The sequence below is a fragment of the Antechinus flavipes genome, chromosome 2, assembly GCF_016432865.1.
Source record: "Antechinus flavipes isolate AdamAnt ecotype Samford, QLD, Australia chromosome 2, AdamAnt_v2, whole genome shotgun sequence".
Lineage (NCBI taxonomy): Eukaryota > Metazoa > Chordata > Mammalia > Dasyuromorphia > Dasyuridae > Antechinus > Antechinus flavipes.
Window position 1 is genome coordinate 485,532,950 of NC_067399.1, and position 133,660 is coordinate 485,666,609.

Here is a 133,660-nt window from a genome sequence, read left to right on the forward strand (position 1 = left end):
TGTCCCCCCTAGTGGACAGTCCAGGAATAGTCTCCTAAAACTTTACACATATACTCAAGCCAACAGGCCAAAATCTGAGTTAGAAACTTAGGGCTCCTGTTTGTAGTGGCTAGAAACTGGAAAATGAATGGATGCCCATCCATTGGAGAATGGGTGGGTAAATTGTGGCATATGAATGTTATGGAATATTATTGCTCTGTAAGGAATGACCAGCAAGATGAATACAGAGAGGCTTGGAGAGACCTACATGGACTGATGCTAAGTGAGATGAGAGAACCAGGAAATCATTATACACTTCGACAACGATATTGTATGAGGATGTATTCTGATGGAAGTGGATTTCTATGACAAAGAGACCTAACTGAGTTTCCATGGATAAATGACGGACAAAAGCAGCTACACCCAAAGAAAGAACACTGGGAAACGAATGTGAACTATTTGCATTTTTGATTTTCTTCCCTAGTTATTTTTACCTTCTGAATCCAATTCTCCCTGTGCAACAGGTATTGTATCTAGGATATACTGCAACATATTTAACATATATAGGACTGCTTGCCATCTTGGGGGAGGGGGGTGGAGGAAGGGAGAGGAAAAAAACAAAATATAAGCGAGTGCAAGGGATAATGTTGTAAAAAATTACCCTGGCATGGATTCTGTCAATACAAAGTTATTATTAACTTAAATAAAATTTAAATAAAAAAAAATCTCAAAAAGAAAAAAAGAAAAGAAAAAGAAACTTAGGGCTCAGAACAGGAGAGCAATAAATAAACCACTCCCTGGATCATACCAATTTGGAAGCACTAAAATCTTTATGCTCCTCAGACTGAGATGTGAAAGAAACATAAGGACATAAAAGAAAAGCAATTCTGGTGAGACATTTCCCTTGGAAGTGAGCAGAGACTAGCTGTAATGTAAAATACAAAGTCAAGAAGAAAAATGAGTAAATAAAAAAGAATATCACAAAAAAGAACTACTACAATGACAGAAAAGCTCAAGACACAAACACAGAAAACCTTGATGAGACTTCCAGATTAAATGAGTTCTCAGGGGGTTGTTTCTCAAAGGATCTCAAGCTCATCCGAAGCTGGATCATTCACCATTCACTATTCACCATCATAGGTCTCTGCCCCAACTGATTTTTGAGGGGCCTGAATCTGCCCCAGTTTTGGGTGCTTGTGTGCTCTTTCTCTTCTTGCCCATATGGACAGTATATGACTAAACATTATTTCCAATTGTCATGACTTCTTAAACCTCTCCAAAACAAAACTTATGCACAAAAGATAAAACAACTTCAATTGCTTTCATAGGTTTATGACACCCAGAATCCAAAAGAAAGTTTTTAAACATCCCAAAATGTCTCTTTGACTAAGATTTGGGTGACCCATGTCACTTACCCAAGAACCTCCTTTTGATATAACCTACATCTCATTGTCTTAACCAATCAGAGTTGATTGTAGGAACATCTACTCTTCAAAGGGTATATAAATGTGAGCCCTCCACCATGAGGGATCTTTGGGTCTAAGAGAGATGGCCAAATGACCATCCTTTTATTAATAAATATGCTGGCCTTATTAATAAGATGATTAAATTACCAAGAAAAACAAAAAACAGAAATCTGGGAACTGATATTCTTTGATTCTGTCCTCAGCCTTCTTCCCCTACAATGCACACTCTTTTCAAGGCTGCACTGGCACACCTAGGAACATGACAGACTTACATCAAAATTTATTCCTTACTCCAGTTCCTTCTTGATCTTTACAATACCAAGGAAACCCCAGCTCCAAGTCAAGGAAGTTTGTTTGGCCGTAGACAGTCAATTTGCCCATAGTTCCTCAAGAATAGAAGCCTGCCACAGAGTATAACCCAGAAGCCCCAACTCTTCAAACCTCTGAGCTGCAAGACCTGAGGAGAGCAGGTTCAGAGCTCCTGATTGGGGGAAGGGATGGGGCAGAGAACTGAGGAGGAGAGGGAGGGAGACAGATCATAGGGACAGGATGCTGTCACATCACTAAGCCAGAGAGAAAGAGCACAGCACACTGCTGGGGCTGGGGCTGACCAAAAATCAGCGGGAGTAGAGATTCACACTGGTGAATAGTGAATTGTCCAGCCTGCCATGAACCTGAGATCTTTGAGGTACAGCCCCTAAGGAAACCACACACAAAGGAAGAGGAGGAGTCAAAATGCAAAAGGAAAAGGAATAGAAGGCTGGGGATAGGAGATGAAAGTATCAAGATTTCAAAAAATAGAAATCTCAAAGACCTTAAATACAAACAGATAAATCAGCAGGAAAAATGGTGACAACAGAAGGAAATATGATCTCCAGATCTAGTAAATGGTTTTAGTGAATAATACTGCAAAATAAAGGAACGTGATCCAATATTTAATGAAACAGTAACCTGCAGAATTTGAGAACATGAAATCACAATACAACATTCTTGAGAGAATATTGGAGAAAATGGGAATTATAAAAGCAGAATTTCTAACACGTGCAATAATTATCATAGTTCTAAGAGTGAAGCACAATTAGAAAAGGGGAATTTAGGGAATCTAGAAAGAGCCTAAAGGGCTCATCTTAGAATGGATACCTTGAAAACTTTGATGATATAAAAGAATAAAGAGAAAAGTGTTAAGGACCAGAAAAGAGAGAGTGGACAATTAGAGGAATTATGAATCAGATAATGAGGGTTTAGAGTAAGCAAAGACAAAATATGGATAATGAAGAGAGTAAAAGAAATTCTTTTTAGGAAAGGATGCCAAAATGAAATTTAAACTAATGAATTAAACAAGTTGAAGGGAAAGAAAGGAAGGGGGAATCTACTTGACTGAGAGGAAAAAAGAGAGGAAAGGAATATATACCAGATAATAATAGGAGAGAGGAACTATAAACAAGACCCTAAAGGGAAAGAGGTAACAAACCAGAAGAAAGAATCAGGAATGAAGGGGAAGAAAGCCTGTGGGAAAAGGGCTACTTTAGTAAAAAGAATAAAGTAACTAAAGGAACATAATGCAATATTTACAACGGAAGAGGGGGAGAAAGTCATAACTTGGAAAACAAAACAATTTTAGAGACAGATGGAAAAAAATATAAACCTTTTCATAACATTAAAAGTAAATAGGTAGCCACTGTGCAGCTAGGTGGCACAGTGACTAAAGCACTAGCCCTAAACAGGACATCCTGAGTTCAAATCTGGTCTTTGATACTTAACACTTCCTAGCTGTGTGACCCTGGGCAAGTCACTTAACCTCAATTGCCTCAGCAAAAAAAAAAAAAAAGAAAAAAGTAATTGGGTTAAACAATCCAATAAAACAAAAAAGATTGCAATCTATTGCTTTTAAGAAACACATTTTAAAAGCAAAGACATGCACAAAATAAAACTGAGAGAATGGAAATAAATTTACTATACATCAAATAAATCCAAAAATCAGGAATTACCATCATAGTATCAAACAAAACACAAGCATTCAAAAAATAAAAAGGCATAAACAAAAAATCATAATATATTGAAAGGAACCATAACCAACAAAACTAACAGTAATAAATGTATATGATCTAAACATCTCTATATCTAAATTCATAAAAGAAACATTATCTGAGCTTCAACAGAACATAGTAACACAAGTTGACAGTAGACTTAAATAGAATCAGTTTGCAGATAAGTCTAACATAAAAATGAACAAAAATAAAAATATGAAATTAAGACTTTTTCTGTAGAAATTAGTTAAAAGATTTATAGCTCCTAAAATGGACAGCAATACTATATATATGCATGTATGTATACTTATACATATATACAACTGTATGTTTATATATATACATATATATATATCTTTGCATCACAAAGAAATTTTTAATATATTTTATTTTTCCTCTAATTAAATGTTAAATTTTTTTTTGACTTTTTAAAAAGTTTTGAGTTCCAAATTCTATTCTTCTCCTTGCACTTTCCTGAGATGGCAAGCAACCCCATATAGTTTATACATGTGCAATTATGAAAAATATTTCCATATTGATTTTTTTTTTTACTAGAAGACTTGAATTTTTAAAAAAGAAAGTAAAAATAGCCTACTTCAGTCTGTATTCAGACAGTATTGGTTCTTTTTCTGGGGGTGGATAGCATGCTCCATCATAAGTTCTTCAGAGTGGTCGTGGATTATTGTTTAGCTAACAAAAGCTAAGTCATTCACAATTCTTCATTATACAATCTTGCTTTTATTGTGTACAATGTTCTCCTGATTCTGCTCACTTTACTTTGCATCAGTTCATGTAAGTCTTTTCAGATTTTTCTGACATCATCTTGCTTGTCATTTCTTATAGCACAATAATAGTCCATAGCAATCATGTGCCACTTCTTGTTTAGCCATTTCCCAATTGATGGGTTTCTCTTTGATTTCCAATTCCAAGAGCCACTACAAATAGTTTTGTACGTATTGGTCCTTTTCTATTTTTTTTTAAATGTCTTTAGAATATAGAATGATGAGAGAAAGGAATTAAAGGAATAAAGATAGATAAAGAGATAAAAACTATCCATTTGCTGATGAATTGATTGTTTGTTTAGAAAACCTCAGGAAACAATCAGCAAAGATACTAATTGAGACAAGTAATATCTTTTTAAAATCTGTGTTTTCTTTCACAACTTGACTGTAATGGAAATATGTTTTGCATGAATGCAGATGTATAAGCTTCATCAATTTGCTTGCCTTCTCAATGAGGAGAGAATAGAGAGTGGGAGAGAATTTAGAACCCAAAATTTTTTTTAATGAAGGCTAAAAATACAATATGATCTGTTTAATCTTCTAATTTTTTTTAATCAGGTGACAAAATAAATCCTCAAAAATCAACAGCAATTCTTTTTATATGTAATATTTTTTTCTTCAAAATGACTTTTATTCAGATCTATGGTTTTAACATTCATCTCCACAAACCTGTACATACATCTCCAAAAAGCTAAAATATGACTGATTTTCTTTATGTAAATGGGTATTGACAGTTATTAAATATTATAAAAATAAATGCATTTCACTAAAATTTACTCGTAATCTGACAGTTTCACAAAACATTGATAAAATGAACAAAGTGTTTGAAAGAATCAACCAAACACAGCAATTATGTAAGGCAGGAAAAAAAAATGCTCCATAGGAGTGTTAACTCAGGATGTGTGCTGGCATTCTGGATAGAAGCAAAAGCATTTTTTACACAAGCTACAAAAATATATCCAAATTAGTTGTCTATGTTCTATCCTCTCACTTTACAGAGAATTAAGTATTGTTCTAGTATACCACTGCCCCAAGATACATAGTTTTACTTTTTTTTTCCAAAAAAGAAATAACAATTTACCAAATTATATATTGTTCTTTAGCCTTCATACCAAGGGATGGGAATGGAATGGTGTGATATAATAATCATTTTCTAATAACATGTGAAGACAAATTTTAACATGCATTTAAAAATTTTGATTTCTGAATTTTTTCTCTCCCTTCCTTACTTTTTCCCCCTCTCAAGATAGTAAGCAATTTGATATGTTATATATGTGCAGTCATATAAAACATTTTCATTAATCATGTTGTAGGAGGAGATCAAAAGAAAAAAAAAGCCCCAGAAAAAATAAAGGAAAAAGTATATGCTTTAATCTGCATTCGTATTCTATCAATTCTTTCTCTAGATGTGAACAGCATGAGTCCTCATGAGTCCTTTGGAATTGTCTTGGATCATTATATTGCTAGTGCTGCTAAGAATAGCTAAGTCATTCATAGTTGATCCTTATACAGTGTTGCTGTTACCATGTACATTGTTCTCCTGGTTCTGCTCACTTCACTTTGCATCAATTCATAAATTTTTCTAGTTTTTTTTAGAAATTCATCTATTTCTCACTTCTTATACCACAATAGTATTCTATTACATCCTATACATATAGAATATCTTCAGCCATCACCAATTGATGGGCATCCCTTAAATTTCCAATTTTTTACCCCCATAAGAAGAGCTACTATAAATATTTTTGTACAGCTATGTCCTTTTTCTTTTAAAAAAATCTCTCTAAAAATGATATTTCTGGATCAAAGGGTATGCATAATTTGGTTGCCTTTTGAGCATAGAATCAACAGCATTTCTATGTGATAATGAAACACAAAAAGTAAGAATAAAGAGAAATCTCATTCCATATAATAAAAATGCATAAAATATCTGAGAATCAATCTCCTAACATACACAAAAGATTTGTGTAGATATTATTACAAGGCATTCCTTAAAGAAAAAAGAACCTAAATATTTGAAGGAATATCCAGTGCTCATGGCTAGTCTATGCCAAATTAATAAAAATGACAATCCTACCAAAATTATTTCACACTTTTGATACCATACAAATAAGATTATCTTGTGGATACTTCACAGAGTTCAATAAAATAATAAAATTCATTTGGAAAAACAAAATATCTAAAAAATGAAAGAGAAAGATAATCAGTAAAGATACGAGTAAATTGAAAGTGAGCAAATAAGGATAAAAGGAGAATAGTAATTCCAAATCTCAAACTATATTATAAAGCAGCAGTTATTAAAACCATCTGATACTGGTTAAAGACTAAAGCAATAGATCAATGGAACAAATTAGACAAGGGACATTCAAAAACAATAGAAATGGATAACTGAAGAGAACTGGAAAATACTTTGATAAAGTAGAAAACACAAAGTAGAACATCCCTGTTTGATTTTTTAAAAAACTGCTAAGAAAACTGGAAAACAATCTGACAGACTTAGACCAACATTTACACCAAACTCCACAACATATTCTAATGGAGACATGATCTTAGTATTAAAGAGTTGATTATTTTAAAAAATTAGAAGATAAACAGATATTATAATTTTAACATCCATTTAAAAATTTTTTGAGTTCTAAATTTTCTCCCACCTTCTCTCCTTTTCCCCCTCATTGAAAAGGCAAGAAATTTGAATAAGGTTATACATGTGCAATCATGCAAAACATATTTCCATTGTAGTTAAGTAGTGAAAGAAAACACAGATTAAAAAATCCCAAGAAAAATAAAGTTTTAAAAAAATGAGTATTCTTCAATCTGCATTCAGATTCCAAATGGCATCCAAATTCTTAAAGGAATTTACATGAGGAAATGAAAATTATAATAGTGAGGGGACCTCAATTTATCACTTTCAGACCTGCATAAATCTAATGAGAAACAAAAAAGTAGATGATAACATTTTAGAAAAGTTAAAATATGATAGAATTCTGGACAATATTGAATGGGAATATAAAGTATTATAACTGTTACTGTATGACACCTTCAAAAAAAAATGATCATGTATTAGGACCTAAAAACCTCACAAAGAAATAGATACCCCGAGGTACAAACTTATGTCTATCAAATTAACTACTATGACCAGAAAACATAATGATAAATGTTGAAAGAAATGTGAGAAAATTGGGACATTAATGCATTCTTGGCAGACTTGTGAATTGATCTAGCCTTTCTGGAGAGAATTTGGAATATGCCCAAATAGCTATGGCTATCAAACTGTGCAGACCCTTTGATCAGCAGTTACTATATCCCAGAGGTCATAAATGAGGGAAAAGGACTCACACGTGCAAAAATGTTTGTGGCAACCTTCTTTGTAGTAGCAAGAAACTGGAAACTGAGTGGATGCCCATCAATTGGAGAATGGCTGAACAAATTGTGGTATATGAATGTTATGGAATATTATTGTTCTGTAAGAAATGACCAGCAGGATGATTTCAGAAAGGCCTGGAGAGACTTACATGAACTGATGCTGAGTGAAATGAGCAAGACCAAGAAATCATTATATACTTCAACAACAATACTATACGATGATCAATTCTGATGGACGTGGTTCTCTTTAACAATAAGATGAACTAAATCAGTTCTATTTGTTCAGTAATGAATAGAACCAGGTACACCTAGCAAAAGAACTCTGGGAAATCAGTGTGAACCACTGCATAGCATCTCCAATCCTTCTGTTTTTGTCTGCTTGCATTTTTGATCTCCTTTTCAGGTTAATTTTACATTATTTCAAAGTCTGATTCTTTTTGTGCAGCAAAATAACTGCATGGATATGTATACATATATTTTATTTAACATATTTAACATATATTGGTCTACCTGCCATCTGGGGGAGAGCGGGAAAGAGGGGAAAAGTTGGAACAGGTTTTGCAAGGATCAATGCTGAAAAATTACCCATGCATATATCTTGTAAATAAAAAGCTATAATTAAAAATAAAAAATGATGAGCAGGCTGATTTCAGAAAAGCCTAGAAAGACTTATATGAACTGATGCTTAGTGAAGTGAACAGAACCAGGAGAACATTGTACACAGCGACATAAAGATTAGGTGATATTCAACTATGATAGACTTAGCTCTTAGCAATAGAGTGATCCAAGATTAATTCCAATAGACTTGGGATGGAAAATGCCATATACATCCAGAGAAAGAGTTATGGAATAAATGTGGATCGAAGAATACTATTTTCACCTTTTTGTGTGTGTGGTTTTTCCCTTTTGTTCTGATTTTTCTTTCACAATATGACTAATGATCAAATTAACAAAAAACAAAACAAAACACAATATGATTATGTGAAAATATGTTTTAAATGATTACACATGTATAACTTATATTAGATTGGTTGCTATCTTGGGGAGGAAGGGAGGAAAAGAAGGGAAAAATAAACAAATTTGGAACTCAAAATGTTAAAAAAAAAAAAAAAGAATGTTGAAAATTATCTTTACATTTAATTGGAAAAATAATATACAGTTAAGTGAAAGAAAATAGCACAAAGAAATGGAAATCTGCAGAAATAATAAATGTATATTTTTCTGTCCATGATGCAATAAAGAATTAAATTCAATAAAGGGCCACATCTCACTACCAAGTGAGTTCTTGCCTTGTATAAGTTCACCATAAAATAGTCTTTTAGACAAGCATAGGTTTGGCATTCAGACGGTGTCCAACCCATCCGAGTTGCCCTCTCTGCAATGGAAATTGAATGCTTGGCAGTTTAATAAAGGAGGGAATTTGGAATGCAGCACTGAGGTTCAGAGCAGTCCTTCAGATTTTTTATAATTGTTTTTCCTGCTCTTTTTTTAAAGTTGTCTGAAAGATGCAAAGAATCTTTATAGGCTGTGGAGACTCACCAGAATGCTGAACCAGATAGCTTTTGTCAATTTGCTGAAAGATAGCATATGAAATTATTTAAAAGGGATACAATTTAGAAATGAAGGAAGCTAAAGAGAAGTCTTTAAATATAAAACAGATCAAGGCTTAGGACAAAAACCAGTTTCTTCTGTGCTGAAGATAAATTAAGAGTTCCTATAAAATTTCCTTGCTTCTATGTATTCATCATGTTTGTTTCTTATATCACATGATATTCCATTATATTTACATACAAAATTTGGTTAAGCCATATCCTAATTCATGGGTATTAATTTTGTTTCCAGTTCTTTTTGTGGCAATAACACAAAAAAATTACCATAAATATTTTGGCAAATAGGTAAGCTCTTATTTTTATCGATGATCTTTTTTGGAATGTATGCTTAGCTCACTGCTAGGTTCAATACAAAGTTTAAGAATATAAATGTTAAAAATGAAAAAAAAACAAAATTTATATAACTTTTACATAAAAAGAGGTGAATTCTGATAGATATATTTTGCTTGCTTTTAATGCATACTTTAATGTTGTTTCTCTTTTTGATCTAACTAGAAATATGTAGAAAAGGCTGTCATCTGCCAACTCCCAAATCACTCTTCCTCCATTCTTAAACAGTTCTATAGCTGGCTTCCTTAACATCCCATCCTTGTCCTCATGGAGCAGATTTCAATGTACACTTTAAGCAGTCTTACCTCCCAACTCATAAATCTCTTCAATTCCTGTGATCTATATTTTCACTTCAATTAAGCCATAAATAGGCATGGTCATGTCCAGAGACCTCACTGTTCCCTTCCTCTTCCCAATCTGGTGATCTAGAACTTTGAAATTCCTGAAATTAGAAAGACCTAATTTCTATTCCTGCAATAGCTACTAGCAGTGTGACCACAGGCAACTACTTAAGCTTCTCAGTATCTTCATCTATAAAATAAGGATGCTAAGAAGTAGAATCATAGGTTTAGAGCTGGAAGTGGCCTTAGAAGCCATCTAGTCCAAATGCTTTATTTTACAGATAAAAAAACAGGTAAGAAAAAAGAAGAGAAGCATTTACCCAGGGTCACACATACCTGTACTATCTCCTTCCTAAGTTGTTATGAGGTTTAAATAAGATAATGTATATAAAGGGCTTCACCAACTCTTCAGAAGTGCTTTATTTTTAAATTATTATTTTATTCTAAAATTATTAAATCATATTCAATTATTAATTAATAGAATAAAACTTCAATAGAATATAAGGTCCTTTAAGTCAGCACCTGGTTTTGTTTGTTTATATCACTAGATCTGGTACAAATTAAGTGCCTAATGAATGCTTGCTGAATGAATGTGGATTCAGTCAATCCATAGATTTACTTCATATCTAAGAGAGAGAAAGCTCAATGGACAGAGTGCTGGAACTAGAACCAAGAAGGGCTAAGTTTGAGTCTGGTCTCAGATACTAATTATCTGTAATGATTAAGCATGCCATTTAAATTCTACTTGCCTCAAATTTCTCATCTGAGAAATGGGGGTAATAATAGCACTTACTTCACAGGATTGTTGTGAAGATAAAATGTTAATATTTATAACACAAGCTACATAAAGGCAAGTTATACAAGGAGATACATCATTAAATTGCCTTCAAAATCAACCTTGTTGAGGACTTCCAGAGGTGGAGCCAAGATGGTGGAGAGGATACATGTTTCTCTCTGATCTTCTCCTACAATCCTCAGACTAATTACCAAATCCAGTCTCTGAATTAGCTCTGGACCAGCAGATCCCACAAATATTGGGAGTGCAACAAATTGCCAGCAGAAGATAATTTCCAGGATAATCAGATCTATTTCAATCAGAAACTGAAAGGAGGCAGCCAGCACAAGCTGCTGAAATGCCAGTGCAGACAGCACAGAGCCTCAGGGCTGTGTGGACTCCACAAGGCTAAGAATTTACAGGAATCTACCACAGTGCTGGCCACTCTGCCTGGCTAAAAGCCAGTAGATCAGCAGAGACATTAGAAAACATCCAACACAAACACAAAAGGTAAATGGTGAACCCCAAATGCCAGAATCTCACAGGACCTAGCCATGCCCACCCAGCACCAGGAGTGAGTCAGCACTGACGCAAAACAGCTTGCCACGCATATAAAGGAAGCTTGGAAAACCTCCGCTGCCCTAACATTAAACCTTAACTTAAAAAAAAAAAAAAAGAGTAAAAAAGTAAAGTGGACTCTGACGATAGACTGCTTCTATGGTGAAAGAAAAGAACAGATTTCAAACCCTAAGGAGACTAAAGGCAGATTGTCTTCAGATGAAAGCCCAAAAGATAATATAATTTGGTCCCCATCATACAAGGCTCTCCTAGAAGAAATTAAAAAGGATCTTAAAAGAGAACAGAAAAATGGGGTGAGGAAATGAAAACTTTGCAAGAAGATTTGGAAAAGGTATATAACTCACTAAAAGATAGATTTGATAAAATGGGGAAAAGAAAACAACTCCCAGAAAAACAGAATTTGTGAAATGGAAAAAAAATTCCATAGAACAAAACAACTCATTAAAAAATTCAACTGGACAAATACAAAAAAAAGTTAAAAAGTAAATGAAGAAAATAATTCACTAAAATTCAGAACTGAACAAATGGAAATGAATGACTCGATGAGACAACAAGAATCAGTCAAGCAAAATGTAAAAATGAAAAAATGTAAAAAATGTAAAATAGCTAATTGGGAAAATAACCAACCTGGAAAATAGATCTAAGGAGAGACAATCTAAGGATTATTGGACTCTCTGAGATCCATGATTGAAAAAAAGAGCCTAGACACTATTTTTCAGGAAATCACCAAAGATGATATCATAGAATTAGAAGGTAAAATGACTATTGAAAGAATTCACTAAACACCTCCTGAAAGAGACCCCAAAATTAAAACTCCAAGGAATATCATGGCTAAATTTCAGATCTATCAGACCAAGATAAAAATATTACAAGCAGCCAGAAAGAAACAATTCAAATACCAAGGAACCACAATGAGGATTACTCAGGACCTAGTAGCTTCCACTTCAAAGGATCAAAGGCCTGGAATCTGATATTCTAAAAGGCAGAAGGAACTTGGAATGTAGCCAAAGTTAAATTACCCTACTAAACTGAGCATTTTCTTTTATGGAGAAGATGGATATTCAATAAAATTGGTGAATTCCATTTATTTTTTATGAAAAGACCAGAGCTAAACAAAAAAATGTGACCTCCAAATATAGAACTCAAGAGAAGCATAAAAAAGTAAAAAGAAAAAAAAAAACTCTTGAAAACTATTTCTGTATATACATATACATAGATATACATAGAGATATACAGGATATACATAGAGAATATATGTACAATTTGATTTTACTGTTATAAAAAAGAAATGAGAGGTGGCAAGAGGATGTAACACAAAAAAATTGGGAAAGTGGAAATAAAATGAGGAAAATTATATTTCAGGAAGAGGCAAAGAAAACCTATTATAATTGAGGGAAAGAAGGAAGGGTGTTGAATAATTTGTGAATCTTACTCTCATTAGATTGGTTCAAAAAAAAGAATATTAGATATATTTGGTTTTACCAAGAAACTAATCTCACCTTATAGAAAAATGGGAGGGAAAAGGCAAAAAGAGAAGGGATAGGCTAAATAGAAAGGAAAATAGAAATAGTAGAGAAAAAATATAAGAAAAGGGGAGAGTCCCTAAAGGGGGAAGACTGTTTGAGGCAAGTAATGCTTATAAGTAAAATAGTGGGGAAGAGGGAAAGAGGAAAAGGGAAGAGAAAAGTATAATTTGGAGTTAATAAGATAGCAGGAAATACAGCATTAGTAGTTTTAACTATAAATGTGAATGGGGTGAACTTTCCCATAAAATGTAAGCAAATAGCAGGCTGGATTAAAAGCCAGAACTCTACAATATGTTGTTTACAAGAAACACATTTAAAGCAGAGTGATACATACAGATTTAAGGTAAAAGACTGGAGCAGAATCTATTATGATTCAGGTGAAGTAAAAAAAGCAAGGGTAGCCATCCTGATCTCAGTTCAAGCAAAAGCAAAAATTGATCTAATTAAAAGAGATAAGAAAAGAAACTATAGCTTGCTAAAGGGTACCATAGATAATGATGCAATATCAATATTAAACATATCTGCACCAAATAGTATAGCATCTAAATTCCTAAGGGAGAAGTTAAGAGAGTTGCAAGAAGAAATTGATAGCAAAACTATAATAGTGGGAGATCTCAACCTTGCTCTATCAGAACTAGATAAATCAATTCACAAAATAAATGAGAAAGAAGTTAAAGAGGTAAATAGAATGCTAGTAAAGATAGATACGATACCTCTTTGAAAAAAATTGAATGGAGACAGAAAGGAGTACACTTTCTTCTCGGCAGTTCATGGAACCTATACAAAAATTGACCATATATTAGGACATAAAGACCTCAAAATCAAATGCAGAAAGGCAGAATTAGTAAATGTATTTTTTTTCAGATCATGATACAATAAAAACTACATTCAATAAAAGGCCAGGAGAAAATAGACCAAAAAGTAATTGGAATCTAAATAATCTCATCATAAAGAATGAATGGGTGAAACAGCAAATCATAGACACAATCAACAATTTCATCAAAGAGAATGACAATAATGAGACAACATACCAAAATTTGTGGGATGTAGCCAAAATGGAAATAAGGGGAAATTTTATATCTCTAGAGGCTTACTTGCATAAAATAGAGAAAGAGAAGATCAATGAATTGGGCTTGCAATTTAAAAATTTAGAAAAAACAACCCCCCCCCCCAATCAAATACCAAACTTGAAATTCTAAAACTAAAAGGAGAGATCAATAAAATTGAAAGCAAAAAAACTATTGAATTAATAAATAAAACTAAGAGTTGGTTTTATGAAAAAACCAACAAAATAAATAAACCTTTAGTTATTTTGATTAGAAAAAGGAAAGTGGAAAATCAAATTGTTAGTCTCAGAAATGAAAAAAGAGAATTATCTACTAATGAAGAGGAAATTAGAGCAATTATTAGGAACTACTTTGCCCAACTTTATGGCAATAAATTTGACAACTTAAATGAAATGGAGAAATATCTACAAAAATATAGATTGCCAAATTAACAGAGGAGGACATAAATTACTTAAATAGTCCCATTTTAGAAAAAGAACTAGAACAAACTATTAATCAATATCCTAAAAAAAATCTCCAGGACTACATGGATTTACATGTGAATTCTATCAAACATTTAAAGAACAATTAACTCTAATACTATATAAACTTTTTGAAAAAAATAGGAAATGAAGGACTCCTACCAAATTCCTTTTATGACACAGACATGGTACTGATACCTAAACTAGGTGGACTAAAACAGAGAAAGAAAATTATAAAACAATCTCCTGAATAAATATTGATGCAAAAATCTTAAATAAAATATTAGAAAAGAGATTACAGAAAATCATCTTCAGGATAATACACACCAAGATCAAGTAGGATTTATACCAGGACTAGTTCAATATTAGGAAAACTATTAGCATAATTGACTATAGTAATGACTAAATTAACAAAAACCATATGATTATCTCAATAATTGCAGAAAAAGCATTTGATAAAATCCAACACCCATTCCTAATAAACTAATTCCAAATAAACACTAGAGAGTAGAGGAATAAATGGGCTTTCCTTAAAACATCAGTAGCATCTATTTAAAACCATCAGCAAGCATCATATGTAATGGGGATACATTGGAACCATTTCCAATATGATCAGGGGTGAAACAAGGTTGCCCACTGTTATCATTACTATTCAATATTGTATTAGAAATGCTAGCTTTGGAAATGAGAAGAAAAAGAGATGAAAGGAATTAGAGTAGATAATAAGGAAACCAAATTATCATTCGTTGCAGATAATATGATGGTATACTTAGAGAACCCTAGAGAATCAACTAAAAAACTATTAGAAATAATCCACAATTTTAGCAAAGTTGCAGGATACAAAATAAATCCACATAAATCATCAGCATTTTTATATATCACTAACAAAATCCAACAGCAAGAGATGTAAAGAGAAATTCCATTTCAAATAACTGTTGATAGTATAAATTATTTGAGAATCTAGCTGCCAAGGGAAAGTGAGGAACTATATGAGCACAACAACAAAACACTTTCCACACAAATAAAATCAGATCTAAGCAATTGGAAAAATAATGGAATATTTATTGCTCTATAAGAAACAGTGAGGAGGGTAATTTCAGAAAAGCCTAGAAAGACTTATTTTAACTGATGCTGAGTGAAGTGGCAAAGCCAGGAGAACAGCATTGTATACAGCAATAGCAAAACTCTGATAAGACTTAGATGTTTTCAGAAATTCATTGATCTAAGATAATTCCAATAGACTTGGGATGGAAAATCCCATCCACATCCAAAGAGAGAACTATGGAAACTGATTGTGGATTGAAGCATAGTATTTTAAATTTTGGAGGTTTTTTTGTTTTCTCTTTCTCTTGATTTTTTCCCTTTTGGTTTGATTTTTCTTACACAACATGAAAAATATGGAAATACACTTAAAAGTATTGTACATGTATAATCTATATTAGTTTGCTTGATATCTTGGAGAGAGAGGAGATGAAAGAGGGAGAAAATTTAGAATACAAAATCTTATTAAAATGAATTTTGAAAATTATCTTTATATGTATTTGGAAAAAGAAAATACTATTGAGGAAAAAAAGCAAAGTGAAACAAAAAATCAACTTCATTAAACTACATCTTCCTACTTCTGAACACACTAAAATGATCATTTTTAATGGTTTTTTTTAAATTAAAGCTTGTTATTTTCAAAACATATACATGTATGCAAGAATGTTTGTGGCAGCCCTCTTTGTGGCGGCCAGAAATTGGAAACTGAGTGGATGCTCATCAATTGGAGAATGGCTGAATAAATTGTGATATATGAATATTATGGAATATTATTGTTTTGTAAGAAATGACCAACAGGATGATTTCAGAGAGGCCTAGAGAGACTTACATGAACTGATGCTGAGTGAAATGAGCAGGACCAGGAGATCATTATATACTTCAACAACAATATTATATGATGATCAATTCTGATAGAAGTGGCCATCTTCAGCAATGAGATGAACCAAATCAGTTCCAATAGAACAGTAATGAATGGAACCAGCTACACCCAAGAAAAAACTGTGGGGATATGACTATGAACCACTGCAGAGAATTCCCAATCCCTCTATTTTTGTCCACCTGCATTTTTGATTTCCTTCACAGGTTAATTGTACACTATTTCAAAGTCCTATTCTTTTAGTACAGCAAAATAACTGTTTGGACATGTATACTTATATTGTATTTAATTTCTACTTTAACATATTTAACATGTATTGGTCAACCTGACATCTGGGGGAGAGGATAAAGAGAAGGAAGGGGAAAATTGGAACAAAAGGTTTGGCAATTGTCAATGCTGTAAAATTACCTATGCATATATCTTGTAAATAAAAAGCTATAATAAAAAAGATATACATACGTGGATAATTTTTCAACATTGACCCTTACAAAACCTTGTGTTCCAAATTTTTTCCCCTCTTCTTTCTACTCCCTTCCCAGATGGCAAATAATCCAATATATGTTAAACAAGTGCAATTCTTTTATGCATAGTTCTACAATTATCATGCTGCACAAGAAAAATGAGATAAAAAAGGAAAAAATGAAAAAGAAAACAAAATGCAAGCAAATAACAGCAAAAAGAGTGAAAATGTTATGTTGTGATCCACACTCAGTCCCTATAGTCCTCTCTCTGAATGTAGATAGATTTCTTCATCACAAGATTATTGGAACTGATCTGAATTATCTCATTATTAGAAAGAGCCATGTCTATCAGAATTGATCATCATATAATCTTGTCATTGCCATGTATGAAGATCTCCTGGTTCTGCTCACTTCACTTAGTTCATCTAAATCTCTTCAGACTTCTCTAAAATCATCCCACTGACTGTTTTTTACAGAACAATAATATCCCATAACACCCATAACATTCATATACCATAATTTATTCAGCCATTCTCCAATCGATGGGCATTCACTCAGTTTCCAGTTTTTTGCCACTACAAAATGGGCTGCCACAAACATTTTTACACATGTGGGTCCCTTTCCCAAAGGTTTTTTTTTTTTTTTTTAAGAGATTTATGTCATGTTGGCTCAGTATTTGCTTAGTGTTTGTTATAAATGCTACATTCATAGTGACAATGATTTTTAAATGATTATTGACTTTCATTTAGTGCAGGGAACATGTATGATTTGTCTATCACTCATGGTCTCTGTCAAAGTTCATTGTAATCAATCAATGGGCACTTATTCACCTACTATGTATCAGAAGGCCTCTTTAGCTAGACTGCATAGTGTGAGTTTGGAAAGATTGGGAACAGTTTGGGAAGGACTTAGAAAAATTAAAGAGTAATTTATATTTTATCCTAGAGGAGCAATAACAGTACAGATTTTTTATGTTCTGTACCCTCGGTGCCTGGGAAAATGCCATCTAGAAAAACGGGAAACTAAAAACAAACAACCAGGCCGAAAGCAGAGTTTAGGAAGGTGCTAATTTCCAGCAGCTGGGCAAAAAGTAGATTTCACCAGATGGTGAGATTTGACAGAATGCAATTCCGCACCGGTGCAGCGGGAGGAGCCAGACCAGAGCAGGAGCAGGTCCTTCTGCTGGAGACACTCGCTCACTTCGGGGTGAGGGGGAGGAGCCCAATCCTAAAATGGCACAGCAGCGAGCGTTCTCCCTAGCCAATGGGAAATCAGGTTAGTTTGGGGGTACGGTCCTGGGGCCCAATGAGAGAGTTGGGTGTAGGCGAGGGGCAGCCGGGCTCGGAGGAGGGGGTGAGGGACGGTTGGGACCGAGGCTGTCTTGGTAGGGTTGCGGGGCGCCGCGGGGCTGAGGCCGGGGTCGGGATGCGGACGGTGCAGCGGCAGTGACTGGAGCTGCCGCCAGACATGAACTCGCTGGAGCAAGCGGAAGGTAGGGACGCCGGCACGCTCGTGTGTGCCCACCTCCGCCCAGTCGGAAGCTGCTCTCCTTCGCGAACCGAGGAAATCGGAGTGGGGGGAGGTGGGAAGCTGAGACCCCACCCCCAAGGTGTCCAGGAAGCTCAGGTCCGAGGAGCCGCAACCGGGGTTGGGTGAGGCAGGACTCACGACCTGCGAGGAAGCCTCCCAGTGCTCCCAGGAGCCCCTAGGACAGCCCCGGCCCAGCCCCTCGGTTCCGGAGAAGGGGTTAGGACTGACTGGCTGTCAGGCTGTCTTGATTGGTGTCTTGGGTTGTCTGTATATTAATTTCCTCAAGTTGAGAGCAATAAACAACTCTTAGTTTTGCTTCGCAATGGTTTCGGATACTAATTGTGGTAAGAAAGAACTTCAGTCTCTTCTTTTTGAATTTAGTCACCAACCTTAAGTAAATTCAGATCTTAGACTCTTGTTTTAGATTGTATTCTCTTTACAGCGTCTTTTTAAGTGTAAAAGAACAACTGTCTTAGGTAGTTGTACGTAATTTCAGGTGTGTGTGTGTAGATGCAAAGATAGATCTCTATATTTTTTTGAGGCGGTGGGAGGATAAGTGATTTGCCTGGGGTTACACAGTAGTCCCCTATTCCAGGGTCACAGCTCTATCCACAGCACCACTTACTGTCCTAGCTTTTATATTTTATTAATAGAAGAATATATAGGGATGGGGGAGGAGTCTATAGGGAAAGCTTTGTGTGGAAATTCCATCCCCAGATGCAGATCTACAACTCTGATTAATTTATAGTCTGGAAAGTTGTCTGGGTCATTGAGAGATTAACTTGCTTAACACCACTAGAATGTGTCTGAGGCAGGACTTGACTCCAGATCTTAATTGGTTCCAAAGCCAGTCCTCCATCCATACCCTCTTGAGTTGAAGGAATAGCTCTTTGTAAATAATTCAAGGTCTAAATTCACTTTATAGGAGGGCTTTGAGTCTGTCATTTTAAAAAATCGTATAGCTATTAATGCTATGAAGTTTAATTTGAAAACCCCCTTCCAACTTGCTTAAGATTATGTGACTTTCCTTGAAGGGGAAATGTCTTTCAAATCAATTATAAACAACTGTTGAGTCTGTTTATATGTTTGTAAAACCAAATTGTGTCATAAAGGTAAAGTTAAAACCCCATATGTTATTCGATAAAATGTTTAATTTTGAAACATGTTTAGTTTCCAGTACTCCATGAGTTAAAAAGAAATGAAAGTTTAGTAGTTTTTTTTCTTTTCAGTCTGTAATAGAGAGAACTCAACTCTATATAACAATATTAGTATATATATAACATATATACAGCTTTTCAGTAAGTCAGATGCCTCAGTTTTCTCATCATGTTAAATGAAAATAAGAAATACTTCTAATTAATGCTTAGCTTTAAGATAATGAACAACATGTAACTTGACTGAATGTAAACATCTTGTAATAATTATACTTTAACTTAATAGATAAAACCAATATCAATAATACCAATAATATTCTTAAATGTTTTTGCCTTAGATCTCAAGGCTTTTGAGAGAAGACTTACTGAATATATTTCTTGTTTACAACCTGCTACAGGACGTTGGAGAAGTAAGTTAATTGATTGTTTTCTAAGAGAAGAGGATTAATTTACTTTGTTACAAATTTTATGTAGAAAATACATATTTTGCAAGATACTATTTTGACTTTTCTGTTAAAATCAGCTATTCAGGTTGTTGGCATCTTTGTTTACATTTATATGTTTTACGTTTTACATTTATAATGTTTTAAAATTGATTTAAAATAATTGTAATAAAAATGTCCCAAACTTATGGTATTTTAGGCTACACACAGTTTCCTAAATTATTAGTAATAATAAAAGTTTTAATTAGAAGAAACATTGTAGAGACCATGAAGTGGAAAGTAAATGATCTTTAAAATACATAGTACTATAATTATGACAGTTTAGTTTGTTTTTGAGGCAGTTGAGGTTAAGTGACTTGCCCAGAGTCATATAATTAGTAAGTGTTAAGTGTCTGAGGCCGAATTTGAACTTGGATTCTCCAGGCTCCAAGGCCAGTGCTTTATCCACTATGTCATCTAGCTGCCCATTATTGCATTTTAAAAGATAAAATACAAATTTTCTGTCATTTTCATTAGGATGTGCTGTAATCTAGGCATGGTACAAAATTTAGTTCAAAATACACAGTTTTCTGTAGAAACATAAAGTTTTTTTTTTTTTTAAATGTGATAACAGACAAATGACAACATTAAGTCTATTCTATACATGTTTTGAATAATTAATAGCCACAGTTTCTTAGATTGTTAATGCTTTCTAATCCTTCAACATCCTTATTAACTTCATTTCTCATAGTAATTAAGCATTTTTCTCCTCTCCCTAATGTGAACTAACTTCTTCCTTCATGAAGAATCATTCAACATGAGCTTTTTTAGCTCTCTTCTATTTTTCACAGATTGTAGTATCATCACCCCCAAGCTTTATTATAGTCACAAGAGAAGAGGTTATCACTACTGTTCAAAAGGCCTTTGAACCTATACCATCCCATTTCTTTGAGACTTTGCTCCAACAATTAACACTTTTCATGCATCTTCATTCTCTACTTTGATACTAGCCTATAGATAGTTTAAATCATTATAATCTTTAAAAAAAATGTCCAGTTATAATATTATCCCTCTCTAATTTATTGCTAAAGTTTTAAAAAAATTTTCTGCATATACCTCCATGACTTCATTATTTAATTTATTCTCATTCCCTTTAATCAGTCAATAAGTATTTATTAAACACTATTATCTGCAAGGCATTGAGGTTACATGTATAAAGAGTGAAATAGTCCCAACTCTTAATGAACTTATGTTCTAATATAATATTACCTTTTAACCCCTTGCAATCAACCTTCTTTCCCAGATGTGGTACTGAAACAGTTCTCTCAAAGGTTACCAGTAATGAAATTTAACTAACATATCCAGTGACCCTCCCATTCTCATGATCTTTTAACCTCGGGAGTTTCTGACATCAAACATCTCCACCCCATTGGATACTTTCTGGTTACTTTCAAGACACTTGTCTCTCTTGTTTCTCCTACCTTTTTAATCTCTCCTCCAGTCTCTTCTTTTCTCCTTCTTCCCCTCTCCCCCCCAAGCTGGTCATTAACATAAAAGACCAACAATTTTCAGTGGCTTCATTCTACTTTGCCTGGCATTCAAGAATTTCTACGATCTTATGCCATTTTGTCTTAATATCTATGAGGTACTAAACAGAACAAAATTCTGTCCTGAACATGCCCTATATTCTATCCCATCTATAACTTTATTTATGCTATTTCCTGTTTCTAGAATGTCTTCCCTGCTTTTCATCACCTGTTGAATTACCACCTTTTAAAACCTGAACCCAAAGCCAACTATAGTACTTTACTTTGAGATGGTTCTTGTTTATCAAAAACTGTTAATAATTTTCCTTATAGCCTTACCCAACTACTAGATTGTAAGCTCCAAGAGGGCATGAATTCCATGAGGATTCTTAACTAAACTTGCATCCTTAATATCTGTCACAGGAGATGCTTAATGTTTTGAACATAGTAGGGACATAATGAATATTTGTTAAATGAATTAATGAATAGCTCCTGCATTACACCTCAGAAGTCAGTAACATCCAGATACCAAATAATATACCTATAATTGCATATGAACACATGATTTTCCCCACACTATTAAATATATCTGTGGAATTAGAGCATTTTTAATGGATTTATAGTTCTGTCATTTCTCAGTCTTTCTCCTTTTTAAAATGTTTGCTTTCAAATCAGTTTTGTTGAATATTTGGAGAACTTGATCATAACTACTTTTTTAAATTAATAGCTTTTTATTTTTCAAAATACATGCAAAGATAGTTTTCAACATTCATCTTTACAAAACCTTGTGTTCCAAATTTTTTCTTTCTGCTGCCCTCCCCTAGACAGCAAGCAATAAACATGAGCAATTCTTCTTAACATATTTCTATATTCTTCATTTTGTGCAAGAAACATCAGATCTAAAAAGGAAACAAAAACACAAGGAAAAAAAAAAAACAAGCAAACAAATAGTAGAAAAAAAAAAAAAAGAAAAGGTGAAAATATTATGCTTTAATCCACATTTATTCAGTCTCCTTAGTTCTCTCTGGATGCTAAAGAGATGGCTCTTCCCATCACAAGTCTATAATTGCCCTGAATCACCCCTTTTGAGAAGAGCCAAATACATCACACTTAATCAACATATAATTTTGTTGCTATGTACAATATTTTCTTGGTTCTATTCACTTAGCACTGGTTCATGTATCTGACTACTCCTTTAAAAAAAAAAAAAAAACTGCTAGGGGCAGTTAGGTGATACAGTGAATAGAGCACCAGCCCTCAAGTCAGGAGGAATTGAGTTCAAATTTATTCTCAGACACTTAACATTTCCTAACTGTGTGACCTTGGGCAAGTCACTTAACCCCAAATGCCTCAACAAAAACAAAAAAAAAAAACAAAAAAAACAAACTGGGTGACCAAGATTTTAGTGTATATTTTATGAGACATTGTTAGAATAGCTCTATATATGTACTGACTAATACTATATTGTAAAAAAAAAAAAAAGAAAGAAAGAAAGAAAAGAAAATGGGAGGAAAAGGAAAGATTATTTTATTTTTGAATATTTTGGTTAATTGGTTAATAAGTTTAACCTGAAAATTCATTTTGTTTTAACTATTAAAAAAAAATCTTTTAAAATTTAATTCAGTATGTTTTCTTAAGTATAGCAAAATAAACATAATTTTTAATTTTTGAAAATTCAAAATTATACATTGTTTACAATTAGTTATAAATATCACTTATATTAAAGTGTTACTGAAATGAGATATGTATAAAAACATGTTGAAAAGTTAGAAAGAACTATATAATGTATATTATAGATTTAGAAAAATTTTTTATATCCTCTGGAATTGATTTCAAATGATCACATCTCTAAAATAGATAAGTTAATTTTAAATTTGTCCCCCAAATGTAATATAGCACCAAAAAACTATATAATTATGAGTTTTGTCTCATATTCTGATAATATAAGCTTGAGTTCATTTTTTTTAAAGTCTGAATGTGCCTTTTAAAATAGAATAGTTATATATTCTCTCTTTAATATGTGTTTTCCTTAATTTAAAAAAAATGTGAAATTTTTATTATGGTAGAATTGTTATTTTCATTTTTTAGGATTTCCAGAATAGGCATACGTAACTCTGAGAATCTTGCTTTCACAGAAGTATTTTTTTTTCCTACCTATAATTTATGTTCTATATATCCACTAAGTTACTTGAAGAAAATGCTGATCTTTAGTTGACTTTTTTTTTTTTTTTTAACCAATTCATCTGTATTAAGAAGGAAAAATCTTTTAAAAGTAGTTCTTGAGGAACTCTCAGGTTGGATAGTTTTGTTTTATTTCTGGATTCAATATATGTTTTCATATCATAGTTACATGATTTTTTTTTTTCTTATTTTTAAGCTTTTCTTAAGTCCAGTAAACCCAAGCCAGAATGGTACCTCACTTGAATATTAGAAGTTCACAGTGGGAGATTGAGTTTTTCAAGGCTTTATGATATCACAAGTTAGAATTTAGGTTACTTTTTCCTGTATGCTCTTTCCTAATGTACTCAGTACTATTTACTACCACTCTCATTTTAATAGGCATTGCTTTAACTGGTATTTCATAAGTGTATTTGTTTACTAATTTAGTTTTTGTCTTTCATCAGTGATTCTTATAGTGGTGTCTGTCTGTACAGCTACTGGTGCCTGGAATTGGTTGATAGATCCAGAGACACAAAAGGTAGAATTAATTTGGATTTTTTAAAGAAAAATTCATAACACTAATGAAAATTACTCTTTTTATTCATTTACCAAAAGCAAACTATTTGGTAGCAATTTTTACAAAGACAAGCAAATTATGGTATTTTTATCTATGCTTTTGCATGGTATAAAACTTTTTGCTCAGAACTTAGAACCTGCAAGTTATTTATTGTTCATTATAGCAGCTTCCTCTTGAATTTTTATTTTCACAATTTAAAAAATCTCTTTTTTCCCTCTCAAAAAGGCCCATCTATGGAAGTTGTATCTAACCTTTTTTTAATAGCTTTTAATTTACAAGATAAATGCATGGATAATTTTTCAGCATTGACAGTTGCAAAACCTTTTGTTCCAACTTTTCCCTTTCTTCCCCCCACTCCCTCGCCCAGGTGGCAAGTTGACCAATACATGTTAAATATGTTAAAATCTAAGTCAAATACAATATATGTTGTATCTAACTTTTTAAGCAATATAAAAGGAAAATTTAGTGATAGTCATAATTTTTCATAATTGAAATCCTAGAACTTTATATAATCTAAGAATTTACTTAATATGTAGCGTTACTGATTATGCCATTTGGGATAGAGACATTAAAAAAAAGAGAAGCTGCTAGACAATTAGAACTGGGTCTTTATATTAACAGAAACCCTTGGTATGTCTAGCAATAATATCACTTTCTACCATTCTTTAATATGAACCATCTTCTCCAGTAAGGCTAATCCCTCAAAATCTCATTAACATATTAGATACACAGTGGGAAGAGTGCTGGGTATGGAATCAAAGAATCTGGGTTCAGAAATCCCAGCTCTGTTATTTGAAGCCTGTATAACCTGGTCAAGGTACTTAATATTTTAGGGACTCAGTTCTTCATCTCTGAAATGAGAAAATTGGATTAAAATCCCTTCAAGTTTAAAATTTATGATTCTGTGCCTTTACATTGAAATGGCTTTTCTAATCAACTAAACACAATCTGTTTTTTGGTTCCCACACAGAATCTACCTCTTTACTGAATCCAGTTCATATTATTGGTTTCCCTCTTCTCTGAATTACTACATCACAGTTATGTGACATGATTTAGCACTTACTTATCTATAGTATTATATTGCTTGCCCAATTTGTTTCTTGTTAGTTTAATCTTACTATATAAATTTTAAGCTGTTGTAAGGTAGGCTCCATATTTTGCCCTTTTATTTAACACTAGATAAATATGAGTGTTTTTTAAATACTAATTAAGTGGGTTTAGTGATTACACTGATTTTGGTGTCATAGTGAATGATAGGGATAAGATGGTGACACATTTTGAATGCTTCACTAAATCTTTAGACAACATAGCAATAAGGGAAACTAGGATTATTTTAACAAACTTTGTTAGCTTAGAAGATAAAACGATTAAAAGGAATATATAGGTAAGAGTATAGTTTAAACAATAACAAAATAATTTTGAAAATAATTAAAGCTTTTTTGATATAGGTATCCTTCTTTACATCTTTATGGAATCATCCATTTTTCACAATCAGCTGTATCACTCTAATAGGATTATTCTTTGCTGGAATACACAAGAGAGTGGTAGCACCATCAATGTATCCTTTAAACGTGGCTGAGTTTTATTCTGGAATCATTATTAAAATACTTCTGCCTGACATTGTTTTTTAATTTTCTCTAAATAATGCTATTTTCCTTTGACTACATATATGCAGTATAGCAGCCCGATGTCGAACTGTGTTAGCAGAATATAATATGTCTTGTGATGATGTAAGTACTTTTTTTACTTGAATGTCATATATGAAATAATTTTTTTTCATGCAAAACATATTTCCATATTAGCCATTTTGGGGGGAGAGGGAGAAGCCAGAAAAACAAAGTTTAAAAAAAAAATGCTTCAGTTTTAAGAAGTTAACTTAAGAGTTTATTAGTTCTCTCTCTCGGGGTACATAATGTGTTTCATCATGAGTCCTTTGGATTTGACATATAAACAAAATTATCATCTCAAATTCAGGTTCAAAGGAATTTTTAAATGTAATTGATAGCAACTTCATCTTGGGATTCATGTTTGGGATGGTATAATCGTAATTCAGCAGCTGTTTATTTTATAGCTTAGCATTAATTTTATTTCTATGTAATGGGAAAGGGAAAAAAAGGCAAATTCTAGGAGTACAAGTATGTTTATTTTGTTTGTTTTAAAATATTGCCTCTGTGATAATTTATTGTGAACTGAATCACTCTGCAAAATGCCTATATATCTTCAGATATTCGAAACTCCTATTTCTGGTGTGGTAGAAATTTAGGTTAAATGTATAGCTTGTGTTCTGAAAAATTTCTTATATATATATAAAATATTACTCACTATTTACAACAATTATTTATTTCATTTAATGGATCATTGCTTTTCAGTTAGTCATCAAAAAGAAAAGCCATTCTTAAAAAAAAAAAACAAACCCTTGTGATTGAAAGGAAAATTTATTTCTAGGTCATGAATAACTAAAGATATTAGAATTTTTTTTAACATGTATAAAATTACTTTCTTCTTTTTTTCCCCAGACAGGAAAGCTTATTTTGAAACCTAGGCCTCATGTTCAATGACGATCTCTATACATTATCATGGGACCTGAAACAGCCTTTCTTCAAATAAGTGATGCAGTGAAAAGCCATACAGGATTCCTTTTACAGTTATTTATATGAAAGTCTTAGCAACAACTGACAAGAAGTGTGCAATATTAATCCAGACCGTCTTGATGATTTCTCATGTTATCAGTGCTTTTGGTACCTTTTGATTACCTATATTTCAGTATTAGTGTCACTTTAGTACTTCATTTTCTGCAAGAGTAATTGCAGATGAAGTATGTGTCTTGGTTACTAAGTTAAAGCTTAGAGACAGAACCTCATTCAGTTTTTATAATGTATTTTTGCAAACTACTGTAAATAGCAAATCAATGCCAATGTTAAGCAAAGAGAAAACATGTTGTATGGACCTTTGTTCTCCTGCACCAGTATTTAAGGAACACCTACTTGCCATTCCCACAGCTTTTTTATTAATAGTTACTACATATGGCTGTATCATTTGTTCTCCCAAATTATTCTTTAAATGGTATTGTAGGAAAGTAGATTAAAAAGCCCATCAAATTGAACTTAGGTTGAAGAAAAACTCATCTCCATTATGTTGTAAGAAATTACAGATATTTTGAGATACATTTTTTTTGTTAAAACTGTATACAGAATTTCAGCCACTATTGTGGTTTTACTTACAGGTTCAACATTTTCATTTATTGTTCAGTATACTTTATAAATATGTTTTTAAAGTACTCGTAAGAACACTTCACAGGTTTCTGAATATGAAAATTCAGTTACAAATTATGTAGTGTTTGGGAAATCAGTAGTTGTATTGTTTTAGATAATTGGATTTTATGCTGTGGTAGTCATAACATTACACTAGTATTGCAGATGTGTAATTTATGATCATATTTCCCCATCTGAAAAGGTAATATGTTAACAGTGCCACAAAATAGTCTACAATTCTCACTACTTAGAGAGTAAGTGTTAATGACATACCATGTATGCAGAATAGCCACATGTACTATAATAGCCCATAAAATTAAACTACTGGGATTGTTATAAATATTTTAACATTCTGGAGGTGCCTTTTTATTTGTAATTATGAGAAGGTTTTGAAAAGATTTAAATTCTTTCATAAGCATCCTTTTAATTTCAATTAACAAAATACCTGAAATTACAGCAACAATTTAATTTTTTAAAAAATGCTTTAATAAGGCTGCCATTCAGTTTGAAATTAATCTCCCAGCTTTCATGTGTATAAAATGTTATTCTTTGATTGAACTACAGCAATAAAACCCTCAGCTCCTAAGAAGTCTGAGAGGATGTTGTCTATTCTCATGTTTCTATATTGTTTTATTTTCTGTAAATATTGTAGGTAAATATGTGCATAAAAATTAAAATACTTTATATATATGTAAATGAATATTCTGTTGGGTTTTCCTTGTATTACAGATCTATGAATAGACTTTGAAATATGAAAACAATTTGTCAGAGCATTTATTAGTTACATATTTTACTTGAACTCTGTGGCTAATAAACCAAGTTATTCTCATTTTTAATCTTAAATTTGCTCTTAATAAGGAAAATTGGAATTTATTATTCTCCCTTTTTTGTATAGATTATTTTAAAAATGTATAGGGTTAGATGGGAACATTTAGATTATTTAATTTAAAACCATCAATTTACATATGAGGGAACTGAGTCCCAAATACTTTTAAGTAATGAACCCAAATTCACATAGTTGGGATTCTAATTATAATCTCAGGACCCCTATTCATTACTCTTTGACCTATACCCACTCAAAGAACCAGCATTTAATAAGTGCTTACTGTGCTGTGCTAAATTCTCAGAATAAAAAAACAAAAATAAAATAATCTCTGTCCTTAAGGAGCTTACATTCTAATGAGAGAGGAAATGTGTATGTGTGCTTTCAGCCCACATCTTCCTGGTTCCAAGGGAGAAGGGACTTCAGTGATGCCACAACCAGGGCAAAGGGACAAATACAGGAGATGAAGTATATGGAATGGGAAGTTGCTTAGAGTGGCTGAATGGATAAGTATGTGGAGAAGAATAAAGTATACAAAAATTGAAAAGGGAGGAAGGGCCTAGCTTGTGAGAGATTTAAGTGCCAGTTAAGTTTGACACTAGAGGTAATTGGAAGTCAATGGAATTTGTTGAGTAGAGGGTGACATCAAACCTGTGGTTTGGAAAATCATTTTGGTAGATGTGTAGAATGGATTGAAATGGTTACAGTAGGAACCAAATAAAAGTCTTTAACATTAATCCAGGTGATGAGAGCCTCAACTTTTGGGGGTGGGAAAGTCAGAGATTTGGCAGTTTATTGGATACATGGGGGAAAAGGGTAGAATTGACATAAAGGTTGCTAAGCTCGGTTTCTGGAAGAATGTTGATATCCCTCAAATTAGTTGGAAGATTCAGAGGAAGGATATTTTGAGGGAAAGATAACTAGTTCAATTTTGGGTATGTTGAATTAAGATGTCTAGGTTGAAATTTTCAATAGGCAGTTGATAATGTGGGACTGGAATTTAGAAGTGAGATGGATATTTACATCTGAGAATCTGCGTAGAGAGTATGACTGAATGAATCAGAGCTGATAAAGTTACCAAATTAGATAAAAGGTCAGAGCCAGGGAATGCACTCATTAATAGGCATGACATGTCTGATTGAACAAAGGCTGAGAAAAAGGAGCCAGACAGGAAAAGAACAAGAAGAAATTAATATTAGGAAAACTCATGAGAAGACCAGTCAGTGTCACATGCTACTGAGGGCATCAAGGAGAGCATTTAGGAGTTTACTGAAAACCATGTTGTCAAATGCCTCCAATGAAGACAAACATGGCATCAAAGTCAGCTACCACACTGATGTAAATTCTTCAACTTGAAAAGACTACAAGCTGACACTAAAGTGAGGGAGTATCGATGCATGATATTTTGTTGCAGATGATAATATGCTCAATGCAGCTTCTGAAGCTGAGATGCAACAAAATATTGATTAATTCTCTGCAGCTTGTGCTAATGGTGCCCTAATAATATCAATAAAATATAGGTATTCTATCAACCAGCACCACACCAGATGTGGAATTATCAGTTTCAGCAAATGATGAAGTTTTGAATACTGTGGATTTCTATCAACCAGCACCACACCAGATGTGGAATTATCAGTTTCAGCAAATGATGAAGTTTTGAATACTGTGGATAAGTTCACTTAACTTGGCAGTATGCTTTCCAGCAATGTCCACATTGATAATGATTTTGACACCTGCTTTACCAGAGCTAGTTCAGTGTTTGGGAGGCTCTGAAAGAAAGTGTGGGAGAGGAGAGGGATTAGACTGATACCAAATTGAAGGTCTACAAAGCCATGTGCAGAGTTCATTGTGTGCATGTGAAACCTGGACAGTATACCAGCACCAATGCCGGAAACTGAATCGCTTCTATTTGAATTATCATAAAAAGATTCTGAAGATCACCTGGCAGGATAAAATAACAAACACTGAGGACCTTTCTTGAACTAAATTGCCAAGCATTCCAACTCTACTGCAGAGAGCCCAACTCTATTGGGCTGGCCATATTGAATGCTAAATGTTTGCTTGCCAAAAAGACTTTTTTATGGAGAACTCGTGGGGCAAATACAAGGCAGAAAAAAGCCATACATGGACATTCTTCAGGTCTCTCTTAAAAAGTTTAGAATTGATTGCATGACTTGAGAGATATTGGCACAGGTCTGTCCAGTATGGTGAGCCCTCATCAGAGAAAGCACTGTGCTCTACGAGCAAAGCAGATGAAAAGAAATGCAATATACACAAAGTTGGAGAATCCACCTCAAATATTCATATGGACTACTTGTGTCTGAGTTATTTATTCACAGTGAATGGAAGGACAAGAATTTGAATCCAGGTCTTTTGAATTTTCTACTACTTCTTGAGAATACAAGAAAAACAAGATTATATAAGAATGTATAATCATGCAAAACTAATTTCCTCAATTATTTTTTAAAAAAAGACAAAAAAGAAAATATACTTCAATCTGTATTCTGAGACAATCAACTCTTGTTCTTGAATGAGATAGCATGAGTCCTTTAGAACTGTAGTTGGTGATTGTATTGATCATAGCTACTAAGTCTTACGTTGATTATTGTCATAAAATTGTTACAAAATTAATTGTTCATTTCATTTTGCATTACCTTATAAAAGTCTTCTCAATCTTTTCTAAAACCATCCTAATTTCTTTTTAGGACAAAATTATGCCATTGTTATTTGTATGCCATAACTTGTTCAGCCATTCCCCAATTAATAAATTTCCCCTCAGTTCCCAATTCTTTGCTACCACAAAAAGAACTATCCCCTCTTTTCATTTGTTACCCTTTTCCCTTCAGGATTTTGTTTATTACTTTTTCACTCCTGTTTTAATCTGATTCCCTTTCTTTTTTTCTTTTCAGTCAAATAGATCTTCCCTTCAGCCAGTTCTGATCATTAGTTTTATTTCATTTTTTAGACCCTTTCCAAAAAGGATTTTTCTCACTCTCTTCATTAGCCATCTTCTCTTTTTATTTACTTTAGACCCTTATTCTCTAATTCATGATATCTCAAATCATCTGATCTGTTTAATCTGTATTCTTCATACAATAAATGTTTCCAAGCTGTCTTTAGACTCGGATTTTAAGGAACTTTCTGCTACTGCCTTGAGGGGTTACCTCTTAATCCCCCTTTTTCATTATGCTACATTCTGGAACTATGCCATTATTGATGACATCAGGGAGGATATTGTCCCATGGTGGACATGTAACTCCCTTTCCCCTACACTGATCTATCGACATTTTTATCATCTACTGACTTCTTATTGACCTTTCCTTCCCCCACCCCCATTTGCCTAGAATTCATGTGTGCATGTTCTCCCACTTGTCCAGGTATTAATTGGCTCCAGGGTTTCCAGCTCCCTCCATCCCAGTGATGAGGTTTGTATCCCCTGAATTCCCAGTGGGGATGAGGTTAGTGGCAATAAGAGAGTTGTTAAAATCCCCTTTTGGTTGGCTGCAGGTTCAAATTGAAAAAAATCACTAATCTCGAATTATTAATTGGCAAAAATGAAAGTTTATTGTTGGATAGAAATCAGTTTGCTAAAAGACCGACTTCTATAGTGGCAAAGTCCTATTACGGAAATGGAGTCTGGTACTAGGAAGAGAATGTCTTCTCAGTGAGCAGAGTCCTCACAACCTGCTTGCTTTTCTGCAAGGAGTGAGCCCAGAAACTGCCCTTTAAAAGGAGTCTTGAGGCTTCAAGACTCAAGTTCCAGGCTTAAATGCTTATCAGTGTCCAGCCCAGATCTCCTGTTGGAATTAACAATACTTCAAAGGGGTCCTTTTTAACCAGGATTTCTAATTGAATCAAAGGCTCTGGCATCCTGGAAAGATAACTTATCTGGGGGGATATGCCTTCCCCAAGTGGGGATGAGACTCAAAAAGGGATCACAGATCAAAAGGATCTTTTCAGACTGATAATCTTAAAGGGATCACAGCTTCAGTAAAAACAACAGTTTCCTTCCCACTTCACCAGGACAAGGAGACTTTTCTGGTACCAAATTCTTCATCATCCACTGTGAAGTCCTCATCTCCTTTTCCCTCCCACAACCAAAATAAGGCAACCTTCCTTTCTCTTCTATTTTTCATCCTTTCTCCCTCATTCTCACTCATTTACCTGTAGGTGTTACTCTTTCTGGGTCTAGCCTTCTTCTCCTATTATTAGTTTTTGTTTTGACCTAATTCCATCACTTATTATTCTTTTCTTTCTATTCCGTTCCCCTTTCCTTTGTGTACCTTCCAATATTGTCATGTAGTCCTACAAAAGAAATTTTTAGGCACAGAGTTGTCAGGATCTGTTTATAATTCTTCCTGTCTGCCTCTTTACTGTTACCTCTACCAGACTAACAGCTTCATCCCTGTCTCCTTTTATATGTTTAGAAAGGAGGTTTTTTCCTGTTTAATAGGATTTTATTTTTTCCAATTTCATGTAAAAATAGTTTTCACCATTCACTTTTCTAAGATTCTGAGTTCCACATTTTTTTTTTCCTTTCCCTCTTTCCTTCCTCCTTCCCCCAGACAGAAAGCAATGTGATATAGGCTTTATGTGGACAAAAATTTTAAACATTTCCATATTAATCACATTGTAAAAGAAAAATCAGAACAAAAGGGGAAAAACATCAGAAAGAAAAATAAAAAAAAATGCAAGTATCATGCTTCCATCCACATTCAGTTTCTATAATCTTTCTTTGGATATAGATAACATTTTCCATCCCAAGTCTATTGGAGTTATCTTGGATTTATCTTGCATTACTAAGAGCTGTCTGCTATAGTTGATCATCACACAATCTTGCTGTTACTGTTCTCCTGATTCTGCTCATTTCACTCAGCATCAATTCATGTAATTCTTAGAAATTTCTTACTGGCTTTCTGTTGCCATTGTTGCTGTTATTCATGCCTGCTGCATTTATTTAATTCAGACATCCTGTCTTTCTATTGTTTAAAGTATCTGAGAAGCAAACAATCTCTTCAGTTTTGGCTTTCTTTTTCTTTTTTCCTTTTTTAAAAATTATAGCTTTTTATTGACAAAACATATGTATGGGTAATTTTTCAACATTGACCCTTGCAAACACTTATATTCCCAACTTTTCCTTCCTTCCCTCTACCCCCTTCCCTAGATGGCAGGCAATCTCATACATGTTAACGTGTTAAAGAATATCTTAAATACAATATATGTGTACATATTTATACAGTTCTCTTGTTGCATAAGAAAAATTGGATTTATAATGGTAAAAATAACTGGGAAGAAAAACAAAAATGCAAGCAAACAACAACAGAAAGAGTATAAATGCTATGTTGTGGTTCACACTCATTTCCCAATGTTCTTTCCCTGGGTGTAGCTGGTTCTGGTTATCACTGCTCAATTGAAATTGAATTGGATCCTCTGATTGCTGAAGATAGTCACTTCCATCGGATTGATCCTCATACTGTACTGTTATTGAAGTGTATAATGATCTCCTGGTTCTGCTCATTTCACTTAGTTTCAGTTCATGTAAGTCTCTCCAAGCCTCTCTGTATTCATCCTGTTGGTCATTTCTTACAGAAAAATAATATTCATATACTATAATTTACTCAGCCATTCTCCAATTGATGGGCATCCATTCAATTTCCAGTTTCTAGCCACTACGAAAAAGGCTGCCATAAGTATTTTTGCACATACAAGTCCCTTTCCTTTCTTTAAGATCTCTTTGGGATATAAGTCTAGTAGTAACACTGCTGGATCAAAGGGTATGTACAGTTTGATAACTTTTTGAGCATAGTTCCAAATTGCTCTCCAGGATGGTTAGATCTGTTCACAACTACACCAACAATGCATCAGTGTCCAGTTTTCCCATATCCCCTCCAACATTTGTCATTATCTTTTCCTGTCATCTTATTTGGCTTTCTTTTAAAAAATATTTCAGAATCTATTATTGAATATTCACCTTTTTTGTACTATATGGTTAAGGTCAGCTTCGAAGGATAGGTTGACTAGGCTGCAATATTCTTATGTTATATGAATGTGTTATCCTTGAGACTTGAAAGTTTTGCTCTTAATGGCTTGAAGACCTTATTCTTTCTGGACTGAATTGTTAACTTTAACCACTTTATGCCTTGGAGTTTTCACCCTTGATTTTATTTGTTTATTTTCCTTTTCCTGGAGATGATCTATAAATTCTTTTTATTGGAATTTTATTTTTTATATTCAGAAATTTCAAACATTTCTTTTCTATTATTTTCTTCATTATTAAGCTTTATGATGCTGATGTGTTCTTTTGGAAGAGCTATAATCCTTAGCTTGTCTCTGAATATCCTGTCTTTGAGATTTCTACCCTCCTCCTCCCTTCCCCCCTCCCCACCCTCTTTCCCCCATCTCACAAAAGTGAACATTATTTTTAAAGTTCTTGGTTTTTGCTTCTCTTCTTCCAATTTCTTTTTCATTTCTTTGTAATTGTATTACAAATCTATTGTTCTCACTTCTGTTTCTTTAGTGAAATTTGCCATTATGGAGTTTAGTTTTTCTATTCTACTCTCATAATTCTCATTTCTTTTTTAAATTACTCTGAAACTATGTTGGAGATCTGTGTTCTCAAACTCCACATAGTTTTCTCTTATCAAGTTTTGGATCATGTTCTTTCATTTTGTAGTATGCATTTACAGATGCATGAATTAATTTACTAGATCCCTGGGGGTATATTTCCTTCTCTTTTTCCTGTTATCATCAGTTTACATTGAAGATCTTTGGGATTTCTTCTTCCTAGAACTTTTGGTACTTTCAGTTTTCCCCTTAGCCTAATTATTTTCCTTATTACTCACTTATTAACCCTCTCCCCACTGTGGTTTTCTTGGGGGCTATATGTCAAATTGTCTCAGCCTCCATTTACACTAGGCAATTCGTAGTTCACGATTCTAATTCTTTGTACCATCTGACTTTTGAGACGTTAGAACTAGCCCCAGCTGTATGCTATGCTTAATGACATACTTCTCATTATATACTATATCCTATCCTCGTGATTTGTCCCACTCTCTGTCTTACTTCTCTAGCATGAAACTTGAATTCTCCAGTACTAGTGAAGAAAGGACCTCGAAACTCTCTAAACCTCCTTGAAAGACAGATTCTCCTTGAATCCTGAGAGGTGGGCACCATCCCCATTGATAACACTCACTACTTAAGCTTCCTATTGAATTAAAGAAAGACTCATTCAATTCTATTCAAATTCAGCTCAAGCTGGACCCAGCTCTATCAAGAGCAACCCCCAGCTTGTAGCCAAGGCTTATAAAAGAGCCAATCTAAAAACCTCTCTTTGCAGAGGTCCTAACATGCCATGCCATGCCATGCTATGCCAAGGAAACCTCTGCCCACTGGAATAATATTCTGTTCCATTGCTACCCTCTCTTTATTCTCACATATTTCCCTAAAGAGACTTTATGCCTCTCTGTCAGGATTTCTCTAAATTTTACTTCTCTACTAGGACTCCTCCACTGCTTTCTGGACTTTGCCTCTAAGGAATTCAGCCTTTCTATTCATGCATAGTTAAGGCTGACTTGCCAATGCCTATAATAAATCTCTTTTTATCAGTCTAGCTTTTTCAGATTTGTAAATTCCTTTACAAAGAATCTCTGCGCTGCCAGAAGGGGAGGTTCCCCAAAACTCCCTACCCATGCACTGAATCCCAAGGGGTTTAGCCAAACCTCTCCATTTGGTTCCCTGAACCCCAAACCTGCCACTAGAACTCATCATTTAACACCCTGACCACCAAGAACCCTGATCTCATTTTGGTGCCCTAAATCTAGACCTCATCATTTAGTTCCCTGAAGGGAATCCCAAATCCTAAACCTCATCACTAGTAGTTCAGAATTTTGCAATTACTTCTGGGATGCAGTATCAAAAAGGCTTTTGCTCCTGAAGGGAGTTTGCAGCTAAAATCTCAAGGGCAATGGAAAGAGAAAAGGGGGGAAAAGGTGCAGGAGTGGGTTGTGATTTAAGCCTGTGCCATATCCTTGGGTCTGCTAGTAGGCTTGATACCAATGAGGAAACAGGGAAGTGAATTCAGGGTCAGTGAGCCTGATCTGGGTTCTGGGTGTTTATCTTTTGTGTACAACTTTTGTTCTTTTTTATTTTAAAATTTTCATTTCCAGTTCACAATTCTTTTCTTCCCACTCCTCCCTTTCTCCTCTCCAAGAAGGCAATATATATATATTATATTACCCATGATATATATGAAATCATGCAGAACATATTTTATTTTTTGGAGAGATTTGGAAGGTTTTAAGGAACAGAAAAAATGTCTATTATCTTGTTGTTCATGTGATCCCCAAACCCTAGATAATTGGATTTGGTAACTAAAAGATCACTGGTAACTTTGGAGACAGTAGTTTTGGTGTAATGATAAGGTTGGAAGGAAGGAAATTAAGCAACTGAGTTGTTAGGGAAATTGAAGGACAGTTGTCAATTAACACATATGTTGAAGTCCCCTAGTATGAAAGCAGGAACTAGGGAAAAATAAAAATTATTATCCATGTACTGAATTCATTGAGGAAGGAAGAGGAGTAACCTGGAGTACTGCAGACAATAATTGGATAACCGAATAGAAGGAACCTCAAAAGAAGAGAAGTTACTGAATGACAGAGGTAGGAATAGGAGAGAAAAAGATTTAAGTTAAGGAAAGTTTATTAATTATGAAACAGACATTTATTTCATAGGGCACAGTAGAAGGATTGGATAGTGTTTGGTTAAAACTTTTTGGGGGGAGGGCTGAGGGAGATGGAAAAAAGAATTGTATGTTAGAGGGTGGGGAATGGGGCTTAGATGATGACTTTCAGGAATTTAAAAACTGGGATATGAAAGGTATTACAAGGTGTGAGAATGTTCATCATTGAGTGAAAGACAACATTCCTCTTTCCAAAGAAGGCAGAAGATTGGACTTGAGGCAAATACAATATGAGTAGAAAGCACATGATGGCAGGGAGGTCCTCCTTTACTACTTTTTTTCCTTTAGAAGAATGGAGATTAAGCAGAAAAAGACTCATCTAGAGATGGAAGTTGAACTTGCATAGCTGAAGAAAGAAGTCCCATGGTTCACCTATTTTGCTATTCATCTTTCTTCAAGGGACAGATGCAGGAGATGAAAGGTATGAAGCTAAAGGGAAGGCTGTTCCTGGTTGTATTTAAGATTCTTCATATTCTAATTGTGATAGTTTTATTTCCTCATAGCTTAGGGTCATTCCTTCAACTTTGGGGGGTAGTGGTCGTGCTGGTATTATTCTAGGAGTATGTTGACTGTTATATTGGATATTCTTCCTTGATTTTACTGGAAAGATTTTTTAATACTTGGATTCATTATATAAGGTTGCTCTCTACTTTAGATAGTTATTATTTATAATTTTAAGAAAAACTCCACTGATTCCTATGCTTTCTAAGTCTTAAAAAACAACAACAGTATTTGATGGTATATTTTGGTAAAAAACCCAAAAAAACCTTTTCTGCTCCTATTGAAATAATCACATTTTTGTTGTTTTTATTATTAACATGGTCAATTTTGTTGTAGTTTTCTTAATTTTGAACCAGCACTGTATTCCTGGTAAATCCAGTCCATTCATAGTATATGATATTTGTAATATGAATATAATACCCTTCCTAGCATTTTATTTAATTTTTTATTCATTATTTATTAGACAAATTGGTCTATAATATTCTTTTTCTTTTAACTATCCTTAGTTTGAATATCAAAACATATTTTCCTCACTGAATTTGGTAGAACTTTCTTTTTTACCTATCATTTTGTTTGAATTCAGATGAACTGTTCTTTAACTATTTGGTAGAATTTGCTTATAAATCCATCTGGTCCTAGGAATTTTTTGGGGGGGAGGGGAAGAGTCTATTTATGATTCATTCAATTTCTCTTTCTAAGATAGAGTTATTTAAACATTCTATTTCCTTTTCTGTTGATCTGGGCAATTTATATTTTTGTAAATATTCTTCCATTTCACTTACATTATCAGGCTTATTGGCATATAATAGTCCATTAAATAACTCTTTTTTTTTTTAAATTATAGCTTTTTATTTACAAGATATATGCATGGGTAATTTTTCAGCATTGACAATTGCAAAACCTTTTGTTCCAACTTTTTGCCTCCTTCCCTCCACCCTTTCCCCCAGATGGCACATTGACCAATACATGTTAAATATGTTAAAGTATATATTAAATACAATATATGTATACATGTCCATACAGTTATTTTGCTATACAAAAAGAATTGGACTTTGAAATAGTGTACAATTAACCAGTGAAGGAAATCAAAAATTCAGGCAGACAAAAATAGAGGGATGGGAATCTAGTGATTCATACTCATTTCCCAGAGTTCTTTTGCTGGGTTAGCTGGTTCAATTCATTACTGCTCTATTGGAACTGATTTGGTTCATCTCACTGTTGAAGAGGGCCACATCCATCAGAATTGATCATCATATAGTATTGTTGTTGAAGTATGTAATGATTTCCTGCATCAGTTCATGTAAGTCTCTCCAGGCCTCTCTGAAATCATCCTGCTGGTCATTTCTTACAGAACAATAATATTCCATAACATTCATACACCACAATTTATTCAGCCATTCTCCAATTGATGGGCATCCACTCAGTTTCCAGTTTCTGGCTACTACAAAGAGGGCTGCCACAAACATTCATGCACATACAGGTCCCTTTCCCTTCTTTATGATCTCTTTGGGATATAAGCCCAATAGTAACACTGCTGGATCAAAGGGTATGCACAGTTTGATAACTTTTTGAGCATAGTTCCAAATCGCTCTCCAGAATGGCTGGATGTATTCACAATTACACAACAATGTATCAATGTCCCAATTTCAAGAAATAACTCTTAATATCTTACCTGTTAGATCTATGGAAAAGGGAAGAATTTGTGACAAGAGACTGAACATTATGGGAAGCAAAATGAATAATTTTGATTACATTAAATAAAAAAGGGTTTGTACAAACAAAAGTAAAGCAGCTAACATTAGAAGGAAATCAAAAAACCGGAGGGGAGAAGGAAGGAATTTTTACAGAAAATTTCTCTGATAAAAATCTCATTTCTCAAATTAAGCATATGGCCAATTTATAAATGGCCAAAGGATATGAATAATTAATTTTCAGAGAAGAAATAAAAGCTGTATGATTTGTAATCATGGGGAAAAAATTCCTCTATATCCCTACTGATTAGAGACATGCAAATTAAAACAATTCTAAGGTACCACTTCTTACCAATTAGATTGACTAATATGACAAAAACAGGAAATTAAAATGTTGGAGATGTGGAAAAATTGGGACAATAACATCTTGTTGGTAGATTTTAGAACTATGCCCAAAGGCTTATAAAACTGCATATCCTTTGATTCAGTAATACCATTACTAAGTCTGGATCTCAGTGAGATTTAAAAAAATTTTTTTTAAACCAATATGTACAAAAATATTTATAACACCGTTTTTGGTTTTTTTTTTTTTTGGTGGGTAAAGAATTGGAAATGAAGAGGATGTCCATCAACTGAGGAGTCGCTGAACAAGTTGATGTATATGATTGTGATAAGAAATGACAATCAGAATGTTTTCAGAAAATTCTGGAAAATACAATATAAATTGATGCAAAGTGAACAAAAACATCAACAGTAAGATGATAAACTTTGAATTACTTATTTTTAGCAATTCAGTGATCCAAGACAATTCTGAAGGACTTGTGATGAAAATGCTATCCACCTCCAGAGAAAGAACTGATAGAGTTTGAATGCAGATTGAAGCATGCTTTTTCTTTTACATTTATTTTCCTTGTTTTGTTTTTAAATTTTGTTTTTGGTCTGAATTTTCTTTTGCAACATGGTTAATATGGAAATATTTTGAATGACCACATGGGCGTAATCTATCTCAAGTTGCTTGTCTTCTCAAGTTGGGAAGAGAAAAAGGAAGGAAAGAATTTGGATTCAACATTTAAAAAGAAAGAATGTTAAAATTGTTTTTACATGTAATTGGAAATAATAACATATAAAAAAATTTAAAAAAGAAATAATTCCTAATTATTTTTATTTCTTCTGCATTTGTTGGGAATTCACCTTTTTCATTTTTGATCCTGATTATTGGGCTTTCTTCTTCAAAAATTAAATTAGCTGCTTGTTTATCTTATTTTTGTGTGTATTTGTGAATAATATTTTTTAAAAATGAGCTCAGCTTCTAACCTAATATTTCCCCCTGCCACTTTAAGTAAGGACAACATATTTTAACAACAATATAATGTATATAGTATTATGATTTTTGCAAAGCACTTTGTAAATATTATCACATTGGATCCTATTTATTAAAAAAAAAAAACAGTTCCAAGTTTTATTTAATAGTTTCATGAACTATTTTAGTTGTTCATAATACAACTGGGTCCAAAGTCTTTTGGAGTGTGAGGTGATGATCTCATCTTCCTGAAACTACTTCCTGCTGAGAATTAGATCATCCTACAGGGTCCCATTTGAAGATGCTTGAGCTGATTGAAGATCCATTGGATTGAGTCAGACCCCTGAAGTTGGTGAATACAGCTGTCCAGTGCGGATCATTTGAAGGTGAATTACTCAAAGTCTAGAGGAAAATCAACTTAAGAGAACTAGAGAAAGAGAGAACAAGTACAAAAAGCAGAACCCTCATTCTTAGGAGGTGTGCTTATATTTTCCCTGAAGATTATGCAAATAGCTAGTTAAGCATCATCTCTTTTAATAGGGATTACATTATAACTCAAAAGCAATTTTGAGAAAAGGGGGAATCCAATCAGATAACAGTTATTGACAAAATCCTTCATTAACACATAACACATATAACACCTGTATATTGAGAGATTAATCCAAGCTTCTAAAAGAGGCATATGTGTAAAGCCTCTCTGCCAGTATTTTTTATTAAAGATTTTTATTTTTAAAAACATATGCGTAAGTAATTTTCAACATTCACCCTTGTAAAACCTTGGGTTCCAAGTTTTTTTTTCCCTTCTTTTCCTCCTACTCACTCCCTTAGATGGCAAGTATTCCAATATGTTAAACATGTACGATTCTTCTATGCATATTTCCACAAATATCATGCTGCACAAGAAAGATCAGATCAAAAAGAAAAAAAAGAGAGAAAAAACAATGCAAGCAAACAACAACAAAAAGAGTGAAAATACTATGTTGTGATCTACACACAGTCCCCACAGTCCTCTCTCTGGGTATAGATGGCTCTTTCCATCAAAAGATCATTGGAACTGGCCTCAATGACCCCTCTATTGAAGAGAGCCATGTCCATCAGAATTGATAATTGTATAATCTTGTTGTTGCCATGCACAATGATCTCTTGGTTCTGCTCATTTCACTCAGCATCAGTTCATGTAAGTCTCTCCAAGCCTCTCTGTATTCATCCGGCTGGTCATTTCTTACTGAACAATAATATTCCATAAGACTCATATACTATAACTTATTCAGCCATTCTCCAATTGATGGACATCCACTCAGTTTCCAGTTTCTTGTCACTACAAAAAGGGCTGCCACAAACATTTTTGCACATGGGGGTCCCTTTCCTCCTTTATGATCTCTTTAGGATATAAGCCCAGTAGAAACTGAGCTGGATTGAAGGTTATGCACAGTTTGACAGCCCTTTGGGCATAGTTCCAAATTGCTCTCCAGAATGGTTGAATTAGTTCACAATTCTACCAACAATGCATCAGTGTCCCAGTTTTCCCACATCCCTTCCAACATTTCTCGTTATTTTTTCTTGTCATCTTAGCCAATCTGACAGGTGTGTAGTGCATTTCTCTGTTCAATAGTGATTTACAGCACCTTTTCATATGACTAGAAATGGTTTTAATTTCTTTAATTTAATTTTTTAATTTAAATGAAAACTGTTCGTATCCTTTGACAACTTATCAGTTGGAAAATAGCTAGAATTCTTATGAATTTGAGTCAATCCTCTATATTTCAGAAATAAAGCCTAAGAAAAAGAGTAGTTGATCAGTGGAGTAGGTTAGGTTCACAGGATAAAATAGTCAATAACTATAGCACTCTGAAGTTTGACAAACCCAAAGACCCCAACTTTTGTGATAAAAACTATTTCATAAAAACTGCTGGGAAAATTGGAAACTAGTATGGCAGAAACTAGGTATTGATCCACACCTAAAAACTATATACTAAGATAAGGTCAAAATGGGTTTATGATTTAAACATAAAGAGTGATATTATAAGCAAATTAGAAGAACATAGGATAATTTGCCTCTCAGATCTGTGAAGAAGGAAGGAATTTGTGACCAAAGAAGAACTGGAGATCGTTACTAAACACAAATAGATAATTTTGATTATATTAAGTTAAAAAGTTTTTTTTTTTTACCAACAAAATTAATGCAGATAAGATCAGAAGGGAAGCAATAAATTGGGGAAACATTTTTACATTTAAAAGTTCTGATAGAGGCCTCATTTCTAATTCAACCATTCTGGAGAGCAATTTGGAATTATGCCCAAAGGGCTGTCAAACTGTGCATACCCTTTGACCCAGCAGTGTTACTACTGGACTTGTATCCCAAAGAGATCATAAAAAAGGGAAAGGGACCCACATGTGCAAAAAAGTTTGTGGCAGCCCTTTTTATAGTGGCAAGTAACTGGAAACTGAGTGGATGCCCATTGATTAGAGAATGGCTGAATAAATTATGGTATATGAATGCTACAGAATATTATTGTTCTATATGAAACAATCAGCGGAATGATTTTAGAGAGGCCAGAAGAGACCTACATGAACTGATGCTAAGTGAAATTGATGAGGGGAGCCCCAAAACTCTTTCTCTTTCTCTCTCTTTGGGGATGAGGCATGAGGTAAAGCACTTGAAAAGCTCCTTGAAGAAGAGATTCTCTTTGAACCCTGCCTCTTTGAAAGACCTGCTCCAGGGAATCAAGATAAAGTGGACTAGTTGAATCCAGGACCACTCCCTATTTAGCTCAAATTTAAGTAATCTCATTTAGCTAGAGATCTAGGTTTCTATTGACCCCTATTGAGCTGAAAATTGACTCAAAACCACTTCCAGTAAGTGGTCTCATCTAGGCTTGGGGGCAGTGACAGCATTGAGGGAATCTCATTCTGTTGAAACTTCTGTCTTAGATTTCCTTATAAAAATGGCAATTTAAAATTCATTTCTTTGCAGAAGACCTAATATGCCATACCAAGCAACCTCTCTTTCCTTGGCATAAGCTGCAACCCTCTGCCTGCTGAAATGATATTCTCTTTCAGCGTTACTCCATCTTTATCTTTATCTCTCTATTTCCCTAACAAGACTTTATTCACTTTCTCTGTTACAGGATTTCTTTGCTAGAAACTCTCTCTGCCAAGACTCTTCACTAGAAATTTTATATCCCTCTGTTGGGACCTTGCCACCAAGGAATTCAGTTTTTCTATTCATGCAAAAAGATAATAACAAGATTATACAATGATCAATTCTGACAGACGTGGCTCTCTTCAACAATAAGATGATTGATGCCAGTTCCAATGATCTCCTGATGAAGATAGACATCTACACGCAGAAAGAGGGCTATGGGGACTGAGTGTAGATCACAACATAACATTGTCACTCTTATTGTTGTTGTTTAGTTGCATTTTTTCTTTCTCCTTTTTTTCCCCTTGATCTGATTTTTCTTGTGCAGCAAGATAATTGTATGTGTGTGTGTGTATATATATATATATATATATATATTATATTCAATTTATATTTTAACATGTTTAATATATATTGGATTACTTGCCATTTAGGGGAAGAGGTAGATGGAGGAGGAGAAAATTTGGAACACAAGGTTTTGCAAGGGTCAGTGTTGAAAAATTATCCATACATATGTTTTAAAAATAAAGTTTTAATAAAAAATAAAAGAAATGAAGTCTTTATCAGAATCTTTGAATGTAATTTTTTCTTCCAGTTTATTGCTTCACTTTTAATTTTATCTGCATTGGTTTTGTTTGTAAAAAAAACTTTTAACTTAATATAATCAAAATTATCTATTTTATATTACATAATGTACTTTAGTTCTTTGGCCACAAATTCCTTCCTTCTCCACAGATCTGAGAGGTAAATATCCTTATAGATAGAAAAGCAGCTTTTCAATAAATTATTTAAAAGAAAACAGTATACACACTATACAAGATTTTATAAACAAATCCATCCCCATATTAATAACAAATTTAAACAAAAGTGACTTTCCTATTGATATAACAAAATGTTTCATAAACTATATCCCTCTAAGAAAATGTGAATACACTAAAATCCTCTTCTTTAAACCAAATAATAGATTCCTTATTTCACATAAACATATACCTCTAGCAACAGATAGACAACTAAGTCAAGTTACTCATTTATCTAATTATAAGATATAATGACTACTCATGATGTGGTTTGAGTGATCTCAATTCCTGGTGGTCTATGAGAGTTGTTAAGAATCCCCTTTAAATCAGCTGCAGGTTTTAGGAGTGAAAGAATTCACTTGTTCCCAAATTATTAGTTGCAAAATGAAAGTTTATTGTTCACAATAGAAATCAGTTTACCAAGAGACTGACTTCTATAGTGGCAGATCTATGGGAAAATGGAGTTTTGCACTAAGAATGCAGTTCTCAGTGGACAGAAGGTCCTGGCAGCTAAGTGAGCTACTTAGGTCTATCTGCAAAGGCTTTGGCTGAGTAAAGCTATTATATTGGGTGTCTTGGTTGGGGATGGGACAGCTCAGGTTCTGGGCTTAAATTCTTTTCAACCTGGATCTTCTATTGGAATTAACAACACTTCAAAAGGGGTGCTTTTCGACCAGGATTTCTAATTGAATCAAAAATTCTGGCATCCTGGAAAGATAATTTGTCTTGGGAGGATATGCCCAGAAAGAATCTGAAAGGGATCACAGATCAAAAAGAAATATAGTTTCTTAGAGAGACCACAACTTCACTCAGACTGAAAACAGCAAGATATTACATATAAACTGTGCTTATGGTTTCTACTAAACACTTGCTCTGGTTAGAGAAATTTCCTATAAGAGGAAAAACATGGACCTAATTATAATAGTCAACAATTCCACATTATAGCCAACTCAGGAATCCATTTGAGTAACTTATTTCTCTCAAATGTTAGATTACTAACTTAATTCAATCATTCTCTAATTCAAAACTCAAAATAGTACAATCCTAAGAGATTTCATCTTGGTAGCAAGTTTCACTAATCAGAGTAAATCCTAAACTGTCTATCTCATGTGCCTGTAGAGCACAGTCAAACTAGATGCAAAACTATCAGGCTGAAATCCTGCTCTAGGTACTTCAAGAAATCTATAGATCCCATTTGCTATCATATTCATTAAGCAATGAAACCATGATTTGCTGAATGGGTTTTGAAATAACCATTTTCAGAGAATTTGCAGTTAACAAAAAAATCTAACAAACTTCTCTTAAAAGATCCTTGCATTGCTAATTACTACAACCTTTGATAGAGCATCACAAATGACTTTGCTTTAAAACAACCAGACTTGAAAAATAAAAACAAATATTCAATCATTAACGCCATATAAACATAAGCTATTCCTTTAAACAATAGAAGCAATGAATGTTAAAGGAATTTAATTTAAGTAGGGGGGGGTCCAAAAAAGAATGGGAGGTAAGTGCCAGTGAGTGGCTGTTTTTCTCACTTCTAAGAAGCAGCCACCCCAATGGGGGAAGGGTAGACTAAGTCTTCACCTTCCTAAACCAACAGATTAAGCAAATAACCAGTATATAGTTTTTAACACTAAATTTCAGATTAACTACCAAAAATCCCAATCAAAAACCTCCAGAAACCTAAAGGTGAAGGGACTGTAATTCTATACCAGGACCAAACTTTTTCCAGACCTGGCAAGTTCAGAAACCAGGGGAATGGACCCCAGAACAGGGGCTGAGTCTCCTTCCCCTGCCAGTCCAACCCTACCTTAGAGTCCCTGAGGCAGGAAGGGAGAAGGTACCCAAAGAGATCATTTCAGCTTCATGACCCCAATCTTTAGGGACTTGGTCCAGTCTGAAATTCAAATTATGTCAAATTCCTGAGACCCTAGATCTTGAACAATTTCCCCTTGCCATGCCCTGCCAGGAATCCCAGTCATGTCCCTGAGGTTACATTTCCCTATAAAATCTACTTATGGGCCATCCCATGGCTATTGCCTTCCTTTGGGTCAATCTGCCAAGACACTCTGCCTTGTGGTGTCTTTTCCCTCCTTTTTCTCCCACACCACATAATATCTCCTCCAGTCTATTATGCTTCTGATGAGGTGCAAATGATGAGGCTAGTGGTAATGAAGAGATGTAAGAATTGGGGTGGGGAATCCTCTCTGGTCCGCCAGGTCCAAAGAGAAAGAATTTGCAAACCCAAAAAGTCTGTATGGCAAAAGGGAACTTTATGGTTTGCTAAAAAGTCAGCCTCCTTAGGAAGACAGACTTCTTAGTGGCAAAAGGTCCTGTCAGGGAAATAACAAGGATTAACACTGAGAAGAGAATTATCTTCACAGTGGGCAAGAGTCCTGGCAGGCAGCTTTGCTAAGAAGACAGCTTCCTTGGCAATCATAATCCTGTTTAGGACATCTGCAAATATTCGTGGTTCAGAGTTGTTTTTTATTAGCAGTGGAGGCTTGGGCTTCTGTTCAAAATTGATTTCTAATTGAAAAGAGATCACTTATCTTGGAGCCATTCAATAGGAATAGTAGGCCAAGATCTCCAACTGAATAAAATCACTTAACTTGGAAGGGTGTTATCTGGGAAGGGCATGCTTTTTCCAGGGGAGAGCTTCAGACCCCCCAGTCACCCCTCTTCCACAGATTAAAGGGGACACAGCTTCAGGGCTCACCCCCATCACTTCCCAACCCCACTTCTCCTTATAGCTAGCTAATACTTTTGGGGTGCTAAGTCTCTTTCACGATTTAGCCTTCCAGCTAAGTACATGCAACAACCCCATGGGGTATTTCCTTTCTCCTAGCAAATGGCAAGTTCTACTAAGGAACTCGCCCTTTCCATCATTAACTATTAAAATCCCTTTATATGCTCTCCCATTCTATTTCATATTTACCATTCCTGGTGTTTACTGTATCCCTCCATTTTGTCTATAACCTCTTTCCTAAATAAATCTACTTTTTGCCAAAGAGAATGGTCACTGTGAAATCTTCATTGATATAATAGAACTGTGTCCTCCTGACTCTTTGGAGGGTGGCCTAGATTAAAAAAAAACCTTGAATCTCAACTCCTACCTGAAAACTCTCACCTCCAATTGATCTGAGAATCATTTTGGTTTAGGAAACAATCACCACCCTTATTGATTTGAAAATTAGCCCCTCAATTCACTTCCTAGCCCCAAGCCATAGAAGGATAAATAAAATCAAGAGTCTATATCTCAACCTTTATTAATTTCCTAAACAGGAACTAGCTTACTGAGAGACTTCTCAGTGAAAATAACGCCATTTTTGCCAAAAGCTCGCTTGGAGATTGGGAAAAACCGACACCATCCTGGGGATCCACATTACTGTTAGAGTTTCTTACCTCTTTAACATTTTTGTTGGGTACAGGGATCCTTAAAATTTTGGCCAAGGTAAGTCTCCTCTTGCCACTCTTGTCTATTCTATAGTTGGGACACCCAAAAACCCAGGAAGGTTTGGGGCTGTCGGGAATTTCACACTCAGCATATTTCCTTGACTGGGGTCGCTTGGACACGGAATTGCTGTATCTTTTAGCAGAAGTACCCAGGGGACACAAAATGGGTTTTCCATTCTAGATCTTAAAGATGCCTTCTTTTGTATACCCTTGCATAAAAACTCACAATTTCTTTTTGCTTTTGAATAGGCAAAGTCATGGGAATATCCTTACCAATTAAAATGGCCAAAGGGCATCAGTGGCTTACTGGTGGGAGGCTTACCAGATATCAGACTCCCCTGACCTGATTCTCCAGGTGTGTCACACTCTCAATCCTGCCACCCTGTTAGTGTGCTGTAATGACATAATCATACTGAGGTATTTAAGGGCCAAGAGGACTGGAAATAGAGACATTCCATATTTGACCATCCTTCTGGTGGCTCTCCTGCCTACTTCACTCCTCCACTAAGACCAAGGCTGGTCCCAAGATCTTCCAGAAAGCTAGCCAGGACATTACATCAAACCCTTAAGACCTACCCTCTGTAGAGGTTTCCAGCAGTCTTACCTTGCCCTATCCTTTTGGAAATCCCAGTCATGTCCTTGAGATTAAATTTTCCCTATAAAAAGCTACTTATGGGAGTAAGTATTATGGCTGCATGGTGCCTTTCTCCTTACTCTTTTGCCATGCCATGTGGTGTCTCCCCCAGCTCCACTTACCAAGCCCATTTCTCTTCCTTCAGCTAACTTTTTTAGGGTGCTTAGTCCCTTCCAGGACTTAGCCTGCCAGCTAAGGATAGGCCCCAAACTCATGGGGTGCTCCCTTTCAACTGGGTAAATGTGAGTTCCACTGAGGAACTTGTCTTTCATATGCTCTTCCACTGTTTTTCATATTTCCCATTCCTGATGACTACTGTATCCCTTTCTGTAATCTCTTTTCAAAATAAATCTACCTTTTGCCAAAGAGAATGGCATTGTGAATTCTCTACATGATTGAACCCCAGCTTGTGGTACCACATCAATTGGAGTAGCAAATGATGTAGACATGGCAGGTTCTAGATGGTAGATTTCTAGTTGTTTACAAGGTTGTTTGTTGGGTCTTTTTTCCCTCTTATATGTGTATTTCTAAATGCTCTGCTGCTTTAGGGTTTTTTTTTTTTTTTTTTGCATGCATGCATGCATCATGGGCATGCTTTCAACATTGACCCTTGCAAATCATTTTAAAAAGATGTTTTTGTTTTTAGGTTATATATGTACATTCATTTTTTTACATAAAAATCATGTTGAGCGAGAAAAATCAGACCATAAGGGAAAAATCATGAGAAAAAATACAGAAGAAAAAATAGTGAAAATAGTGTGCTTTGATCTGCATTCAGTCTTCATAGTTCTTTCTCTCTGGATGTGGATGGCATTTTCCATCTAGTTTATTGGAATTGCCTTAGATCACTAAATTACTGGCAAGTGCCAAGCCTATCATACTTGATCATCACACAATCTTGTTGCTGTGTACAATGTCTTCTTAGTTCTACTTACTTCACTGAGCATCAATTCATGTAAATTTTCCAGATTTTTCATTCAGTCATTCCCCAACTGATGGGCATCTACTCATTTTCCAGTTTTTTGCCATCACAAATAAAGTTGCTACACATATTTTTGCACATGGGTCCTTTTCTCTTTTTTATAATCTCTTTGGGAAACAGATCTAACAGTGGCACTGCTGGATCAAAGGGTATCCATAATTTGATAACCCTTTGGGCATAATTCCAAATTGCTCTCCAAAATTGTTGGATCAGTTCAAAACTCTACCAACAATGCATTAGTGTTCCAGTTTTCCCACATCCCCTCCAACATCTTTTCCTGTCAGCTTAGTCAATCTGAGACGTTTGAAGTGGTACTTCAGAGATGTTTTAATTTGCATTTCTCTTATCAATAATGATTTAGAACATTTTTCTATATGACTACAGATGCTTCCATTTTTTTATCTGAAAATTGTTTATATCCTTTAGCCATTTATCAAGTAGGAAATGACTTTTATTCTTATAAATTCGACTCAGTTCTCTAAACATTTTAGAGATGAGGCATTTATCAGAAACACTGACTATAAAAAATGTTTCCTTGGTTTCTGCTTCCCTTCTAATCTTGGCTGCATTGGTTTTGTTTGTGCAAAAGCTTTTTAATTTACTGTAATCAAAATTATCCATTTTGCATTTCATGCAAAATTCATGATGCAAAGTTGTTCTCTAGTTTTTCTTTGGTCTTAAATCCTTCCTTTCTCCAAATATCTGATAGGTAAAATTATCTCTTACTTTCCTAATTTGTTTATGTCACCCTTTACAGCTAATTCACATATATAATTTGACCTTATTTTGGTATGGAGTGTGAGATGTTGATTAATGCTGAGTTTCTGGCATACTATTTTCCATTGTTCCCAGCAATTTTTGTCAAATAATAAGTTCTCATTCTAGAAGTTAGAGTCTTTGGGTTTATCAAACAGTAGATTATTATAGTTCTTGATTATTGTGTCTTACGTACCTAATCTATTCCACTAATTCACTATTCTATTTCCTAGCCAGTACCAGATAGTTTTGATGACTGTTGCTTTATAATTGAGTTTTAGGTCCAGTATGGCTAAGCCACCATCATTAAAATTTTTTTTCATTAATTCCTTTGATATTATTGATTTTTTCTTCTTCCAGATGAATATTTTCATTTTTCCTAGCTTTATAAAATAATTTTTTGGCAGTTTGATTGGTTTCGCACTGAATAAGTAGACCAATAAGTAGAATTGTCATTTTCATATTAGCTCAGCTTATCTATGAGCAATTCCTATTTTTTTCACTTATTTAGATCTTTGTTTCAAATGATTTCTAATTGTGTTCATGTAGTTGCCAGATTTGTCTTGACAAACACACACCTATATGCTTTTTAAAATATTCAATCAACTTTGCTTTCTTGCTATGAATCCAACCCTATCATGCTGAATAACTTACTTAATATATCATCTCTGATAATATTTTGCATCAATGTTCATTGGTGATATTGGTCTTTATTTTCTGATTTTTGATCTATATGTTCCTGGTTTAAATATCAAATCTGCCTCATAGGCAGTTTGTAATTGTTTTTCTGTCCACATTTTGTTAAACAACCTATACCATATCTATATTATTTTTTCTGTTCCTGGGTTTTTTCTTTTTGGAATTCTTTTATAGCTTTTAAAATTTCTTTCTCTGAAATTCCTCTTTCATAGGGTCATAGATTTAGAACTGAAGTATTGAAGCCAGTCCACTCATTTTGCAAATGAGGAACAAAACCTGAATATTTTTGTCATTGTTCATCCAACTTATCCATTTTATTGGCAAATAACTGAACAAAACTGCTTTTAATTGTTCCTTTATCTTTTTATTTGTAGTGAATTCTCCCTTTTTACCTTTGATATAGACAATTTGATTAAAAAGAAATCAGACTAATGATTTGTCTATTTCATTTTATTCTGACCACCTCTTTTTATTTGCCAATACTGTGGACATTTTTCCTAATTTCTTTCAATTTCAGAATTTCTATTTTGTTTGGGTGAAATTTTGTATTTTCTAATTTTATTCATAATTTTTTCTCCCCTATATTCGGCCCAAACCACTTTGGATAGGTCGAGGGAATATAATAAAGATAACAAATCTGCCTAAACTAACCTATTTATTTAGTGCTATACCAATCAGACTCCCAAAAAACTATTTTAATGACCTAGAAAAAAATAACAAAATTCATCTGGAAGACTTTCAAGGGAACAAATGAAAAAAAAAAAATCAAATGAACGTGGTCTAGCTTTACCAGATCTAAAACTATTATAAAGCAGTGGTCACCAAAACCATTTGGTATTGGCTAAGAAATAGACTAGTTGATCAGTGAAATAAGTTAGGTTCACAGGACAAAATAGTCAATAACTTTAATAATTTAGTGTTTGACAAAACCAAAGACCCCAGCTTTTGGGATAAGAAGTCACTGTTTGATAAAAACTGCTGGGAAAATTGGAATTAGTATGGCAGAAACTAGGTATTGACCACACTTAACACTGTATACCAAGATAAGGTCAAAATGGGTTCATGATCTAGGCATAAAGAATGAGATTATAAATGAATTAGAAGAACATAGGTTAGTTTACCTCTCAGACCTGTGGAGGAGGAAGGAATTTGTGACCAAAGAAAAATTAGATATAATTATTGATCACAAAATAGAAAATTTTGATTATCAAACTAAAAAGCTTTTATACAAACAAAACTAATGCAGACAAGATTAGAAGGGAAACAATAAACTAGGAAAAAATTTTTACAGTCAAAGGTTCTGATAAAGACCTCATTTCCAAAATATATAGAGAATTGACTCTAATTTATAAGAAATCAAGCCATTTTCCAGTTGATAGTCAAAGGATATGAAGACAATTTTCAGATGAAGAAATGGAAACTACTTCTAGCCATATGAAACAATGCTCCAAATCATTATTAATCAGAGAAACACAAATTAAGACAACTCTGAGATACCACTACATATCTGTCAGATTGGCTAAGGTGATAGGAAAAGATAATGCTGAATGTTGGAGATGTAGGAAAACTGGGACACTGATGCATTGTTGGTGGAATTTTGAATGAATCCAATCATTCTGGAGAGCAATTTGGAACTATGCTCAAAAAGTTATCCAACTGTGCATACCCTTTGACCCAGCAATGTTACTACTGGGCTTATATCCCAAAGAGATCTTAAAGAAGGGAAAGGGACCTGTATGTGCAAAAATGTTTGTGGCAGCCCTTTTTGTAGTGGCTAGAAATTAGAAATTGAATGGATGCCCATCAATTGGAGAATGGCTGAATAGCTGTAGTATATGAATGCTACGGAATATTATTGTTCTGTAAGAAATGACCAGTAGGATAATTTCAGAAAGGCCTGGAGAGACTTACATGAACTGATGCTGAGTGAAATGAGCAGAATCAGGAGATCATTATATATTTCAATAACAATACTATATGATGATCAATTCTGATGGACAGGGCTCTCTTCAACAATGAGATGAACCAAATCAGTTCCATTTGTTCAATAATGAAGAGAACCAGCTACACCCAGCGAAAGAACTATAGGAAATGAATATGAACCACAACATAGCATTTCCACTTCCTCTGTTTTTGCCTGCTTGCATTTTTGATTTCCTTCTCAGATTATTTTACCTTATGTCTAAGTCCGATTTTTCTTGTGCAGCAAAATAACTGTATGAATATGTATACAGATATTGTATCTAACATATATTTTAACATATTTAACATGTATGGGTTTCCCTGCCATCTAGGGAGAGGGTGGGGGGAAGAAAGGGAAAAATTGAAAAGGAGGGTTTTGCAAGGGTTAATGCTGAAAAATTACCCATGCATATATCTTGTAAATAAAAAGCTATAATAATAAAAAAAAAATCTCCCCTTTAAAAGCTGTTGGAATCCTAGTGTTAATTCAACTTGAAACAAGGTGATAACTCAAGGGAGATGTTAGAATCCTCCTGTTAACTCAATGGAATTGATACAATGTTTGTGTTCACACCTTTAGAGAGCTCATATAATCAAGAAGTATTTAAGTACTCATGGAGTTCACAAGTATGGGAAGATTCACAAAGTTAATTTTGTAACTTAATCCCTGCCTCCAGAAGGAGGAGTCAATCTTTGGGAAATCATATATATAGAAGTTCTTAGAGCTTCAAGTTAGCAGAGAGGAGCACTCTGGGAGATTGAGAGCCAGAAGCATTATGGGAGGAAGCCCACAAGCCCACTCTTGGAATGCTCCTTGTTTCAAGTTAACACTAGGATTCCAACAAAAAGCCATCAAAGAGGTCCATAGATCAATCCCCAAAAGTTTTGGATCTTGTTTCATTTTTGTCATTTTCCTTGATAAAATTATCTATGGTTTCTATGTTGTTGTTGTTGTTGTTTTTTTAATTACTCTTTGGCATTAAATTCTTATGCTTTCTATTCAACTTTAAATTCTTTCTCTGAAAGCTCCTCGCCTCCCCACTTTTTTTGCATTTTGGTCAGTGATGGATATGGTTAGTATTACTGTTTTTCTGAGTTTATTAAGTTTTTATGCCACAGTACAATGTGTTTTTTAAAAAATATAATACACAGCTGAGAACATGTATATTACTTGTATTTACGTTGCATTATCCTCAAACGTTTTATTTTAATTTTCCTAAAATTTTTGTCCTATTTATCTTTTTTTGTTACATTTGTCTCTAAATCATGTTAGTCACCTATTGGATACTTCTTAAAGGGATTTGTTAACGACAAATCTGTAGACTGAATTTGGTCACAAAGCTGATTTCTAAATTTTCTAGTATTTTGCACATAAAAGTATTAGTGCTACCTTTTTTTTGACGCACAATAATAGAACACCCCCAATTAGTTTATTTCCAATGAAATACAAAAATAACTTTTCAAATGATTAAGATGTTTATATAGTTATAGCAGAGCCCTCAAAAAACTTCTAACAAAGTAGTTTGCTATCCTTTTTGCTTATCACATGACAATGTTCCCAAGTGATTTTTTCAAAATAATCAATTCTATTTGCCTAAAACAGCAATATCATCATGAAAATATTCATTATATTTTATATAGTTTGCCAATTGTATATTGCAAAGCCAGTCCTAGCAATATTTGCTATTGTCTTGAGAATCTTTCCTATTTCGATCAAAACTTTTTTTGCTTTTCCAATATTGATCCTTAATTTTGCTTTTCACGGATGACGCATACTGATAACGAAAAGATTGGCAAAATTTTTAATGTGGAGATATAAGGTGGAGAAGAGAGAATAGAGAGGTGGCAGAGGAAGATAATTTTATCTGAAAGCAGCTTATAGCTCTGAATTAAAGATTCAGAGAGAACGAAATTTCCTGTCCAATTTCCAGAAAGCTAAAGTAACTACTCCTAGTTTCAAAAGAGACTGTTGATTTAATATTCTGCTGGACTGCAAAGGTTTGGGTCAAGGAAGACTAATCACTCATCTCTTTCAGCAACTGTTCCACCACCTTCAAGCATCTAGATGGTTGACTGACTCCTTCCCTGGCTCGAGGCGGTAACAACCAAGCCAAACCCAAGGTCGAATGTACTGCACTGTTCTCTTTAGTAGTTGCTAGAGATGTGAGCTATTATTTGTGTAGAAAAGTTAGAATTCGAAGGCTCCAGGTTCTGACTCTGCCACTCACTTCATCTATACCATCTCTTACTCTTAAGTTTCCTCACTTGCAAAAAGACGGGCTGGCTGGGACTAATTGCTCTTTGACAGGATTAAATCAACATTCCAGCAACTTCCCAGAGGTGTTTCGAGCCATAGAAAAGGCACTGTTTATCAAAGCAGAGGACCCACGTTCAAATCCCAATTCCGCCACCGAGTTGACAACCTCTGTGTGCTTCAAATTTGTTGGTGTCTGTAATCCGACAGCAAGATAAATTCTATCGCCCTCGACTATTAGCATCTCCCACCTAAAAAATCCTACGGGTTTTACGGACCGAAAAGCCCACCCCTGCCTCTTCTGCGCCTGCGCACCTCTGCGCCTCCAGCCTCATCCCCCGCCCTCACGCCACGCTTGCGCATTGGTTCCTCCATGTGTGCTCTCTAGGTGGTTTGTGCGGGTCAAGCTGAGCTTCTGGAAATCTGCAACTTTGGTGTCCGAACCTTTTCGGCTGTTCTATACGCACACTTCCGAGTCTCCCAGCTGGCGCCGCAGTCATGGGCAAGAGCAAGAACAAGCGTTTCAAACGGCCCCCGTTCTCGCCCACCGGTGAATGTGAAGCAGCGGAGAACGAGGAGGCCGGAATGGACGACTCACCGGCAGTGGAGCTCCTTGAGAAGGTGAAAAAAACAGCCTAAATTGATAGCCCCCTTTCTCTCCACTTCCTTTCTTCTCCCTCTCCGCACCTCCGCACGGGGGCGCATAAAGAGGCTAAGACTGACACGTTCTTCCTCAGCTTCTGCGCCCTTCCCCCTCCACCTCGCTCTCTGCTGTCTTCCCCTCCCTCCTTTCCGGGCGTCCTCCCAACCATCTATTCCCCTCCCGCTTTGGGTTCTCTGGACTCTTAACACCCCATCCCCTTCTTCCCGCAGCTCCAGCATCCGACCGCCGAGGTCCGCGAGTGCGCTTGTGCGGGGTTGGCACGGCTAGCGCAGCAGCAGCCCGCCATCTCGGCCCTCACTCGGAGAGATGCAGTTCGGCAGCTGGGGCCGCTGCTGCTGGACCCCAGCCTGGCGGTGCGGGAGACTGCGGCTGGCGCGCTGCGGTGAGTGGAGCGGGCCAAGATGGGTGTGCTCCGACCGGGGTGGGCTAGGCTGCCTTCACCTCTCCCCACAGGCGAGGGAGTCATGGTAGGCATATTCTTCAGAGGGGAGGAGGCGTGGACCAGGCGAGGAGGGATTGTCGGCTTCCTGGGGGAGGCCGGGCCAAGTTGCGAGCGGGGAGGATTGTGGGAAGTCTCTGCCCCCTGGAATGAACCAGGTGAGTGTGGGGGTCAGGATTCCTCCCCATAGTCTCCTCTGCTGAGCCCGAGGAGAGCACGGATTTTAGGGACCATCGTTCCCTTTGGAGGGGGGTAACTGAACCAGCTGTGGGTGGAGATTGCCCCTAGGGGTGGGCAAATCTTCCCTATTTTTCTCAAGATTTCGGCTTACCAGTTTTACCCTCTCACTCCATCTGCTAGGACCTTTCCCCCCACTAACGTTATACAGTATTTGGTTTGTAATGCCTGTCATATACCTACTCTTGTACTTTATATCTAGCAGGAGGCAGCAAGGTGGTGTAATGGATAAAGTGCTGGACTTTGAGTCTCACTGCTACTTCAGACAAGAGTTAGGTGATCTTGGGCAGTCATTTAACTTCCTAATTTCAGTTAATTACATCCCATTGCTGTCTTTATATAATTTACAATCTTTGAAAGTTGCCTATGGCACAGAGAAGTTAAATACTTTTCTCAAGGCTAGTAAGAATGGTTAAGAACAGCAACTTGAACCTAGGTTTTTCAGACTTTTAGGAATGGTTCTTTATCCACTACACTATGATGATTTCCTGTAGTGTTAGAATCTTAAGAGTTTAAAGAAATCTGAGGACACCACGGTTCTGAAATTTTAACTTCATTATGGACAGGTGGTCACCCAACTACTTCTTATGTCCTCTTAAAATATTACTTTTTAAAATTGAAATGTTATTTTTTTTCCCAGTTAACCCTGTTTTCCCCCCCACCCCCCCACCTTCCTCCCACTGGAAAAAAACAAATTTTTTTAATAAGTTTTTTTTATTTTTCAAAGTACATGCAAAGATAGTTTTCAACATTTTCCCTTGCAAAACCTTGTTCCAAATTTTTTTCCCTACTTCTCCCTTCCCTTAAGTAGCAAGTAATTCAATATAGTTAAACATGTACAATTCTTCTAAACATATTTCCACATTTATCATGCTGCAGAAGAAAAATCAAACCAAAAAGGAAAAAAGTGAGAAAGAAAAAAATCAAGCAAACACCAAAAAAAGTGAAAATGTTGTGATCCACATTCAGACCCCTTTTGAATGCAGATGCTCTTTTCATCATGTCTATTGGAATTAGCATTAATCACCTCATTGTTGAAAAGAGCCAAGTTCATCACAACAGATTCTTTAAGAAAGTATGCATAATCAGGCAAAATATCCCTGCATTAGCCATGTCCAAAAAATATATTTTATTATACATTCTGAGTCCATCACATTAGTGAGTAGCATCCTTCATTGTCAGTTCTCTAAATTTGTAACTGTATTGATCCAAGTTACTAAATCTTTCAGAGTTGTTTATCCTTACCTTGTTATTATTGACTAGTACATTGTTATCCTGGTTTTGCTCACTTTCCTTATATGAATCTTCTCAGGTTTTTCTGAAATCATCCCTTCATCATTCTAGCATAATCTTATTCCCTTATTTATATAAAGTAATTTGTTAGGCCATTTTTCAATTGATCAACATCCCCTTAGTTTCCAATTCTTTGCCACCAACAAAATCTGCTGTAAATATTTTCTTATGTATGGACCCTTTTTTCCTTTTTCTTTGATCCTTTTGAGTTTTTGACTTATTACATGATGTAGCTGGATCTAGACATATACATATATTAGTAATTTTGGGAGTATAGTTCTGAATTGCTTTCCAGAAAAACTGGACCAGTTCACAGCTCCACTAACAGTGCATAAATGTGCCTGTTTTCCCACAAGCCCTTTTACAGTATTTGTTATTTTCTATTTACCTCAACTTTGCCAGTCTGAGTGTGAGATAGAACTTCAGAATTGATTTAATTTTCATTTTTTAATTATTGATGATTTATGACATTTTTTCACAGTTTTTGATAGCTTGAATGTCTTCCTTAAAGATCTGTTCTTCTAGCTCTGTTTGTGGTGGCAAAATATTGGAAATTGAAGAGATGCCCATCATTTGGGAAATGACTATAAACAAGGTGTGGTATATGAATATTTTTGTTGTATAAGAAACGAAGAGCAGAAAGGTTTCCAAAAAACCTGGAAAGATTTGCCTGTACTCATGCAAAGTGAATCTAGCAGAACCAGGAGAACAACACAGTATCAACAACATTATGCAACGATCAACTGTGATTGACTTAGCTTTTCTCAATAATACAAAGGTCCAAGACAAGTCCAAAAGAATCATGATGTTTTCCATCACATTCCATGTGAATGCTGTTCACATTCAGAGAAAGAACTAGTGGAGTTTGAATGCAGATCAAACCACATTGTTTTCATCTTATTTTTTCCATAGTTTAACATAGCACAACTAATATGGGAATATGTTTTATGATTGCACATATATATAACCTATATCAAATTTATTACTATCTTAAGGAAGGGGGAAGGGAGAAAATTTAGAATTCAAAATTTTATATAAGAAAGGAATATTAAAATTGTTTTTACTTGTAATTGGGAAAAAATAAAATAACTTTTTTTTTTTTAAAAAGAAAACTGACTCTTCATATCCTTTAATCAGATGTATATCCACGTATATCTTGAAAATAAGACCTTATCATAGAAACTTACTGCAAAGATGATTTTTTCCAATTAATTTTAATTTTAGCTAACTTGGTTTAGTTGTGCACAATCTTTGAAATTTCATGTAATCAGAATTGCTCATTTTATCTTTGGTGATCCTGTTTAACCCTAGTTTTTGGTCATGATAGGAAAATCTGCATAGATAGGAAAATGAATTCCTTCTTTATGTAAATTGTTTAAAATATCACCCTTTACATCTAAGCTATAGCTCCATTTGGAGCTTATTGTGGTATAGGGTGTGAGTTACTTCTCGTGGAGTGATGTCATTTTGGTTGTCTTCAAGAACAAAGGACAACAATCAAGATACTTTTTTTTTTTTTTGCCATACTGCTTTCTTTACCAGTGTTTAACTCTGTACCTTCCCATTCCTTACCTTATACTTTTGAACAGTCCTCATTATAAAGAAAATCTTTTGTTGAGCTGAATTATATGATCTTGAACATCATTATGTGATAAAGATTCTTCTTTCTCCTATTTCAATTTTCCAGGACCAAACAAAATTATATAATTCTTAAATCTGACAAATTCTTTTAGTGATAATTTGCATGTCTCCCCAGTTCCCCTTCAGATCTTTTTTTCTCCAAGCTAAACATGCCTCTTCTCTTAAACTGGACCTTTTGGGACAAAATGTCCAGTTCCCTCACCATCCTAGTCCTCTTCATTCTCTTTAGCATGTCTTTTTTTTTTAATTAAGAACTTTAAAATAGGAATGTTTGAAAAATAGGTAAACAACATTATGTAACACTTGATTCAAGAATGGAATGGTTATTTTAACTCCTTGTTTAGAAATCTCAGTGCTTGTGGAGGTTTTGAAGTTTGTGATGACATGGTTACCAAGGACATCATGACACCACTTGTTGCGCTGTTAAAAGAGGTATGTATTTTTAAAAATATATGTTAATGGTTATTGATGGCATTCTAAAATTATAAACTTTTTAAAAATATAAACTTAAGTAATTTTGTCATGAAATGAAAAAAATTATTCAGTATTTCAAACAAGATTCTTGGTTCTCCTGTACAGTGTTCTGTGAGACTTTTGGTACCTTTCTAGTAAAGAAACTAACATAAGTGAAGGAATATTGATTATCCTACTTCCTTTCCTTTCATCCTATTTTTAATAGTTCCTATTTACCTCTTTTGGAGATAGCTTGATGATTTATCAAAAAAAAAAATTAGAATGTTTTGCTTTTTGGAACTCTTAACTTCTAGTAAATGTCACTGAAAAGATAAAAGACTGTTTTCCTCCATGATTTATCATCCTGACATAAAACCTTTATGTAATTGTTGTCTTAGAAAAATTGATTCTCATAGTGACCTGGAAAAAGTGAAATTTCTTCAGGCAGTTCTCTGAATTTATATGATTGATCTAACTTCATTTGATAATTCAGCAGTCATCTAATTTTCTTTTTTTTAAATAATTTTTTGAGTTACTTCTGACGTGCTACTTTTTTATATCATTTCATGATTTGTATTTAAAAATAAACTTCTGATAGTACATGCCATTTATATTCACTTTTAAGAGTATATTGTGTTACCAGTAAAATTTTCCATCTTTATTTGGTTTTCAAAAAAGGGGAAAACAAAGTAAATCAAAATCAAAATCAAAAAACCATTTGACCTTCCCTATTCCCCCCCCCAAAAAAAAAAATTTTGCCCAAAATTTTAAGAAGTCACTCAACTTAATTGATTATATTTCTAGCCATTGTAAGCTACTCAAATATTATACAAAGAAATAGGATAAGATACATGGAAAAAAGCTATAAGTTTTTTTTATCAGTAAAATTATTTTGCTGTCTCTGTTATATAGGTCAGTTTTTTTTTTTTTAAAAATTTTTATTTAATAATTACTTTATATTGACAGAATCCATGCCAGGGTAATTGTATAGGTCAGTTTTCTTACGTAGTTCTAAATTTTCTTTGAAATTAAACATGTTTATATCCATATTTTATTGTGGCTTGTAGATATTTCATTTTCATTTGTTTATCCTAAAAAGGGAAATAGATGTGGTGAAACTGACTCAAGATAATTTGGCTTTCTTGATCACCCTTATCACTATTTTTGATCCATTCCTATTTTATACTAACTTTTTTATTTGTTCAAATTTTTATGAAACAAGGAACTAATTGTAACATTTGGTTACAGTGTAGTGCTGGATTAGATTCTACTGAAGTCTCTTTGAAGAAGAACAAAGAACTGAATAAAAATTATATTGAAGATATAGCTAATGAGGCTGTAAATGTACTATGGAATATATGGTAAGAGTATTCTTTCCATTTACAGTAGACTCTTCCTACAATTACCTCGCTTACCACTTTTATTCTTTTGGGAAACTGACCCCTTGGTGGAATTTATAGTGGTCTTATATATGGTTCAACCCCTATCTCTTTGTTCATAACAGTAACTTCTTTCATTTCCACTTCCCTACCTCTCTTGCCCTGGAGCTGATTATTGTCATTGCTAGGAAAATACACCATTTTAATGACACTTGGCCCTCCCTTGGTTTTTTTTGCCCTCATCCCCTAGCTTGTCATGTTATTGCTCATTACTTTTTTTTTTTTTTTTGGTATAGCAGTAATTTTAAGGAATTTGATCATGAAGTGTTCTGGTTGGTCCTAATTCTTTCCTGAGGGCCAAGTAGAATGTGATAGAGAATTCCTTTTCCACGTGACACCTCTTCAGATGGTAATGCTTCTGTGCCAAATCTTTTGCAGACTCACATTACTTGTCTGACATGTCAGGCAGGGCAAAGTAAAATATGAGTAGAAAGAAAAAGAGACTAACAGTATTCTCAGAATTGCTTCTCTGCTATTCAGTAACCAGTATTCCCAGTAACCAGAAAACCATGTGTTTGATCTTTCATTTCATATGTATGGAAGTGTAGCCAGTAGAAATGATAATGGATATACCATTAGAAACATACGTTAACTGTTTTTTCCCCCCCACTTCATTTTTTTCCCTTCATTTGAGTTTTGGTATAATAGGTAAAACAGTTTTTTCATTTATATCTTCTGACTCTGAAGAGTAATATTTTTTTCTGTTAAAAAGAAAAGTTTCTAGAAATCTTCCTATAAATCAAAAAGTTTTTATTAACAAACTGAAGTCCCCCTTGATTCATTATAAAAGTTGTAAATTCATTTATTCACGAGGGGAAAAATTGGAGGAAATTAGATAGAATGATATCTAAAATGAACAGCTCTTAATACAATGTGTAGTATTTATTACATAGAAAATGGAAATTTATTGCTTTGTATTTTGAATCCTCTCTTTTGTTCTTCTCTATACAGGGCCATGTTTCTTTTCTTTTTCTATTTTGTATTTAAATTTAAAATAAATTAAAAAAAAAATGATATCTAAAGATGGGAACTGAATGCAGGTGTTCCACTGCCACTTCCTGCTGACTTTTTTCCTTTCATATTAAGAAAGAGTTTTAGATCTAATAAACTGATAATAAGAATGTCTTTGGAAGGTAGCAAAAAATAATTGAAAGCATTTCTTTTATTTAATCAAATAATGAATGCTTTATTAAATATTAGAGATCTGCATTTAATGAATATAGGAAAGCTTTCTGTCTGAACATAAGAAAACTAAAACCAGATATATTTGTGATTTTGAGAATTTTGTAAAGTTTTGTTCTTTACTGTAACAAATCAAAAAACGAGTGAAGAAAACATCTTTTAAATATTTCCCTTTCTTAATAGCTTTTAATCTTGTGTTCTAAATTTTTCTTTCTTCCTTTTTTATGATCTCTTTGAGCTATAGACCCCATAATGCCACTGCTGGATCAAAGGGTGTGCGCAGTTTGGTAACTCTTGGGGCATAGTTCCAAATTGCTCAGAATGGTTGGATCAGCTCACAACTCCACCACCAATGCATTAGTGTCCTAGTTTTCCCATATCCCCTCCACCATTTCTCATTATTTTTTCCTGTCATCTTAGCCAATCTGAGAGATGTGAAGTGGTACCTTACACTTGTTTTAATTTGCATTTCTCTAATCAATAGTGATTTAGTTTTTTTCATATGATTAGAAATTAATTTCATTGTTTAAAAGTTGTCTTCATATCTTTTGAACATTTATCAATTGGGAAATCACTTTCTTACTTTCTCCCTTCTTTCCTTTCCTTCCTTTCCTTTCTTGCAGTTGGGGTTAAGTGACTTGCCCAGGGTCACACAGCCAGGAGGTGTTAAGTGTCTGAGATCAGATTTGAACTTGGGCCCTTCTGACTTCAGGGCTGGTGCTCCATCTGCTGTGCCACTTAGCTATTCTCCTACTATGTTTATATCCTTTCAGCACCTAGCAGCTAATTATGACACAGAAGTGGCCCTCAATTCTCAAAATTTATGCTAGTAAAGAGCTGGCAGGTTTTATCATTTTGTAATAGATGTCATGTAAACCTAGCTAAGTGCATACAGAATAGTAGCTTATTACCAGAAAGTTGACTGGTTTTTGATTTATTTTTTAAAATTTTGGCTGTACCAATTTATGATAATCAGGTTCTGATTATGAAAAAGTTATCATTTTTATATACATATATACATACAGACTGTGCTAATAAACTTAGTGGATCTTTTGAAATATGAAATAAGATTCATTTAAAAGTGTCATCTGCTAATTTTTGCCACTTTGCATCAATTCTACCTCAACATAATTTCTCATTTATCCGCTCCCAAACCACTCTTCTTTAGGTCCTTTCACCTCTCACCTAGATTATTACAATAGCCTAATTTATTTCCCTGCTTTTTAGCGTTTGTGTTTTCCAGTTTATTCTCTATTGTTGCCAGAACAATTTTTCAAAATCATAGATCTAATGGATATCACTCCCCTGCTCAGAAACAAAGAGTGATTTCTAAAGAAAAATATGAAATTTCCCAACCTGACATTTTAGACCTTCTCATTTCGTATTGTTTTACCTATTCACCTTCACGCTATATTCTAGTCACTGTGGACTACTAAATATTCCTCTTAGAATATCATCTTCTGCCTCAGTGCATTCAACCCAGACATTTCTCCCTCATTCCTGGAACACAGTTTTTCCTCAATCTACCTCACAATCTTCATGTATATATTTTTAACATTCAACTACTATGCCATAGACTATGAAGCTTTTCCTGATTTCTATGATTAATATATTCTTTTTCCCTCTTAAGTAACCTTGTATATATTTCTTTGTATATATGTTGTGATCCTGCAATTTGACTATTTCAAAGATTTAATTTTCTTTGAACCTGTGGCACCTAGCACAATAATTTGTATATAGTAAAAAACTTGTTATATTTTTATAAAATTGAAATTGTAAAAATATTTCAGTAGTTCTGTTTCATCAGCATTGCTGCTCTTTTTTGACAGAGTTTGGTAATCCTTCCAAACCTTATTGGATATTTTTATGAGTTTCTGTAGACAAAATTTACTACCCTCTTGGTGAGAGGCCTCCTTGGTGGGAGGCTTTGAATCTGGCTGATTCTTAAATGCCTAAGTTTATACTAGTGGTATAATATGAACCAAAGGCCAAGTCCTTGTCACAGTAAGATGTAACTATAGGAATTCAGTGGAAGCCTTAAAGTGGCAGAATTCCAACTCTAGCATTTTTGTTAAAGAACATGTTCGTTTTCTCTCTGTGTATAGACATATTTATAAAGGGATAATTGTGATATAGATATCCATACCGAATGGATAGTTGAATGGAAGGGCTATGTTTTATTAGTGAAAATTTTAGTCATCTTTGTCAAGGATAGTAACTTTAAACCATTATTATTTTTAAAGCCTCTGTTTCCGACCATAGATTCTATAATTGAACTTGTATACATTATTCAAAGTTATTGCTGTTTGCCTTTTTTTACTTTTTAATTTTCCTGTGAAAAGTCCATGTGATAATTTTAGAATTTTAAACTTATTACCTAATATTCAGTCTACTTGAAGTTTGGCAAATGTCATGATTTTTTATTCACTAAAATTTGTTAGTTCATGGGATTATATGTGTTTGTATTTTTCATGTTAAAATGTGAATAGTAAAACTTTTTTTCCCCCCCTTCAATTTAGTGAATGCAGTAGTAGAGCAGTATCTATATTCAACAAAGAAGGGTGCTTGGAGATTGTATTAAAGTATTTAAGTAGGTTTTCCACCAATGTTGACCTGGCTATTTCAGTAGGTAAGTGAAGAAAAAGTGATGGTTTATTAAGTATTTGCAATATAGTCTGGGAGGAAAAAAAGTTTTCGTAATTATGTTTATTATATTTTTTAATGTATAAAAAGCAAAAGTTTTTAGTTTATTCTTCTGTATTTACACATATAAATCACCACCACTCTCACTTTAGGAGTTTTAGAATCATTTGAACACTTGAGTTCTTGTTTTCTACCACTCTCTGATATACTCAGTCTCTCTGATATTTGTATTCCTATTACAAAGGAATGTCTATGTTCCACAAAGATCACTGAGAAAAGAAACTGAAATCTATTTTTCCTCTCCCAACCTAGAAGAGGTGAGAGAAAGAAAAACATGAGGGTGAGAAGAGTTAGAAATATTCTAACTGGGAATAGAATGAGTATGTACTTACCCTTTATCCTAAAAGAGTGGTAGCATTTAGCTGCTCCTTGATTCAGCTGTTTGTTTTCCCTGACAAGCTCAAGGTACATTCCTCTTAGGTCCTGTTTGGCAAGACGGAATTTTTTTTTATGGGAGGAAAAGAAGTTTGTGGAACAAATCATACTGGGAAAAGTTAAGAATTTTCCTCAAAATGGAGATGATATAGGAGAAGTGTTAAAGGGGAAAATACTATTGGTGAGGATATTTTTAATTTTAAATGCTTTAAAATAAATTTTCATTGATATGTTTATTTCTACATCACTACATGTCTTTCTTCCTCCAGGATGCCGTTTAAGGGTGTTTTTTAAGTAAGGGAAAATTATACTAGCAGTTATTAGGCTTTAAAAGAAACCATATAACAACTAATTTTTAAAAATGAATTTAAGGAATTTTTAATAAAAATTGTCAGCTTTATAAAATTAAAATCTCCTAGCTTTTCACATCTTCGGTTTTGTCATTTGTTGACAACATATCTCTTTAATTAACAATAAACAATTACATCATATCTCTTTAAGTCTTTTTCCCACCTGAAGTCCTTTGATGCAATTTCAAGTGCTTCATTGTAGTGTTTGATAAAAGTTTTGGACTTGGAGTCTGTATTTAAGTCCTGCTTTTGACATTTAGTTCACTATCTGATCTGGGGCCAGTCACTTAATGTTTTTGTTGTCATTTCCTTATCTGTAAAATGGAGATATTAATACTTCTGGTGTATCTACCTTGGAATCTTTTTGTGAGATTTAAATGATATAATGAAAATAAAACCGCTTGAAGACCTTAATGGTTATATAAAATCACCAATTTTTAATTATTTTCATTTTGTTGTTCATTGAATTAGATGTTCATTTAATCTTAAACTCTTGTTTTGAAAAAATCAGGCTAATATAAAATTAATTAAGAAATCTACTGGACCATATTGTCTTTTTTAATATAACATTCCTTACATTGCAATGTGGTATGATTCTCCTGATTTAGAGCTTGTGATTCTTAGTTGTTCATAGAGGTTGATTTAATTAAATTTGAAGGAGTAAAACATTACAAATCTCAGAACTTATTTTGGGAAACAGAGTAGATTAGAGCCAGATCACATAAAAAAATTGTTTCCTTATTGATCTGTGTAGACTTTTAGAGAATTTTTAAAAAATGATTAGATTTAATTTGGTATTTGCATTACTGGAGGTTTTCAAGAAACAAATTTACTCTTTTTTTCTGTTGAATAAAAGTGGTCTTAAGCTCTCAAAGGCTGAGAATACCAAAAATACCCCAGTAGTGAATTAGTGTTAAGTGACAAGAGTGTGGTTTGATTCCTTTCTTTTGGACACCCTGGAGTAGAAGCACTAAATGAATTGTAATGATTTCACTAAATTAAAATCTCAGCCATTTGTAAATGTGATCATATTGTTACATGAGTTTATGCCATTCATATAAGCTATTTTTAATGAAGGTCTAGCTTTAATAAAGTCATAACCAAATTCAGAAACCTTTGAAACCTAATATCTACTTTCTTAAAAGCATTGTACCAGAAAAATCAAACTAAACATGAATAGAAAAAATAAAAGGTGTTCTTGGTGTGTTTTTTTAAGTTGTCCAATTGTTATATATTTAAGCAGATTTCATTTGTTTCATTTGTTCATTTTTTGTCTCTACAGCATTTTGTTTACAAGCAGTGACAGAGGATAACCCAGAACTCTTAAAATCTTTTAATGCTCCAGCTCTGCAGGTTCTGGAATCAGCAATGTTCTCACCCATCACTTCTATGGAACACACTCTTCTGAAAACATTAGTGGCAGGTATAATTTTAGCATAAGGGAATAGTATGTGTTTTGTTTCTTTTTGGATTAATTTTTTTTGTTATTGTTTTGTTTTGTTTTTTTGAGGCAGTTAGGGTTAAGTCACTTGCCGAGGTCACATAGCTACTGTCTGAAGCTGGATTTTAATGTAAACAAGGATTTCCTGAGCCCAGGGCTGGTGCTCTTTACATTGTATCATTCAGTTGTCCAGAGTGGTATAACTTTTTCATAATTTTTTCATAATTTCCTGTAAGAGATGGAACTTTTAATTAGTTCATAGTTATTAAATAATTAAAATGTTGTAATATGGATAGATTGACTTCTACTTGTACTTCAGAAAATTTTGATCTTTATCTAGAGCAGGGCTATTCCATTTGTAACCCCTTTTTTGCACAAGAAATTTTTATGTAACTTCAAGTATATAGGTATATAAAAGAGGTGTACAAATCAAACATCGACTGATAATAAGTCATAATTTTGTTATCTCCACATTCAGTTGCTCAACCCTAAATGGAGTTGCACTCCACAATTTAACTAACTTTATTATAAAGAACTTAAAAGTTTGTACATTTCTTCTTTATGAAGAAGCCTGTTCATTTAAGATTTGTTATTGGCTGAAGTATATGTTTAAAGAAATTGCTTGTATAGATTTTTTTATTCTTAATTATCAACTAAGAATAACAATTATTCTTAGTTATCAACTGAATTCTGTCAAAGTAGAATTTGATTTTAAAAAATTGTAGCTATTTGACCAGTAGTTTTTTCCCCAGTGGTAGAGGTTTATCTTCTTATAAAACTTTTCTTTTATTGATATCTTCTCTCTTTACATCACTTTGATTTCTTAATATGTCCTCCTTTGTCTCATGGGTCTTGTTTTTTCTTAGTATCATGCATTTTGTAATTCCACATGGATTCCATGAATTTGGATGAGCCAAATGTTTGTTTATTTTGAAAGGTGCATTTTTTTTTTTTTTTTTGTATTTGCCATTTAAAAAATGTTGCTCTTTAACTTCCTTTGTTTATCAAAATGTGCAAAGTAATGGAGGCATGCTTTCAAAACAATTATATACTAGATGAAAGATCTTGGAATTTTAGTACTTTTTGTTCCACTCTTAGAATTTAAGATTGTTGCTGGATAGGACAGCTCATGTTAGTTAGAAAAGAAAGCCAGCACTTTGCCTGGTTTAGAAAGAAATTTGATTAGTGTTTTCATTGTGTACTTATCTAATGTAAGCACATCAAGAGAAGAATTATGTTTTATCAAGAGAAGGAAAGCCTTGAGATAGAGGAAGCTGCCATTGACTTGAAGTTTATTGATATTTAATGTAAGCATGATATGTAATGAGACTGAGTACTGAAATTACACCTGATTTTAAAGTATCCAATGTCTTATGAAAATAGCAGTGCTTACAGATCTCAGTCAACAAGCATTAAGTGCCTGCTCTACACTAGGCCTTGTATTGGGCACTGGTGATACACAGGAAAGTCCTTCTCTTTAAGGAATTTATTTTCTATCATGGTAGATAATATGTGATTATATAAAATAAATAGAAAATAGTTTGGTAAGAACCTAGGAAATCCTATAATGATATGGCACTTCAGTTATACTCTGAAGGAAACTAAGGACTCAAAGACAGGTGAAGAGAAGAATTCATTCTAGGCATAGATTACTGTTTGTGCAAGCCAGTGAGGGGGACAGGTGGATGGCAAAGTGTTGGGGCAGCTATATATGATAGTGGGGCCAGCTAATAGACACAGTGGGGTACAGTTAGATGACATAATGAAGGAAGCTAAATAAATCTGTGGGAACACTGCTAGATGGCACAGAGGGTTCATTTATTTGGCACAGTGGAAGCAGCAATTGACACAATGCTGGTACCTAAATGTCACATGAAGGGTAACTAGGTGGCACAGTGAGGACAACTAGATGGCATAGTGGGGGGGGGTAGCTAGTTTTGGTACAATTGTGTCAGATAGTTGGCACAGTGCTGGCACCTAAATGTCACATTGGGTGCAACTAGATGGTACAGTGTAGTGCAGATAGACAGTACAATGGGGGCTGATAGATGGCATAGGAGGGTTAAGCTTGATGGCACACCAGGGGGAAATAAATGGCAGAGTAGCAGCTGCTAGAGGCCACATGGAGGGCAGCTAGATGGTACAGTGGGGGTAGATAGTTTGCACTATTGGACCAGCGGTTGGCACAATGCTGGCAATTTAAATGTCATATTGGGCAATTAGATGGTCCATTTGGGACAACTAGATAATATAGAAAGCTAGATAAAATGGTGGGAGAATAGCTAGGTGGCACCGATTGGGGCAGGTATGTGCCACACTGAGGGCAGCTACATGGCTCAGTTGGGGACGGTCAGATGGCACCAGTGGCAAGTAGATGGCCAAAGTGGCGGACAGCTGTCCGTAGTCACAGTAGATGTCACAGTGGGTGTAGCAAGATGGCACAGTTGGGGACAGTTCAGAGGAAGTCCAATAGGAAGGAGCTAGATGGCACAATGAGATGTAGCTAGATGGCACAGGGGAGACAGCTTGGTTGCACCATGATGGGTAGAGGGGGCATCAAGATAACTTAATGTGGGGCAGCTAATAGACACAATGGGGGTGCAGTTAGATGACATAGTGAAGGAGCTAGATAAAATGGGATAACTAGATGGCACAGAAGGGGGCAGATATTTGACACAATGATATCACCAGTTGACACAATGCTGGCACCTAGATGTCATATTGAGGGCAACTAGAGGGCATAGTGGAGACTACTAAAAGGAATAAATGGAATGTTCTGTGTAAGAATTATCAAGAAAGCCAATTTTGCTCTCTCCTTATAGAGTGTGAATGAGAGTGATATCTAATAAAGTAGGAAAGCAAGATTGCGAATAGAGACTTACCAGAGGGGTTTTGTTCGATCTTAGAAATAAACTAAAGCTAGTGGAATTTATTAGGCAGAGGAGTGACATATGATGATTCATTGTTTTTATGCTCATGATTTTTTTGTCTTAGGAACAGTATGGAATCTAAAGGATATTCTTCCCTCCAAGAGTCAAGCAGATACCATAAATGCACTCCTGAAGATTTTCTCTGATGTTTTAGAAGTAGATGTTGGGGAAGTTGTTATTCAGATGAAGGAAGCTGAAACTCAAAGGTTAAATGCTGCTGCAGAGACTGAGACGGAGCAAACAGAAGAAATGAATGGTGATAATTTGAATGAAGATGATGAAATGGAAGTCATTCCCCACAAAAGAAAAGTCAGAAGAAAAACTTTCATTTCAGATCTACTTCCAGTAAGTTAAGTGGGTGCCAACTTAAATTAATTAATCCATCCTTTTCCTTTGATTTTTCTTTCACTGATTTTCCAATGAAATTAACTTCTAAAATCATCTCTGATTTTCCAGTGAAATTAACTTCTAAAATCATCTCTCTCGTATTTCCATGAAAATGCCATAAGGTATGGATTGGAAAACATTTGGTGGGATAATATATTATCAGGCCCAAGTGTTGCTTGATATTTTACTGAAATACTTTCTAACATTGACAGAGTTCTATAATCTTTTTCTTTTTTTTTTCTTTGATATTTTTTCTTTAATTTTAAAAATATATACATGGATAGTTTTCACTATTCACCCTTACAAAACCTTGTGTTCTAATTTTTTTCCTTCCCTTTACCCTCCCCCCTCCCCTAGCAGGCAGGTGATCTAATATATGTTAAACGTGTGTAATTCTTTTTACATATTTCCACAATTATCATGCTACACAAGAAAAATAAGATGAAAAAGGGAAAAAAATGAGAGAAAACTAAATGCAAGTACATAACAAAAAGAGTGAAAATACTATATTGTGGTCCACATTCAGTTCCACAGTCCTCTCTCTGGCTTCCTTCATCACAAGTTTATTGGAACTGGCCTGAATCATCTCCCTGTTGTCAAGAGCCATCAAAGTTGATCATCATATAATCTTGGTGTCTGCAGTCTTTTTCTAGATAGTTTATAGATCAGTCAGTGGATCGGGCCATGGACCTGAAATCAGAATGACCTCAGTTCGAATTTGGCCTCAGATGCTTACTTAAATTTCTATTTGTAATAATAGTACCTACTTCCCAGTGTTATGAGGATCAAATGAGGTAATAATTTAAAAGTGCTTAGCACGGTGCCTAGCACATTACTGTATGCATTTTCTTATTACATTGAATCGTATTTCACCATCTGTTATTTCATCCTGGATTTTTTTTTTTTTTTTTTTTGCTACATGGAAGTGCTGGGGGTAAGGGCAGGCTTTGGAGGGGTGATGTTTTGTGTTGTATTCTTTTAGCTACTGCCTTGATAATAAGAAATAATATCAAGAATTCAGAGAAGCTTCAAAAATCTCAACAAACTTAATTGCCAGTATTTTTAAACATTTGGATTTAGAATTAAATTTTTTATTTTTTGGTGATCCCTTTTAAATTCTCAGACTTCTCCCTTCTACCATCATAAACTATTTCTCAGTCTTACTTCAAATGATAGGGATTAATGGCTGGTTATTCTTTTGCATCTCCCATAACTTATTATTTCTTTATATATATATATATATACACACACATATACACACACACACATACATACAATGTCTTCTAGCATTGATTTCATTATTATTACCCTTTGTTAGTAACTACCATCTTACAATCACTTGTTTATGCTCACTTCACTTCAGATGTTTTCCTCTTAGTCTTCCCAAGTTTTTCTGAAATCGTCCTCTTTTTCATTTCTTACAGAATGGTAGTTTATCACATTCATGTTTCATAATCTGTTACCATTCCCAGTTAATGGACATTACTTCAGTTTCCACTTAAGAGAATTTTTGATTAGTAGTTCTCTTATAACTAAGCATTTGAAGCCATCTTTCCTGTGGTTCCTAATGTCATTCTTTTGAGAGTTGTTTGTTTTATATCTTTTCATTCTTAATGTTTTGTATTCATATTCTCCCCTTCTAAATAATTAAATTAAATATAAATAAATCAGACTCTTATTAGAGATCATTGAAGCAATGACTTTTTCCCCTCAAATGGTAGTTTTTCTTTTTTTCCCCTCTGAGGCAATTGAGATTAAGTGATTTGCCCAGGGTCCCACACCAAGAAATTGTTAAGTGTCTGAGGCTAGATTTGAACTCAGGTCGTCCTGACTTCAGGGCTAGTGCTCTATCCACTGTGCCACCTAGCTGGCCCATTGTTTTTCTTTTTCTATTCGTGCAGAAATTTTTTGTGTGTGCAAAAGATTTTTTCTTTGTCATCAAAGTAATCTTATTTTCTTTTTCATGATTTTTTTTTAACAGTATTTGTCTTTGTACAATGAAAATATAGGGTAACATCTTTAAACTATATTTGTAGCCATGAATCATCTCTTTCTTTGCCATTTCCTAGCTCTTCATCATCTTTCCTTGTTTTATTGACACTTATTTTGTACCTTATTCTATCCTGATATAACCTGCACATAGAATTAAAGAAATTCTCATTTATTAGAAATTCATTTATATTTCTCATTTATAAGAAAGAAAAGCAGTTGAGAAAAATTGACTAGAGTCCTCTCATCTAATGATATTTGCAACATTCTGCATCTGTTTCACCACTCTATCAATAGTATGGAAATTTGTTTAATCAGCTGTTGTCCAGGACCAAGATTAGTCGTTATATCTAATCAAAAATTCTTTTACTCTTTGGTGTTTTGTTTACAATTCTATAAATATAGAGTACAATATTCTCATTCTGCTTATTTTATTCTTTATCACTTCATATAGATGTGGTTATTTTTCTATGAATTTGTATGGTTGGCCTATCTGTAATCCATTACATTCATATGCCACAATTTGTTCACTCATTTTCCAATCAGTAAGAATGACTTGATTTCCAATTTTTGTTATCATAAAGGCAGTATAGTTCTTTGTGACACAGAATAGAAACTGAAGTGATAGAAGCCATATATTTGCTTGCCTAGCTGAGCCTATTAATAGAATGATCAGAGAGATATTCTTCTGTCAGTATTCTTGAGTCTTGGAGTCCTAGGGGAAGAATAGACTGCTTAGAACAAGAAGTTGGACTCCTTGAACATAATCATCTATATTTACTGTAATAAGATTTAGATGAACTTTTACATTGTACACACACACACACATATATATATACACACACATATACACACACACACATACATACAATGTCTTCTAGCATTGATTTCATTATTATTACCCTTTGTTAGTAACTACCATCTTACAATCACTTGTTTATGCTCACTTCACTTCAGATGTTTTCCTCTTAGTCTTCCCAAGTTTTTCTGAAATCGTCCTCTTTTTCATTTCTTACAGAATGGTAGTTTATCACATTCATGTTTCATAATCTGTTACCATTCCCAGTTAATGGACATTACTTCAGTTTCCACTTAAGAGAATTTTTGATTAGTAGTTCTCTTATAACTAAGCATTTGAAGCCATCTTTCCTGTGGTTCCTAATGTCATTCTTTTGAGAGTTGTTTGTTTTATATCTTTTCATTCTTAATGTTTTGTATTCATATTCTCCCCTTCTAAATAATTAAATTAAATATAAATAAATCAGACTCTTATTAGAGATCATTGAAGCAATGACTTTTTCCCCTCAAATGGTAGTTTTTCTTTTTTTCCCCTCTGAGGCAATTGAGATTAAGTGATTTGCCCAGGGTCCCACACCAAGAAATTGTTAAGTGTCTGAGGCTAGATTTGAACTCAGGTCGTCCTGACTTCAGGGCTAGTGCTCTATCCACCGTGCCACCTAGCTGGCCCATTGTTTTTCTTTTTCTATTCGTGCAGAAATTTTTTGTGTGTGCAAAAGATTTTTTCTTTGTCATCAAAGTAATCTTATTTTCTTTTTCATGATTTTTTTTTAACAGTATTTGTCTTTGTACAATGAAAATATAGGGTAACATCTTTAAACTATATTTGTAGCCATGAATCATCTCTTTCTTTGCCATTTCCTAGCTCTTCATCATCTTTCCTTGTTTTATTGACACTTATTTTGTACCTTATTCTATCCTGATATAACCTGCACATAGAATTAAAGAAATTCTCATTTATTAGAAATTCATTTATATTTCTCATTTATAAGAAAGAAAAGCAGTTGAGAAAAATTGACTAGAGTCCTCTCATCTAATGATATTTGCAACATTCTGCATCTGTTTCACCACTCTATCAATAGTATGGAAATTTGTTTAATCAGCTGTTGTCCAGGACCAAGATTAGTCGTTATATCTAATCAAAAATTCTTTTACTCTTTGGTGTTTTGTTTACAATTCTATAAATATAGAGTACAATATTCTCATTCTGCTTATTTTATTCTTTATCACTTCATATAGATGTGGTTATTTTTCTATGAATTTGTATGGTTGGCCTATCTGTAATCCATTACATTCATATGCCACAATTTGTTCACTCATTTTCCAATCAGTAAGAATGACTTGATTTCCAATTTTTGTTATCATAAAGGCAGTATAGTTCTTTGTGACACAGAATAGAAACTGAAGTGATAGAAGCCATATATTTGCTTGCCTAGCTGAGCCTATTAATAGAATGATCAGAGAGATATTCTTCTGTCAGTATTCTTGAGTCTTGGAGTCCTAGGGGAAGAATAGACTGCTTAGAACAAGAAGTTGGACTCCTTGAACATAATCATCTATATTTACTGTAATAAGATTTAGATGAACTTTTACATTGTACACACACACACATATATATATATACACACACATACATATACACACATGTATGTCTATGTGTATAGTATTTTATAGATCTTAAAATGCCATAAAGATCAGTGTGTCACCAAAGCAAACTTTTTTTTTTTTAAATAATAATCGCTTTTTTATTTTCAAAGTATTTTTATCATGCAAAGATAGTTTTCCACATTCACCCTTGGAAAATCTTGTATTCCAAATTTTTCTCCCTCCCTCTCCACTTTTCTCCCCTATCCAGTGTAGGTTAAACTTATGCACTTCTTCTAAACATATTTTCACATTTATCTTGTTATACAAGAAAAATTATAATCTTTTTAAATAGTATTTTATTTTCTAGGTATATGTAAAGATAGTTTTCAGCATTTCATTTTTGTAAGACTGTGTTCCAGATTTTATTCTTTCTTTCCCTTGCCTCCACCCTGCCCAAGACAGCAAGCAATCTGATAGAAGTTAAATATATGCAGTTCTTTTAAACATTTTCATATTTGTACTGTTGTCCAAGAAAAATCAGACCAAAAGGGAAAAAATAAACAAGAAAGAAAAAAAAATAAAAATTCAATCTACATTCAGGCTTTATAGTTCTCTGGAAATGGGTAGCATTTTCCATCCTGAGCCTATCTGAATGCATTCTTGAGAAGAGCTAGGTCCACCACACTTGGTCATCACATAATAATTGTTACTCTGTACAATGTTCTCTTCATTCTGCTCACTTAGCATTAGTTCATATAAATCTCTCCACCACTGATGTAATTTTATGTCAACTTAAAAATATTTGTTTTATGTGTCACTCTGTGAGGTGTTGTGTTAAACCTAAAAATCTCATGCATTGCAAGTTTGTTAAATTGATCAGTGGCTCCATTTAAAAAATCAATTCTTTAATTTAGATTTTTTTTATTTCATTTACTTAAAATTAATGATTCCAAAATATTCCTTTGTTTTATGTTCCTAAATTCTAATAGCAATACATCCATTATACTGATCTGTAACTATTTGAATAGCATTAAGGAGAAAACATAACATCTCTTTGAAAATATGGTTGACATATCAGTTATTAATTCTGTCTTGGAAGGAATCCAAAAAATCTTTGAATAAACTTTTAATCATCTTTACAGAATAGCTATAGTTCATTTTATGGCTTTTTATTTTCCCAAATACATGTAAAAATAGTTTTTAACATTCACCTTTGCAAAATTTTGTGTTCCAAATTCCCCCCTCCTCAAGATGGCAAAGCAATCCTTGTATAGATTAAACATGGGCAGTTCTTCTTCTTTTTGTTTTGTTTTGTTTTTTCATAATTATAACTTTTTATTGACAGAACCCATTCCTGGGCAATTTTTTACAACATTATCGCTTGCATTCACTTTTGTTCCAACTTTTCCCCTCCCTCCCTCCACCTCTTCCCCCCGATGGCAAGCAGTCCTGTCTATACATGTTAAGTATAGCACAGTATATCCTAGATAGAGTATATGTGTGTAGAACCAAACAGTTCTCTTGTTGCACAGAAAGAATTGGATTCAGAAGGTAAAAATAACCCGGGAAGAAAAACAAAAATGCAACCAGTACATTCATTTCCCAGTGTTCTTTCTCTGGGTGTATCTGCTTCTGTCCATTCTTGATCAATTGAAACTGAGTTAGATCTCTTTGTCAAAGAAATCCACATCTATCAGAATACATCCTCATATAGTATCGTTGTTGAGATCTATAATGATCTCCTGGTTCTGCTCATTTCTCTCAGCATCAGGATTGCTTCCTGTAAGTCTCTCCAAGCCTCTCTGTATTCATCCTGCTGGTCATTTCTTACAGAACAATAATATTCCATAACATTCATATACCACATACCCAACCATTCTCCAGTTGATGGGCATCCATTCATTTCACAGGTCCCTTTCCCTACTTTAGTATCTCTTTGGGGTATAAGCCCAGTAGTAACACTGCTGGATCAAAGGGTATGTACAGTTTGATAACTTTTTGAGCATAGTTCCAAATTGCTCTCCAGAATAGCTGTATGTATTCACAGTTCCACCAATAGCGTATTAGTGTCCCTGTTTTCCCACATCCCCTCTAACATTCAGTATTATCTTTCCCTGTCATTCTAGCCAATCTGACAGGTATGTAGTGGTATCTCAGATTTGTTTTAATTTGCATTTCTCTGATTAATAATGACTTGGAACATCTTTTCATATGGCTAGAAATAGTTTCAGTTTCTTCATCTGAGAATTGTCTGTTCATATTCTTTGACCATTTATCAATTGGAGAATGGCTTGATTTCTTATAAATTAGAGTCAGTTCTCTATATATTTTGGAAATGAGGCCTTTATCAGAACCTTTAACTGTAATAATGTTTTCCCAGTTTATTGCTTCCCTTCTAATCTTGTCTGCTTTAGTTTTGTTTGTACAAAAACTTTTCAATTTGATATAATCAAAATTTTCTATTTTGTAATCAATAATGATCTCTAGTTCTTCTTTGGTCATAAATTCCTTCCTCTTCCATAGGTCTGAGAGGTAAACTATACTTTGCTCTTCCAATTTATTTATAATCTCATTCTTTATGCCTAGGTCATGAACTCATTTTGACCTTATCTTGGTGTATGGTGTTAAGTGTGGGTCAATGCCTAGTTTCTGCCATACTAATTTCCAGTTTTCCCAGGAATTTTTGTCAAATAATGAGTTCTTATCCCAAAAACTGGGGGCTGTTTTGTCCTTTGAACCTAACCTATTCCATTGATCAACTAGTCTATTTCTTAGCCAATACCAAATGGTTTTGGTAACCACTGCTTTATAATATAATTTTAGATCTGGTACAGCTAGGCCACCTTCATTTGCTTTTTTTTTTCTTCATTAATTGCCTTGAAATTCTTGACCTTTTGTTTTTCCATATGAACTTTGTTGTTATTTTTCTAGGTTGTTAAAATAGTCTGATTGGTATAGTGCTAAATAAATAGATTAGTTTAGGTAGTATTATTTTCTTTATTATATTTGCTCGCCCCATCCAAGAGCATTTAATATTTTTCCAGTTGGTTAGATCACACTTAATTTGTGTGGAAAGTGTTTTATAGTTTTGCTGATAAAGTTTCTGATTTTCCCTTGGCAGATAGATTCCTAAATATTTTATACTATCAGTAGTTACTTTAAATGGAATTTCTCTTTGAAACTCTAGCTGTTGGATTTTGTTAGTGATATATAAGAGTGCTGATGATTTATGTGGATTTATTTTGTATCCTGCAACTTTGCTAAATGTGTGGATTATTTCTAATAACTTTTTAGTAGAATCTCTGGGGTTCATATCATCAGCAAAGAGTGATAATTTGTTTTCCTTGCTGATGGGCAGTTCTTCCTAACATATTTCCATATTCATCATGCTGTGCAAGAAAAATCATATCAAAAGGTGAAAGAAGAAAAAACATGAGAAAAACCAAACAACAAAAGTCAAAATACTATGTTTTGAGCCACATTTCAGTCTCCAAAATTCTTTCTCTCAATGCAGAAAGAGTCAAATCCATCTGAGTTGATCATCATTTAATCTTGTTGCTATGTATAATGTTCTCTTGGTTGTACTCATTTCATTCAGCATCAGTTTGTGTATATCTCTCCAGGCCTCTGAAATCTTCCTGCTGATCATTTCTTAGAGTATAGTAATATTCCATAACATTCATATACCATAACTTATCCAGCCATTCTCTACCTGATGGGCATCCACTTAACTTCCAGTTTCTTGCCAGTACCAAAAAGGCTGCTAGAAACATTTTTGCACCTGGGAGTCTTTTGCCCTTTTTATGATCTCTTTGGGATATAAGCCCAGTAGAAACACTGCTGGATCAAAAGGTGTGCAATTTGTTAACCCTTTGATCATAGTTCCAAATTGAAGGGCTGTAATTTTTTTCCACAATATTATACAGTATTAAGAAAAAATTAGAATGTTTTTTTTTTTTTTTACACTTACATTTGCATTCTAGTTTGTATAAAGATACTTAAAGCAAAATATGCTGAACTGAACCTTGATCAGGAAATTGAAGGAAGAAATCAGTGAATAATCTGTCCTTTAGGGAGACAAGGAGGTATCCAGATTCTAAGGATAGAGCATGTCTAGTAATATGTGGCACAGAGAATTCCAGAGCAGGAAAAAGTTGTGTACTGGGGTAAGAAGAGATCTTAGGCCCAGCATAGAAAGACATAAACTTATAGAGGTACCATCTGGTAGTTGTGTTGTTTACTGCTCATAAGTCCAGGACAGAGTAAGAAAATGACCAGTACCTAAAGGTGATTTTTCAATATGAGGAGAAAATAGCCTATAGGCTTGAGCAAGGAGAAAGTGGTTTGGATCCTAGGAACTGAGTAGAGTCTCATTTCCAGTCTCCAGCCTAATCTGTAAACTGCAGCAGGATAACCATGTTACCTCCATACTTAGTAAACTCTAATAAATTTCCAGGATAAAATAGAAAATCCTCTGTTAGGTAAAATCCTTCATTCTCCCCTTATACATATGTTTATCTGTTCTTTTTTCTTTAAAAAAAAATCTCTTCTTAGGAAGAGATAATATTTTTTTCCCCAAATTAAAACAATTAAAAATTTTTTTTATTGAAGCTTTTTATTTTCAAAACATACACATGGATAATTTTTCTTTTTTTTTTTTTTTTTAATAACTTTTTATTGACAGAACCCATGCCAGGGTAATTTTTTACAACATTATCCCTTGCACTCACTTATGTTCCGATTTTTCCCCTCCCCCAGATGGCAAGCAGTCCTTTACATGTTAAATAGGTTATAGTATATCCTAGATACAATATATGTGTGCAGAACCAAACAGTTCTCTTGTTGCACAGGGAAAATTGGATTCAGAAGGTATAAATAACCCAGGAAGAAAAACAAAAATGCAAGCAGTTTATATTCATTTCCCAGTGTCCTTTCTTTGGATGTAGCTGCTTCTGTCCATCCTTGATCAATTGAAACTGAATTAGCTCTCTTTATTGAAGAGATCCACTTCCATCAGAATACATCCTCAAACAGTATCGTTGTTGAGGTATGTAATGATCTCCTGGTTCTGCTCATTTCACTTAGCATCAGTTCATGTAAGTCTCGCCAGTCCTCTCTGTATTCACACATGGATAGTTTTTCAACATTAACTCTTGCAAAATCTGTTGTAAAAGAATTTTAAAATCTTTTTTAGTTCAGTTTTTTTTAAAGCTTTGAGTCCCAAATTCCCCCCCCTAAGATAAGCAATATTTGAGTTATATGTGCATAATCATGTAAAAACATTTCTATATCAGTCATTTTATACAAGAAGATTAAAAAAAAAGAATAAAGAAAGAAAGTGAAAAATAGCATCCTTCATTCTGTATTCAGACAATATTAGTTTTTTTTTATGGAGGTGAATGGCATGCTTCATTAGGTTTTTCTATGTCTTGGGTCATTATGTTATTGAGAAATAGCTAAACCATTCATAGTTCATCATATAATATTGCTGTTACTGTATACATTTTTCTATTTTTTGCTCTCTTTACTTTGCATCAGTTCATGTAAGTTTTTCCAGGTTTTTCTGAAATCATCTTGCTTGTCATTTCTTTTAGGACACATATGTAGCTTTTTACAACTTATAATCTTCCCTCCAACAAACTCCTTGCAAATCAGAATAGATCAAATAGAAGCTAATAATGCTATTAGACAACAAGAAATATTAAGGTCAAAAGACAGAAATAGACATTACAAGGTATAGCACAAACAGAAAATGGATTGAAGAGAGATGATTTAGGAATCATTGGGCTACCTAAAAGCCAAAACAACAACAAAAAATGATAAAATATTCTAGATATTATTTTAAGAAATTATGAAAGAAAACTCCCAGATCTCTTAGAATCAGAGAGCAAAGTAAAATAGAATCCACTGGCCACTTCTTCAAAGAAACATGAAAATGAAAACTCTTAAGAATATTATAGTCAAAATCAGTGTTTCCCTGTAAAATAAAAAAATGCCACAAGATGAGAAAGAATTCAGCTACTTAGGAGCCACTGTCAGGATCATACAAGATTAAGTAGCCATCCCTATGAAGAAGCAGAGATCTTGGAACTCTTTTTTCAGAAAGTAAAAGTATGTCCCTCCAACCAAAATAATTTACTCAAAAAAAAAAAAAATGGAATAGAATCCTATTGGGGAACAAATAGATCTTTTACGAAATAAAATTCCTCAGGAAAACAGAGTTTTATTAAAAATTTTAATATTAAATATTGGAGTCAAAGGAAGCATAAAAAATAAATATGAGTGAATAATATTAAGAGATGAAACAAAAATAAACTGTTTGCATTCTGGTATGGGGAAATGATAAATGTATCTTTTTTAAATCCTATTTTTAGGAGTCATCTAGGGATTCTAATTAGCATTTGAAGAGGGCTTTATTATGTCTTGATTTAAAAAAAAAGTTAAAAAAGGAATATACTAGGGGAGAAAAGGAGAGGAAGATTAGGTAAAATTTTCTCTCATAATCCATGTATTCAAGTAGAAGTCTATTATGAACAAGGAAGAAAAACTGATGGGAGGGATTGACCTTATTCTTATTTGAATTGGTCAATGGAGGGAAAAGGCAGATGGCTGCAGAAATACATTTTACTCAACAGAAAAATAAAAAGAGGAGAGGAGAAGGGAAATTGAGAATTAGGGTAGATAATAGGAAGAATTATTCATAAGCAAAACAAATCCTAAGGCTATAAAAAAAAATTGTAGCTCCTTTTGAGATGGCAAACAATCAAACTGAAGGGCTTTTCATCTGTTGGGAGAATGGCTGAACAAGATATGGCAAAAAAAAAAAAATTGATGGAATGCTAATTACTGTAAGAAATAAAGAACATGGTTTCAGAGAAAGCTGGGAAAACTTAAGTGAACTGATACAAAGTGAAATGAGCAAAACCAGAAGAGTTTATCCACTGGCAGCATTATTATAAAGATTAACAGTTCTGAAAGACTTAGAAATTCTGCTTTTCATAATTAATCTACCATAATTCAAAGGACTCAAGAGTGCAGAATGAAATATATCTTTTTTTGGACATAGCTCGTGTGGGATTTTATTCTGTTATTCTATGCATTTTGTTTTTCTAAAGTATAGATTTTATTTAGTCCCAAGAAAGTCATAATTTAAGTCTTGGTAGAAACTCATGTGGTGGGCTCTTTCCATAAAGATCTTAATAGAAAATGTATTTAGAATGAACTAACTCTTGTCTTTTTATCAATAATTTCATCTTAACACAATCTTAATTTCAAGGTAAATACACAATTTATAATTACTAGTCTTTTGCAACTTTGGCTCTTTGAGTCTTTCTACTGTATTTTTTTCTACAATACCTAGTTCCAAATGAGAAAGTAATCTTTCTGACTTCAGCCAAAGAGTGTCAAGAAATTATTTTTCAAAAATTGAAAATTTGTTGTTCCTTTTGTAGCCAACTGAAAAAGAATTGAAAGAGACAGTAGCCTTACTCACAGCTCAGCAGATTGCCCTAGAGATTATTGTCAACATGTGCTGCAGTGATGGTATGTTTAACTCTTTTTAGATTGATATTTTACTCTAAGCTTGCCATGCAATGATGAGGCAGAAGGTTGGGCAGTGTTTTCACTTTCTTGTTTTTTATATTTGTTTGTGGTTTGTATTTTTCATGCCCAGATCCTTCTGATGATGAATGGGATGAGTTTTCTAGTAGTGATGAAAGTGATGCATTTATGGATAATTCCTTTAATGAACTCAATGGACAGCTAATGTCCCCACTCTGCCTTTCTGCTGAGGTTCATGCTGCTCTTACAAACTACCTCATTCCCAAGAAGGTAAACTATTTGCTTTTGGTTTTTTGAGTATAATGGGAACAATTTGAGAAATAAATAGTGGTATACTTATAACATTATAAAATGCTTATGTAAAATACTTATAACCTTATCACATGTGATAAACCTAGATTTCTTCTTTTGGGAGATGAGTAATATAAATTACTTAATAAATCCTTTTAAAAAACAGTGTGAGCCTAGACCAATCCTTACTTATGAGACTACCCATTTTGAGTATGAATAGTGAAGTAAAAATTTATAAAATAATGCTACAGTGTAGTAATTTATGACCTAACTGTCCTTTTTTATAAACCCTAGATTTTTGAGAAAATTACCTTTCCAAACAGCATGGCAATTGACATCTGTTCCAGAAATCCTACTTGGAAGCCATTAATTAGAAAGTAAGAATTTTTACAGTTTTTGCACATTTTCATCACAAAGGAAATTATCGATCATTTTCCATTTATAAGCATATATTGTATCTCTTGCTTCAAGAATGAATTATTCTGGAGCCATCTTGATTACAGAAGTAATTTGATTTGGAAGATCTTAAAATTCAGGTTATCTTAAGGTAGCCTTAAGATTCCTTTTTCACCAAGTTTATAAGCATTATTAATTTTAATGTGGGACCTACATTAAATGTTAATATTCAACTCTATTATCTTGTCACCTTAGAAAAACTAAAAATTTATGATAGATCATTGAACTGAATATCACTATATCATTGTACTTTTGTTTCAGGATGAATACTATACAATGTAGGGCACTTGTGTGCCTCCACAGTATCTTGTCTGTTTTAGATGTAGATTCTCTTGGAGGAGCCTCAGCACTTCAGACACTGGCGCAGCACCTGTCACAACTTGTTTTTTCTCAGCCAGGTAAATGTTTAAGCTTTATTGTGAAAGTTAGCCCTAATATGAATTTTCCAGAGTCAAAGAAAGAGAATTGTTGATAAACCAACTTGCAAACTTAATTAGCCAACAAGTATTTATTAAGTATCTACTATGTGCCACTCCCTGTGCTAAGTGCTAGGAATACAGATATCATAATTGAAACTTTTTCATGAGGAGTTTATATGCCAGTGGGAGAAATAACAAAGACATGTATATATCTGAAGAAATACAAAGTCATTTGAGAAGAGGTCATGTGATTAAGGAAATTAGTAAAAGCTTCATGTAGAAGCTAGTTTTGAGCTGCATTTCGAAGGAAAGCTATGCATTCTAGGAGTGCGGAATAGTCAGTTCAAAGACACAGAAGTAGAAGATGGAATATTAATGTATGAGGAGCCGAGACAAGGCCAGTGTGGCAGGGCCACAGTTTGGGATGAGAAGTAATGTCCGTTGAGGCAGGGAAAATAGGTTAGGGCTAGATTATAAAAAACTTTAAAAGCTAAAACAGAAACCAACACCAGGAGCCAATGGAATTTATTAAATAGTGTAGAAAGTTGTTATGGTCATTTAAGTGCGAATTATTGAGGGTCTCTTGTGTGAAGAATGAGCAAGAATTGGATAAAGGAGTGTCTCCTAGAAAACTGGACCATTTTAGGTAATAATTTGATGTAGTGTAAGACTATTCTTATGTGTGACTGAAGGAATAGGTCATGGGCCTTAAGGAGACTGAGGATTTGGGAGGCGGGAGTTGGAGAGCTAAGTAAACATGGGTTTGAAGTTCTCTAGTGTAAGAATAGGATTTGGGGAGAAGAGGAAGATGGTGAGCCGGGAGTTGATATCGTGATCTGGGGATCAGCATATAGCAGCCATCATGTCTGGATTAGTTAGAATATTTTAATACTCGGACATTCAGAGGAAGAATGATTCCTGAGTGGTGGCTACAAATCAAGATTTGTTAACTTTTTTTTTTTTTTCTACTCTTTCAGACTAGATTGTTGGATGGTGTTGCTAAAAGGTCTGACCTAGCATAATTAGTACGAGGCTGCCTCACAAGAGGGCTAATAGAGAGGAATAGGATAGAAATCTATGACAAAAGGAGATTTGTTCAGAATGAAACAGGAATTGCAAGGAACATAGTGAAAGGAGTAGCCAAACAGCCGTTGTGTGTGTAGTGCTATTGGCATCAGTAGTTAGGGAAAAAGTAGCTTATCTGTAGGTTATTTTTATCCATTTTTATTTTCTTAAAAATCAACTTAATAATTTTTCAGAATGGATGTACTGATTCACAGTTCCATCAACAATGCACTTATGTGCTATTTTCCTACAATTTCTTCAACATAACTATATTCATCTTTTGACATTTTTGCCAGTTTTCAGGGGTTGAGGTAAAACGTTAGAGTTGTTTTGATTTGCAGTTCTTTCAGATGGTTAAAAATTTGCAATTTTTCTGAGAATTGGTGGTTTATATCCTTGGGACACTTATCTTTTGGAGGATGACTGTAATAGGGATTTTTTTTTAATGACAAATTAATCAATGGATTGTAAAATAAATGAAAAATTCTCTTAGCCTGTGCTCTAAAATGAAGAAACACTAAAATACCTAGGTTCAAATCACTCTTCTGCCACTTAGAACTGCATGACCTTGGTAAAAGTCTTCTGTTAACCTCATCTTTAAAATGAAGGGATTAGATTAGGTGATTTTTAAGGTTCTTCTGATTCAAAAACCTTACGATCCTCAAATTTGTGTGTAGCTTGGACTGATAGCTCTACATAAATGCTGTCTTCTCTTATCATTTTAGTAGCTACTACCAGCCTCAACATAGCCTTTTGAGAATTTATTCCATATTGTATTTTATAGTTTAATTGACATGAATTCTCTTCAGTATGATAGAACATACAGACAGAACAAACCATATAGATTCAATTTAACAAAGATTTATAAATGAACACTCTATGCTAGCTATTGCATTATAAAGAGGTAAAGTTAGTTCTTCATGGAACTTAACTCATACAATTATGGGCCAGAGAACTTAATCAGTGGCATTACAGTTAATATTTTTTTTTTTTGTTTGGGGGAAAAAACCAAATGATTTAAGAATTGTTTAAATTGTAGGTGCACTTATTTGATTTATGGTTCTCAATGTAATCTTTACACAAAGACTCTAATATCACGTAATATAGTCTCTTTTCAAAAAACTAATTGTGATGTCATGTAAATTTAATGTTATTCATTGATTAAAAAGTTGCCCCTTGCACCTTTACCTTTAATCCTTGCTGCTCTCCCCCTGCACACACCCCTACACCCCATTTTAATTATTGTTAAAAAGTTGCCCAGATTTTTGCTATGGACACTTCCTATAATTATAGGCTTATATATCCTGTAATCTTCACTGTGGCTTTCTTTTTGCTGTTCTGGCTCTAATAACTTATCCTCTGAATAAATTGTAGAAATTAGAATGTATTAGGTAGAGAAATCACACATTATATGGATCAGAAGTATTGTTTGGGTTGTGTAATAATATTACAATAGTTTGCTCTTTTTGATCTACCCCCACTCACTCCTAGAATAAAATTCTAGCTTAAGTCAGTCTTTCTTAAGTCAGTACTTTTAAGATTGAATACATTCAGTATATATTTGATAGTGAAAAGAAAAATATAATGTGATCCTAAATTGTTGTTTCATCCATTTTGTTAAAAATTTTAGTTTCTAAGAGAAATATTAAGCATATCTTAAAACTTTAGGGATATTTGCTCATTTCCTTTTGCTAATTGTTGAACATAATAGAGAATCCATATGCTCCTTACACATTTTTCAGAAATAATAAATTTCCTTAGATGGTTTTCATCTTTCCATCTATTTTTTTTCTTACATATATTTTTCCTTTCTTCCCCAATTATAAAAACAATTTTAACTTTCCCTCTCAAATTTTAGTTCCAAATTCTCTCCCTTCCTCATTGACAAGGCATATAATTTGACATGATGTAGAGTAGATTGTATGGATAGTCATGCAAACTATTTCTCAAATTAAGTCATGCTGTGAAAGAAAACAAAGACCAAAAAAGACCAACTACAAGAAAAATAAAGAAAAAGTAATATCTTCGTTTCTTCATTTAGGCCTTACTGTTTTTTTCTCTTGAGATCTTTTCATAAATTTAAAGGATGGTACATATATATGTAAATATAATTATTCCTCAAAATGATAGAAAGCCTATTCTAAGCCAGAGAATGATTAGTGAGAGAATAGCAATGATACAGGGCAGCTAGGTATTGCAATGCAGAGAGTGCTGGATCTGCAGTCAGGAAAATATGGGTTCAAACCCAACCTCAGATACTTACTAGCTATGTAACTTGGGGCAAGTCCAAGTCACTTAATCCTGTTTGTCTCAGTTTCTTCATCTGTAAAATGAATGGGAAGGAAATGAGAAACTACTTTTCTTTGCCAAGAAAATTTCAAATAGGGTGATATTCAGAAATGACTTTAAAAAAATGAACAACAACAAAAAAGGAGTAATAGACGGGACTGTTACTGGAAAATAGGAAAATATAGGATGAAATGGGGTTGCTTGTATATAACTTGAGTTGACTTGGCAGGGAGATAGGTAAATTTCAAGTGAAGATAGTAGTAAAAGGCATGTTAGATATGTGAGATGAAGAGAGATTAAAAGGAAGATCTTGTTGTTTTAGCCTCAGTTATTTAAAGCAAAATATATAGGATTCTCATAATAAAATCTGTTTGGGTTTTAGGAGGGATGAAATGGTTTAGAAAAAACTAGTGTGATAAGTGAGATAGTGAATCAAGGAATGAGATATAAAAGAACTGCTTTGCCATAGTGAAGACCTAGTAATGAGATTATGTAACAAAATAACTAATGGACCTATGCAGCATTATTTTGTCTTTTATTTTTTCCCCCTGGCTCCATTCAGTGCAAAGAGATAGATTGTAGGACTAATTTGGGGCAGGGGTGTGCTAGAGCCAGCTTCATAGAGCTCTCAAGAGCAGTTTGCTAAATTGTCAGTGTAAGGATTTTTCACCTTAGAAATCAGCAAATGCCATATATCAAGGCTTTAATTTTCCTTTTTTGATTACATAGACTTAAGAAAATGAAGTGTTCAGATTAAACTTTAAAAAGTACTGGGGGAAAAATGGTTCTATATTGTCCATTTTTGTAATCCAGTATCACCCTTTATTAATCTAAAAGTTAAAAGGCAAAATTCAACTGTAAAATCAAGTCATTCATTTATATTAATGACTATTATTGGGTAGATTATCTACTTTTCATTGTATATCTTCAGATTGGAAACAGATTTACAAAAAAAGATTTTGAATATTTCTTCAATAAAAAGGATAGTATGAATCAAGATAGCAAGAAAACTGAAAAGGCAAGATTTGGTTTAAGCTAATACTTTGAATCAAAGAGGTACTGCTGTTCTTCCCGAGCAAGGAATGGAGAACAGAATGTAACTTATCCTGGGGCAGATTGAGAAACCCAAAACATTTTCCAAATTTTAATGTCTTTATACTTAGTATAGTTTGATTACAAATACCAGAACATTAGATATAATTGTATTTTAATAAAAGTACAAAAATATGTTCCCTTTGTGGATTTTTAATTGCTATAATTTATTTTCACAAGGTATCACTGTATAAGTGAAGAAAGAAATGCATGTCAAAATAATTGGCTATAAATTACAGGACAACTCGGATATCAGATATGTTCTGTTCTACTAGTTTGAGTATTGGTATTATAGTATTACTTTATATTCCCATTGTTTCTTATACAATCAGTTAACTAAAATGCTTATAAAGTGAAGTTTCTTGTATTTTATTTTTGTGTTTATTGGTATTTAGATTTTGCCAAACACACTGAATTCCTAGAAGCCATAAGTAGTGCGTTAAGGACTCTCTTGCAGATAATGGCATCCAAGAACATTTCCCAGGTGAGATTTCTGTATAAAATTTGGTGTGATTTGTGAGATATTTGTTACATATATAAGCAAAGTTTAATGATTTATTTCTGCACTTTTAATGTTCTTGCTAGCAAATTCTTTGAAGTAGAAAACTTTTAGGAAGAAAAGCTAGCATTTATAACACATTGAGATTTTGAAAAGCCCAAGATCATAAAGCTTGTAAGAGTTGGAGGCAAGATTTAAATATAGGTCTTCCTGACTTCTGTTCTAGTGTTCTATATTTACTGTGTCACTTAGCTTCTGGCTTTACATATAGTCATCAGAATCTTTTTTTAAGGCATTTATAATCAACCATTTATTAGGTGGAAGTTGTGTTGCAGTAGTTGAATTAAGTGAATTTTTCTGTTGACTTGTTTTTTGAAGTGGAACTGTGTTTTGTTATTGAAATAAAGGATGTATAGATGAATGGGTGTGGGTGGTATTTATTTAAATCATTTTTAGTCGTGTATTTGGAGAATTTTAAAATAGAGAATAGAGAGAATTTCAAAAATTTGAGTTCTAAAACATGACTATTCTTGGAATTTTAATCAGGTTTTAACTTAGAGAGGATCATAGGCAATGCCTATTTAAGTAACCATTTGTTTTAATCTTCTCTAAAATGAATAAATTCATTGGTACATTTTTGCTTTGGACAGAGGAAAAAAGCAGGTGGAAGGTTTATAAACTCAATGGATAGTAACTGTAAAGTGACTGAGGACTAATTGAATATGATTTTGGTAACTATTACCTTTTAAAGAAAAGTTAAGACTTGTGAATTTGTTAGTCCCGTGTTTCTTGCTTGAGGTTCTTATTTAAAATGAATTAATTTATTTTTATATGCATTTATTATCTATCCCCACTTTCCCTTGATTGTACAACAACAAAAAGTTCCCATTATGAACGTGCATGGTCAAGCAAAACAAATTCCCACATATACCCAAAATTGTATATTTTTCAGCATCTTAAGTTTACTTCTCTGGCAGGAGGCGACTGGTTTGTTTTATCTTCACTCAGCCTTTTGGTTTGTCATTGCACTGATTAGAATTCTAAACTCTGATTTCAGAGTTCTTTTTCTCTATAATAAGGTTTTCATACATTTTTCTCTTAGTGCTACATACTAATGATGCTCTGTATCATTTCACGAGTCTTCCTAGTTTCCTCAGACATTATACAGTTGATTTCATCTTATGGCACAGCCACATTTCATTAAATTCATAAGGCACAATTTGTCCAATAAGACACCTTCTAGTTTCTAAGTTTTGGCCACTGCAAAAAGAATTGTTATAAATAATTTTGTACATTTATTTCCTTTTTCCTCTTTGATTTCTTTGGAGTCCAGACTTAGTAATTTAGTAATGGTGTAGCTGGATCAAAGACTACGCACAGTTTTAGTAACTTTTAGGGCACAGCTCCAAATTGTTTTCCTAATTGACTGAACCAATTTATAGCTCTTCAGCTCTACAGCTTTTCCAGTATTTGTTTTTTTTCCTCTTTTGTCATCTTTGCTAATCTGATGGTTGTGACGTTGACATTTCTTGGATTATTAGTGATTTAGAACATTTTTTCCATATGCTTATTGATAGCTTGGATTTCTTTCTTTGAGGACAGCCTCATATCCTTTAGCTATGTTATCTATTGGCAAGTGGCTCCTAGACCTATAATTTTAAATTAATTCTTTATATATCTTGCATATAAAATCTTATTTAGAAAAACTTGATGTAAAGATTTTTCTTGTTACTTATATCTATATCTGTTATGATCACAGAATACAATTATATGTAGTTATAATATAATTGTACAGACACTTTTAAACTTGATACCAGAATTGTCCATTTTATTTTGTGGTCTCCCTGTTGCTAGGTTATGAATTCTTTCTGTAGAGCTGAAAGATAATTTTTTCTTTGCTCCTCTGATTTTATTATGTGATGTGCTTTTTTATACATAGGTCACGTATCCATTTGGAGCTTTAAAAAATACATATATGAGTTATTGATCTGAACATAATTTCTACCAGACGGCTATTCCATTTTCCTGGAAGTTTTTGTCAGATAGTGATTCTTTTTCTCCAGTAAATGAGGTCTTTGGAGTTATCAAACATACTACTTTGTGTGTTTACTTCAGTCTATCAACCTCTCGTTTTTTAATCAGTACCAAATCATATTAATGATTGATGCTTTTTAGGATAGTTTGAGATCCGGTGTTGTTAAGACTCCCCTCCTTCCTCACTATTTTTAATTTTTAACATTAAGATTCTTGACCTTTTGTTTTTCCATATGAATTTTGGCATTTTTCTGGCTCTATAAAACATTCCTTTAGTAATTTGATTGACATAGCATTGAATGAGTAAATTAATTTAAATTGTTTATATTGGCTTGACATGTATGTAATGTTTCCTAATTATTTGTCTGTCTTTATTTCTGCAAAGAATATTTTATGGTTGTTTTAATATGGTTCTTGTCGCTATCCTAGTAGGTACACTATATTTTATATATATATGTTTTACATTTTATAGCTTCTGTAGTTATTTTGAATTGGATTTCTCAGTTCTTCCTGGGTTTTTGTTGATAACAGTAGTCCAGGCACAAGTTGATGAGGATCTGAACTTGGGAAAAGGAATTGAGGTGAAGTGATGAGATATAGTGATTAAAAGAGTAATGAAAAATCAGAGGTTAACTCTGAGTTGGCAGACTTGGGTGATTAATACCTTCTTAATCATTTTTTAACTTAGGCAGACTTGGGTGAGTAATACCTTCTTAATCATTTTTTAACTTATAGATCCTTTTGGCAATATTGTGAGATTTCTGGACTTTTTTTTTTTTTTTTTTGCTGAGGCAATTGGAGTTAAGTGACTGCCTAGGTTCACACAGCCAGGAAGTGTTAAGTGTCTGAAGTCAGATTTGAACTCAGGTCCTCCTGACTTCAAGGTTGGTACTGTATCCATTTCGCCATCTAGCTACCCTTGGACCTATTTTTAAATGCATAAAATAAAATATATAGAAGTACAAAGAAAATCAAATGATGTTGATATAGTTATAAAAATATATGTTTTTAAAAAACACCCAAGTTCATGGACTCCAGATTATTTTTTTTAGATTTTGGCCTTCTGATGATAGTAGAGAATACATTTTTTTGTCCTTTGCTTTGCTATATTTATTAGTAAATTTATACTTATTATATAATATACTTTGCTTTACTTATTTATAAGAATATTTGATACTGAAATATTCACTTTTCAGTGCTTAGTCTTTTCTCAGAATCTGTACTTTTAAGTCTAAATTTGAGGAAAACTCACTCAATGACTTAGAAATGAAGTTGATTTGATTAAGTGCTTCTTATTGGCAAGTCATTTTCTTTTTTCTTCTTTTTTTTTATTTTATATAACTTTGTTTTTTCAAGTACATGCAAAGATAGTTTTCAACATTTAACTTTACAAAACCTTGTGTTTCATATTTTTCTTCCTCCTTCCTCTTCTTCTTGCCCCTCCTCTAGACAGCTTACAACCCAATATAGATTAAACATGTGCAGTTCTTCTAAACATTTTTATATGCTGTACAAGAAACATGCTCAAAAGGGAGGGAAATGTGAGAGAGGGAAAAAAAACAAGCAACAATAACAAAAGATGAAAACACTATGCTTTGATCCACATTCAGACTCTATAATTTTCTCTCTAGATGCAGAAGACTTTTTCCATCACAATTCTTATCTATTGGAGTTACCTGGGATTACCACATGATCATCAACTATGAAAAATTTAGTTCTTTTCAATGCTTTAATAATCCAAGTCAATCCCAATAAACTTTGGATAGAAAACCTCATTTGCATCCAGAAAAAGAATTATGGAGATTGAATGTAATCAACACATGCTGTGTTCACATCTTAAAAACAACAACAACAAACAATTGATCATTGTATAATCTTGTTGTTGTGTACAATGTACTCACGGTTCTATTCACTTCACTCACCATCAGTTCATGTAAGTCTCTCCAGGCCTTTCAGAAATCACCCTGCTGGTCATTTCTTACAGAACAATAGTATTCCATAGCATTCATATACCATAACTTATTCAGTCTCTCCAGCTGATGGGCATCGCTCAGTTTCCAGTTTCTTGCCACTAAAAAAAGGGCTGCCACAAATACTTTTGCACTGAGGGTCCCTTTTCTTCCTTTTAAGATCTCTTCGGGATATAAGCCCAATAGAAACACTGCTGGATCAAAGGGTATGCGCAGTTTGACAGCCCTTTAGGATAAATTCTCCAAAATCAATTAGTTTATAACTCCACCAACAATGTATTAGTGTCCCATTTTTTTCCCCACATCCCTTCCAGCATTCATCATTATCTTTTCCTGTCATCTTAGCCAATCTGAGAGGTGTGTAGTGGTATCTCAGAGTTGTCTTAATTTGCATTTCTCTAATAAGCAGTGATTTTGAATGTTTTTTCATATGACTAGAAATGGCTTTAATTTTAACTGAAAATTGTTCATATCCTTTGACCGCTTATCAATTGGAGAATAGCTTATATTCTTTGAGTCAGTTGTCTATATTATTTTAGAAATGAGGTCTTTATCAGAGACACTGGATATAAAAGTTTTTTCTCTGCTATCTACTTTTCCTCTAATCTTGGTTGCATTGGTTTTGTTTGTGCAAAAACTTTTAAATTAATCAATGTAATGTAATTGTAGTCAAATTTACCCATTTTACATTTCATAATGTTCTTTGGTTCTTCCATCAATTCCTCTCTTCTCCACAGATCTGATAGGTAGATATCCCTTGTTCTCTTAATTTGCTTATATTTACACCCTTTATGTCTAAATCATGATCCATTTTGACCTTATCTTGGTATAAGGTGTTTTAGATGTTGTTCAGTGTTTGCTTCCTGCCATACTATTTTCCAATTTCCCCATCAATTTTTGTCAAATAAAGTTCTTATCTCAGAAGCTGAAGTATTTGGGTTTATCAAACACTAGATTATCATAGATACTGACTTTTGTGTCTTGTGAACCTAACTTTTCCATTGATCCACTACTCTTACTTCTTAGCCACTATCAACTAGTTTTGATGGATTGTCACTATAATGTAGTTTTAGGTCTGGTACAGCTAGGCTACCTTCCTTTGCATTTTTTTTTCCATTAATTCTCTTGAAATTCTTAACCTTTTGTTCTTCTAAGTGAATTTTGTTAGTATTTTTTCTCACTTTGTAAAGTAATTTCTTGGCAGTTTGATTGGCATGGCACTGAATAAGTAGATTAATTTAGGTAGAATTGTCATTTTTTATAATAGCTCAGCTTTACCCATAAGCTCTTGGTAGCCTTTCAGTTGTTTAGATCTGACTTTATTTGTGCTTCACTTTTTTTTTTTTTTTTTAAAGGTTAGATGGCTTCTTTATGGTTTATGATTTATGGTCTTCAAATCCAACTCAGCAATTGATCGACTGTGTTGACAATATACTTAATATATCTAAGATAATTTGAGAGTTAGTGGAAAAGCAGCACTTATGAAGAATAATATGGGGTGGTAACTTAAGTTTATAGCTATCATAGCATTGATATTGACAATAGTTGCAAAGTTCTAGATAGTCGAAATATATTGCTTAATAAGGAACCTGTTTTTTTGCTTCTCTGGATTCTTAGTATACAGACAGTATCTTCATAGCAAATGATTCCTATCTTTCTTGTGAAGTGTACTTATGAAACCTAATATAAAGTCTTTGTTGTCCTGAACTGTTGAAATTGATTGAACTTAATATAAAATGATATCTCCCCTATTATCTCTCAACAGTGTATGACTCCTGAGCAGCTGATGTCATTATGCGAAGCTGGCATTCATAGTAGTAATATTGGTGTTAGAGTAAATGTCGTTAGCATTCTAGGAATTACAGGCTGTGTCCTAGCCAAAGAAAATGGAACATGTGAAACACTGAAGGTAAACTATATTTCTAGACTAAGATACTAATTTTGAAATTTGTAGTATTAGTTATCTAAAGCACTGAGAAATTGTGAATTGGCTCACACAGCTGGGGTAGATCAGTGGTGGGATTTAAACTCTGGCCTTCTTAACTCCAAGAGCAGCTTATATTCCACCAGTGCTGTATCTCTTAAATATGTCTTCACAATTCACTCTGCTATTTCTCTTTGAGAAGATGTAGGATTTTAAAAGACTATATTTCTTTCACTTAAATTTGAAAAAAACAAACAAACTGGTTTTTGGAATAATTCTTTTAATGTCTAATATAGAGTGTTTTCTAATTTGTTTTTAAAATTTGAAGCCTTAGAACATTTTGGCATAATTGTGGGACAAGTTGACATGTTTTCAAGCCCCTGTTTAAAAGTCTATAATCCTAATTTAGAAAGTGTATTATGTATAATTAATACTGTCATGCTTGGTTTAGAGATATAAAGCCTATGAGGAAATGATTTTATTTTTGTAACTTTTAAAATGAATAGAGGCTAAAAGAATGTGAAAATAAAGCTTTAGTAAAAATGTGGTTTTTATTTCTCTCTCTGGGAAGAAGGGTCACATTGTTACAATTGGAAGGGACTTTATGTAATTTAGAAGATGAAAAGTTATAAATCCAAAGAGGGTAAAATGACTGTCCTGAGAGGTGATATGAATAACAACTCAAAACCACATCATCTTATTACAGGTTCAGTATTCTTCCATATATATATATGTGTGTGTGTATGTGTGTATATATATATATATATATATATATATATATATATATATATATATATATATATATATATATCCATTTACAGCTCTTAGACTTTTACATCTCTGATTCTTTTAAGAGTATTAAATGTTTTGAAATAATTTTACATGAAATATTATTCTTATTCTGTATACTTTTAAAATGTTTTCACCTTTATATATGACCTTTGGATATTGGACAATTCTGTTTTGTTTCAGACTATTGGAAAATTTCTTCTTGAAGTGGCCACCAAAGATTCTTCTCTTGTAGTAACTGGAGAAACTCTGGATGCCATATTTGATGTTTTTGCAGATGGTAAAGAAGCTGAAAAAGCAGCAGTTGAGATCAAATTATTATCTGCCCTAAAAGAATTCCAACCAGTTTTCAAAATGAAGGTATGTAATAATCCTGGGCTAGACTCAGTTGAGTTTCAGCATACAATGGGCATATGGTTTAACAGCCGTAATCGTATTTTAGTGGCTATATGTGTGCTGAATTAGAACATGGAATCTTTGTATCTCATTGATTAATTCTCAGTTGATCATATGTGTGCTTATTAATAAATTTCTGTTAACTAATAGAATAATAATAGAAATCCCATGTAGTACTTATTAGATCTTTTTTACCAAAAGCTGGGAAAGATTATGATTAAGCCGGTTATTTTCTTGCCATTTCTAACATTGAAGTAAATTAAACCAAACAAGTCTTGTTGATACTCTGAATCATAATTTATCATCATAGAAAAGTAGCTTAGAGATATGTTTTAATAGTTTAATAATATTATATTATAGCTAAGTTCATCTTAATTTAGTAACTTAATTTTGTCTTCTAGTGAAAATTTAAAGAAAAGGTTAAGTAATCTGGTGCTATTTTATTCTGTTGTTTTTTGCATTGTTTGTTTAGTGTGAGAACCACTCAGACTGATATTAAATCCTTTTTTTCCTTTGAGTATTCCAGATATTAAAATTAATTTTCTTTCTCTTGCTTAAAATAGAGTTATAATAAGATGTAATTTGGAAAATAAAGGACTCTTAAATGTGGAACAGTTTTGTTTCTTTAAAAGCTGTGGTGAAAACAATAGGGAAAGTGAGGATTTTATAAAATTAACTGTTTTTGTTTCATGCAAATATTCTTTTAAATATAGAATTACCTAGCATAGTATTCATTTAAATAAATAAGTTTATTTTAAAATAACTTTGTTTTTTAACTATAATTTTTCATTATAATGATTCATTGAGAACTGTTTTAAGATGTGTCCAAACTATCTAATATTAAACTATATTCAATATTAATAAAATTTATTTTAAATGCTTTAATTTTCACTTACTAACAAGTACATGAACTACTGAACTTTAAAAACTCTAGCATGCCCAAAGAAATACTAAAGAAGGGAAAGGGACCTGTATGTGCTAAAATGTTTGTGGCAGCCCTGTTTGTAGTGGCTAGAAACTGGAAAATGAATGAATGCCCATCAATTGGAGAATGGCTGGGTAAATTGTGGTATATGAATGTTATGGAATATTATTGTTCTGTAAGAAATGACCAGCAGGATGAATACAAAGAGGACTGGCGAGACTTACATGAACTGATGATAAGTGAAATGAGCAGAACCAGGAGATCATTATACACTTCGACAATGATATTGTATGAGGATGTATTCTGATGGAAGTGGATTTCTTAGACAAAGAGACCTAACTGAGTTTCAATTGATAAATGATGGACAGAAGCAGCTACACCCAAAGAAAGAACACTGGGAAACGAATGTAAATTATTTGCATTTTTGTTTTTCTTCCCGGGTTATATTTACCTTCTGAATCCAAGTCTCCCTTTCAACAAGAGAACTGTTCAGTTCTGCAAACATATATTGTATCTAGGATATACTGTAACATATCTAACATATATAGGACTGCTTGCCATCTAGGGGAGGGGGTGAAGGGAGGGGAAAAATCGGAACAGAAATGAGTGCAAGGGATAATGTTGTAAAAAAAAATTACCCTGGCATGGATTCTGTCAATATAAAATTATTATTAAATAAAATTAAATTAAATTAAAAAACAACAACAACAACAACAAAAAATTCTAGCATGTTATTTTTTTCCAGTTTCTAAGATAGAAACAAAAACTTAACTTTTCAGTTTAATTTTTTTTGTAAAAGATTATTATATTTGCTGTATGTCCTTCCCTTCAGATACCAATCATCCACTTTCAGAAAAGAAGTTGATAGAAAAAAAAGATAAAACTCCAAGAATCACTTTTGCTGAATGAAACTCATATAATAAGCCTCATTCTTACAAAAAAAATTTTTTTTTTCAGAATAATATTGTACAGATAGCTTTCGTGTGTTAATACTTTGGTTGAAGGACAAGGCATTCAAAAGCTTAAAATTTAAATCATGGGAGGGCAACTTGATGAATCTCTACTTTTTTTTACAGATACAGAAATTGAAGCTTAGGAAAAATTCATTGACATGTTTAACAATGCATCTCATTATACTAGCTCAGATTTCTTAATGCCTAACTTTTATTTTTATTTTTTATTATACCTTTTTATTTACAAGTTTATATGCATGGGTAATTTTACAGCATTGACAATTGCCAAACTTTTTGTTCCAATTTTTCCCCTCCTTCCCCCCATCTCCTTCTGCAGATGGCAGGTTGACCAATACATGTTAAATATGTTAAAGTATAAATTAAATACAAAATAAGTATACATGGCCATACAGTTATTTTGCTCTACAAAAAGAATCAGATTTTGAAATAGTGTACAATTAGCCTGTGAACAAAATAAAAAAATGCAGGCGGACAAAAATAGAGGGATTGGGGATTCTATGTAATGATTCACAGTCATTTCTCAGAGTTCTTTCACTGGGTTTAGCTGGTTCAGTTCATTACTGCTCTGTTGAGAACTGATTTGGTTCATCTCATTGCCGAAGAGAGCCACGTCCATCAGAATTGATCATCATATAGTATTGTTGTTGAAGTATATAATGATCTCCTGGCCCTGCTCGTTTCACTCAGTTCGTGTAAGTCTCTCCAGACCTTTCTGAAATCATCCTGTTGGTCATTTCTTACAGAACAATAATATTCCATAATATTCCTAGACCACAGTTTACTCAACCATTCTCCAATTGATGGGCATCCATTCAGTTTCCAGCTTCTGGCCACTACAAACCGGGCTGCCACAAACATTTTGGCACATACAGGTCCCTTTCCCTTCTTTAGTATCTCTTTGGGGTATAAGCCCAGTAGAAACACTGCTGGATCAAAGGGTATGCACAGTTTGATAACTTTTTGAGCATAGTTCCAAATTGCTGTCCAGAATGGCTGGATGTATCTTAATGTGTAATAGAACTTTGAAGAAGAGAGTTAACTGACAAATACTAACTAGTAGTATATTTGTATTAAAGAATGGGATTCCCTGAAAACACATAAACACCCTGTAAACTAATTGTAAATAATTTTTCTATATCACAAAGCCAAGACTAGTCATATAATTTTTTTTTTTTTTTGACCACAAACTCTGTAAGTTGAATTGGATACCCAGTACTACTTCTTGACATCTTGGCCTCATCTAACACTGTTGGCCACTTTTTTCTCTTTGGGTTTTTGTATCAGTGTTCTCTTCTGGTTCATAGAATCCCTAGCTTTTAAATATAAGTACCTACTCATGTAAGAAACCAGTTTTGATCTTATTTGTTACATGTGCCCTCCTTTTAGAAACTACTTTGCATATATTTTGTCTTCACTTTCTTTGTACACATTGTTTTTTTCCCAATAGAATATCAATTCCTTGAGATCAAGGACTTTGATTTTTTTTCTTTGTGACCCCAGTGCCTAACACAATGTTACACACATTTAGTGTTTGTTGACCAAATAAAAGACCTTAGGCCTGAGGTCTGACCTCATTTTACAGAGAAGTGACCTTGTCTCTGCCATCTGCAGAAGGAGATGGGGGGAAGGAGGGGAAAAATTGGAACAAAAAGTTTGGCAATTGTCAATGCTGTAAATTTAAAACCAGTCCCCAAAAACTCCAAATCCAGTGCTTATTCCAGTATGCCATGGAATGGATTTTTAATATTTATGTGTTATTTTGTTCAGTCATTTAGAGAGTGTCTAGCTCTTCATGACCATGTGGAGTCTCTATCACTAATAATATATATAGGGTTTTCTTGGCAAAGTTCTTAAGAGTTTTTTTTTTTTTTGCCATTTCCTTCTCCAGTGGATTGAGGTAAATAGAGATTAAGTGACTTGTGCAAGCTCACGGCTGCTGAGTGAGTATCTGAAGCCAAATTTGAACTCGGGTTTTCCTGAGCCCAGGCCTACTACTTTATCCAGTGAGCTACTCAGCTGCCTCATTTATTTATTATGAAATGTGCTAATATAGCTAATAGCTCAAAAAGCCATAACTTTATTCCTCCTCTTTTGTAAACATACTACAGCTTAGTAGACAGTATTTCATTACTTGCTGTGGCCAGGCTTCTGATAATAATTTTCTCAAATGTTTGGTCAGCAGGTATAAAATTCAAGTCTTTCCAATTTGAAAGGAGTTATCAGAGCTTTTATTTCAGTCATATCCTTTAGGAAACAAGTGACTAAATTGAGTCAGATTCCTATAGATTCTTAGTTTTCTATAAGAACATATACTTAAAGTTTCTTGGGAACATATGCAACAAAAGTTTTTGGTAACATATTGTTAACTTTAATTTAAACTGTTACCTCTATACCTCAATTTGTTGAATAGCAATGGCCAAATTCATTCTTCTCAGAAAAAAAAAAAGGCAAGCAGTTTTGCTTCTAGAGTATTTTATTGACTATTCTAAGATCAAATTTCTGTGAAATGGCACTATGTAAAATGAAACCACAGTTGCATTAAACATTATTAAATGTTTTAGCCCCAAACTGCATTAAACACAATACACTGCTTTCTAACAAAGAACTCTCTAGAGGTTAGTATATGCTGGAGGTTAAACACTGAAATTGAATACTGGCAATGGTATTAGCCAGATGTCCATGATGCTCTGCTTCTCATGGTTATGAAGCTATTTTTGTTATGTAACAGTCTGTTTCATTGCTAATACACCTTTGATTTTACAGGTGTCATTTTGAAGGCATTAGTTTTGAATTTGAAATGTCTCAAGTGTACTATGTCATATTCAGAGGAGGAAACTGGAAATACTCATATTCTAGTAGCTGTTATGTCAAACATTTCTTCACTATGTTTTTAGTAGTCAATATTTTAAGAAGTTAAATGATTATCACATATAACAAATTTCCTTTTTTTTCCTTTTTTCCTCCCAATTACAGCTACGAAAAGAAGGAAGAGGAAAATACAGTACAGATCAACTCTGTGTACTTGACAATGTAAAAATGAACTTGAGAAGATTTATTGCTTATCAGGAGACTGTAGAAAAAAGACTAACTAATTGAATTACCAAAGAACTGATTCTTTTCATTTGTTATAACTGCCACAAAATCTTACGTTTGCAAAATTGAGGCCTTTATTTTGTCTCTGATGTCACATATTTTAGTATATGCGCAATTTTTAAAAATTAACTGTATATTTAAAGTTCTTAAATATTTTTTGAAGTGGCAGAAATATGTCTTGAATGCCTTTGGAAAGTTCTGCACAGTTTGATGTATGTTTTAAATTATTTTGTTGTGGACAGTCATTATTTCACAGAGAAAGTAGTATTTTAAAGAATTGGATAGTTCTGAACTAAGCTGTGAATAATGGAAAAACCACTAAATGATCATGTTTAAAAGAATTTTATAAAATGGATCCCCTCAACAACTGTATTTATGATAGAAAGTAAATATTTCCTAAATTTAAAAAATAAAAACCCATAGAAGAGGAAATTATCACCTGAGCCATTCCATTTGTGTTTACCTCTTCTAATTTTGTGAGGTGATTCAATTTGGAATTTATGATTAATAAGAATGTGTAGTAATTTTGAAAATTTGATGAAGAGAATCTAATCAAAATTAAGTAATTAATTCACCCCTTCCATTCACTGTGCTTAGAAAATAAAGAGTTGGGGGAAGGAGTTTTGTTTCTGGGTTATTGGGTTTTTTATTTCGTTTTGTTTTTTGAGAAGCTTTATATTGAAACTCTCCAGTTATCTAACAACTTGATATTTTAGATTTTGGATAATTCAGACTTTGGACATCTACTCACTAATGTATATAGAATTTTTAACATACATAAGACATTTAGTAAGGCTTTCTAGCCTTTTTTCTGGAGTAGCAATTTTCTCCTAAGGTCCAGTTTGAGACTAGAGGATAGGAAAATAGAGAATTTACAGTTTCTGGGGAGTGAGAAGTATAGAGAGAGGACTGGCTACTAACAGATTATCATTTCCCTCAGGTGGGAAAAGAAATGCATGGTAGCAATATCCTTGTTGGAGATGTGTCTATCTTAAATCTTAACTGTTCAAGCACAGTTAATCTATTGGGAAGTGATAATGGACAGCGTATTTTATTAGCTAGTTTTATAGCTTTGTAAAATAAGCTGCTGCTGATTTCTATCTTTCATTTATACCATGTCTTTTACAGTATTTACATTCATAACTCAAATTTCTTGTAGATAAGATGAAGAAATTAAATTGGATATTGAAAATAGAGAATATTCAATAAACAAATTGTATGACATAAAATATGTTTGAAAAATAACTTTTTCTTTTGATTTGATTCATTTTGTAATTGTGTTATATTGTAGTCTTCAGAATTTCTTCATACCTGTGACCAGTGAAAATGTGTGAAAAACCAGTAAAAAACAGTGACCTGCTAGAATGTTACAGCATTAGAACCAGAAATTGACTTGCTACAAAGGGAAGAGGTTGAGTAGGTTAAATTGATTAAAAAATTTTCAAGGAGTGAGCAGTGACTATTTTGACTTGGTTTTGTGCCTTTTAACTTAGACCATCATAATTAAATGGAAAAGGAACATATTTAAACCTATCTTATATCAGAAAATGTTTATGCAATGTCTTTGCATAAGAGCAAAATTTTATTGGCATAGTATTGGTAGAAGAGGGCATATGACAATGCAGATGGACATTGTTCATTTGCAAATTCAGAGGAAAATTGGTGATTTTATGTCTGTATGACATACAAACCAAAGATCTCACAAGGAATAAAGATTTATAGATAGATATAGATAAATAGGATTTCAGGAGGTTTCCAGCTTTGATTTTAAGAAAATAAGTTCCCCATATCTGAATTTTCTAAAATGATGTATTTTTTTTTTTAATGAAGTCCAAAACAGAACAAAAATCACTGTGCTGTGGCTTTTAACCTTGATGGTTTTTTTACTCAACATAAAGCGGGAGAAATTTTTTTAATAGAATGAAGATTTTGAAATAGTTGACTTAATTTCCTCGACTTTTCAGTGTTATTTCATACATTATAAAGATGAGAAAGGTTTGTTCCTGTAGAATATTCCTGTTCATTTCTCTTGTCAGAGATATTTTATTCCCATTTTAAAGTGTATCAAGCCAATACCTGATTATATTAAATCTGTTTGTTCAGGTTTTTCAAGAATATCTGACTCTTCATGACTCTATTTTGGGTTTTCTTGGCAATAATACTGGAGTGGTTTGCCAATTTTTTTCTCCAGCTTATTACAGATGAAGAAACTGTGCCAAAAAGGGTTGGTGACTTACCCAGGCACACACAGCTAAGATTTCAGGCCAGATTTGAATTTAGGAAGATGAATCTTCCTGTCTCCAGGCCTTGTGCTTTCTCTAATGCACCACCTAGCTGTGTCACATTAAATCTGCATATGGCTTATGCCCTGTTCAGAGAATCTTTTAATTCCTCCTTTATTTTATTTCCATTTAAATAAAACTTGCCATTGCCTTTAACTGCAAATTACTTTGACCAACCTCCTAATTAAAAAAAGAAAAAAAAACAATTATCGGGTTTCTTAAGGAAAATGGAGAAGTAAAAATTTTAATTTGTGGTAAAAGCATTCAGAATTAAACCAATACCAGTTTCTTTTTTTATATGCTGCTTATGTTCTTTATGTACTATATCAGAAAAGGAATTATTGATTCAATCTCTCTGCTTATTGCTGTCAGTTGTTAACAATAAGAGAACAGACCTCTTCTTTGAAGTTGGGAATTATTTAAGTAGATTTTCAAATAATTCAAATACGTATAAGGATAAAGCTTTGCTTATTATAATGGAGAAATTCTTCTTGGTTTTTTCTCTTAGATGGCAATGTTAACTGTTGATTTTTTTTTTTCCTTCACTGATCTGAACAATTGAGTTACTCAATCCATTGGACCTAATCCCAAACCATTTGAAATGGGGCTCTCTGTAATGTAGACATATGTAAGAATAAATACAAGAGGACCAAGTTCAAAGATATTTATATAACCTAATGCTTTAAGGTTTATTTTGGAATTTGTCATAAGTCAATCTCTTCCCTTAAATTCAATTAAATATAATGGATATATTATCAATTCAGAGCATATTTCTATTTTGAAGGGAAGGAGAGGCTACCTATTGAAGAAAACTTCTTTATATAGGAATTGTTTTCTCCAAAAAAAAAAAGTCTTGTCCTAATTATACCTTTTTCTACCTCTTATTTTTACATTTAGAATGTAGGGTAGGCACCTGTGAATTGTCCCCCAAGGAAATGCCCTTTTTCAACACAAATTGGCACCAAGCCTTGGCTTCCTAGAAACCTGAGACTTTAAATTTGTCTAGGATCAAAAACAGAAAATGAATCCAGGCCTTCCTAGTTTTTAGACCAGCTGTCTACTATACTACACTACCTTTCAGACTGAATATAACAACATATTTGGGCCAAAGCTCATTTCTTGCTAGCTTTGAGCCAAAAATTCATTTGTAACCAAGGAATCATTTTGACTAATAATATGTTTTGTGAAATTCTGATCCCCTAGGAAGTAGGTGTTTTCTTCAAAGTATTTTCTTTAACTTAGTGTTTGGCAGTTGGTTTGAGTCATTTTACCCTTAGGAAAGACTTGAAAGAATTATGATGCAGTTATTTTAGCTCATCATTAAAATTAAAGCTTCAATGACTTAAATCAGTGTTACAATCATAAATTTAAAGTAAGAAGAATCCTTAGAAGTCATCTACTTGTAGATCAAAATTTCACATTTTGTAAGTTAAAGGTCCAGAGAGTTTAAGTAACTTTACTAATTATTGCAGACTCGGTTGTTAGTTATAAAATCACTTGTCCTGAATTGCATTAAAAACTTAAAGCTCTTCTTAATATACATTTTGCAAATGGTTTGTATCCACATTAAAAGGAAGGCACTGCATAATGATTCTAGTAAACATTAAAAATAATTTTTTTGGATTACACTTAAGACCCTAGTTTGAACAAATTCAACTACAAGAGCAAGAAGAAATTCTATTCATATAATTTCTAATAATACATAAAGTGAGACCATGTAAGTATTTCTATTATTTCCCTAGTAGATAATGTTGAATACTAACTCATTTTGGAAAATAGACTTTTAGTAATATGAAGGAAGTAGGTATTCTGCTTAAATAAGACCAAAAGAGTTCAATGTTTGGTTATGAATCCCTTCAACCTTAATTTCCTAGGTTAATTATTTTTAAAAATTAATCACATATAATGTTTAATTTTTATCTTTTGCTTTTATGTCATCTTTATTTCCAAATATAGCCTTTCTCTCCCCTTCTGAATCCAGAGAGTCATTACTTATAAGGTGCCCCCCCCCCCAAAAAAAGGAAAAGAGTGTGGGGAGGGATAAGAAATCCAGCAAAAATCAACACATCTGTTAAATCTAATGTATGACTTGTATTCCATACCTACTGTTCCTCCACTTATGCAAAGGAGAAAGAAAAGTTGTCAACTTGGATCATTAAAATTACACAGCATTTAATAAATTTTCCCATGTTTCTTATCTCTGTATTGTTCCCTACAGTATATTTTAAGATGCCATTAGATTCATATTGATTGGCTATTCCCCAATCTAGAGATATTTCTAGTTCTTTGCCACTGTTTAAAAGTACTACTCTGATTATTTTGATATGTATGAGACCTTTCTATCTTTTCCTTGAGGTTATATATGCAGCAGTGGTATCTGTAGATCAAAAGATTTGAGTATTTTAGTTTCTATTTTGTCATAATTCCAAATTGCTTTCCAAAATGGAACCAATTGATATGTATGCCCACAATATATTGATGGGTCTGTCTTTCCTATCTTTTAATTGACTTTGTTTATTGATATCAAGAGTTTTATAATCTACATATAAACAGGATTTCCATAAGTAAAACCTTAAGTTTCTACTTTTTTATGAGTACTATAAGAAAGAAATTCTCAAAAAAAAAAAAAAAATTGAGCTGCTTATTGTTAAGGGACAGGTCTATTCTCTGAGAACCTCCACAGCTGTGGATCATAGCATATGAAGGAGTTGCAAGGCAGCCTTTGCTGACGGGATTGCGGACTGGGAACAAGAGAAATTGGAGGCAGAGGGAAGAGGAGAGAGGTCAGAGAATGCAACAGCCTCTCAGTCTCCTTGTATCATCCTCTCACAAGAGGAGATCCATTCTGGGTGGGATCGTCAGCCATCAGCTGTCAGGCAGCTCCCGTGTATTCCAACATATGGCGCCTGAACGTGGGGTAAGAATTACAAGAAGAACCAGAGCTGTTGGTGAGAAGGATCCTCCTGAGTTCCTTTAGTAACTTGCGGGGAAAGAAAGGAAGAAGAGCTCCAGTAAGACTTTTAGTCGGGGTAATTAAATGGGCCAACACATCAAAGGGCCAAGCCAGGAGACTGATGAAAGACTTAAATACCTCTTCTGACTACAATCCTCTTCTCCGTTTGAAAGTTTATCTTCATGATAAGATCAACACCTGCTACAACCATCCAGAAATGATAGTGCTGCTTGCATTCCTCAGTGTGCGGACCATGCCATGGGGGAAAATAACAGCAAAACACAAAAACTGGGAACAGTTAAGGGACAGGTCAGTTCTCCGAGAGCCTCCACAGCTGTGGAGCATAACATCTGAAGGAGTTGCAGGGCAGCCTTTGCTGACATAGGTATTGCAGACTGGGAATGAGATAAATTGGAGGCAGAGAGAAGAGGAGAGAGGTCAGAGAATGCAATGGCCTCTCAGTCAAAGAGGTCAGAGAACAGCAGCTGCCTCTCAGTCTCTTTTATAAGGATATATCATCCTCTTATAAGAGGAGATCCATTCTGCAGGTCTGGGTTGGATCTCCAGCAGCCACTATCAGGTGGCTCCTGTGTATTCCAACAGCTCCTGTGAATTCCAACAGCTTATGGGACATAAAAGTGACACAGAAAGGAAGGGTTTTATTTAAAGTTCATTTTGAAGAGCATTTTAAAAAACATTTACAAAAGGTTCAATTACACAAGAATCATAGAGTTGGAAGAATAAATTAGAGGTTATCTAGTCTGAATTACTGATCTTTTTAAATACATTTTTATTTAGACCTCAAAACAAAAAAGCATTTCTTTACACAAAGTAAAAAAAAAAAAGGACTATATAAAACCACAAATATTGCCTGCTTTTTTTTTACATGCATATAATAAATCCAACTTGTTATTTTCAAAGCTATCCTTGTTTTGCTTCTGTACTGTTATGTGCACATTTTAAAAATCAATGGCTTTTTTTCTTTTTTGCTTTATTAATACATTTCTCTTCCCTCAAAATCCCCAATGTCAGATTAGAAATGGGGAAAAAAGAATACTCTTTTACAAATGTCATCAAGCAAAACATCTACTTTGTAATCCTTGTCCAAAAAGAAACATTCCCCTCCAAACTTTGAGTCCATCACTTCTCTGTGGTTAAGTAGGTAACATAAGCTTCATCATAGGTAAATGAACCTCTTAAGGTGCTTCGTCATTTCTTTGATCACAGTTAAGTGTTTCAAAGTCGTTTGTTAAACTTGGTTCAGCTCACTTCACTCTATCAGTTTACATTTCGAAGATTCTCTCAAATTGTCATTCCATTATACTCATATACAAGTTTTCCTTTTTATATACAAGCTCCTCTTCAACATCCTTCCTCTTAAGTTTCTCCCTTTCTATAATTATGTCTGATATACAGATTATCCCAAAAGTCTTAGTAGCTTTTAATTTTTTTCTCAATGGTATTTTATTTTTCTAAATACATGTAAAGAAAGTTTTCCGCATTCATTTTTTATAAGATCTTATGTTCCAAATTTTTTCTCCCTACCTCTCCACTTCCCAAGATAGCTAGTAATCTGATGCAGGCTACACATGTATAATTTTGGCATTAATTTTTACACTAAACTTTTTATTTATAAAAGTTGTATGAATATTCATCCAGTTCAGATGAGTGAGGTTCATGATTCCCATTTACCAATGTTTGTTTACTCTTCTCACCAATTACGTGAAATAACAGTTGTTCTCCCTCCTTTGATTGTTAGTATATTCCTCTCTTTACCTTCCCTTTTTCTAATTAAGTCTAACCTACCTTTTGAAGACAAATAGAAGCTGCCAGGTTTTATATGGGCCTGACTGATGATTGCAGTCTTTTTTTTTTCCCCCTCCCCTTTGATTCAGATCTAGATTTTGGTTATGATATTCCTGGAGCTTTCCTTTGGGGATTTCTTTCTTGACATGATCATGACATGATTTTTTTTCCCCTTTGATCTATGGCAATAATAGATCTGGATGATTTTCATTTACCATTCCTTGAAACAAAGTGTTTCTTTTTTTAATTCTGTTTTCAGAGAATACAGATTTGCTAAATTTATCTAATTTTCCATTGCAGCCTTTTTTTTTTTTTTTAAATAGCAGACAAATTGTTATAGAATCAAGTTCTTGATCAAGTTCACACACATAAAAGCCAGGTTTTGAACTTAGGTTTTCTGATACAAGGTCCAGTGTACTTCATAATTAGCACTATGATACTATCTATTTCACAATATCTAGCTCATTAAAGTTATCTCCCTTTAATCCTTCTTATATACTTTAACAATTCTAATGTACTCTTGAAATGTAAGCATAAAATCATGGTGCTAAATAAGAACACTTAAATGTATCATTATTGAAAACACTGGTTCTACCAATTTCATACAAATATTATGTAATTAAAATTCATTATTTGCTGTTCCATAAATCTCATAAATGCTGAACTAACAAATAAATTTGAGGATTTCTTGACTACTATTTTCAGTTTATTTGAATTTTTAAATTAAACAATCTATAAGGCAGGTTGATGTACTGGGTTTGGAGTCTCATAAACCTGGATTTTTAATCCTAGCTCTACTACCAATGATCTTAAATATGTCGCTTAAATCTCTCTGCTTCAGGTACCTTATCTGCAAAGCCTGGATTTCAACTTCAACTTAGATCTTGCTGACTCTAGGGTCAGTGCTTTATCTATCCCCTGTGCCACCTAGCTGTCCCTCACCCAGATTTTAAAACTCACCATTCTCTCATTTCTTTCACTCTTTATATCCAGTTGGTTGCCAAGTCTTCTAAATTCTACTTCCATAACATTTCTTATCTGTTTCCTCTCTTCACAAAGCCTTTCTCTAAGGCCCTCACCATCTCTTAGCAGAATTTTGACTGTTATTCTAGCTTCCTAATTGTTCTCCTTTCTAAAAACTCCCCTCTTCATTCTGCCTTTCACATAGCTGCCAAATTGATATTCCAAAAGCACAAAACTAACTGTTATCAATGCCCTTACTCATGAAGCTCCAACAAGAGGCTCCCAACAGTCTTTGGGATAAATAAATAAAAGCTGTTATTTGACATTACAATTCTTCATAATGTTTCTCACCTTTTTCTAGGTATGTTGTACATTACTTTTCTTTCTGCAATGTGCAGTCCTTCCAAATATCATCCAAACTCCTGTTCCTCATGTGATATTTTATCAATCATCTTCATATCTCCTGTAGTTTGGAAAACATGCCCTCCTCTGCCCTACTTAATGGATTGCTTAACTTTTTGAGACTCAGTACCAGCCTTACATGAATTTTATCCTAATCCCTACAGTTACTTGTGACTTCCTGAAAATTACCATGTCCTCTGTATGTATTTATCTGGGTTACAAGGGAATGTAAGCCTGAGAGCAGGGACTGCTTTGTTTTTATTTCTATGTCCCTAGGAACTAGAGCAGTTCTTGGTATCAAAACACTAATAATAAGAATGAGTGTTTAAGATAGGCTTTCTAATTGCTTGAAACAGGTTTTTTGAAAAGGTGATAAGAGTTGTATTTCATAATTCACACACTATTTTAAACAGGTATATCCTTAGAACTGATTAAAAGCAACTTGTTGAATTTAGTTCAGAAGTAGTTCAATAATAGAATGATTATTACTTCAAGTATACTTTTATTATGACTTAGATCAGGAAATATTTATCAGTACTGCCAAGCTGGATTTCTTAATTTCTTCACAAATCTATATTAAGTAGTAGATTTAGAATAGCTTATGAGTTTGTCAGTTCCTATTTATTGAAACCTCTTAATGTGTGAAGTAACTAAAAATGCTTTCAAAAAATTAGTCGCAATAAGAATATTGTGAACTAAATGGGACAAATATGATTTAAAAAGAAAGAAGAATCTTCTTAAAAATATTAATTTCTAAGTCATTCAAAGTCTACCACTTAAATTGCCATTATTTAAGCCTGGATAGGTTGATTCTCCATTCTGGGCCTATGTTCTCATCTATTTAATAGGAAATTGTATTAAAATTTCAAGGTTCTTTCCTATTCTGACATGTTATTTAAGGTTTGTTCCAGTGCTAATACTCTGTAATCCCTATAATCCTGCTATGCTTTTAGTGTAAATGCTACCTACATGGGTATGGTGTTTTACAGACTCAAGAATACTTAGATATCCATAGTCTACCAGACTAAAAAATATTTTTATATCTGTATATCTTTGTCTAATCCTCACAATAATTATGTGAGGCAAGCAGAACAGGTCTCTATTTACAGGTGAGGTAAACAGAATGTTAGGAAAAACAATATAGTTTAGCATGATTTAGTCTTAAAATTCAGTGATCATTGGTAAGAGTGATTACTGGGAGCAGGACACTGTTTTAGGTGCTGGTGAAAACACAATGTTACAGTAGTCTTTGCCATCTTGTATTTTAAATCCTAGTGGATGCATAAGACACCAAGAATTAGGACAGTATTCCATGCATGTATCAAAAAATGAGAAAATATGGAGTCTTGAGGGAGATTGATAGCTCTTCTTGGGATGGGTCAGGATTAAAGCACTAAGTGTAAATATTTAGTTCTTGGAACTGGTGGCTTTGAATAGATAGGAATTCCACAGGTAGAAACAAGATATTCTATACATAAGGAAAAGCACAGATGGACATGTAGACAAAAAAGTGAAAGATGTTATAGAAGAAAATAGTCCAATTTGGCTAGATTACAGAGTAAAATGGAGGTGATGAGATATGGTCAGAAAAGTAGGGCAGTGCTAAGTTGTGGAGGGCCTCAATTTGCAACCTAAAGGAATTTTCACTTACTTAGTTGCCCTTAAAGAGCCAATGATGATTTGAGGAGTAGGTTAGTGGGACCAACGCTGTATGTAAGAATTATTATTCTGACAGTCATATCAAGAGTTGTTTGGAGGGTGGAAGGGGGTTGAAGGGAGATGAAAGTGTGGTAGGATGCTATTACAATCAAATAGTAACAGGAATCTGTGTTGCAATAGAAGAGAAGAAACTAGATCTGAGAAATATGGAAGTAGAATTAATAGGTCTTGATAACTGTGAGGCAGAGAGAAATGGTGAAAATAACTTTAAGCTTTTGAATAGAAAACACAAAATGGATTGGAAGGAAGAGGGGCTTAGAGGGAGAGAGAAGATAAGTTTTGAACATGTTGACTTTGAGGTGATGATAGGATATTCATATGGAGCTATCCTGTAGGCAGTTGGAAATGCAGAGAATGTAGTTCAGAGTCTGAATTCACCATTTAATTTTGTTCTCAGATAATTGGCTCAAACCAGCTCTGTCTTCACCATTTCTCAACTAGGCAGCAAATATTGAATGACTGAGCAAGAAAATGTATAGTTCCAAAGCCATTAGACACTTTACAAGAGACATTGAAGTATGTTAAGTTCTGTGGAGTATATGGATATTACCTTGGTCTTTTTGGAGCTTAAGTTCTAAAGAAATTCGTGTATTGTGTAGACATATACACATATGTATACATATGTAAATAAGTGCATATTTTGTATACTGCCTTATTCTATTTTACTAATCTGGGGATGTTTTTGAAAGAGAGTTGGACTTGGAATTAAGTTTGAGTATAAGGCAGGGGGTCTCTTGACCTCTAGGAAGAAAGAAGAATATCATTTTTGATTGACTTTTAAAATAAAATCTAGGATTCATGAAAATTAAAATTAACCTCAGTCCCTATGAGAGTACATGGAAAATGGAGAAATAAAGGCATTCCAAAATACTGTTGGAGTTGTGAATTTATTCAAAAGCAATTTGGAATTATGGTTTGTTGGCTTTTTTTTAAAAGCAAAATGTTCGTGATCTTTGATCCAGAGATTTATATACTACTATGTATCCCAAAGGAAGGCAAAGACAGGATAAAATGACCCACATATGCCAAAGTCCTGCTTTTGAGCTTTCTATTGAGTGAGATGATGAATATAAATATAAGTATATACAAAATACAAAGTTAATTTGAGAGAGGAAAGCACTAGAAGTTGGGGAGAACAGGAAAGCTGGGAAGAACAGGAAAGGCTTTATGTAGAAGATAATAAATACTTGTTATGAAAAAAACTAGGGATTCCAGTTATGGGGTACAGAAAGCCTATGAAAAAGCATCTAGATGAAAGCTATTTCAATTAAGTGATGATTTTAGAAACCAGATTGCAAAAAATTTAATAGAAAAATGAGAAGACATGGATGAAGTAAGCATAAAACTGCTTTTTCTAGAAGATTAAGAGAAATGATGTAGGATATTAGCCTGAGAAGATTGTAGGATCAAATGAAGGATTTTGTGTTTTTTATTTTGTTTTTCTTTTAATAATGAGATGGGGGCATACTTGAAAGCTTAGGGAAAGAACTAATAGAAAAGTAAGCATGAATGAATGATAGCCTTGATGAAGGAAACTGCAATTTGCTGGAGAAGATGGGAGGGAATAGATTCAAGTGGAGAAGTAAAGAGATTGGCCACTTCTGTCAGAGACTGGTAGAAAGAGTGGGAAATTATTTTGAAGGATATTTAGCTAGAAGAGATAGAAAGGAACTCATTTTAAATGACCATAATTTCTCAATTAAAAATCAAAGTCCTTATATATACAAAAATATTTATAGTAGTTTTTTTTTCCTAGGGGCAAAGAATTGGAAATTGAGAGGATGCTTGTCATTTGGGAAATAGCTGACTAAATTGTGGTATATGATTATGATAGAAAACTATTGTGCTATAAGAAATTATAAGTAAGAAAAACTTGGAAAGATTTCCATAAGCTGATGCAAAGTGAAATGTACTGTGTACAAAGTAACAGCAATATTGTAAGATGATTAGCTGTGAATGACTTAGTTATTCTCAGCGTTACAGTGACTCAAGACAACTCTGAAAAATTATAAAAAATGCTATTCATACTCAGAGAAAATAACTGAATGTCTGAATACAGATTGAAGTAAACTTTTTTTTTACTTTATTTTTCTTCAGATTTGGGGGGGGTTGGGGAGAATCTATGTTTTCTTTTACAACATGATTATTATGGAAATGTTTTGCATGTGTAACCTATATCAAATTGCTTGCATTCAAAATAGGGGTGGGGTTGGGAAGGGAAGAAGGAGAGAATTTGGAACTCAAGTTTTTAAACCAAATGTTAAATTGTTTTTAAATGTAAGTGGGGAAAAATAAAATACTAAATAAATGAAAAAAGTCATGTTCCTTAAGAAGAGAAGGTATGGGATGCTTGAAAAAGGAAGAGAAAATTTTGAACAGAAGGGGACATTTTGGTACTCATTTTTCTCCACTGGAAATGTTTCCCGGAGTAGCTGTTTTTCTTTCCTGGGTTTTGCTCAAAGAACCTTAAGCAGAGGCAGAGCATGGGCAAGGGAATGATGATCTAGTGACATGTCCTTATTTATTTACATTTCACCAGGTCCATCCTGGAATCCTGCAATTATGGGGGGTAGATATTGGCTATGTCTGAAGAGAAACATTGAAGAGCCAAGACTGGAGGTGGTTTTGACAAATCAGAGACTGTACTAGAAAGTCAATACCTCCAATTTGCCAAAACATTATTCGTGGTTCTTCACACACACACACACACACACACACACACACACACACACAAACAAACAAACACAATGTATGGATAAATACAAATGTCTGTCCTGAAGCCCCTTTTTACAGAACCAGTAACTTATCAGAAGTGCTGTTGTTCAGGATTGTTTGCAGGAGACAGGAATGTTATGGAAGTTTTTAATATAGAAAGATAATAATAGTTAACATTTATATAGCCCTTTATTTTAAAGTTTGCAAAGCATTTTACAAATATGTCTTTTTATATTTACAACAATCTTGGGAAGCTGGATGAACAAAAAGGTGACTCCTAGTTCCAGTCCCTGGAGTGACTGCTGTCTGACCTGAGGCATTCAATTAAATGTCACACATATTCAAGCAGGTAAACCAGAAAACATTTTTATCTGTTCTAACAGAGACCTTAGTGATTCTTTAGGCTGCACATCCTGTAGAATCTACATGCAAGGACCACTCAAAGTACATTAGTCAAAGTTTCCAGTTGGTGATACTCTTGGTTTTGAAGGATTGGAGGGGTCTTCTACCTATTGCTAGAAACCAGAACTTAATCTTAAAGTTCTTTTGTAGCATTGTAGTTTTTAAGGGTCCAAGTTCCTGTCATTCAAATTTGGATCCTGAACAAAAAACAGTGATTCAGCCAAAGCGATCTTTTGTTCCTCACACTTGACAATCCATTTCCAGCCTCTGTGTCTTTGGCTGATACTCCATCCTCACTTTTGCCTAATGGATTTCTTCCTGCAAGATACAGGCCCTCCCTAACTACCTTCTGTCTGATGTATTCTCTTCCTCTCTCTCTTTTTGTCTCTGTCTCTGTCTGTCTCTCTCACATCTCTCTCTCTCTCTCTCTCTCTCTCTCTCTCTCTCTCTCTCTCTCTCTCTCTCTTTCACTATATATAGTCATGATATAAAAAAATCTTATTTTTATTTGTTTCCCTAGCACTTAACAGTGGGTAGTACATAGTAGTTTCTTAATATGACTGATTAATTGATTGATTGATTGATTGATTCTATCTTTCCTGAAGCTGAAACCTCCTACACTATTATCTTCCCTATTGGAATGTGAGTTCCTGAATACCAGAGACTGTCTCAGTGTTCTTTCTATATCCCAGGGTACAGAAAAATCTGAAGCACTTCAAATGATGTGTCATTCTTGTACTCTAGCATTACAGTCCTAGTTGTACTTATAGAGAATGAAGAGAAGACACCAAAGAGAAAAATAACAGGGAAAAAATCCTGATGGGACCAAAAACTTGTGTAGAGATCAGTGTTATAGGCAACACAATTGTGAGGGTATTGAGTGAATTATACACAAAATATTTGAAGGAGAAGAATATGGTGAAAAAACTCTTGAGCCTTAAAAACTGAAAAGAATGAAACTGAGGAAACATGAATAGCTACTAACTTTTATGTCCACTTTTCCATCTATTAAAAAAACTTTAAGAATCATCTCTACATCAAGAAAATGCTTAGTGTGGATATAAATAGGGAACACTCAGGCATTTGCAAGTGATGGTAGTGATATCACTATCATTTCACAGCTGAAATATGCAGAGAATGAAAAAAAAACCCCATTGTGCTTTAAAAAATTATGAAAAAGCATTTTATTTAATAAAACAAACAATTTTAGTAGCTCTTTTATAACAAGGCACCAAAATCATATCCTATTTCATAATCCTCTCATCATAAACATCAAGCCAAGCAGGCAACAGGGAAATATATTTGGCAAAAGCATTTGCCAGTATGGTGACAGCTAGGAGGCAAGTGAATAGAGCACTGACCCATGGAATCAGGAAGAGCTGAGTTCAAATGACACTTCAAACACTAGTTATGTGATCCTATACAAGTCACTTAACCTCCTTCTGCCACCTGTAAAATGAGGATATAATAGTACCGATTGTTTAGGATTATTGTGAAAATAAAAATGAGATATTTGTATAGAATTTACCACAGTGCCTAGCATATAGTAAATGTTTAGTAAATGCTTATGTCTTTTTCTTCCTTACTGGTAGAGAGCTAGCGCAGAGTTTGAAGAAAAATTACTTGGGCTTGTTTAGAACCTCCAGATGTACCTCTTTACATAAAAGATTATGCTTATTGCAACAAGTCGTAAAACATCACCAAGTCTCCTGCAAGAGATAGATAATACAAGGAGTTTTACCAGATCACCATGTAGAAAAGGTCAAGTGGTTGAAGAATGTCTGTTAGCCAAGTTACAACATGCATTTAGATGAATAACATAGAGTTTGTCTATCATTTATGACTGGAAAAGTTATATGGAAAAGACATATTGTTAAGAAATAAAAAGGCACATTGTGAAGATCGAGTTAGCACCCTGGATACCTTAAAATCAGCCAGAGTCAGGATAAGCAAAAGTCCTTGGTCTTTATTCTTGATCTGTAGGGGTAGAAGTGAATTGGATAGATGCAGAATCTCCATGACCTCTCCTTTTCGTCACCCACCCAGAAGTGACTCTGGCTTGTCTTACTCCACCCCCTAATCCCTCCTACAATTCTCTGTGTATACCAATTATCAAGCCAGCACAGAATAGTGGGAAGGGCCATTTTCCAAGCATATGCTAATAGAGTATTGTCCAATTGGTAATTAGCCTTAAGTGCTCGGTTGTCCGACCTCAGTGCATCAACTCAAGAGTTTCAGACCTTTACAGGCATAGTGGGCTTGGTTGTTTTCTGGATACTGCAAATATTCTTTTTTTGTTTGTTTGTTTTCTTTTTTTTATTATAACTTTATATTGACAGAACCTATGCCTGGGTAATTTTTTATAGCATTATCCCTTGCACTCACTTCTGTTCCGATTTTTCCCCTCCCTCCATCCAGGAGGGTGCCACCCCCTCCCCTAGATGGCAAGCAGTCCTATATATGTTAAATATGTTGCAGTATATCCTAGATACAATATATGTGCGCAGAACCAAACAGTTCTCTTGTTGCATAGGGAGAATTGGATTCAGAAGGTAACAATAACCTGGGAAGAAAAACAAAAATGCAAATAGTTCACATTCATTTCCCAGTGTTCTTTCTTTGGATGTAGCTGCTTCTGTCCATCATTGATCAATTGGAACTTCAATTAGGTCTTCTCTTTGTCGAAGAAATCCACTTCCATCAGAATACATCCTCATACAGTATTGTTGTTGAGGTATATAATGATCTCCTGGTTCTGCTCATTTCACTCAGCATCAGTTCATGTAAGTCTCTCCAAGCCTCTCTGAAATCATCTTGCTGGTCATTTCTTATAGAACAATAATATGCCATAACATTCATATACCACAACTTATTGATGGGCATCCATTCATTTTCCAGCTTCTAGCCACTACAAACAGGGCTGCCACAAACATTTTAGCACATACAGGTCCCTTTCCCTTCTTTAGTATCTCTTTGGGGTATAAGCCCAGTAGAAACACTGCTGGATCAAAGGGTATGCACAGTTTGACAACTTTTTGGGCATAATTCTAGATTGCTCTCCAGAATGGCTGGATTTGTTCAGAACTCCACCAACAATGCATCAGTGTCCCAGTTTTCCCCACATTCCCTCCAACATTCATCATCACTGTTTTTTCCTTTCATCCTAGCCAATCCGACAGATGTATAGTGGTATCACAGAGTTGTCTTAATTTACATTTCTCTGATCAATAGTGATTTGGAATGCTCTTTCACATGAGTGGAAATAGTTTCAATTTCATCATCTGAAAATTGTGATCCTTTGACCATTTATCAATTGGAGAATGGCTTGATTTTTTATAAATTAAATTTTATAAAATTTATAAATAAAATAAATTTTCTATATATTTTGGAAATGAGGCCTTTATCAGAACCTTTAACTGTAAAAATGTTTTCCCAGTTTCTTGCTTCCCTTCTAATCTTGTTTGCATTAGTTTTGTTTGTACAAAGCCTATTTAATTTGATATAATCAAAATTATCTGTTTTATGATCAATAATGGTCTCTAGTTCTTCTTTGTTCACAAATTCCTTCCTCCTCCACAAGTCTGAGAGGTAAACTATCCTATGTTTCTCTAATTTATTTATGATCTCATTCTTTATGCCTAAATCATGGATCCATTTTGATCTTATCTTGGTATATGGTGTTAAGTGTGGGTCCATGTACTGCAAAGATTCTTAAATGAGCCTAGAATTCCCATTGTAACAAAGATCCATCTTTTTAACACCAACATCCAGTGTTGCTATATTACAAAAAACATGGAATATTGTAGTCTCCAGGGAATTAAAGATTAATCTCATTGGGAGGGCTATGGAGCAATGTGTAGTATATGTGAACTGGCTACAAGATAATCAAGAGAAACTCTGAAGATTGAAAGTTAAAGATGTAACTGAGGAATTGTACAGTAGGAAGAAAAGATGGTCTGATATTGTGATGAGGAGGAATGACAGATGGATATCCAGAGTGTTTAATTAGTATCCTCATGATATTAAGGGGAAAGAAGAAAAAGAAAGAGAGAGACAGAGACAGAGACAGAGAGAGGGAGAGAAGAAGGGAGGGAAGGAAAGAAGGAAGGAAGAAGAGAGAGGCCTCCAGAAAATTGAAATAATTTAAATATTCCTGTTCAATTTTAGGAGAGAGGATATGGACAAGAGTTACACAGAATTAGCAAATGTAGGTGGCTTCAATATATTTATTATTGGAGGAATGCATTGTTGGTGGAGTTATGAATAGATCCAACCATTCTGGAGAGCAATCTGGAACTATGCTTACACAGTTATCAACCTGTGCATACCCTTTGATCTAGCAGTGTTTCTACTAGGCTTATATACCAAAGAAATCTTAAAGAAGGGAAAGGGACCCACATATGCCAAAGTGTTTGTGGCAGCCCTCTTTGTAGTGGCCAGAAACTGGAAATTGAATGGATGCCCATCAATAAGTTGTGGTATATGAATGTTATGGCATATTATTGTTCTATAAGAAATGACCAGCAGGATGATTTCAGAGAGGCTTGGAGAGACTTACATGAACTGATGCTGAGTGAAACGAGCAATATCAGAAGATCATTATATACTTCAACAACAATACTATATGATGATCAATTCTGATGGACGTGGTTCTCTTCAACAATGAGATGATTCAAATCAGTTCCACTTGTTCAGTGAAGAGAGCCATCTACACCCAGAGAGAGAGAACTATGGAAAATGAGTATGGACTACACATAGCATTCTCACTCTCTCTGTTATTGTTTGCTTGCATTTTTGTTTTCCTTCTTGAATTTTTTTATCTTCTTTCTAGATATGATTTTTCTTGTGCAACAAGACAACTGTATAAATATGTATACATATATATTTTTTATTTTATAATAACTTTTTATTGACAGAACCCATGCCAGGGTAATTTTTTTTACAACATCATCCCTTGCACTCACTTCTGTTCCAATTTTTCCCCTCCCTCCCTCCATCCCCTCCTCTAGATGGCAAGCAGTCCTATATATGTTAAATTACATATATTATTTTTAACATATACTTTAACATATTTAACATGTATTGGACTACCTGCCATCTAGGGAAGGGGGTGTAGGGAAGGAGGGGGAAAATTGGAAGAGAAGATTTTGCAAGGGTCAATGTTGAAAAATTACCCATGCATATGTTTTGTAAATAAAAAGCTATAATAATAAAAAAAGTTTACTATCAAAAAATTTTGTATTTGTTCCAATTAATAGTGAGTTAGTACATTTTACTGTTCACATCTTTTGATCATTTATCAATTGGTAATGTGTCTTATTTTATAAATTTGACTTGGTTCTCTGTTTGTTTGAAAAATGAGGCCTTTAATAAAGAACTTTGCTTCAAGTTTTTTTCCCTCCACAATTATTCTTGCTAACTTTATTATGCCTCCTCATTTATTCTAATCTCTCTCTCCTTTCACCTTGTCCCTCCTCAAAAGTGTTTTGCTTCTGACTACACACTCCCCCAATCTGCCCTCCCTTCAATCACCACCCCCCATTCCCTTCCCGTCTTATTCTTCCGTGAGATAAGAGGTTTCTACATCCAGTTGAGTGTGTAAGTTATGTCCTTAACCTGGGAATTCCAGAATTTGACTGTAATATACCTGTGAGTTTTCATTTGGGGATCTCTCTGAAGAGGTGATTTATGGATTCGTTCAAAGTGTATTTTAGCCTCTGGTTCTAGAATTTCAGGGCAGATTTCCTTGATAATTTTTTGAAAGATAATGTATAAGCCCTCTTTTTTTTTTTTAACATTGGTTTTCAGGTAGCCCAATAATTTTAAAATTATTTTTACTAGAACTATTTTCTAGGTCAGTTATTTTTCCATTGAGAGATTTCACATTGTCTTCTATTTTTTTATTCTTTTAGTTTTGTTTTATTGTTTCTTGATTTCTCATAAAGTCATTAGCTTCCATTTGCTCAGTTCTAATTTTTAAGGAATTATTATTATTATTATTGCTAAGACAATTGGGGTTAAGTGACTTGCCCAGGATCACACAGCTAAGGAAGTGTTAAGTATCTGAGGTCAGATTTGAACTCAGGTCCTCTTCAGAGCACTTAGGTGCTCTAGCCACTGCGCCGCCTAGCTGCCCCTGGAATTCTTTTTTTTTTTTTTTTCAGGGAGATTTTGTACCTCTTTTTTCATTTGACCAATTCTACTTTTTAAAAAGGAGTTTTTTCTTAGTCAATTTTTGTGTCTCTTTTTCCATTTGGCCAATTCTGATTTTAAGGCACTCTTCTCATTGTTTTTTTTTTTTGTTGTTGTTGTTGTTGTTGTTGTTGTTTGTTTGTTTGCTTTGTTTGTTTTGTTTTTCCTTTTACCATTTGGCCTAGTCTTTTTTTAAGGTGTTATTTTCTTCAGCATTTTTTGTGTCTCCTTTATCAAGCTATTGACTCCTATTTCATGATTTTCTTGCATCACTCTTCTCAATGTCTAAAAAGGCAAACTCTGTGAAACAAAGTTGTTTCCTAAAAAGAGCAGGCAAAGCTATCCCCTGCAAACACAAAGAGCCCCTGTGCTCGAAGCCAAGGCTCAGAGCTGCGCAGGAAGCTTGAGACAACATTCCCTTTACCCCAGGAGCAGAACTCAACCATAACAATTTTAAAAAATGGAAATACCAAAAGAAAAGGAACAAAAAAGAACAAGAAACAGAAAAGAACTTTGACCATAGGGCAGACCAAGACACAAATTCAGACAAGGATAGAATATCCACAGAAGAAATCTCAAAAATATGAATTTGTCTCAAGTCCAAAGAGGCTTCTTGGAAATGTTCATAAAAGACTTCAAATAAGAGAAGTAGAGGAAAAAATGAGAAAGGAAATGAGAGATGAGTGAGAGAGTCTACAGTTTGGAATAGGAAGGAAAAAAATAGCAGAAAACAACTCTTTAAACAGTAGAATTAACCAAATGGAAAAAGAGATACAAAAGATAACTGAAGAAAACGTTAAAAACTAGGACAGAGCAAATGGAAGCTAATGACTTTATGAGACAAGAATCAGTCAAACAAACTAAAGAGAATGAAAAAAATGAAAGAAAATGAGAAATACTTCATTGGAAAAACAGCCTACTTGGAAAATAGATCCAGAAGAGATCATTTAAAAATTATTGGCTTACTGTCAATAAAAAGTTATTTAAAAAAAAAAAAGAGAGTAAAAATTATTGGCCTACCTGAAGGCCATGACCAAAAACAGAGCCTGAATAGCATTCTACAAGAGATCATTAAGGAAAATTGCCCCAATATTCTAGAAACAGAGAGGAAAATACTCTTTGAAAGAATCCATTGATCACCTCTGGAAAAGAAATCCCACAAAGAAAACTCTGAGGAACATTGTTGTAAAACTTCAAAACTAAAATCTCAAGGAAAAAACACTGTAAGCTGCTAGATGGAAACAATTCAAATATCAAGAAGCAACAGTCAGGATTACACAGCATCTAGCAGCTTCTACAATAAAGGATTGAAGGGCTTGAAATACAATATTCCAGAAGGCAAAGAACCTACAGTTACAAGAATTAACTACTCAGTGATTCTCAGCCTCATCTTTCAGGGGAGAGAAAGCTTCAGTGAAGAGACTTTCAATAATTTCTATGGAAAAAATTAGAACTAAACAAAAAATTTAATTTACAAACACAGGACTCAAGAGAATCATAGAAGGTAAAGAGGGGAAAATACCGTGTTTCCCCGATAATAAGACCTATCCCGAAAATAAGCCATCCCCTTATTGTGTAAGATTCCTCTAAAATAAGCCCTGCCCCGAAAATAAGCCCTATTGAAATTGCTACTGTAGTGAAGGTGATCCCCTGCACTAAACGCTACATTATGGTACCCTCTGTATGCACCATCCCTTCTCCGCCCCCCCTGGGTGAAACGCATGCCAAGCTCCGAGCTGCATCCAATCAGAGCTGCAGCAGTGAGCGCGTCATCCTGTTCTTCCTCAGTGATTTGCTTGCTGGCACCATTGAGAGCAGTGCCGCAGAAGAGAGCTGAGGCAGGACAACATAAAAACCCGGTATGTAAGTGGGAGTGAGGGGGCATGATGGAGGATAAAAGGGGCATGATGGAGGATAAAAGAAGAACTCAGGGGGCATCATGGAGGATAGAAGAAGAACTCAGCCAGCACTCACCACGCTAAAGAAACTTCCTTGCAGAGAGAAGAATAGATCAAGGAATGATTCCTGCAGGAATGACTGCCTATCTCCAGACCCTTGATATTGCAATAAACAAGCCATTCAAGGACCATTTGCGCATGGAAGTCAATGACTACATTGAAAATAGAATGGAAAGAAATCAGTGTGGAAACTTTGTGAAGCCCTGTCTGCAAAAAGTCGTGATTTGGGTGAAGAAGTCATGGGATAAAATTACTGACAGCTGTGTCACCAAGGCACTACGAGCAGGTTACCTGGACAAGACATGTTCATTTAAAGAGAGCTATATTGCTGGACATGACAGATTGGGTCCACTTCTTCTGAAGGAAAAAGAGGCGCAAGACATCCAGGACGGAATTCAGGGTATGGACACTTATGATGATGTTGAAGAAGATGACATGATCATTATTGAATAAAGGTACTTTTTTTTGTTCACATTTACCTGTTTATTAAAATTGCTGTCAATGTTCATTAAAATAAGCCCTCCCCTGAAAATAAGCCCTCTAGTGGTTTTCTGTACCAAAAAATAATAAGACAGTGTCTTATTATCGGCGAAACACAGTATATGTTTAAAAGGTTAAACTATTTATATCCCTAGATGGGAAAATGTTATCTATAAATCTTGAGAACTGTATCTGTCACTGGGGCAGACAGAAGAGGGCATCACATGAATTGAGGGTGTGGTTTCAATGGACTCTGATGTGATGACATCAAAGAAAAAGACATTAAGGGGAGGAAAAAGATGTGCACTGAAAAAAGAGGAAAGGGGAAGTATAATGAGATAATTAGTTCACCTGAAGAGATGCAAAAGATTTATTACAATGGAGGTAAGGCATAAGGAAGGGGGATGAGCATTGTCTGAAGCTTAATCTCATCAGCTTTGGCTCTAAGAGGCAATAACTTAATCATTCAATTGGGCATATAAATTTATCCAATCCTATAAAGAAGTAGGAGAAAAAAGAGGAAAGAAAAGCCAGGAACAGGATAGAAGGGAGGGCAGAAACACTAGAGGAAAAGCTAAGAGAAGAGGGGAAGGAATGATAGAAGATAAGGCAGTGGATGAGATGGTTTAAGGACAAGATGGAAAGAGAGAACAGAAAAAATACAGGGGAGAAAATAGGATGGAGGGAAACACAGAGCTGGTAATCATAACTGGGAATGGGAATGATATGAACTCTCCCATAAAATGAAAGCAAATAGCAGAGTGGATTAAAAAACAGAATCCTACAATACATTGTTTACAACAAATACATTTGACATAGACACATATAAAGTTTAGGTAAAAGACTGGAACAGAATTTATTAGACTTTAGCTGAAATAAAAAAAAAAGCAGGGGTAGCAATTCTGATCTCAGATAAAGCAAAAACAAAAATAGATCTTATTCAAAGAACTAAAGAGGGAAAGTACATCTTGATAAAGGGTACTGCAATTAATGAAGTAGTAATGATACTAAATGTGTATTCACCAAGTGACAGAGCAAGCAAATTTCTAGAGAAGATTTTAAGCCAGTTACAGGAAGGAATACACAGCAACATTATTCCAGTTGGAGATTTCAACCTTCTCCTCTCAGAATCAGACAAATCTAGCTACAAAATAAACAAGAAAGAAACTAGGAAAGTTAATAGGATCTTAGAAAACCTAGATATGATAGACCTCTGGAGAAAATTGAATAGCGACAGAAAGGAATACACCTTTTTCTCAGCAGTACATGGCACCTACACAAAACTGACCATGTATTATGACATAAAAACCTCACAATCAAATGCAAAAAGGCAGAAATAATAAATACTTCTTTTTCAGACCATAATGGAATAAAAATTATATTCAATAAAGGGCCAGGGAAAGATAGACTAAAAACCAATTGGAAATTAAATAATCTAATTCTAAAGAATGAGTGGGTCAGACAACAAATCATTGAAATAATTCATAATTTCATCCAAGAGAATGACAATACCAAAACCTATGGAATGTAGACAAAGCAGTTCTTAGGAGAAATTTTCTATCTCTAAATAACTACATGAATAAAATATAGAAAAAAGGAGATAAATTAATAAGGTATTCAACTAAAAAGCTAGAAAAAGAACAAATTAAAAACCCCCAATTAAATACCAAATTAGAAACTCTGAAACTCAGAGATTAATAAAATAGAAACTAAGAAAACTATTGCACTAATAAATAAAACTGAGTTGGTTTTATGGAAAAACTCTTCCAAATTTCTATTCCAGATTTGTTCTTTATCTCTCTTACTTGGGTTTTCAAAATTCTTTTTGAGCCTGAGACACAATTCATATTTTTCTTGGAGGCTTTGGATGTAGGAGCTTTGATTTTATTATCTTCTTCTCAGTTTTTGTTTTGATCTTCCTTGTCACCATAGTGATTTTCTATGGTCAGAATTTTTATTTCTATTATTTGTGCATTCCCCCAGTCTATTCCTTTACTTTTAACTCTTTGTTAAAGTAGGAATGTGCTTCCAATCTGAAAGATGCACTGTCCCAAGCTTCAGGGTTTTGTGCATCTGTTTTCAGAAATATTTCTAGGGACCTGTAGGTTTCCAGTTCTTTCAAGGTGGTGTTATCTAAGGAGAGCTGTTTACTCTTCTGCTGGCCTCTGCTCCGGTCTGTGAGTGACCACAAGTACTCTTTTGTATGCTGGTACTGTGAGGAGGATCTCCTCTCTACTGTGATGACAAACACTGATGAGCTAGGGTTCCTTTTTGCCCTGGGACTGCTTCCCAGCACCGAAACCTGGATCTGAATATGGACAAGACAATAGAATCTTGCCTTAGTGCTAGCAGAGACCCCTGTAATCTCCTTCAGATCAGCTGTTCAATGCCCTTACCATCTATGGTCTGAGACCTCTGGAAGTAGGTGCTGCTGTTGCTAATTCAATGGCTCCCAAAGCTTGCTCCTAATTTTCTGAGGCTGGGGCTGTGCTCTATTGTCACCCAAATGTGACAGACTTTTCTGATGACTTAAGTTGTCTTTGATTGGAAATTTGTTTCACCCTCAATTTGTGGGTTCTGTTGATCTAAGAATTATTTTATGGCATTATTGAAATGGGTTTGGAGAGATTTCAGGGATAGCTTAGGTGAGTCCCTGACTTTTCTTCTCCACCTTGTCTCTGTCTCCTCTGATTGTATTCTTTTTTATTCTCTCTATAAGTTCTTCCTTGATTAGCACATTTATGGCTATTACTTGAATCATTCTTCACCTCTCTTCAGATAGCTCTCTCATCCCTTGAAGCTTCCCTTTTGAGCTCTAGTACATTTGCAGCTGTCTCCTGGATACCTCCATATGAATATTCTGCTAACACCTCCACTATCACTATCTACTATTCTAAACCTATGATCTTAATACAAGTCAATACTACTCTTCTTGTCCTCCTGTCTTTTGGCTAGACTGTTATAATAGCTGCATTCTTGGAGTAGAAGCCTCTATCCCACTACTAACATCTCTGTCTCCGAATGTCCCTCCCTTCAAGACCAATCATAGGGGCTACTTTCTGATTGGAAGATTTTCCCAGCTCCCCCATTCCCTATATGAAGTGATCTCTTCTTCAAATTTCTCTTAGCAATTTTCCTTTAATTCTTAGCCATTAGCTCTGAATTACAGAATCTTGCGGTTAGATGGGAATTCAAACATTATCTGAAATAATAATCACTTTCATAATATTTCTCCCTGAAATAGACCTTAAGCCTTCAATTGAAGATCTTTAGTGAGGAGGTGGGGTAGTTAGGTGATGCAGTGGATAGAGCACCAGGCCTGAAGTCAAGACTTATTGCTGTGTGATCCTGGGCTAGTCACTTAACTCTATTTGCCTCAGTTCCACATGTGTAAGATGTACTAGAGAAAGAAATAGCCAACCATTCCAGGAACTTTGTCACAAAACCCTAAATGAGATCACAAGGAGTTAGACATGACTGAACACCAAGTGAGGAGGAATCCACTACCTCCTGATCTAGTCCATTACACTTTTGGGTAACTGTAATTATTAGGAAATTTTTTGTTACCTCAAAGAAGGTGCCTTTTTTCACCTTCCACACATTATTTCTACTTCTGCCATCAGAAACCACAGAACAAATTTAATTTTTCTTTCTCAAGATGGGCCTTTAAGTATTTGAAATCAGCTAACATTCCTTTCCCTCCATTTCCTCCTCCCCAAGTCTCCTCTTCTATAGAGAAAAGATCCTAGTTCCTTTAATAAGCTTTAAGATTATAACGGCATAAGTTTAGAATTAATGAAGATTATCTAATTCAGTATTCTCATTTCACAGGTAAGGAAACTGAGGTCCAGAAAAATTATGATTAATCCAAGGCCACATAGTTGGTTACTGGAAGAGTGAAAAATCTGAACCCAGATCCAGCACTCAGCTGTAAAGATGACCTATCTACAGCATAGGTCTTAAAATGTTACTGACCTTGTCAATGAGTTTGTCACTGTTTATCCTGGAATCAAATAAAAAGTCCTATTTGGTATTTAAATCTCCTATAACTTAGCTTCTTCCTACTTTAAAAAATCTTTTTATACTTAACACCCCTCCAAGTTCTTTGCTATTTTGCATTGATGGCCAAATTGCATTTCTTGGAATCTAATACTATCTTCTGTCTATGCCTTTGCATTGGATGCATGGAACAGTCTTCTTTTCTTTTACTTTTCAGCTTTCATGGCTGTCTTCAAAATTTATCTCAAAGCTCTTCTTCATCATGAGGCTTCTCCTGAAACCCCAATATGCTACCACCTTTCTTTCTGGGAATATCATCCATCGAATATACCTGGTTATTTGTATGTTTTCTCTTCCTTTGGAATTATAAGTTTCTTGAGTGACTGCTCCTTTGTATCCCAGATCATGTTGTTGCTGGCCCTTTGCTCTGGAAGAAGACAATGACATCATGGGTGATGTCTTAATTATGCATGAATTGAATTTAAGTGAGTCAGTGTTGTACAAACTCTTCATTCTCTCTTCCACGGTTTTATTTTTTAATTAATTAAAAATTTTAAAAGCTTTTTATTTTCAAAACATATGCATGGATAATTTTTCAACATTGATTCTTGCATAGCCTTGTATTTCATATTTTCCCTTCCTTCTCCCCACCCCCTCCTCCAGAAAGCAAGCAATCCAATATATATTAAACATGTTAAAATATATCTTAAATCCAATATGTATATATTTATATAATTCTCTTGTTGCACAAGAAAAATCAGACCAAAAAGGAAAGAAAATGAGAAAGAAAACAAAATGCAAGCAAACAACATCAAAAAGAGTGAAAATGCTATGTTGTGATCCATACTCAGTTCCTACTTAGTCCTCTCTCTGGGTATAGATGGCTCTCTTCATCACAAGATCATTGGAATTGGCCTGAATCATCTTAGTGTTGAAGAGAGCCTCTTCCATCAGAATTGATCATCATATAATCTTGTTGTTGCTGTGTACAATGATCTCCTGGTCCTGCTCGATTCACTCAGCCTCAGTTCATGTAAGTCTCTCCAAGCCTCTCTGAAATCCTCCTGCTGGTCATTTCTTACAGAACAATAATATTCCATAATATTCATATACCACATTATTCAGCCATTCTCCAACTGAAGGGCATCCCTTCAATTTCCAGTTTCTGGCCACTATGAAAAGGGCTGCCACAAGCATTTTTGCACATGTGGGTTCTGTTCCCTTCTTTAATCTCTCTTTGGGATACAGGCCCAGTAGAAACACTGATGGATCAAAGGGTATGCACAGTTTTAAAAGTCTAGCAGCAAGACAAACATCAGGACTATTGGTGATGCAGTGAATGACCCTTGGCTTTCACAGTGCCTGATACATAAAAAGCACTAAGGAAATTCTTACTGACTTTTTCTTTCCACTATACTACACAGCTCTTCATATTTATTGTTTCTTTTCTTCTTACCTTCCTGATTATTTTTCTCTGGATGTATTCCAGCTTATAAATGTCTTTCTAAAATATAAGGTTTCGATTTGAACATAGTCCTTCAGATGTCATCTGACTCAAACAGTGACTACTACCTCCTTCCTTTTGAACACTAAATCTTTCTCTCTCTCTCTGTCCCTCTGTCTATGTGTCTGTCTGTCTCTCTGCTCTCTGTGTCTCTGTCTCTCTCTCTCATACACACACACACACACACACACACACACACACACACACACACAAACACGTTTCCCCATTATCTTTCACTCTCCCACCTTCTTTCTTTCTGTTTTTCCTGTTCCTCTTCTTTCCTTTCTTGCTGTTTCTTTCTTATTTTTTTAATTATCAGAAGTATATTCTCTCTTCATTCCTCTCCTCCCCCAATGTCAGCCACATTACCTCTCTTAATGCAATATAAAATCACTTTAGCTTTTTTGGTTATTATGTTGCAGTATTGACTCATATTGAGCTTGTAGTTTGTTAAAATCCCCAAATCTTTTTTTACATGACACTACTGTTCAACTATTCTTTTTCCATCTTTTACTTTTGAAACTGATTTCTTGAGCCCAAGTATAAGTCACCGAATGTTTATTTCAGATGGATTGCATCATATTTATTTGGACCATTGTTCTAGCTTGCAAAGATTCTTTTTTTCAAGCCTGGAACCTACCATATTAGTTTTCTCTTGTAGCTCTGTGTCATGCAAATATATAGTCATGTCTTCTATACTTTCCTCTACTTTACCTTTTATAAGTTATTTATGTGTATACCCTTGTATTCATTAAATTGCAATTTTTTTGTATCTTCCTTTTCATTACTTTGCATGTTCCTTGGGACTTTTTTATTTATCTTTGAATCCTTGGTATACTATCCCTTGCACATAATAGGTTATTAAGAAATATTCCTTTAATTGAATACTTCTTCAAGTCAAATAAAAGTCATTATCATTTATCCATGAAAGTTATAGTGTATTCACTGAATTAAGTCACCCCCATCCAGAAAGTCACTGTGACATCACTCTATATGATGGGAGACCATCATAGTAGACAGTAGACAAAAGGCCATCAAATTCAGCAAGAGTCCATGGTACCTTGGCATAGTAGCAGTCAAAGTATGTTTGAATATGAAAAGGCAACCAAATAATAGTAATCCCCTAAAGTTCATCTATCTAATTGCATCTGACAGAGTATTTTGGCAAGTACAGACTGATGAGAATTCTAACAAAGAATAATTCTTTATCTCTTTCCTATCCTTATTGGACCCTTAGTAGATTGACATTAATGGTATTACATCTTAAGAGAATGGGAATCCTGCTTCAGAGTAGCTCTTATTCAACTGTCTTTTTCTTCTTCCATGCTTCATGTGATGCAATGACTAGAGATGGATACAGGAAGGTAAGTTGAAGTCGTTTTTGATAGTGTCCCATTTTTGACCAGTAGGTTTGAATTCATAGTAATCTGGCAAAAGGAATTGAAGGCTAAATAATGGTAATGAAAATAAAATCTGGGTGCCTAAGTTCCACTAAAATCAAATTTTCTAAAATTTTTAGTTATTATGAAATTGATCTGAAGGATATTTCATAGTAAGTTGATTCAATAGTAGAACTAATATAACATTAATGATGACTAGAGGGGCATCCATTGATCTACAACAAATTTTGTACCTATTTTCTTTTTTTTTCTTTAAAAAATATTTTTCTACTGAAAGACTTTGTTTCTTAATGTATCCTTTTCCACTCCCTGTTCTAAAGAAGCATTATGTAACAAAAAATTTATAACAAAAATTAAAACATTTTTTAAACAGTAAAAGTTTAGCAAAATTATCGAGATATTTAAAAAGTCCCATATTATTTGCAGTTTTCCCAATCTTAGTCATCTATATAATAAGTCAGGGTAAGGTTTCTTTTTATGTCTTTTTTTTTGTGGGGAAGAGAGTCAAGCTTATTCATTATGATTTTAAAATAATCATTTTTGATGTTTTGTTCTTTTCTTTGCATTTATATTCTTATAATTATGTATATTATTTTCCTGTTTCTGTTTACTTTTCTATCTGCTCATGTGTTTTCCTAAATTCCTTTGTATTCATTATATTTATCCATTATTTCTTAGAGTGGAGTAATATTCTATTATATTCACGTACCCCAGTTTGTTTAGCTATTCCCTAATCAATGACAAGTCTTATATTCTTTATATTCTGCAGTAGTAGCAGTAATTCTTGAGAACCTCAAGAATATAACAAGAAAATATTACTAGGAGATTTTATTTAGCTATGGTTCATGTCTCTAAGAAATTTATATTCATTCTAATGGGCAATAAGGGAGATAGTCACAGATATGATATATTGAAAAAGACAATTCAGAATGAACATCAAAATACCCAAACTGTCTATATAATTAATGAAAAGTAAGTCATTTAGTAAAATTTCATACATTTTCAACAATAATTCACATTTAATTCATGCTTTATATTATTACAGAGGAGCGTATTATATCATCTGATTCTCATAATTCTATAATGTATTAAAGTTGTTACAATTCCCATTTTAGGGAATAAATAAATAAATACCATATGTCAAGCATTGTTTTAAGTACTAGGACTATAAAAAAAAAGACAAAAAATAGTTTGTGCTTTCAGGTGCTTTTAGTCCAATGGGGGAGACAATATGCAAATAACTAAGTACAAAACAACCCTTCTAGATCATTGCTTTGCCTGGGTAGAGGGTCTTGTGTAATTCATGAAATTATGAGTTATGTCATCAGGGTTACTGTAACTCAAGATGGGTAGGTCATAGTAGAGAGTTCTGATGCAAGGTGATCCAGCAGAGAAGGAAATGGCAAATCATTCCAGGTTCTTTGCCAAGAAAACTCCAGGAATCGTATTAAATTGATAAAAGATATGACACTGGAAGATGAGTCCTCAGGCCTGAAGGTGTCTAACACACTACTGGGAAAAGCAAAGGACAACTATAAGTAGCTCCAGAAAAAATGAAGAGGCTGGATCACAAAAGGAAGCTCAGCTATGAATGTGTCTGGTAATGAAAGAAAAGTCCAATGCCATAAAAGTCAATACTTCATAGGAATCTAGAATATAAGATCTATGAACCTCAAACAGGAGGTGAAAAAATTAAACATCAAAATTTTGGATGTCAATGAATTTAAATGGATAGGAATGAGTGAATTTAATTGAGACAATTATTACATATTTTACTGGGTGTAAGAATACCTTAGAAGAAATGGAGTAACCCATATAGTCAATAAAATGTTAAGAAAAGCAGTATTGAGGCATAATCGCAAAGCCGACAGAATGATATTAGTTTGATTACAAGGCAAACTATTCAGCATCACAGTAATATACATCTAGATTCCAACCACTGATGCTGAAGAGGCTAAAGTTGAGCAGTTCTTTAATATATTCTAGAAACAACACCTTATAGGAAACTGGAATGCTAAAACAGGAAATTAAAAGATAATTGGAATAACAGTATGTTTGGCTTTGGAATACAAAATGAAGGGGGGCAGAGAAAGTTATCAGGATAACTTTCTGGTTATAGCAAACACTTTTTCAATAACCCAAAAGGTGACTGGACATCACCAGATAGTCAATATAGAAATCAGATTGGTTATATAGTTTGCAGCCAAAGAGAGAGAAGCCTTATACAATCAGTTAAAATAAGACCTGAAGCTGATTGGGTCAAAGCACAACTTTCTTATTGCAAGATTTGGAAAACTTAAGAGCAGCTACTAAATTGGAAAAGATCATTTTATATCCAAATGCTAAAAAAAGACAAAGAATGTTCAAACTACTAAACTGTACTCATTTCACGTGCTAACAAGATTATGCTTATGATTCTGCAAGGTAAGCTTCAGCAATATGTACATTCAGAATTACCAGAAGAGCAGGTTGATATTCAAAAAGGAGAGGAACTAGAGACCACAACTGCCAACATTCAGTGGATTATGGAGAAAACGGGGGAGTTTCAGAAAAACATCTACTTCTGCTTCATTGACTACACTAAAACCTTTGTGGATTATAACAAAATGTGGCACATGTTCCAAGAGATGGGAGCACTAGATACTCTTATTTGGTTCCTAAGGAATTGGCATGTGGACCAAGAAATAACAGTTAGAATCAAACATGAAACAATTGATTAGTTTAAGATTAGAAAAAGAGTATGATGAAATTGTCATCTTATTTATTTAATTTCTATGCAAAGTATATAATGTGCAATGTCAATATGAATAAATAAAAGGCTTGAAATTAAGATTGCTGGGGAAAAATCAACAATCTCAGAAATGCACATGGTAGCACTTTAATGGCAAAGAGTGAAGAATAATTAAGAAGCTTTTTGATATGGATGAAAAAGGAAAGTATAAAAACAGGCTTAAAGCTTAACATTAAAATAACAACAACAACAACAAACCAAAATCATGGCAACTGATTCCATTACTTAATAAATATAGAAGAAATGGAAGCAGTGTCAGATTTAAAATTTGGGGGCAAATGATGATTGCAGCTGTGAAATTAAAAGATGCTTGTTCCTTGGAAGGAAAGCTATGGCAAATCTGGACAGCATAGTTAAAAACAGAGATATCACCTTGCTAACAAAAGATATAGTCAAAGTTACGGTTTTTCCAGTAGTAAATTATTGCTGTGAAAATTGAACTATGAGGAAAGCAGAGCACCATAGAATCCACATTGTCAAATTATGGTGCTGGAGAAGACTTTTAAAAGTCCCTTGAGCTTTGAAGTCAGGAGTTCAAATCTGATCTCAGATACTTGACACTTCCTAACAGTGTGACCCTGGGCAGGTCACTTGACCCCAATTGCCTCAGGAAAAAAAACCATAACAAATGATAATCTGCCTCTCATATCTGTAGAGAAAAAAGGAATTTATGGCCAAAGAAGAACTAGAAAACATTATGAAATGCAAAATGGATAATTTTGATCAAATTAAAAAGGTTTTGTACAAGCAAAATCAATGCAGCCAAGATTAAAAGGGAAGCAGAAATAAGACAAAATTTTATATCCAAGGGTTCTGATGAAGGCCTCATTTCTAAACTATATAGAGAATCGACTCAAAATTATAAGAATACAAACCATTCTCCAGTTGATATATGGTCAAAGGATATGAACAGACAATTTGCAGATGAAGAAATTAAAGCCATTTTTAATCATATGAAAAAATGTTCTGTCACTATTGATTAGAGAAATGCAAATTAAAATAATTCTGAAGTACCACTTTACACCTCCCAAATTGATTAAGATAACAGGAAAAGATAATGAATAAATGTTAGAGAGGATATCAGAAAATTGGGATACTAATATATTGTTGGTGGAGTTGTAAACTTATCCAAACATTCTGAAGGGTTATCAAACTGTACATACTCTTTGATCTAGCCGTTTCTAATGGGCCTGTATTCCAAAGAGATAATACAAGAGGGAAAAATGTTTTTATAGCAGCACTTTTTGTAGGGGTAACAAACTGGAAACTGAGTTTCAGCCTATCAGTTTAAGAATGGCTGAATAAGTTATAGTATATGAATTTTATGGAATATTATTGTTCTATAAGAAATGATCAGGAGGATGATTTCAG

General features: G+C 33.9%; 2 protein-coding genes across 3 annotated transcripts; both read left to right on the top strand.

Annotated features, from left to right (window-relative positions):
• The first annotated feature begins 18,056 nt into the window (after window positions 1-18,056).
• On the top strand, window positions 18,057-28,002 carry CNEP1R1 (CTD nuclear envelope phosphatase 1 regulatory subunit 1). Its single transcript, XM_051979812.1, has 6 exons — window positions 18,057-18,174; window positions 19,705-19,776; window positions 23,939-24,012; window positions 25,500-25,609; window positions 25,727-25,781; window positions 26,568-28,002. Exons 1-6 carry the CDS (start codon window positions 18,150-18,152, stop codon window positions 26,607-26,609), a joined length of 378 nt encoding a protein of 125 aa, XP_051835772.1. The 5' UTR covers window positions 18,057-18,149; the 3' UTR covers window positions 26,610-28,002.
• A 25,796-nt stretch (window positions 28,003-53,798) lies between these two features.
• On the top strand, window positions 53,799-106,880 carry HEATR3 (HEAT repeat containing 3). 2 transcript variants are annotated; one of them, XM_051979813.1, is made up of 15 exons: window positions 53,799-55,660; window positions 55,913-56,085; window positions 59,658-59,745; window positions 61,015-61,127; window positions 64,907-65,016; window positions 67,098-67,238; window positions 70,251-70,531; window positions 82,399-82,489; window positions 82,620-82,777; window positions 83,093-83,175; window positions 83,516-83,652; window positions 88,515-88,603; window positions 94,388-94,531; window positions 95,519-95,695; window positions 100,604-106,880. In XM_051979813.1, exons 1-15 carry the CDS (start codon window positions 55,538-55,540, stop codon window positions 100,724-100,726), a joined length of 2,031 nt encoding a protein of 676 aa, XP_051835773.1. In that variant the 5' UTR covers window positions 53,799-55,537; the 3' UTR covers window positions 100,727-106,880. The 2 variants fall into 2 exon arrangements, with proteins under 2 accessions (XP_051835773.1, XP_051835774.1); XM_051979814.1 differs by lacking the exons at window positions 53,799-55,660; window positions 55,913-56,085; window positions 59,658-59,745; window positions 64,907-65,016 and having other exon boundaries at window positions 61,022-61,127.
• The last annotated feature ends 26,780 nt before the right edge of the window (window positions 106,881-133,660 follow it).

Excerpts from the sequence above, each read along its gene's own strand:
- CNEP1R1 (XM_051979812.1), top strand. The coding sequence starts at position 18,150 with ATGAACTCGCTGGAGCAAGCGGAAG. Across the intron at positions 25,610-25,726 it reads AGAGTGGTAGCACCATCAAT|TATAGCAGCCCGATGTCGAA; the intron begins GTATCCTTTAAA and ends ACATATATGCAG. Across the intron at positions 25,782-26,567 it reads ATAATATGTCTTGTGATGAT|ACAGGAAAGCTTATTTTGAA; the intron begins GTAAGTACTTTT and ends TTTTTTCCCCAG.
- HEATR3 (XM_051979813.1), top strand. The coding sequence starts at position 55,538 with ATGGGCAAGAGCAAGAACAAGCGTTTCAAACGGCCCCCGTTCTCGCCC. Across the intron at positions 55,661-55,912 it reads CAGTGGAGCTCCTTGAGAAG|CTCCAGCATCCGACCGCCGA; the intron begins GTGAAAAAAACA and ends TTCTTCCCGCAG. Across the intron at positions 95,696-100,603 it reads AACCAGTTTTCAAAATGAAG|CTACGAAAAGAAGGAAGAGG; the intron begins GTATGTAATAAT and ends TCCCAATTACAG.